General features: G+C 46.4%; 2 protein-coding genes, 3 long non-coding RNA genes and 1 pseudogene across 8 annotated transcripts; 4 read left to right on the top strand and 2 right to left on the bottom strand.

Annotated features, from left to right (window-relative positions):
• The first annotated feature begins 8,376 nt into the window (after positions 1-8,376).
• Positions 8,377-18,808, top strand: LOC146177495 (uncharacterized). The gene is made up of 2 exons (XR_014701041.1): positions 8,377-8,612; positions 18,447-18,808. It is a non-coding gene; the product is annotated as an uncharacterized LOC146177495 (long non-coding RNA).
• Positions 11,841-20,916, bottom strand: LOC146177494 (uncharacterized). Its single transcript, XR_014701040.1, has 3 exons — positions 20,780-20,916; positions 19,940-20,047; positions 11,841-12,055 (listed from the first exon to the last, which is right to left on the bottom strand). It is a non-coding gene; the product is annotated as an uncharacterized LOC146177494 (long non-coding RNA).
• Positions 20,917-32,938: 12,022 nt separating this feature from the next.
• On the bottom strand, positions 32,939-41,985 carry LOC146177493 (uncharacterized). The gene is made up of 3 exons (XR_014701039.1): positions 41,828-41,985; positions 41,005-41,112; positions 32,939-33,143 (listed from the first exon to the last, which is right to left on the bottom strand). It is a non-coding gene; the product is annotated as an uncharacterized LOC146177493 (long non-coding RNA).
• Positions 41,986-42,085: 100 nt separating this feature from the next.
• Positions 42,086-116,590, top strand: mtTFB2 (mitochondrial transcription factor B2). 4 transcript variants are annotated; one of them, XM_084580477.1, is made up of 9 exons: positions 42,086-42,383; positions 43,654-43,858; positions 63,934-64,106; positions 75,237-75,351; positions 85,717-85,865; positions 99,969-100,049; positions 103,538-103,582; positions 104,621-104,760; positions 113,454-116,590. In XM_084580477.1, the coding sequence occupies exons 2-9, from the start codon at positions 43,654-43,656 to the stop codon at positions 113,635-113,637; spliced, it is 1,092 nt and encodes a 363-aa protein (XP_084436603.1). In that variant the 5' UTR covers positions 42,086-42,383; the 3' UTR covers positions 113,638-116,590. The 4 variants fall into 4 exon arrangements, with proteins under 4 accessions (XP_084436603.1, XP_084436602.1, XP_084436605.1 ...); XM_084580476.1 differs by having other exon boundaries at positions 99,969-100,061; XM_084580479.1 differs by lacking the exon at positions 43,654-43,858 and having other exon boundaries at positions 99,969-100,061.
• On the top strand, positions 77,203-80,824 carry LOC146177492 (uncharacterized; annotated as a pseudogene).
• Positions 116,591-126,433: 9,843 nt separating the features above from the next.
• On the top strand, positions 126,434-131,689 carry LOC146177490 (uncharacterized). Its single transcript, XM_084581579.1, has 5 exons — positions 126,434-126,571; positions 127,053-127,152; positions 127,780-127,967; positions 129,269-129,272; positions 131,214-131,689. The coding sequence occupies exons 1-5, from the start codon at positions 126,449-126,451 to the stop codon at positions 131,687-131,689; spliced, it is 891 nt and encodes a 296-aa protein (XP_084437705.1). The 5' UTR covers positions 126,434-126,448.
• Positions 131,690-142,451: the final 10,762 nt, after the last annotated feature.

Genomic DNA, 142,451 nt, shown 5'->3' with positions numbered 1-142,451 from the left:
GAATAAGCTAGAAGCTTGGTGCAACCGGGTGAAAATAAGCAAACCGTTATTGCAACCCATGGATTGGCTTGGCTTTGTTTATTATTTTCGGATTGGGGTTTTTGCAGGAAAGCCCAAGGCAGATCACGTGTCGTGTGTTTGTAAACGACGTTTGGAATGTGTGGTCGTGTGAATCGCGATTTTTGCGTCGTGCACATTTCGTGCCTCAGTGCTCATCTTGCAGTTTCTTCATGGATTACGTTAGTAACGACAGAGGCGATAAACGCAGTAGAGGCTTCGTGCATCCACGGAAGTTGAAAGAGTGCTCCTACCTGCGGACCCCGTCGGTCTCTCCGTTTATTCTGCAACAAATCATATTTGCGTGTTGCTTCACGAACAGGGCGTCTTGGATTTATTTTTGAAGCATGAATGGTGCACAGTGTGGCATACTAGAAACCAAGAGCGTATGTAAAAGGCCTGTGTATGGGGATCGTGATTTGGTTTGTGCTGCCATGGAAGAAGAATATTCTCAACGTGTAGGTGGTCTTGGCTTTCGTTTTGAAGGTTGCGGTGTTTATGTAATCACCGTATGTGATCGCTTGGCTGATTCTGGAAGGGTGTTTATGTGCTCTTTCTTTTGCAATGCCGGGCACTCCAGATAAAACGGGTCTTTTCGAAGCTGCGAGCAGTTTTCCCAAAACTGCCTTAGCGAAAGGACACTTCTATTTCGCGTTATTCACGAAGTGTGCGCGTTCGCGTAGTGTACAAGAGTGTGTAAAAAGTATTTAGCATTCACCCGTTCCTACGTTCCCTGAATCGCGCAGGGTATAGGCACTAAGATGGAGCCGAAATGGTGCCTTTCGCCCTCAATATATCCCAGTATTAACTTCGAAAAAAATATCGAGCAGGTTCGGTACTCGATTTTCTTTTACCGCTTTTCCCAAGTTGCGTCGCCTGTCTGCACGCATTTTTCACGTTGCCCGCATTCTGCTGAAGCTGCCTGAATTGAACAAACCTCTATCCACTAGTTTGATCCAAGGCTTTCTGACCGACCGCTCGCGGTTTGTTACTGCTAATACCCAGTCCTCTTTTTCAAAGTTTTCTTTCGGCTATGTGTTCCACAAAGCACTGTCCCTTACTCTTAGCGATCTCCCTTCAGTAACTTCTACCAGCCACATTTTAGTTGATGACTGTGTACTTCGCTGCTCTGTAACCAACTCGTCCGACGCTTCTGCCTTATATCTATATTTAATTTGCATACAATAGTGATGTGCTATGTGGCCTCCGTCCCTGAGAAGCTTTAAACTGTTGATTTCTTCTCACCACTGCCAAAACAACACATCCTACTTACAAAATTAACACTAGTACTACTTTTTCAAAGAATTCGTTTAAGTACCTTGGTGTTCACCTCACTAATGGCTTAACATTGTCTTGCCTTGTAAGCCATGTAACTAATTACTCTAATAGAACTGTTGGATACCTCTATCGTAACCTACCCATAGCTGGCACCTTCTTGTGTAAAATTACTAGATTACAAAATCCTTGTGTGATCACAACTTTAATATACCAATCATATAGTTGATCCACACTACTGTAACTTTACTGAACCTTATGAGCCTGTTCAAAACCATGCCACCAGTTTCATTCCCTCGAATACTCCTTCAGCATCTCTGCCATGAAATCTCTGTTACAGTCTCTGTTCTCGTCACTGTACTTCATGCCCCTGCCTTTATCACAAGCTTTTCATACAAGACCTCATGGCAGTCGTCTCGGCTAACCTGTGTATAGAACACCTCGCACAGGTCATCGTAAAAGTGGCGTTTCACCGCATGCCCGCACAACTACATTTCATGAGTCATTCTTCGCAAGCACTGTTCACAACTGGAATCATCCCTCATCAGGGATCCTGTAAGCTTCAATACTGCCATCGAAAAACCTGCCTAATCATAGCCATGTATACCACTAACCTGTCGCCATTTATCACTGTGCACAAGCCCATTCCTTCTGTAAAGTCTTGCATTAGGACCTCTGAGGTATCAATAAACACATAAATAAAAGCATGGTTGATAAAGATTCCTTACAATATGGGAACTGTGATTATGTTCGGCAGGAATATATATATATATGTAACTGGATCATGTTGAACGGTGTTAAGCTTGAGCTTGGCACAATTGTCTTTCCTGTGATATTGAACTTAGAAATTAGGATACTGAGTGATAACACTGACATGGTGGCTTGCCTTTTGAACTTAGAATGAACTTAGAATTTAGAATTTGATTGCAGTATTCCTTTCTTTGCATTCATCCTAAATGCAGGGGTGGAAGTGCTCCAAAATTGCTCCAACTCGACTGCATCAATGTTCTGACATTAAATTTAGTGCAGCACGGTTTTGCCGCACAGTGGGACATTACTGGTATTGGCAGCAAGAACCGCAATCCGAGACAATTAAGTTAAGCGACTATGAGAAGCGCAGCTGGGCAATGGTCTGTTATGAGTTCTGTATACAGGGTATGTGGCTGGTGTAGTCAAAACGATGGCAGCACACCGGTAGCAGAGGTGTAATTCATCTCACCCGAGCCTAATACATATAAAATTTTAATATTATTTTTAGTATGCAGCATAATGTTTGCTTATAAGCAAATTTGAGGAATTCGTTACGGAAAATGTTCTGTGCACTTGATATAGCGCCTACTTCCGGCCTTTTGAATCTCCTCTGGTGAGGGAAATGAGATCAGCGAGTGAAGCAGGCGCACCAAACTACTACGAGGTAGCGAAGCACTGGAAGTGGTAGACGAATATGTTTACTTAGGACAGGCAGTAACCGCAGATCTAGATCATGAAAGGGAAATAACTAGAATAAGATTGGGATGGAGTGGATTTGGTAAGTATTCTCAGATTATGACTAGTATCTTACCGGTATTGCTCAAGAGGAAGGTATACAGCAGTTGGATCTTACACTTACTCACCTATGGAGCTGAAACATGGAGGCTAACGAAAAGGGTTCTATTTAAGTTGAGGACAACGCAGATGACTATGGAATGAAAAATGGTAGGTGTAACGTTAAAAAATAGGAAGCACATAGAGTGAGTTAGAGAAATAACTTGAGTTAATTACATTCTAGTGGAAATCTAGAAGATGAAATGGGCAGGGCATGTAATGCGTAGAGAGTACAACCGATGTTCGCTTAGGGTAATAAATGATTCCAAGGGAAGCAAATTGTCGCAGGGGACAGCAGAAAGTTAGGTGAGCGGATGAGGTTAAAAAGTTTGCAGGAGTAAAGTGGATGCAGCTAGCACAGGTAGAGGAGTATGGGAGAGGCCTTCACCCTGCAGTTGGTATAGTCTGGCCGATGATGACTACGAGCCATTGGAAACTTGTCCAGCTGCAACGAACTACACGGTTTGCTTATAGCGATTCTGCTGTGAATACAAGCAGGTGCTTCACCATCTAGCCTGTCATGCCTACGACAGACAAAAAGCACACTTGGAACTCTTATGGAGGTGATGCCACTTAGGTGCCAGTCACTAAATGTGTTTTCAAAAGTGTTGGAATGTCATACAGGGCCTATCGCCAGTGTGTTGAAACTAAGATAGCTCAAGCAATAATTTGAGCAGCCACAGAGGGCCATAAAGTAATGAATTTGAAGGGGAAAAAGGCTATACTTAAAGTGCCACCTATCTTCCTTGAAGGCGTTACTGGCCAGTACCCAGAAATTTATCGGCACAGGCGCAGGATCAAAAAGAATATGCACAAGATAGAAAGCAGAAATGTACTGTTCATTGATGTGAACTTCAAACTAGTGGCAATACTTGAGTGCATCAAAGTGGTGAAGTCCACCTTTGAATCTTACAAAACAGTATAAATCTCTTAGTTAAACGATCTTCAATTATGAAGTGTAGAAGGCAGCATTCCATTTGCTGCTATTTAACCCTTTGACTGGTTTTGCCGTACAGGTGCTGCGGCTGCATACCGTCCCGCGGCGTTTTTGCAGTACGGGTATTGCGCTAAACGCATAGCGTTTGAAATAGTTCGACACTGGAGGTGATTTTTTTTTTTTCGGAATATTCGACAGTCAAAGAGTTAAGTGAGGAAGCTAGAATTCTATTATTAAAAGCAAGTCTAGAATCTTGCTCCAAGACATAATGTGATTGCTCCAAAACTCTAGTTTTATTGCTTCAAAGCTGCTCCGAAGTTACTTAATTACTGCTCCCTGAGCTGTTCTAAAATGCTTGAGCCTGCTTCCACCTGTGTAAATATGATTACTTTCTTCCTCTGTACGGCGCTTCAACCAAGAAAAAGCTCGGTTATAATTTTTTTTCCGTGTTTTTTTGTTTGTGTGACTAAACTATTTAAACTAATATTCTGCCTTAAGGTCTAAACCAACTTAATAATCTCCTTAATAATAAGCGAAGCATATAAGTAGAAGAAGCGATCACTTTCACTTTGACATTAGATGTTGCAGAAAGTCAAGTTCATCATGGTTGACAGCAAAGTCTTATTCATTGTAATAAATTTATGGCTGTATCAATACTTGTGCATGTTACTTTTGGAATGAGGTCTTTGAGATTGAGATAGATGTGGTCAGAGGTAGGGAGATGAACACATCACTGACTGTCAACTGAGGTTTATTGGAAAACGGAGGAGTTTATGCACATTTTCATAACATGTGACTCAGCCGAAGTCAAAACGTCATATACACGTATACCAGTTTTCTCTCCTAACAAAGCATTGACAAAAAAAAAGTAACAATAAACAAGAAATCACAAAAATCCAAAACGCAAGTGAAGTAGTATACACCATGAGCAAGCACATGCCTCACCGCTAAACATTCGATGAAGACAAATGAAAAAGCCAGGTTGAGCTGTATATGGGCTTCTGTTGTCAAAATGTAAAGTATGAATGAGCAGGATTAAGTCGTGTCGTTAGCCTTAAAAACCACCAGATATAGAACCGAAAACTGCCATACAAGACAAGATATAACATACTAAGCGTTTTGAGTAAGCCTACGCTACTTACAGGATCTCAAGTTCTTTTTCACTGAGCATTATCAAAGGTGCACTGACGCACAAGCCCTTTTTCTGTTTGATGACTCTTGCCTCCAGAATCTCTCTTGTAATCTGCTTGTTGCTTCTACCAATAATCTTTGTTTTGTGAAGCCCAGTGCTTAAAGTCTGGCTCAATCGGAGGGGGTCTGTAGTGATTCGAGCATTGGTGGAAAGGGAAATAAAGAGAGAAAGTGGCTGGTTGCCTGTTTTGCAAATCGTTTTATACAAAGGGAAGAAATCATTATTTTTCTCCATCTCTGGTTTTTATTAATACTCAATGTGAAACTGTTGAAACGGTAGAGAAAAAACCTTCCAATTACACCACTGACAAGAACAAAACAATGGTTACCTGGTTTGTATTCTCACAGTCCTCGTGCTTGAATTCAAGCTTGTGGGGATCTCGGACCCCTCTTAAATATTATGGGGGGGAGGGGGGTCTCTGACGCACCCCCTGGCTTTACGCCCTGTAGAAGCCAGGGCATACAACCTGTGCACCTGCTGCAGTGCAAAGCAACGTTTCCTTCGCAGATGTTTCTTTCTTGCAAGTTTTTCATAGGTATAATTGTGTTCTCAGAGCCATTCATTGAGGCATCTACCCGTTTGTCCAATGTAACGTTTCCCACAGCTTAATGGGATCTCATACACCACACCTGTGCTGCAGGGTACAAATAAAGTCTGGTGTTTTATGCTACATGCGCGTCGCTGCACACCACAAGTTTGAGTGATCCTACAAAGCTTCGATAACTTTTCCGAAGCTGTAAAAACTACTTCGATATTTACTTTTTTGCCTATTCGTTTCAAATCATGCAATATGCTGTGCAGATAGGGTATTGCAACCAGATTTTGTTGTTGTATTCTGTCCACTGTGTTAGGCATAGCTTCCTTGCTGTTTGTTTTCATTTTTTTATAGGTTCCTTCAGCAACTGAGATGACACCATGTTCCGGATAGCCGGCTTCTTTCAACCTGTCAATTTGATGAATGGAGCTGCTTTCCAAGCATTTTCGAGATTATCTCATTCTTCTTTTGACACCTCTTCATTTCTTCTGTCACTAAATCTCATGTCAAACATAAAATGGGAACAAATTTTCTCACCATCCCGGCACATTTCATTTTCCTCACTTTTGTTTCCCGACCTGGTGGGCTTGGCTAGTCTTGCATCAGCTGACGGACTGGTTGGCCTTGGTGACCCGTACTCAGGACATTCTCGGTGCCTAATACTCCATGTTATTAAAGTTTCTTCCTCCTTCTCCCAGTGAATTTCTTTCTTTACCATTTCCACCTAAAGCATCTTGTCCCAACTATATCTCTCTCTCAACCTAGAACACTGCTTTTCCTTTGCACCATTGCCATTCAGTCCCCCTTTTATCTTGACTCTCCTCCTTTTAATTGGTGTACCTGGCTGGAGTCCTCCATGTCGAAGTGACAGATGGCCCTGGTTCTACAAGTTGCAAACCTCTTTGGCACTCATTTTTGTAGCCAAATAAAGTTTATTACTACTACTTCTACTAGGTCTTGAAGTACAGTTTAAAGAGTTGAGGAAAGGTCTACAGGGACCAGCATAGCTGAGAGCGAAACTTAAAAAACACAATTAGACCTTAAACGTGGGTCGTTTTATTTTGCAATTCATAACTTATATTTTGGATAGTTCCAATGAAGCTCTGAATGGTCGCTTTTGATCGTGCTTCTATAGCTTAACATTTCTAACTGAAGGTATGAATGCATTCTAGAAAAGAAAGCAAAAGCCTTCAGGGCTAGGCTTTTTTTGTGCTTCTAAGTGTTACAATTTTTTAGAAAAATTTTCCATTGGCAGAACAGCCAAGGTGAGTATTAAATTTGGGTAAAATGAATTCTGCTTTAACCATACACTCTAAAATTGCCCAGTACTCTTGCTGAATTTTGGGGGTGCTATTAAAATCACTTGTTTTGACATTTCAAAAGCCTTTTTCTGTTTCTTCTTTGGCTGCATATACTGCAGCTAAGTCTCTTGATTTTAAGCGAGTATCTCAATTTTAAAGCACTTTTGATGACTCAGTACTCGCGCCTTTTCCTTTCTTAGAAATGTTTGCCTCAAATTCAATTAGTTTTTTATTTCATACAAAGAGGATGCAGCCACAGTTAAGCAATTACTGTAAGTGTCTTGATGAGCTGGCCCATCAGGTGATGAGGAATGCTTTGTATATACTGATTCACTAAATGAGAAGCATGGGCATGTTCAACTCAAATAAAATTAGCTGCCTTTTCTTAATCTTCAAGAAGCATTTGATACAGTGACCCTTAAGATTTTAACTACCAAACTGAACTACTTAATTGTCTTCTGCTGTCCATTTATTGCTATTCTTATGAATTTTTGCATCAGATTAAACAACTAAATCAAACCTGGTGATAATGTATCAGTAAAGGGGGTTGTAAAGGGTGGGGTTTATTCCATCTCCCATACTTTTTTCCTTAATTTAATAACACAAGCCCCAAAATTTAAACTTCCACGAGTTTGTCCTAGAATGAACAAATTATGTCACTAAGTGTCCTGACAATGCAGTTTCAGTGAATAAGAATCTGTTGGCACCATGCAGGGGGTCATGCCGACGCCCATGTCAGTATCTATATCAGTGTAAACTTTCCCAAAACATAATTCTGTTGGCGTATTTAGCGCAAGAAATTTTTATGCGCGGGCTAAATTGAAACCACTGTGATGATCGAGCGCGTACCTGGCCATAACCTCCTCTATTTTTTCGAAAAAATAGAGCAGGCTATGACCTGGCTCTCTTATGAGCCCGTTTCATATGTGCGGGTATACCTTGCTTTCGAAGCTTGCCGTCCCTCCTGTGCGCTACGAAGGAGCAAGTGACAACTTCGGAGCAGTACGCTGCCATCTACGCTACCTGCTCGGGTAGTTTCGGCCGTACACAGGCGAAACCGAAACTATATAGCGGGTGAGCGCAAATCGCCACGCTAGTCATGCATGCTGAATACGCGCCACGCACCGCCGCGGGTGTCACTCCTTTCATAATGTTCGGGAGCGCCCGGGAGGAATGGCTAGCGAAGCGATCGTACAACGTACACCCGTAATATATATGCCGCGCGCACTAAATTATCCTCGACCGAGAGGTTTCGTTTTCTGCCATGCGCGGCCTAAATTCATGTGCTAAAAGCGGGGACGATAATGGTGTTTCCAAAATTTAAACAACTGATATAGATATTATAATTGCGACCTCAGCAAACCTATAGCTGTTAGTGAATGAGGCGCTAGTGCGCATGACTAGTTAAAAAGTATTATCAGTTATATACCAGCACCTGCTTAATTAATTGTTATCGCACCGCATACACGGGCACAATTAAAAGCCTCCAGCCGAACCAACCCGTGAAACTGCATGTTAATTCTGCAATGCCCGCAGTCCCGGCATAGTTTCTTTTTTCACGACTCGCACCCGCAGCAGCGGAGGCTGCAACGAATTGCATGCCGCCCGTAAGCGTGTACGTGGCGTCGATCGGCATTGCAGTGCACCGTTGTGATCATTTAAGAGCCAACAGATCCCGTACGTCTTTGTTGGCCAGCGTGTATAAACGAACTGTCTGGCGACTCGAGCAGGGTAAGCCATGCTAATTCGACCAGGAGGCGACTTCGTGCCAGGAATTGCATGGTTGCGATTTTATAGGTAGTCGAGATTGAATTGCGATGGCCCAGTGGAAGCTAGATGGAACGGGACTGCATGGCCATGTCACAAAAATGTAGCTGCCGCGGGCAAAACCAAGCACCCAACAACGCAACAGTGTCTTCTGCAGTCTCCCCCCCCTCCCTCCCCCGCTGTGCTGGTGCAGTTGGCGTACTCGACTTCTGTGTTCAAGGGTGTGGGATTCAATCCTGACTGGGGTGACTGCTTTTCGATGGGAGCGAATACTAACAAGGCGCCCGCGTGTACTGCGCGGTACGGTAAAAACCCAGCTAGATGGTCGAAATTCTCGGAGCCTTCCACTATATGGCGTATCTCATAGCCTGATCGAGTTGCTTCGGGACCTCATAAACCAAACCAAACCATCTTTTGCAGTGCAGTTTAATTCGTCCCCCACGTACCCACGTACCCACCTCGCATACAGCATATGTAACATGACTCATTCGAACATTTGACCTCGAGAGCTATTATTCGAACTGAAGTGGAAGGGCGAATTTTCATGTGGCACTTGATCTCAGTGCGTGGTTATGCATATGTTTGTTGCGAACATAAAATATGGAAAAAGAAGTAAATTTTTTTACTATATATTTTGCGCGGCCGGATTTACAAGCAATGGTATATCCAGCAGCCAAACGACCGTTTATATCGAACAATTTGTTCAAATTATTCCATGTTGGTCTCTAACAAATCCAGTGCATAAGATATGCATCAGAGTGAATGGCCGAACTTTCATCCTCTGATGTGCTCTTTATTCGCTTCGCCGGTTACGCGACTGCCATAGGGCTGTGCTGTAAACTAAACTCGATAAAATATTTTATTTATGTGCTCAATTAGTAGAGATGGCTTACCTGCTTATAGTGCAATAATCAGCGAAAATTGATGGCCATTAGCAACCAAACTGGAAAGGGGGTTGAATCCGTGCCGCGGAGGGCGTGGCGTTGCTAGGAGAATCGACGGCGAGGATGCGCCGGCCGACAGCTGCCAGTCGATGACCAGACGCATAGCATGCTTGGTTTGTAAAGGTGACCACTGCACAAGTGCTGCCGATACTTTACGTCGCAGTCGGCAAGAAAGAAGTGAAAGCGATTAAGTTGACTTACGTTGCACTCTCTCCAGGCGTTTTAATTGAGCAGTAGCCTGTCCATGTTTGGTGTCAGTGCTGCGTTTTCACTTTTAGTATCAACCAAGCAGCTCGATTAGACCACTATTAATTGTGCTTGAGGGAGTATATATGACAAACACTAAGTGACAACTAGATATATCAAATTTTCTTTATTAAAAATAGTAGTTGGCAGGGCCCTTACCTGCAGGTATACTTAAAGCCTGATAGCATCTGGTTTAAGCACCCTTCCATATATATTTCATGGAAATCAGGTTAAGCCCAGCTGAGTCCACTTAGAAAGGTACCCTCTCGCAAAACATGGCTTGCCAGTCGTCCTTGCATGATGGAAACTGGCAGCTTGAAATATGAAATCTATGTGTGCCAGGAGGAATTCTATGTAATATTAAGCATTGCAATACTTTGCTTGAAAGCATATGCTTTTTTTTTGCTCATTAGTTTCATTCACAGTGCACATATCCACTCAGAGACATTTACTCTATTTTCCTTTTCCAAAAGCTTGCTTCGTCCCTGACAGAGTACTGCCAAATTTTTCAGTTTTAAGCTAAGAAAATTTCTCACTGCAAAATTGGAAAGTGTGCCAAGTAATTAAGTAAGGCAACAATGCTATGCTTCAGAATACTCAGGCTACTGGAGGCATTAAGCTGAAAGTTTCATCATTAAAATCTTGTCAAACATGAGGATAGTCCGAAACTGAATAGATAAACTACTGATGTTAATACTGCATTTATGGTTCCAAAAATGGCTGGGATCACACGTGTATGCTGATGGTACAGTGTAGCAACTTTTGCTGCTATACGTACCTTAATTACTATTTCTCAATTTTTTGGAACGCTGTCATCTTGACAATGCTATTTTTTTAACTGCCAATTTTACTTACAATTACTGTGCCTAAAGGTTAAAGGTGTGGGAAAGGTTATACCAGAAACTGAAATACACATAAATTGAGCAAATGCAACAAATATTTTGGGGGCACTTCAGCACCGCTGTTAAGGAAAACATGCCACAGCATTTATGACTCCTGTATCCTCATCCCTGTACATTTAGTTGGCTACTTGTTGACTCACCAATCTTAGTTTGCACTTTTATCACACATACCAATTTGTAAAATTACTAATTACCACATTATGTAAATGAACTCCCAACTCGCACATCTGATTTGGGATTCTGAAAGGCAATGAGTTTTTCTCATGTCAAAGGAGCTGCTTCGGTAGGCAGCTGGACCATACCATGGTCCTCACATCACACAGACCAATCCATCCGGTCATACTATCTGCCACTCATCCTTGTCGCTCAAATTGCCTTTTTTGGTAAATATGGCCTTTTAAGCAGTCACATTAAATTAGCCGAGGGCTTCAACTATTGTTACATGTAAAGAATTACTGCACACGCTTTTTTTTATGCCCTTTTAGTATGCTGCCTCACCATCCCAGTAGCATAGAGGCACAGCAATAGTGTATTAAGCGGGTATCCAAGGTTAGATCTAATCCCATTGCTACAAGCATGTCACCTCGCTATTGAACACAATTCACTTTGAAGGGCCAAGAGTTCAATATTTTAGTAAAGTGATTAGCACTGCCAAATGTTTAAGCATTACATGAGGTGACAGTATGGGTGTCAGTAAGCATTGCAATTAAGAAAGTTGCTGCTCATCTGCAAAATACTGAGTTAAACCAATCTTGTGCAATTCAACAAACACCACCCACTTTGCCATTTTATCATCAGTCCCTGTCTGCAGTTCGAAACATCTTCATTGGGCTTACCTCTAAAAATTGTCTACGAAACATATCTGTAAACTTTTCTTACTTCACTGGTTTTGCGGATTATTTCCAGTCTCAAAAGAAATAACAAATACATGTGGTTCTACGACACATAAAGTAAATACTTACCTTTCTAGGTAGGTTACAAAAGGGAAGTAATGCAGAAGGTAGGCAGTCTAAACATAAATGAGTGTGTCAACATGGTGTTTTGGCACTGGAGTGTTTATTACTCCAATCATGTGCGTTAATAATGAATGAAAAGGCACATAAGTAGGAATACTTTATTTTGACACAGAAGCTATGGGAAGCTATGGCCAACGTGTGTGTGTTGCCATTACGCTCGTAAGTGAAGTGCAGACTTGTGAGTACACTGTTGAGCCAGTAGCACAGGGAGCAGTCAACTTGGGCCAGGGAATGCCATGCTTTGAAAGGTGGGCAGCTGTTGTGATCTCTCGACTAGTATCAGTCACGTGCAGGATCGGCTGTCACGGGGCGAAAAAACAAAAGAATGCAAGCTCAGAACAATAACAAAACACCCAGAGCAACTCAGAGACGTACCAAATTGAAATAAAAAGATAACAGGACTGCAGACTATGCAGCAGCTCATATATTCCAATAGTGGATTTGCATATGGTCACTACACCCTCAAAAAGGAAAGGAGCACAAATGCTGAATTCATGACTCGTCAAAGGAACCAGACAAAAAGAAAAGTGTGCACCCTGTAGCATAGCTCAAGAATGAGAAAAGTCAAAACAACAAAAAGGTTACCCCAAGTAAGGCCAGTACTAGTGCTCTCTGCATGCGTGTGACAATGTATCACTGCAGTGTACATGCACAGCAGAAATGGACACCATAGGTGGTAAAGAACTGATATGAAGTTATCAACACTGGCCGCAGACATTAGAACAGACAGCTGATTGTGCTTTGGTAGGTTGCGAACATATAAATAAACGTTGAGACATCTTGAAAACCATGTGTGCACATTTTCATTTGCTGCTGCATCCAAGAAGTTTCGCTTGCACTGTTCATTAGACGACATGTGTTGCCCTCGGATTGTAGCGTTTGTCGACTACACAGCATGATTCCAGAATTGCGACTGACTCAGCTGTGAACATTTCATTTTTCTAAACTTGCGAAGTCCTTCCTATGGGCTGTGAAAAAGAATGAGGAACTGTTCCCCCGAAATGTAGTCGCTGGCCCTCTATAACGCACATGATGGTAGCCATAAGTCATTTTGTGCCAAACAGTAATTTCCATACAAGTAACAAAAAGTTCTCAAACTATGTGACAGGACCATAGCTATTTACTTTGAGGGTGGCCACAGCAAACAGGCAAAAACTACAAGATGGCCAAATCCCTCACCGAACTACAGCACCACAACAGTTGCTACAATGCTAGCATCATAAAACCTCTGGCTGTCTTTGATATATGGTCCTCATCACAAATACACCAGTTCATGTTGTTAAGGAGGCTGTCCATGAGCATCATACTTCTCAAAGCAGCTAAAAAATGTTGCAAACAGAGACCAACACTTGACTTTAAGTGCAGTAGCAGCACTACTAACATTCAGTGTGTTAATGGAGTATAGACACCCTGAAACAGAGAAGACAAAAATTCAATTATAAATTATTTAGCGGTTGAAGATAAAAACCAGGTGATGATCTGTACAGAGTAATGTTTTGCATGTCATTAACAAGCAAAATGCGATCAAAATTAGGTGCATATGCTCCTGTAAGATGAAGTGCTGCACTGGCCTAGCCCAAGCAGTGCGAGTACCTCCAGTCGAAACGCTTTCAAGTGCCATCATCCATGAGATGGTTGCCCAATAGCAATCGGAATTTTCATAATGCAGCGTTCCTTATCTTCGGCCAGCATTTTTCACTCTTCCCCATGGATGAAACCCTTCCCAAAACTCCAAATTGAAGACATCAATTGAGTCATGCAGAATTGTCAATAATGACCTGAACCACAAACCAACTTGGAGAGGTGGAAGCAGGCTCGAGCACTTTGAAGCTATAAAACGGGAGTTTTGAAGCATTCAAATTGTTTTGGAGCACGTTTCTAAAGTCAAAAGATTTTATTAGCTGAATTTTTTATACCTGGCATACCAAAATAACCTATTTGATTCCTTTTTATTCAAAGATCAATGCATTGGTGAAAATACAAGACTAACAGGCAAAACATGTACAGATGTTTAAAATAACACAAATGACCTCAGAAACAATTTGGAACAAACTAGTAGAAAATGCAATGCTTGTTTCTATACTTGATGCCCGAACGATAAGTTTGACTAAAAACATGACTCTTTTAGCTTGAGAAATGTGGACTATACCACTATGATGTGCTCAAGCACCACTAGACTAGTTCGGAGTTCACATCAGTAAGCAGCACATTTCCACTCCCTATCTTGTGCATATAATTTTTTTCATCCCATGCCTGTTCTGATAAAATCTCCAAAGCACTGGTCAGTAATCCCTTCAGTAAGGATAGACTGCCCTCAAGGATAGCCCTTTCCTCCTTCAGATGCCCTACTCCATGGCTTTCTGTCAGTGGCTTCTCATGTTTTCGCTTGAGTGGCACCGGAGCTTCCTTAATTTTAACATGTTAATGATAGGCCCTCCATGCCTGCCCAACACTTGTAACATTTCTAATGATTGACACCTTCACGGTGTCACACCCATAATACTGTATGTTTTTGTCTGACGTATGTTCGACAAGCTTATTATTAACAAAGAGGTTCAATGAAATAGATCTACGACTGCCAGAAACGAAGCTCATGCTGGTCTGGCTTATGAGATTTAATGTCCCAAAGCAACACAGGCTATGAGAGGCTCATGCTCTTCTATTTAGCAGAAAAGGAAAAATATATAAAGGCCCTGTTACGACACAGGTATGCAAACGAACAGAATGAAATTGAGGAAAGCATATAATTAACTAATAAAAACAAAATCTGCATTGGTGATGAACGGTAATTAGCAGTGTATCTACTCTCAAATGAGAAAAAACTCATTGCAAACTAGGAAACAAACAAAACAAGAAACATGCCACTGTTGAGGTCCGAGACCTCCACATTATGCATCCCATGCTTTACAAACTAGCTACAATAATGGCTGTGCAATCTTTTACTTTCAAGTTATTTATGTTGCATGTATCCCAACATAGACAGCGTTCACCAGTGCTAAACTAAACCACAGCAGCAGACGTGGGAATGCCCTGTAAATACAGCAACAAGATTAACGACTGGGCGAGTTGGTAATCATTCATTTTAAACCAGCCAAAAGACAAGAAACAGCAGCCAGACTCATCTCGTTCGCTTCTATTCTCTGTCTTATCCTTTGGCTGGTTTAAAATGAAATACAGCAAGTGCCAAGTAGAACATGATGTGGAGCATGGTGTCTGAAGAGTTGTGCATGAACGAGCCGCGCCGGCGCGGCACGCCACTGCTCGTAGTGTGCCCAACCTCCGACAGGCAGTGAGACTCACGGATTCGGGCAGTATGGCCAGTGTGACTCTTTCGTCTTCCCATGATAACTCTACACTGTTAGAAATTCGCTGAAAAAGAATGTATTAGTTTAGGCCGTTTACAGTCTCTAAACACACCACGAAATATGTCAGCTGTATTGCATTCCGCTTCTGCTTATTTTCCAATTTTTGACCAAATTTGATAAAACCTGGCATTCTGATTCGGTTTCTTGTACTGATTTCAAACATGCAACCATTTTTCCAACTGGCCAATTAGTTCAAGAAATAATGAAATTAATTGTTCATAATTTGCAGAAACAATGAAAAAATAACAGCACTACAAAAAAATTCACATGGACACTTTGCTAGGTACTAGAAAGCGTAATGAATACAATGTTAGGAGCATTTGTTTTTTTAACAAATATTAGCGATGTTATAGCAGTTCAAAGTTTTCAATTTTGCTCTAAATCAGACAGGAAGGCATTCACATTTGGAGCAGTGAATTCTGAACTGCTATAACATCGCTAATATTTGTTATACAAAAGTGCGCGTAACATTGTATTCGTTATGCTTTCTAGTACCTAGCAAAGTGTTCATGTGAATTTTTTGTAGTGTGGTTATTTTTTCATTGTTCCCGCAAATTATGAACAATTTCATTTTATCTTTTGAACTAATTGGCCAATTGGAAACAATTATATATTTGAAATCAGTGCAAGAAACTATATCAAAATACCAGGTTTTATCAAATTTGTTGAAAAACGCAGGAAAAATAGCTTCAAGAGCCATGTCGCCTGTTAAGGATGGCGACAACGAGACGAGCGCGAGAGCTGCCGCTTTCAACTATTGTGACAAGAATTCCCCACCGGAAAGGAACGCGGGGTGTTTGGCCAGACGGCGACAGCAGCCCAAGTCGGGCCATCGGGAAACAAAAAAGGTTCAAGTGAATCCCGGCGTCTTCCCGCCTCGGTCAGTACCCTCAAGCCGGCCACGCGGTCACCCCCTTAGTCTGGCCGACAGCGCGTAACGGCCCTTGCAACGCAGACGGTGTGGCCCAGACCAAAAGGCGCCGAGCTCCTCGCTAGTAATCTACACTGCGCTTTTTCAATTCGTCTTGCCGACGGCGCGCAGTGGCGCGTTCGACATGGTTCGACGCAGGAGCGCCCCCGACAATGGGACGCAGACAGACGCCGATCGACGCAGGTGTGTGCCAGACTGTGAGACGCCGGCAGTCAGTGAGCTCGTGTGCTACCTTTTACACTGCCACAGCGGCTTCCTCCTTCCCCACCAAGTCTAAACTTTCGAGGGGGGCCTCCGGAAAAAAAAAAAAAAGAAAAAAAAAAAGAAAAAAAAAAAAGAAAAAGTAATTGGACTTCTTGTGAGGAGGCTTTAATATTTAGACACCGCGTGCAGCAAGATATAACTGATTAAAATCTCGAGGAAATGCAAAGTAGCCAATTGCATGCGTATGTAGTCTTCACGCCATGCCAAAACGGCCGTTCGTCAAGCGTAGGTATCACCTCCGTCAAAGAAAGAGAAAGCCAATATTCTTCTCGAATTAATGTATCTGTGAACTGGAGGCGACGGTGGTAGAAGAAAGACAAGAAGCTCAGGCAGCGTGTCCGCCCTGTGGTGTGCAAGAGGTGCTGTTATATCATAGCTATATTTATCGCACCGCCGCCAGGGCCAGCATGTGTTCTGGCTGCAATGCTCTTCGCTGATTCTGCATGTAGAAGGTCCCCCCCCGCCTCCAATTTCCCCTTTCGAGAAAGATGGCGCCATTGCGGCAGCAAGACTGTATCTGTGGCTGAGGCGTCCCGAGTGTTGAACAACAACCTTGGAAAAGGCCACACCTCATAAAGCGTTCAGACGTTGGCCCTTCCCAGTGGTTTGTATGAGGTTTCCAGTTCCTAGTCTCCAGTGGTATACAAAACTGATCATATGCGGAAGCACCTTATCGCAGACCAGACTGTCTGTGCTCGCTGATAGCTGAAACAGCCTCATCCAGCGCTATTCTAATTTATTAGGCGAACGCCACGCAGCACCACACTAGAGTAACCCGCACATGGCATTTTACGCTTTAAAACATGCAAGAGCGGTGTCTGACTGCTGCTCTTCAGTCACAGAGGGGGAGTAATTTCATATATTAGTTTGAATCGTCCAATGTGGCCGGCGCATGTCTAATTGTTTACGACATTAATCGACTCATTTAAACATTGTTCATTCAAGATTTATCTTATTTCAACGTCAAGGAGATTTCTAAACTCTATCAAGCCTTTGCGGCTATTTCTGTTGTGAGACGTTCCAATCATCCAATCAACAGCTCAAAATGAAAACCATACCTATGTTTGGTTTTGAATTTTCTCACAACAAACAAAAAAAAAAAAAAAAAAAAAAAAAAAAAAAAAAAAAAAAAAAAAGAGGGGGGGGGGGGGGGGTCCCAAACCGGCTCAAGGTATGAGGACGCCGTAGCACAGGCGTGCGGATCACTTCGGCCACATGGGGTTCTTCAATGAAACTGTCATCTATAAGCATATGCCTGCCATGCTTTCAGCTCCGACCGAAATGCTGTCTCCCAATTAGGATCAAACTAGGGTATCCCAGCTCAGTACTCGAGAGCGTTAATGACTAAGCCACCGCGGTGTCGTAATAAGTAAATAAATAAGCTATGAAGACTAAACCTTTTTCTCGGAGCGTACCATGGTTATTTTATCCGTTTCGTTGCTGCGACGCCGCAGATGTGTATTTTACTCTGACAAAGTGACTATAAATCGGACACGGCTCTCTGTGTACAAGCCCGAATCTGGATTGGGCCCGCACGTTTAAGCCCACCCCGGGTCCAGCAAAAATGTTCATGAGTCGGCCCAGACGGCCCGTGGGCTGAGCCGCACCCGGCTTTTGAGCCGGCCCATGCCCAAGCAGTGTCGTGTGAAGCACGTGCTACCTTCACCTGACACTTCTACAGAAGGTCTGACGATCTTCTATTTTTTCGGTTCCTGGGGCTGCCTTTCAGTGGGTCGCTTTCTACTTTTCGAAGTCTGAAAGGTAGGCAAGGCCGGCAGAGAATATCGTGGGGACTGCTTCCTTTGCTAGCAACGCTTTGCAGCACATGCCCATTTAACTCTGTCATCCATGTTTTGGACACAAACCTGGGCTCCAAATGCTCCTCACAAACAGTAACTGTATAGCTCGGTCCTATCTTGGTATGCCGGCCGCAATAGCTGAAGCTGTTCGACATCTTTTCGCACCGAAAAAAGCTGACATTTTTCACTGCAGAATATGTAGCCTGTATCGCAGTGGAGAACAATGCACTTTTTTCCATATTACATTACAACTTAGAATATACCATGATCGAAGAAAGGCGTGGAGCGGGGGCGTCAGCGAAAATTGAGAACTGACTGTCATTCCTTGCAGCAACCAGCGAACCCGCGGCCACCAACAGTCAACGCAGCCTCTCTGCAGCCTACAGAAGTCAGCGCATCGGTATTGCCACTTACTGTTCGGTGCAGAGCAGCCCGCTCACGCACTTCTATTCTAACACCATGATGCGGAGGTTGTGGGTCCGGGCCGACCAGTGGCATATGGTAGTTTTTTGCTTGACAATTACCTCAGACAAACTCATTATGAAATATCTATTGATAGCCATGCCATTATGGGCATAGAGCAGCGGTCTCAAACTCATATTGCTACGTGGGCCGCATTGACAAAGCCTTTTCTCTCATGACCCAGGAGCCAGAAAATAACAAAACAACAGGAAACAAAGTACAATAAATAACGATAAAATGAACAAAAATAAGCAAAACTTCTTTTTTCCAGACCAAGCCCTTCCATTATTGCAAAAGAAAAGCAACGTGTGCTCCTTTCCGCTTGAATGCCGGACAAAAGCAGCTTCAGGATCGCTCGGAGAGAGGTACTGAAATGACATACCTGTTAATAAATACCACACTTATAATCCTCAGCAAGAAAAAGAAAAGCACACTTGGAAATAAAAGAAAAGGCAGGATGTCCGGCTCCTTGCTTTTGAAGGCATAGTGATGTCAAATGAAAGTTCATGCAGATTAAGTGGTCAACACCTTATCAAAAATGAATGCATACTAACTGGGTACTAAGTCTGAGCTTATTTTAGTTCGAAATTAGGGCTGGTGGTAATGCTTTCAAAACGCCGGCTGAAAATTGAGCTGGGCAGACTGCATCATGCAGCTTCGCTGGCCGTGCTCCAAGACCCCTGGCATAAAAGGATCATCTCTGATGAGCGGAAAGAGACTGCCCGGCGCTGCTGTGCCAGAAGATGCAGGAGATGACAAAGCAAGTGAGTGCGAGGGCGTGCTCACAATTCTTGCTGCTACAGTGAGCCTTATTTGCTAGGCTGCTTTGATTAATGTGAAGCAACCCTGCCACAATCGGCTAGTAGGCATATCGGTGCCCAGAGAAACTGTCACTGTTTTTAGCTGCTCAACGGCCCTGATAGTAACCGAATAAATAAATAAAGTTCTTGCAGTAACTTTGTTACACGCACAAAAAAGCGACACAACCAATCTGTGCAGGAATACCATTCGTTAAAGAAGGCAGCTTTGCTAGTTTCTCACAGCGAATTGAGAAGACAATATAGCGTGGTTTGATCTTCCATCTCGTGCAAACATTTCTTTGTTTTTGGAGCTAGTCTGGTTTTCTTAGTCTGAATCAACTGTTACATTGCACACTGTTTGCGATGCATTAATTGCAGCTGAGGAAGAAAGGCTGCAAACTACAAGCTGGACACTGCAGCTGCAGGAAGCTGCAGGGATGCTTGCTTGTTCGATTCATTCATGCACTCTATGCAAACTGGTGACCTGCCCCGTGTAAAAGTTAAAACAAATGACCAGTCCCGGTGGCACAGCAATTGTTTTGAAATTAAGTACAGGGCTCACCTTGTGGCGTTGGAGCATAGGCTGCCTCCGCCTTTCATAGTCCCCTTTGTTCAGCCTCAGCAACCAGCAAGCCCATGATAGACTCCAAAACACATATCAGGAAGGTCCCTGCGTACCAAATATTAGACGTCAGCATATAAGCGATGTTTACACACACAAAAGAAATTAAGACAAGTACGTGTTGATGTAAACACAAGGCGAAATCGCTTACCTCACCGTAATTAGAAAGGGGCCTTGCATACATTTGACAGTGCGCAGTCATAAAATGAGGTATGAAATCATTATTCTACACCGCGTCATAGCAATGAGGGTCACACAAAGGGTCACGTCGCACAAATGGTTAGTACGTCGTGGTGCACCGAAACAAAAGCTTCCCACACAGGCCTGTGTGATCCTCGCCTTTCCTGCTTCTACGCGTTGTTTTGTCATGTCCTAGTATCTCCTTAAGTCCCTCCATCAGCTCAAAGACGTTACAATCATTAACTATTCATCCAGACCGCTGAGGAAAGCCTACCCAAGTTTCCCGCCGTTTTCAGGCGCACGCAAGACTGGTAGTCAGGCGTGTTTTACATGACTGAGACTTTCGTGCGGTTGGCCTAATAAACGGTATTTGACCGTATGTTCCTTGGTGTCGAACTACGTTGAGCTTTCGATTGAAACTTTCTACAATAAACCTTTGGGCCGTTCGGGCCCACTGCCGGCCAAGCAGGCTCAATGGTCGTCAACAGAACATTCGGGCGCAGGGAAGTTGAAAACTAAATGTAGAGTTCCAGACAACAGGCAATGACTCAATACATGCATACTGAAATATCTAAAAAATAGAAAAAATTGCTTACGTACCGTACAACACGAGAGCGCACGTCTGGCACGGCGACGCAGCTCCCACGGCTCCGACGACGACCAGCCATTCTGCTACTACCACCTACCCACAAAACAATAGCCGGACGTGACGTTTTTTTTAAACCGGATAAGACGTCATGGGTTGCAGCAAGCATTTTGCTCCTGCAACCCGGTTGCAGGAAGCATTTCGTTGCTGCAACCGGGTCGCAGCAGACGGCGCCTTAGAGAAAAGTATTCAGGGCCGGCGTTGCTGCGACCCGGTTGGAATAAGCTAGAAGCTTGGTGCAACCGGGTGAAAATAAGCAAATCGTTATTGCAACCCATGGATTGGCTTGGCTTTGTTTAGTACTTTCGGATTGGTGTTTTTGCAGGAAAGCCCAAGGCAGATCACATGTCGTGTGTTTGTAAACGACGTTTGGAATGTGTGGTCGTGTGAATCGCGATTTTTGCGCCGTGCACATTTCGTGCCTCAGTGCTCATCTTGCAGTTTCTTCATGGATTACGTTAGTAACGACGAGGCGATAGACGCATTAGAGGCTTCGTGCATCCACAGAAGTTGAAAGAGTGCTCCTACCTGCGGACCCCGTTGATCTCTCCGTTCATTCTGCAACAAATCATATTTGCGTGTTGCCTTACGAACAGGGCGTCTTGGATTTATTTTTGAAGCATGAATGATGCACAGTGTGGCATAGTAGAAACCAAGAGCGTATGTAAAAGGCCTGTGTATGGGGATCGTGATTTGGTTTGTGCTGCCATGGAAGAAGAATATTCTCAATGTGTAGGTGGTCTTGGCTTTCGTTTTGAAGGTTGCGGTGTTTATGTAATCACCGTATGTGATCGCTTGGCTGATTCTGGAAGGGTGTTTATGTGCTCTTTCTTTTGCAGTGCCGGACACTCCAGATAAAACGGGTCTTTTCGAAGCTGCTAGCAGTTTTCCCAAAACTGCCTTAGCGAAAGGACACTTCTATTTCGCGTTATTCACGAGGTGTGCGCGTTCGCGTAGTGTGCAAGAGTGTGTAAAAAATATTTAGCATTCACCCGTTCCTACGTTCCCTGAATCGCACAGGGTATAGGCACTAATATGGAGCCGAAATGGTGCATTTCGCCCTCAATATATCCCAATATTAACTTCGAAAAAAATATCCAGCAGGTTCGGTACTCGATTTTCTTTTACCGCTTTTCCCAAGTTGCGTCGCCTGTCTGCACGCATTTTTCACATTGCCCGCATTCTGCTGAAGCTGCCTGAATTGAACAAACCTCTATCCACTAGTTTGATCCAAGGCTTTCTGACCGACCGCGCGCGGTTTGTTACTGCTAATACCCAGTCCTCTTTCTCAAAGTTTTCTTTCAGCTATGTGTTCCACAAAGCACTGTCCCTTACTCTTAACGATCTCCCTTCAGTAACTTCTACCATCCACATTTTAGTTGATGACTGTGTACTTCGCTGCTCTGTAACCAACTCGTCCGACGCTTCTGCCTTATATCAATATCTAATTCGCATACAATAGTGATGTGCTATGTGGCCTCCGTCCCTGAGAAGCTTTAAACTGTTGATTTCTTCTCACCACTGCCAAAACAACACATCCTACTTACAAAATTAACACTAGTACTACTTTTTCAAAGAATTCGTTTAAGTACCTTGGTGTTCACCTCACTAATGGCTTAACATTGTCTTGCCTTGTAAGCCATGTAACTAATTACTCTAATAGAACTGTTGGATACCTCTATCGTAACCTACCCATGGCTGGCACCTTCTTGTGTAAAATTACTAGATTACAAAACCCTTGTGTGATCACAACTTTAATATACCAATCATATAGTTGATCTACACTACCGTAACTTTACTGAACCTTATGAGCCTGTTAAAAACCATGCCACCAGTTTCATTCCCTCCAATACTCCTTCAGCATCTCTGCCATGAAATCTCTGTTACAGTCTCTGTTCTAGTCACTGTACTTCATGCCCCTGCCTTTATCACAAGCTTTTCATACAAGACCTCATGGCAGTCGTCTCGGCTAACCTGTGTATAGAACACCTCACACAGGTCATCGTAAAAGTGGCGTTTCACCGCATGCCCACACAACTACATTTCATGAGTCATTTTTCGCAAGCACTGTTCACAACTGGAATCATCCGTCATCAGTGATCCTGTAAGCTTCAGTACTGCCATCGAAGAACCTGTCTAATCATAGCCATGTATACCACCAGCCTATCGCCATTTATCATTGTAAAGTCTTGCATTAGGACCTCTGAGGTATCAATAAACACATAAATAAAAGCATGGTTGATAAAGATTCCTTACAATATGGGAACTGTGATTATGTTCGGCAGGAATATATATATATGTAACTGGATCATGTTGAACAGTGTTAAGCTTGAGCTTGGCACAATTGTCTTTCCTGTGATATTGAACTTAGAAATTAGGATACTGAGTGATAACACTGACATGGTGGCTTGCCTTTTGAACTTAGAATGAACTTAGAATTTAGAATTTGATTGCAGTATTCCTTTCTTTGCATTCATCCTAAATGCAGGGGTGGAAGTGCTGCTCCATTTGCTTCATTCTGCTCCAGCCTGCTTTCCTTGCTCCAAAATTGCTCCAATTCGACTGCATCAATGTTCTGACATTAAATTTAGTGGAGCACGGTTTTGCCGCAGAGTGGGCCATTACTGGTATTGACAGCAAGAACCGCAATCCGAGAAAATTAAGTTAAGCGACTATGAGAAGCGCAGCTGGGCAATGGTCTGTTATGAGTTCTGTATACAGGGTATGTGGTTGGTGTAGTCAAAACGATGGCAGCACACCTGTAGCAGAGGTGTAATGCATCTCACCCGAGCCTAATATGTATAAAATTTTAATATACTAAAAAAGTATGCAGCATAATGTTTGCTTATAAGCAAATTTGAGGAATTCGTTACGGAAAATGTTCTGTGCTCTTGATATAGCACCTACTTCCGGCCTTTTGAATCGCCTGTGGTGAGGGAAATGAGATCAGCGAGTGAAGCAGGCGCACCAGACTACTACGAGGTAGCGAAGCACTGGAAGTTGTAGACGAATATGTTTACTTAGGACAGGTAGTAACCGCAGATCTAGATCATGAAAGGGAAATAACTAGAAGAATAAGATTGGGATGGAGTGCATTTGGTAAGTATTCTGAGATTATGACTAGTATCTTAGCGGTATTGCTCAAGAGGAAGGTATACAGCAGTTGCATCTTACACTTACTCATCTATGGAGCTGAAACATGGAGGCTAACGAAAAGGGTTCTATTTAAGTTGAGGACAACGCAGATGACTATGGAATGAAAAATGGTAGGTGTAACGTTAAAAAATAGGAAGCACATAGAGTGAGTTAGAGAAATAACTTGAGTTAATTACATTCTAGTGGAAATCAAGAAGATGAAATGGGCATGGGCAGGGCGTGTAATGCGTAGAGAGGACAACCGATGTTCGCTTAGGGTAATAAACGATTCCAAGGGAAGCAAATCGTCGCAGGGGACAGCAGAAAGTTAGGTGAGCGGATGAAGTTAAAAAGTTTGCAGGAGTAAAGTGGATGCAGCTAGCACAGGTAGAGGAGTATGGGAGAGGCCTTCACCCTGCAGTTGGTATAGTCTGGCCGATGATGACTACGAGCCATTGGAAACTTGTCCAGCTGCAACGAACTACACGGTTTGTTTGTAGCGATTCTGCTGTGAATACAAGCAGGTGTTTCACCATCTAGCCTGTCATGCCTACGACAGACAAAAGCACACTTGGAACTCTTATGGAGGTGATGCCACTTAGGTGCCAGTCACTAAATGTGTTTTCAAAAGTGTTGGAAAGTCAAACAGGGCCTATCGCCAGTGTGCTAAAACTAAGATAGCTCAAGCAATAATTTGAGCAGCCACAGAGGGCCATAATGTAATGAATTTGAAGGGGAAAAAGGCTATACTTAAAGTGCCACCTATCTTCCCTGTAGGCGTTACTGGCCAGTACCCAGAAATTTATCGGCACAGGCGCAGGATCAAAAAGAATATGCACAAGATAGAAAGCAGAAATGTACTGTTCATTGATGTGAACTTCGAACTAGTGGCAATACTTGAGTGCATCAAGGTGGTGAAGTCCACCTTTGAATCTTACAAAACAGTATAAATCTCTTAGTTAAACGATCTTCAATTATGAAGTGTAGAAGGCAGCATTCCATTTGCTGCTATTTAACCCTTTGACTGGTTTTGCCGTACAGGTGCTGCGGCTGTATGCCGTCCCGCGGCGTTTTTGCAGTACGGGTATTGCGCTAAACGCATAGCGTTTGAAATAGTTCGACACTGGAGGTGATTTTTTTTTTTTTTTCGAAATATTCGACAGTCAGAGTTAAGTGAGGAAGCTAGAATTCTATTATTAAAAGCGAGTCTAGAATCTTGCTCCAAGACATAATGTGATTGCTCCAAAACTCTCGTTTTATTGCTTCAAAGCTGCTCCGAAGTTACTTTATTACTGCTCCCTGAGCTGTTCTAAAATGCTTGAGCCTGCTTCCACCTGTGTAAATATATTTACTTTCTTCCTCTATATGGCGCTTCAACCAAGAAAAAGCTCGGTTATAATTTCTTTTCCGTGTTTTTTTGTTTGTGTGACTAAACTATTTAAACTAATATTCTGCCTTGAGGTCTAAACCAACTTAATAATCTCCTTAATAATAAGTAAAGCATATAAGCAGAAGGAGCGGTCACTTTCACTTTGACATTAGATGTTGCAGAAAGTCAAGTTCATCATGGTTGACAGCAAAGTCTTGTTCATTGTAATAAATTTATGACTGTATCAATACTTGTGCATGTTACTATTGGAATGAGGTCTTTGAGATTGAGATATATGTGGTCAGAGGTAGGGAGATGAACACAGCACTGACTGTCAACTGAGGTTTATTGGAAAACGAAGGAATTTATGCACATTTTCATAACATGTGACTCAGTCGAAGTCAAAACGTTATATACACATATACCAGTTTTCTCTCCTAACAAAGCACTGACAAAAAAAATAAATAACAATAAACAAGAAATCACAAAAATCCAAAACACAAGTGAAGTAGTATACACCATGAGCAAGCACATGCCTCACCGCTAAACATTCGATGAAGACAAATGAAAAAGCCAGGTTGAGCTGTATATGGGCTTCTGTTGTCAAAATGTAAAGTATGAATGAGCAGGATTAAGTCGTGTCGTTAGCCTTAAAAACCACGATATAGAACCGGAAACTGCCATACAAGAAAAGATATAACAATACTAAGTGTTTTGAGTAAACCTACGCTACTTACAGGATCTCAAGTTCTTTTTCACTGAGCATTATTGAAGGTGCACTGACGCACAAGCCCTTTTTCTGTTTGATGACTCTTGCCTCCAGAATCTCTCTTGTAATCTGCTTGTTGCTTCTACCAATAATCTTTGTTTTGTGAAGCCCAGTGCTTAAAGTCTGGCTCAATCGGAGGGGGTCTGTACTGATTCGAGCATTGGTGGAAAGGGAAATAAAGAGAGAAAGTGGCTGGTTGCCTGTTTTGCAAATCGTTTTATACAAAGGGGAGAAATCATTATTTTTCTCCATCTCTGGTTTTTATTAATACTCAATGTGAAACTGTTGAAACGATAGAGAAGAAATCTTCCAATTACACCACTGACAAGAACAAAACAATGATTACTTGGTTTGTATTCTTACAGTCCTCATGCTTGAATTCAAGCTTTTGGGGATCTCAGACCCCTCTTAAATATTACGAGGGGGGGGGGGGGGGGGGGGGGGTCTCTGACACACCCCCTGGCTTTAAGCCCTGTAGAAGCCAGGGCATACAACCTGTGCACCTGCTGCAGTGCAAAGCAACGTTTCCTTCGCAGATGTTTCTTTTTTGCAAGTTTTTCATAGGTATAATTGTGTTCTCAGAGCCATTCATTGAGGCATCTACCCTTTTGTCTAATGTAACATTTCCCACAGCTTAGTGGGATCTCGTACACCACACCTGTGCTGCAGGGTACAAATAAAGTCTGGTGTTTTATGCTACATGCGCGTTGCTGCACACCACAAGTTTGAGTGATCCTACAAAGCTTCAATAACTTTTCTGAAGCTGTAAAAACTACTTCGATATTTACTTTTTTGCCTATTCGTTTCAAATCATGCGATATGCTGTGCAGATAGGGTATTGCAACCAGATTTTGTTGTTGTATTCTGTCCGCTGTGTTAGGCATAGCTTCCTTGCTGTTTGTTTTCATTTTTTTATAGGTTCCTTCAGCAACTGAGATGACACCATGTTCCGGATAGCCGGCTTCTTTCAACCTGTCAATTTGATGAATGAAGCTGCTTTCCAGGCATTTTCGAGATTATCTCATTCTTCTTTTGACACCTCTTCCTTTCTTCTGTCACTAAATTTCATGTCAAACGTAAAATGGGAACAAATTTTCTCACCATCCCGGCACATTTCATTTTCCTCACTTTTGTTTCCCGACCTGGTGGGCTTGGCTAGTCTTGCATCAGCTGACGGACTGGTTGGCTTTGGTGATCCGTACTCGGGACATTCTCGGTGCCTAATACTCCGTGTCATTAAAGTTTCTTCCTCCTTCTCCCAGCGCATTTCTTTCTTTACCGTTTCCACCTAAAGCATCTTGTCCCAACTATATCTCTCATTTGCATTAACCTAGAACACTGCTTTTCCTTTTCACCATTGCCATTCAGTCCCCCATTCATCTTGAATCTCCTCCTTTTAATTGGTGTACCTGGCTGGAGTCCTCCATGTCGAAGTGACCGATGGCCCTGGCTCTATAAGTTGCAAACCTCTTTGGCACTCATTTTTGTAGCCAAATAAAGTTTATTACTACTACTTCTACTAGGTCTTGAAGTACAGTTGTACAGTTTAAAGAGTTGAGGAAAGGTCTACAGGAACCAGCATAGCTGAGAGCGAAACTTAAAAAACACAATTAGACCTTAAACTTGGGTCGTTTTATTTTGCAGTTCATAACTTATATTTTGGATAGTTCCAATGAAGCTCTGAATGGTCGCTTTTGATCTTGCTTCTCTTAACATTTCTAACTGAAGGTATGAATGCATTCTAGAAAAGAAAGCAAAAGCCTTCAAGGCTAGGCTTTTTTTGTGCTAAGTGTTAAAATTTTTTATAAAAATTTGGCATTGGCAGAACAGCCAACTTGAGTATTAAGTTTGGGTAAAATGAATTCTGCTTTAACCATACACTCTAAAATTGCCCAGTACTCTTGCTGAATTTTGGGGGTGCTATTAAAATCACTTGTTTTGACATTTCAAAAGCCTTTTTCTGTTTCTTCTTTGGCTGCATATACTGCAGCTAAGTCTCTTGATTTTAAGCGAGTATCTCAATTTTAAGGCACTTTTGATGACTCAGTACTCGCGCCTTTTCCTTTCTTAGAAATTTTTGCCTCAAATACAAGTTAGTTTTTTATTTCGTACAAAGAGGAAGCAGCCACAGTTAAACAATTACTGTAAGTGTCTTGATGAGCTGGCCCATCAGGTGATGAGAAATGCTTTGTATATACGGATTCACTAAATGAGAAGCATGGGCATGTTCAACTCAAATATAATTAGCTACCTTTTCTTAATCTTCAAAAAGCATTTTATACAGTGACCCTTAAGATTTTAACTACCAAACTGAACTATTTAATTGTCTTCTGCTGTCCATTTATTGCTATTCTTATGAATTTTTGCATCAGATTAAACAACCAAATCAAACCTGGTGATAATGTATCAGTAAAGGGGGTTGTAAAGGGTGGGGTTTATTCCATCTCCCATACTTTTTTTCCTTAATTTAATAACACAAGCCCCAAAATTTAAACTTCCACGAGTTTGTCCTTCTAGAATGAACAAATTGTGTTCTGAATGCAGTTTCAGTGAATAAGAATCCTTTGGCACCATGCAGGGGGTCATGCCGACGCCCATGTCAGTATCTATATCAGTGTAAACTTTCCCAAAACATAATTCTGTTGGCGTATTTAGCGCAAGAAATTTTTATGCGCGGGCTAAATTGAAACCACTGTGATGATCGAGCGCGTACCTGGCCATAACCTCCTCTATTTTTTGCGAAAAAATAGAGGAGGCTATGACCTGGCTCTCTTATGAGCCCGTTTCATATGTGCGGGTATACCTTGCTCTCGAAGCTTGCCGTCCCTCCTGTGCGCTACGAAGGAGCAAGTGACAACTTCGGAGCAGTACGCTGCCATCTACGCTACCTGCTCGGGTAGTTTCGGCCGTACACAGGCGAAACCGAAACTATACAGCGGGTGAGCGCAAATCGCCACGCTAGTCATGCATGCTGAATACGCGCCACGCACCGCCGCGGATGTCACTCCTTTCATAATGTTCGGGAGCGCCCGGGAGGAATGGCTAGCGAAGCGATCGTACAACGTACACCCGTACATATATATGCCGCGCGCACTAAATTATCCTCGACCGAGAGGTTTCGTTTTCTGCCATGCGCGGCCTAAATTCATGTGCTAAAAGCGGGGACGATAATGGTGTTTCCAAAATTTAAAAAACTGATATAGATATTATAATTGCGACCTCAGCGAACCTATAGCTGTTAGTAAATGAGGCGCTAGTGCGCATGACTAGTTAAAAAGTATTATCAGTTATATACCAGCGCCTGCTTAATTAATTGTTATCGCACCGCATACACGGGCACAATTAAAAGCCTCCAGCCGAACCAACCCGTGAAACTGCATGTTAATTCTGCAATGCCCGCAGTCCCGGCATAGTTTCTTTTTTCACGACTCGCACCCGCAGCAGCGGAGGCTGCAACGAATTGCATGCCGCCCGTAAGCGTGTACGTGGCGTCGATCGGCATTGCAGTGCACCGTTGTGATCATTTAAGAGCCAACAGATCCCGTACGTCTTTGTTGGCCAGCGTGTATAAACGAGCGACTCGAGCAGGGTAAGCCATGCTAATTCGACCAGGGGGCGACTTCGTGCCAGGAATTGCATGGTTGCGATTTTATAGGAAGTCGAGATTGAATTGCGATGGCCCAGTGGAAGCTAGGTGGAACGGGACTGCATGGCCATGTCACAAAAATGTAGCAGCCGCGGGCAAAACCAAGCATCCAACAACGCAACAGTGTCTTCTGCAGTCCCCCCCCCCCCCTCCCCCGCTGTGCTGGTGCAGTTGGCGTACTCGACTTCTGTGTCCAAGGGTGTGGGATTCAATCCTGACTGGGGTGACTGCTTTTCGATGGGAGCGAATACTAACAAGGCGCCCGCGTGTACTGCGCGGTACGGTAAAAACCCAGCTAGATGGTCGAAATTCTCGGAGCCTTCCACTATATACGGCGTATCTCATAGCCTGATCGAGTTGCTTCGGGACCTCATAAACCAAACCAAACCATATTTTGCAGTGCAGTTTAATTCGTCCCCCACGTACCCACCTTGCATACACAGCATATGTAACGCGACTCATTCGAACATTTGACCTCGAGAGCTATTATTCGAACTGAAGTGGAAGCGCGAATTTTCATGTGGCACTTGATCTCAGTGCGTGGTTATGCATATGTTTGTTGTGAACATAAAATATGGAAAAAGAAGTAATTCTTTTTTACTATATATTTTGCGCTGCCGGATTTACAAGCAATGATATATCCAGCAGCCAAATGACCGTTTATATAGAACAATTTGTTCAAATTATTCCATGTTGGTCTCTAACAAATCCAGTGCGTAAGATATGCATCAGAGTGAATCGCCGAACTTTCATCCTCTGATGTGCTCTTTATTCGCTTCGCCGATTACGCGACTGCCATAGGGCTGCGCTGTAAACTAAACTCGATAAAATATTTTATTTATGTGCTCAATTAGTAGAGATGGCTTACCTGCTTATAGTGCAATAATCAGCGAAAATTGATGGCCATTAGCAACCAAACTGGAAAGAGGGTTGAATCCGTGCCGCGGAGGGCGTGGCGTCGCTAGGAGAATCGACGGCGACGATGCGCCGGCCGACAGCTGCCAGTCGATGACCAGACGCATAGCATGCTTGGTTTGTAAAGGTGACCACTGCTCAAGTGCTGCCGATACTTTACGTCGCAGTCGACAAGAAAGAAGTGAAAGCGATTAAATTGATTTACGTTGCACTCTCTCCAGGCGTTTTAATTGAGCAGTAGCCCGTCCATGTTTGGTGTCAGTGCTGCGTTTTCATTTTTAGTATCAACCAAGCAGCTCGATTAGACCACATTAATTGTGCTTGAGGGAGTATATATGACAAACACTAAGTGACGAAGATATATCAAATTTTCTTTATTAAAAATAGTAGTTGGCAGGGCCCTTACCTGCAGGTATACTTAAAGCCTGATAGCATCTGGTTTAAGCACCCTTCCATATATATTTCATGGAAATCAGGTTAAGCCTAGCTGAGTCCACTTAGAAAGGTACCCTCTCGCAAAACATGGCTTGCCAGTGCGAAAGCACGAAGGTGCTGTATAGAAACTAGCAGATGTCGTCCTTGCATGATGGAAACTGGCAGCTTGAAATATGAAATCTATATGTGCCAGGAGGAATTCTATGTAATATTAAGCATTGCAATACTTTGCTTGAAAGCATATGCTTTTTTTTTTTTGCTCATTAGTTTCATTCACAGTGAACATATGAGGTGTCTACTCGGAGACATTTACTCTATTTTCCTTTTCCAAAAGCTTGCTTCGTCCCTGACAGAGTACTGCCAAATTTTTCGGTTTAAGCTAAGAAAATTTCTCACTGCAAAATTGGAAAGTGTGCCAAGTAATTAAGTAAGGCAACAATGCTATGCTTCAGAATACTCAGGCTACTGGAGGCATTAAGCTGAAAGTTTCATCATTAAAATCTTGTCAAACATGAGGATAGTCCGAAACTGAATTGATAAACTACTGATGTTAATACTGCATTTATGGTTCCAAAAATGGCTGGGATCACACGTGTATGCTGATGGTACAGTGTAGCAACTTTTGTTGCTATACGTACCTTAATTACTATTTCTCAATTTTTGGAACGCTGTCATCTTGACAATGCTATTTTTTTAACTGCCGATTTTACTTATAATTACTGTGCCTAAAGGTGTGGGAAAGGTTATACCAGAAACTGAAATACACATAAATTGAGCAAATGCAACAAATATTTCGGGGGCACTTCAGCACCGCTGTTAAGGAAAACATGCCACAGCATTTACGACTCCTGTATCCTCATCCCTGTACATTTAGTTGGCTACTTGTTGGCTCACCAATCTTAGTTTGCACTTTTATCACACATACCAATTTGAAAAATTACTAATTACCACATTATGTAAATGAACTCCCAACTCACACATCTGACGGGATTCTGAAAGGCAATGAGTTTTTCTCATGTCAAAGGAGCTGCTTGGGTAGGCAGCTGGACCATACCATGGTCCTCACATCACACAGACCAATCCATCCGGTCATACTATCTGCCACTCATCCTTGTCGCTCAAATTGCCGTTTTTGGTAAATATGGCCTTTTAATGCAGTCACATTAAATAAGGCGAGGGCTTCAACTATTGTTACATGTAAAGAATTACTGCACACGCTTTTTATGCCCTTTTAGTATGCTGCCTCACCATCCCAGTAGCATAGAGGCACCGCAATAGTGTATTAAGCGGGCATCCAAGGTTAGAATCTCATTGCTACAAGCATGTCACCTCGCTATTGAACACAATTCACTTTGAAGGGCCAAGATTTCAATATTTTAGTAAAGTGATTAGCACTGCCAAATGTTTGAGCATTACATGAGGTGACAGTATGGGTGTAAGTAAGCATTGCAATTAAGAAAGTTGCTCATCTGCAAAATACTGAATTAAACAAATCTTATGCAATTCAACAAACACCACCCACTTTGCCATTTTATCATCAGTCCCTGTCTGCAATTCGAAACATCTTCATTGGGCTTACCTTTAAAAATTGTCTACGAAATATATCTGTGAACTTTTCTTACTTCACTGGTTTTGCGAATTATTTCCCGTCTCAAAAGGAATAACAAATACATGTGGTTCTATGACACATACAGTAAATACTTACCTTACTAGGTAGGTTACAAAAAGAGAAGTAATGCAGAAGGTAGGCAGTCTAAACATAAATGAGTGTGTCAACATGGTGTTTTGGCACTGGAGTGTTTATTACTCCAATCATGTGCGTTAATAATGAATGAAAAGGCACATAAGTAGGAATACTTTATTTTGACACAGAAGCTATGGCCAACGTGTGTGTGTTGCCATTACGCTCGTAAGTGAAGTGCAGACTTGTGAGTACACTGTTGAGCCAGTAGCACAGGGAGCAGTCAACTTGGGCCAGGGAATGCCATGCTTTGAAAGGTGGGCAGCTGTTGTGATCTCTCGACTAGTATCAGTCACGTGCAGGATCGGCTGTCATGGGGAGAAAAAACAAAAGAATGCAAGCTCAGAACAATAACAAAACACCCAGAGAAACTCAGAGATGTACCAAATTTAAATAAAAAGATAGCAGGACTGCAGCTAATGCAGCAGCTCATATATTCTAATAGTGGATTTGCATATGGTCACTACACCCTCAAAAAGGAAAGAAGCACAAATGCTGAATTCATGAGTCGTCAAAGAAACCATACAAGAAGAAGAGTGTGCACCCTGTAGCATAGCTCAAGAATGAGAAAAGCCAAACCAGCGAAAAGGTTACCCTAAGTAAGGCCAGTACTAGTGCTCTCTGCATGCGTGTGACAATGTATCACTGCAGTGCATATGCACAGCAGAAATGGACACCATGGGTGGTAAAGAACTTTATCAACACTGGCCGCAGACATAAGAACAGACAGCTGATTGTGCTTTGGTATAACGCAAGCGTGCGGGCTTTGGTAGGTTGTGAAGCATATAAATAAACATTGAGACATCTTGAAAACCATGTGTGCACATTTTCATTTGCTGCTGCACCCAAGAAGTTTCGCTTGCACTGTTCATTAGACGACATGCGTTGCTCTCGGATTGTAGCGTTTGTCGACTACACAGCATGATTCCAGAATTGCGACTGACTCAGCTGTGAACATTTCATTTTTCTAAACTTGCGAAATCCTTCCTATGGGCTGTGAAAAAGAATGAGGAACTGTTCCACCGAAATGTAGTCGCTCGCCCTCTATAATGCACATGATGGCAGCCATAAGTCATTTTGTGCCAAACAGTAATTTCCATACAAGTAACAAGAAGTTCTCAGACTATGTGACAGGACCATAGCTATTTACTTTGAGGGTGGCCACAGCAAACGGGCAACAACCACAAGATGGGCAAATCCCTCACCGAACTACAGGACCACAACAGTTGCTACAATGCTAGCATCATAAAACCTCTGGCTGTCTGATATATGGTCCTCATCACAAATACACCAGTTCATGTTGTTAAGGAGGCTGTCCATGAGCATCATACTTCTCAAAGCAGCTAAAAAATATTGCAAACAGAGACCAACACTTGATTTTAAGTGCAGTAGCAGCACTACTAACATTCAGTGTGTTAATGGAGTATAGACACCATGAAACAGATGACAAAAATTCAATTATAAATTATTTAGCGGTTGAAGATAAAAACCAGGTGATGATCTGTACAGAGTAATGTTTTGCATGTCGTTAACAAGCAAAATGCGACCAAAATTAGGTGCATATGCTCCTGTAAGATGAAGTGCTGCACTGGCCTAGCCCAAGCAGTGAGAGTACCTCCAGTCAAAACGCTTTCAAGTGCCATCATCCATGAGATGGTTGCCCAATAGCAATCGGAATTTTCATAATGCAGCGTTCCTTATCTTCGGCCAGCATTTTTCACTCTTCCCAATGGATGCAACCCTCCCCAAAACTCCAAATTGAAGACATCAATTCAGTCATGCAGAATTGTCAATAATGACCTGAACCACAAACCAACTTGGAGAGGTGGAAGCAGGCTCGAGCACTTTGAAGCTATAAAACGGGAGTTTTGAAACATTCAAATTGTTTTGAAGCACGTTTCTAAAGTCAAAAGATTTTATTAGCTGAATTTTTTATACCTGACATACCAAAATAACCTATCTGATTTTTATTCAAAGATCAATGCATTGCTGAAAATGCAAGACTAACAGCCAAAACATGTATAGATGTTTGATATAACACAAATGACCTTAGCAACAATTTGGAACAAACTAGTAGAAAATGCAATGCTTGTTTCTATACTTGATGCCCGAACGATAAGTTTGACTAAAAACATGACTCTTTTAGCTTGAGAAATGTGGACTATACCACTATGATGTACTCAAGCACCACTAGACTAGTTCGGAGTTCACATCAATAAGCAGCACATTTCCACTCTTTATCTTGTGGATATAATTTTTTTTATCCATGCCTGTTCTGATAAAATTTCCAAGGCACTTATCAGTAATAACTTCAGTGAGGATAGACTGCACTCAAGGATAGCCCTTTCCTCCTCCAGATGCCCTACTCCACGGCTTTCTGTCAGTGGCTTCTCATGTTTTCGCTTGAGTGGCACCGGAGCTTCCTTAATTTTAACATGTTAATGATGGGCCCTCCATGCCTGCCCAACACTTGTGACATTTCTAATGATTGACACCTTCATGGTGTCACGCCCATAATACTGTATGTTTTTGTCTGACGTATGTTTGACAAGCTTATTATTAACAAAGAGGTTCAATGAAATAGATCTATGACTGCCAGAAACGAGGCTCATGCTGGTCTGGCTTATGGGATTTAATGTCCCAAAGCAACACAGGCTATGAGAGGCTCATGTTCTTCTATTTAGCAGAAAAGGAAAAAATTGAGGAAAGCATATAATTAACTAACAAAAACAAAATCTGCATTGGTGATGAATGGCAATTAGCAGTGTATCTACTCTCAAATGAGAAATAACTCATTGCAAACTAGGAAAACAAAACAAAAACAAGAAACATGCCACTGTTGAGGTCCGAGACCTCCACATTATGCATCCCATGCTTTACAAACTAGCTACAATAATGGCTGTGCAATCTTTTACTTTCAAGCTATTTATGTTGCATGTATCCCAACATAGACAGCGTTCATCAGTGCTAAACTAAACCACAGCAGCAGACGTGGGAATGCCCTGTAAATACAGCAACAAGGTTAACGACTGGGCGAGTTGGTAATCATTCATTTTAAACCAGCCAAAAGACGAGACACAGAAGCCAGCCTCATCTCGTTCGCTTCTATTCTCTGTCTCGTCTTTTGGCTGGCTTAAAATGAAATACAGCAAGTGCCAAGTAGAACATGATGTGGAGCGTGGTGTCTGAAGGGTTGTGTATGAACGAGCCGCGCCGGCGCGGCACGCCACTGCTCGTAGTGTGCCCAACCTCCGACAGGCAGTGAGACCCACGGATTCGGGCAGTACGGCCAGTGTGACTCTTTCGTCTTCCCATGATAACTCTAGACTTAGAAATTAGCTGAAAACGAATGCATTAGTTTCGGCCGTTTACAGTCTCCAAACACACCACGAAATATGTCAGCTGTATTGCATTTCGCTTCTGCTTAAAGGGGGACATGGCTCTTAAAATTATTTTCCAATTTCTGACCAAATTTGATAGAACCTGGCATTCCGATTCAGCTTCTTGCACTGATTTCAAACATGCAACCATTTTTCCAACTGGCCAATTAGTTCAAGAGATAATGAAATTAATTGTTCATAATTTGCAGAAACAATGAAAAAATAACAGCACTACAAAAAAATTCACATGGACACTTTGCTAGGTACTAGAAAGCATAATGAATACAATGTTAGGAGCATTTCTTTTTTTTAAACAAATATTAGCGATGTTATAGCAGTCCAAAGTTTTCAATTTTGCTCTAAATCAGACAGCAAGGCACTCACATTTGGAGCAGTGAATTTTAAACTGCTATAACATCGCTAATATTTGTTATACAAAAGTGCACGTAACATTGTATTTGTTATGCTTTCTAGTACCTAGCAAAGTGTTCACGTGAATTTTTTGTAGTGCGGTCATTTTTTCATTGTTCCCGCAAATTATAAACAATTTCATTTTATCTTCTGAACTAATTGGCCAATTGGAAACATAATTATATATTTGAAATCAGTGCAAGAAACTAAATCAGAATACCAGGTTTTATCAAATTTGTTGAAAAACGTAGGAAAAATAGCTTTAAGAGCCATGTCCCCTGTTAAGGATGGCGACAACGAGACAAACGCGAGAGCTGCCGCTTTCAACTATTGCGACAAGAATTCCCCACCGGAAAGGAACGCGGGGTGTTTGGCCAGACGGCGACAGCAGCCCAAGTCGGGCAATCGGGAAACAAAAAGGTTCAAGTGAATCTCGGCGTCTTCCCGCCTGGGTCAGTACCCTCAAGCCGGCCACGCAGTCATCCCCTTCGCCTGGCCGACAGTGCGCAACGGCCCTTGCGACGCAGACGGTGTGGCCCAGACCAAGTCCTCGCTAGCCATCTACACTACGCTTCTCCAATTCGTCTTGCCGACAGCGCGCAGTGGCGCGTTCGACATGGGAGTGCCCCCGACAATGGGACGCAGACAGACGCCGATCGACGCAGGTGTGTGCCAGACTGTGAGACGTCGGCAGTCAGTGAGCTCCTCGTGTGCTGCCCTTTACACTGCCACAGCGGCTTCCTCCTTCCCCACCAAGTCTAAACTTTCGAGGGGGCCCCGAAAAAAGAAAAAAAAGAGAGAGAGAGAGAGAGAGAGAGAGAGAAAGTAATCGGATTTCTTGTGAGGAGGCTTTAATATTTAGACACCGTGTGCAGCAAAATATAACATTAAAATCTCGAGGAAACGCAAGGTAGCCAATTGCATGTGTATGTAGTCTTCACGCCATGCCAAAACGGCCGTTAAGTGTAGGTATCACCTCCGTCAAAGAAAGAGAAAACCAATACTCTTCCCAATTTAATGTATCTGTGAACTGGAGGCGACGGTGGTAGAAGAAAGACAAGAAGCTCAGGCGGCGTGCCCGCCCTGTGGTGTGCGAGAGGCGCTGTTATATCATAGCTATATTTATCGCACCGCCGCCAGGGCCGGCATGTGTTCTGGCTGCAATGCTCTTCGCTGATTCTGCATGTAGAAGGTCCCCCCCCCCCCCCCCCCGCCTCCAATTTCCCCTTTCGAGAAAGAGGGCGCCGTTGCGGCAGCAAGACTGTATCTGTGGCTGAGGCGTCCCGAGTGTTGAACAGCAACCTTGGAAAAGGTCAAACCTCATAAAGCGTTCACACGTTGGCCCTTCCCAGTGGTTTGTATGAGGTTTCCAGTTCCTAGTCTCCAGTGGTATACAAAACTGACCATATGCGGAAGCACCTTATTGCAGACCAGACTGTCTGTGCTCGCTGATAGCTTAAACAGCCTCATCCAGCGTTACTCTAATTTATTAGGCGAATGCCACGCTGCACCACACTAGAGTAACCCGCACATGGCATTTTAAGCTTTAAAACATGCAAGAGCGGTGTCTGACTGCTGCTCTTCAGTCACAGAGGGGAGTAATTTCATATATTCGTTTGAATCGTTCAATGGGCCCGCGCACGTCTAACTGCTTACGACATTAATTGACTCATTTAAACATTGCTCATTCAAGATTTATCTTATTTCAACGTCAAGGAGATTTCTAAACTCTATCAAGCCTTTGCGGCTATTTCTGTTATGAGACGTTCCAATCAACAGCTAAAAATGAAAACCATACCCACGTTTGGTTTTGAATTTTCTCACAACGAAAAAAAAAAAAAAAAAAAAAAAAAAAAAAAAAAAAAAAAAAAAAGAGCTATGTCTGGAGTAATGGTCCCCAACCGGCTCAAGGTATGAGGATGCTGTAGCACAGGCGTTCGGATCACTTCGGCAACATGGGGTTCTTCAATGAAACTGTCATCTATAGCATATGCCTGCCATGCTTTCAGCTCCAACCGAAATGCTGTCTCCCAATTAGGATCAGACTAGGGTATCCCAGCCCAGTACTCGAGAGCTTTAATGACTAAGCCACCGCAGTGCCGTAATAAGTAAATAAATAAGCTATGAAGACTAAACCTTTTTCTCAGAGCGTACCAGTTATTTCATCCGTTTCGTTGCTGCGACGCCGCGGATTTTTACCCTGACAAAGTGACTATAAATCGGACATCGGCTTTCTGTGTACAAGCCCGAATCCGGCTCGGGCCCGCACGTTTAAGTCCACCCCGGGTCTAGCAAAAATGTTCACGAGTCGGCCCAGACGACCCGTGGGCTGAGCCGCAGCCGGCTTTTGGGCCGGCCCATGCCCACGCAGTGTCGTGTGAAGCACGTGCTACCTTCACCTGACACTTCTACACAAGGTTTGATGATCTTTTATTTTTTCGGTTCCTGGGGCTGCCTTTCAGTGGGTGGCTTTCTACTTTTCGAAGTCTGAAAGGTAGGCAAGGCCGGCAGAGAATATCGCGGGGACCGCTTCCTTTGCTAGCAACGAGCAACGCTTTGTAGCACATGCCCATTTAACTCTGTCATCCATGTTTTGGACACAAACCTGGGCTTCAAATGCCCCTCACAAACAGTGACTGTATAGCTCGGTCCTATCTTGGTATGCCGGCCGCCATAGCTGAAGCTGTTCGACATCTTTTCGCACCGAAAAAAGCTGACATTTTTCATTGCAGAATACGTAGTCTGTATCACAGTGGAGAACAATGCACATTTTTTCCACATTACATTACAACTTAGAATATACCATGATCGAAGAAAGGCGTAGAGCGGGGGCGTCAGCGAAAGTTGAGAACTGACTGCCATTCCTTGCGGCAACCAGCGAACCCGTGGCCACCAACAGTCAACGCAGTCTCTCGGCAGCCTACAGAAATCAGCGCATCGGTATCGCCACTTACTGCTTGGTGTGGAGCAGCCCGCTCACGCATTTCTATTCTAACACCATGATGCGGAGGTTGTGTGTCCGGGCCGACCAGTGGCATATGGTAGTTTTTTGCTTGACAATTACCTCAGACAAACTCATTATGAAATCCATTGATAGCCACGCCATTATGGGCATAGAGCAGCGGTCTCAAACTCATACTGCTACGTGGGCCGCATTGACAAAGCCTTTTCTCTCATGATCCAGGAGCCAGAAAATAACAAAACAACAGAAAACAAAGTACAATAAATAACGATAAAATGAATAAAAAGAAGCAAAACTTCTTTTTTCCAGACCAAGCCCTTCCATTATTGCAAAAGAAAAGCAACGTGTGCTCCTTTCCGCTTGAATGCCCGACAAAAGCAGTTTCAGGATCACTCGGAGAGAGGTACTGAAATGACATACCTGTTAATAAATACCACACTTATAATCCTCAGCAAGAAAAAAAAAAAAAGCACACTTGGAAATAAAAGAAAAGGCAGGATGTCTGGCTCCTTGCTTTTGAAGGCATAGTGATGTCAAATGAAAGTTCATGCAGATTAAGTGGTCAACGCCTTATTGAAAATGAATGCGTACTAACTGGGTACTAAGTCTGAGCTTATTTTAGTTTGAAATTAGGGCTGGTGGTAATGCTTTCAAAACGTTAGCTGAAAATTGAGCTGGGCAGACTGCATCACGCAGCTTCCCTGGCCGTGCTCCAAGACCCCTGGCATAAAAGGATCATCTCTGATGAGCGGAAAGAGACTGCACGGCGCTGCTGCGCCAGAAGATGCAGGAGACGACAAAGCAAGTGAGTGCGAGGGCGTGCTCACAATTCTTGCTGCTACAGTGAGCCTCATTTGCTAGGCTGCTTTGATTAATGTGAAGCAACCCTGCCACAATCGGCTGGTAGGCATATCGGTGCCCGGAGAAGCTGTCACTGTTTTTAGCTGCTCAACGGCCCTGATAGTAACCAAATAAATAAATAAATAAAGTTCTTGCAGCAACTTTGTCACACGCACAAAAAAGCGACACAACCAATCAGTGCAGGAATACCATTCGTTAAAGAAGGCAGCTTTGCTAGTTTCTCACAGCAAATTGAGAAGACAATATAGCGTGGTTTGATCTTCCATCTCGTGCAAACATTTGTTTGTTTTTGGAGCTAGTCTGGTTTTCTTAGTCTGAATCAACTGTTACATTGTACACTGTTTGCGATGCATTAATTGCAGCTGAGAAAGAAAGGCTGCGAACTACAAGCTGGACACCGCAACTGCAGGAAGCTGCAGGGATGCTTGCTTATTCGAATCCTTTATGCACTCTATGCAAACTGGTGACCTGTGCCATGTTCCCCATGTAAAAATTAAAACAAATGACCAGTCCCGGTGGCACAGCAATTGTTTTGAAATTAAGTACAGGGCTCACCTTGTGGCGTTGGAGCATATGCTGCCTCCGCCTTTCATAGTCCCATTTGTTCAGCCTCAGCAACCAGCAAGCCCATGCTAGACTCCAAAACACATATCAGGAAGGTCCCTGCGTACAAATATTAGACGTCAGCTTATAAGCGATGTTTACACACACAAAAGAAATTAAGACAAGTACAAGGCGAAATCGCTTACCTCACCGTAATTAGAAAGTGGCCCTGCATACACTTGACAGTGCGCAGTCATAAAATGAGGTATGAAATCATTATTCTACACCGCGTCATTACAATGCGGGTCACACAAAGGGTCACGTCGCACAAATGGTTAGTACGTCGTGGTGCACCGAAACAAAAGCTTCCTACACAGGCCTGTGTGATCCTCGCCTTTCCTGCTTCTACGCGTTGTTTTGTCATGTCCTAGTATCTCCTCAAGTCCCTCCATCAGCTCAAAGACGTTACAATCAATAAATATTCATCCAGACCGCTGAGGAAAGCTCACCCAAGTTTCCCGCCCTTTTTAGGCGCACGCAAGACTGGTAGTCAGGCGTGTTTTACATGACTGAGACTTTCGTGCGGTTGGCCTAATAAACGGTATTTAACCGCATGTTCATTGGTGTAGAACTACGTTGAGCTTTCGATTGAAACTTTCTATAATACACCTTTGGGCCGTTCGGGCCCACTGCCGGCCAAGCAGGCTCAATGGTCGTCAACAGAACATTTGGGCGCAGGGAAGTTGAAAACTAAATGTAGAGTTCCAGACAGCGGGTAATGACTCAATACATGCATACTGAAATATCTAAAAAATAGAAAAAATTGCTTACGTACCGTACAACACGAGAGCGCACGGCTGGCACGGCGACGCAGCTCCCACGGCTCCGACGACCAGCCATTCTGCTACTAAAAACAACCACCTGCCCACAAAACAATAGCCGGACGTGACGTTTTTCTTAAACCGGATAAGACGTCATGGGTTGCAGCAAGCATTTTGCTCCTGCAACCCGGTTGCAGGAAGCATTTCGCTGCTGCAACCGGGTCGCAGCAGACGGCGCCAGTATTCAGAGCGAACCGAGCCAAGTCAATCCGGTATTTCGGTTTGCGCAGCCGCCTTAGCGCGGTTTCGGACTTTCGGACACATGTTTTAAAACAAGACCGATCGGTCCTGTTTTAAAGCGTGGCCGTGTGCGTGGTAAAGCGCGGTGCGTGGTTTCAACGCAAATTGAGTTTGTGGGCAGCTCTCGACGCTTGTGCTTGATGACATACTGAATGTTTGATGATACGTTTTTTCTGGCAAAGCGTCCGTGCGGATTGAATATTGGAGTATCCGGTGCTGCATTCACGTTTGAACAGCAAGCTGTCTGGAATTAGAGGACGGTCTGTACAGGTAATAGAGAATTGAATTGGTAAAACGTTTATTTGGGGCCTGTAGTAGAACCTTTGACCAGCCTGCATGGTTTTGTGATAGTGCATTGGAATGGAATTGAAAACAGGTTCAGTATAATTCTAGTGGTGCACGCATGCAAAGTCTTCAGAGCGATTCTTCACTAGGTACTGTCGCTGTGGCCGTGACAGTCGGTTTTTGGAATGTGAGAACGGGGGACACATATTTTTATACTGCGTTTATATTGATTAAGTGCTGCGCGATTGAATTTTGTGTAGCCAGGAAACTGCCATCTGAAGCATTGGAAACTGCCTGCCTGCAGATTGAGATCAAGATCACTCACGGTTTTCCTCACTGCGGTCGGTGTATGTGGCGCGGCTACACTGCATTCGCATCCTTTTCACAACAAAAAGGTAATTTCGTTACTAGACTAGTTGGGTATACACACCAAAGCTTGGTAACTAGTGTAGAAAGAGTGAAACCACTTCCATGGTACACATACCCTGTATATCACTCCAATCTTCCGCTCGTCATATCTTTTGTCTCCCCACCCCCAATTTTTTTTCTCTTTTACCAAGGGGAGGGACTGGCAGCTGAACAGAAAGTGGTTGATGTGACCTTGTAGACGTGGTGAATACATCAACTAATTCCCTTCACCTTATATTCCTTTAACCCGACCTTGTTTATGACGTATTACACAAGCGTGTTATACAGTGGAAAATAGCATTAACACAAGTTATTGGTTTCCAATATGTGTAGTTGAAGTGTCCAGAAAAGCACAAGTACACATCATGGCAATGATGCCATCGGTACAAACACTGAAATCAGTTCTGTTTAGGGGAAGAGAACCTAAGCAAACCGCACCAGGTAATCTTAAACGGATGGTTGGTGGGGTGAGATGTTCAATAAAACGTTCAGTTGGTAAAGTTGGTTCATTATGTCATTGGGAAAGCTTGTAGTGCAAGAGAAAAGATGAGGGACAGGAGACGAACGGGAATGTGGTTGGGCTAGTTGGCGTGGGGTCATTTTAACAAACAGCATAAACGACTGGACAAGAAAGGCAACAGGACAACCGCTTGCCCTGTTGTCTTTCTTGTTCCTTCCTTTGCGCTGTTTGTTAAGGTGACAAATGGGAAGCGCTTGACCCATTTTTCTGCTGTCCCTTCTCTTTTCTGCTGTGCTACAAGCTTTTCCAGTAGTAAGATGTGCAGCTTTTATGGACGATGCAAATTCCTGACAAGCTGGTCTCACGCTGCATCTACATGTGCTGCAGATGGTGGTTGGCGGTGCCCGTGTATGTTTGTGTGGGGGCCGTACATTGTCCCAACGATGGCTGTGCAAGGGGCAAACAACAGCACCGCAGCCACAGTACGTCACTGACCCGGGACTCTCAAAGCTGTGTTGCCGCTTCCCTGTGATCCTGGGCCGCAAGTCTAGTCGGGCTGAAGACCTCTTCCATGTGCATAGTGCCGCCTTGGGTGAGTGGCTTGGCCGCTGAGCACAACTCAATCAGCAGGCTAGACGTGCACACCAGCAGTATGGACATCGCCACTGAATTGGCGGATTGTCGAGGGTTCTCATGACTGTGACATAGTCAGTGAGGTGACCAATGAGATATCCAGTGTAGTCAAAATTCTTGATTACTGAGGTAATGTTTTTTAGTAACCTTCACCGGTCCTTCTGCCCCACCATTGTAGTGTAGTTGTTAGGGCGCTCAACTACTGTGCCTAAGAATGTAGGGTCAAATCCCGGACGCTTTTTGATGGAGGAAAAAAGTAAGGTGCCTGTGTGCTCTGCGATCTCAGTGCATGTTAAAGAATCCCAGGTGGTCGAAATTTCTGGAGCCCTCCACTGCGGCGTCTGTCATAGCCTGAGTTGCTTTGGAATGTTAAACCTCCCAAACCAAACCAAACCAAACCATTTCACGTGTCCATCTGTGTCGTGCCGAAATATTAGTGTGAAATGTTGTGCTGTGGAAATAATATATGTTTATTTGTCATCAAAAATCTTGGCCAAGTCTCGCTTCTGTTAGTCTCGACACATTATGACTTTCACTGGTTTCTGAAGACAGGGCATGATTCATCTAGTGTCCCTGGAGAGAGGAGAAGGTGAGACCTTCCTCTGGTTGCAGTTAATCATTTCTCTGGTCAAAAGAAAGAGCATACTGGTTGATGAACGAGGCAAAGGCAGAATAAAGTTTAAGGTTTATTTTCTCAGCTCTCAGTTTTCGCACAGTTCCTGTATTCCTGCGCTACCTTGGAGCCAATATAAGTAGAATTATTCTCCTTGTTGTGCATGACTGCCAAGATCATTAGAAGTTTAATAAACGATTAATTTGCCATTATACGCCTGGGATAGCTTTTTAAGTTTATTTTTGTAATTGTCATGTAAGTATGCATGGAAAACTTTATTTTTAAAATTACTCCTAAAATAAAAAAAGAATACCTGTATTGCACACAAAAGACTTTGCAAACATGCTAGCGTCCAAAAGTTCTGCACCTGAATGAAAATGAATGAAACTCCCAGAGATAAGGACACAGATAACCGAAAGCAGGAGCCAACAGTTGGGAGAGGGAGAGAGAAGACTCAAGTGTTTATCGCCGGAGATTCTAACATGAACAGGTGCAAGCGAAATATCTTGGAACGTGTAAAGGGTGATAAGAGAGTGTTGGTTGGAGCCTTCCCAGGGAGAACAATGAGGGCAGTGCTGAAAGAGAGTAAAAATAGGCTGTTGAAGAATTCCGCAGAGCGCAGTATGGTAATAGTAGCCGTGGGGCTAAACGATGTCCTAAATGGTGACGCTGCAGGAGTGGTGGAAAGTTTAGCTAAGGGAGTTGACGAGATCAGGGAGATAGCAGAGCAAACGCAGATAGTTGAATGCACAGTACCAGAGGTGCTAGGATCGAACGGAAAGCTGGAAAAGGACGTGGTGACAGTTAATCAGGACATAAGAAAGTTAAGCCTGGAGAAGCGTTTCGAAGTGGTTGAGGTAAACAGGGAGGTACATAAAGCAGGTTTTGGTAGGGCTTTTTCAGCGAGATGGCATTCATTTTAACAGAAGGGTGGGAGCAGAGATCGGCTGGCGCCTGGCAGGCAGGGCTGTAGCTTTTTTAGGGGGTCGGCGAGGACTCCGTGCACAGAGGTAGTTAGAGGTGAAGCAGAAGAAAGTGTGATAATGGAGGCTGAGCCCCCCAAAATGGCAAAGAGTAGGTCGAGAAAGAAAAGTACAAAAAAGAAATTTAGCACTAGGATCAGCTACATAAACATGCAAGGAGGTAGAAAAAGAGCGAAATGGCTAGAGATAGAACAGCAGTTGAAGGATGACAAAATAGGTGTGTACGTTCTTTGCGAGATTCATCTCAAGGATCTAGAAGATCCGCCTTTTATAGAAGGCTACGTCTGGGAAGGGTGCAACAGAACGAGAACGGAAAAAAAGGGTGGAGGGGTAGGTATGTTGATACACCAGGGAACAAATTGACAAAGAATTAAATCATCTTGTAAAGAACATATCTGGGTTTCAGGAACAATTGCCGGCATAAGGACATGGCTAGGGTAGTTTATTTAGGAACAGGACATCAATGCAGGCAAGAAAACAAGGATCTTGTTGAATGTCTCAGTAACGATATAAGCCAGTTTGGAAACGGGGCCAATATTATTCTACGGGGGACATGAACGGCCACATCAACGATCTGGATGGATACACGGATTGTAATGGGAAGCTAATGCTAGATTTCTGTGAGCGACACGACCTGGTTATAGTAAATAGAGAAATAAAATGTGAAGGCCAAATCACGTGGGAATTCCGCAACAGGCAGACGACCATTGACTATTGTCTAATGTTGCAGGAAATTTATAGCAAGGTCACAAAAATGGAAATAGACGAAGAAGGGGAGTGTAGTGGGAAGGGATAAGAAGTACGGAGGAAGTCAAAGTATGCAAAGGATTAATACAAGGCTGTCCTCTATCACCGGTGCTGTTCATGCTTTGTATGATAAACCTGGAACGGAGGATACAAGACAGTAAGGTTTTAACAAATTAGGTGGAAAGGCGGTAGAGCAGCGCCTCCCCGGTTTGAAGTATGCAGACGATATTGTGCTGCTAGCTGAGAGTCTGGAAGAATTGCAAACTCTAGTTAAGTATTGCGGAGACGAAGGGGACGCTCTAGGCTTCAGTTTCAGCGCAGTTAAGTTGGGTCTGATGATTTTCAACGGCTCAACTGATCAGGGTCTTAAAATACAAGGCCATGAAATACCTAGAGTAGCTGAATATAAATATCTGGGGGTATGGGTAAATGAAGGATTGGCATACATTGGAAAGCATGAGCAATCACTTAAGGCCAAAGGGCGAAGGAATGCCGGGATAATGAAGCATAAGGCATTGTGGGGATACAATAGGTATGAGGTTTTGAGGGGTATTTGGAAAGGAATTAAGGTGCCCGGACTTACTTTCGGAAATGCGGTTTTGTGCCTAAAATCAGAGGTACAGTCGACATTAGAAACAAATCAGAGATCCGTTGGACGATTAGCACTAGGTGCCCACATCAAAACTACAAATGAGGCGGTACAGGGAGATATGGTCTGGGCATCTTTCGAAGTACGGGAAGCTCAGAGTAAAATATTATATGAGGAACGCCTGAGGAAATTGGGCAGTAACAGATGGGCAGCTAATTAAATACCTGTACTTAAAAAGCGTGGACTCACAATGGAGAAAAAGAACTAGGAAACTAACTAGTAAGTATGCTAGTCACAAGGACGGAGAAATAAAGAGCATTAAGCAACAGGTGAAAAACACAGAAGGTGAAAATTGGATAAATTCGATGGAAAAGAAACAGAGTGTGGAATTATACCATAAGTGGAAAATGCAGGTCAAGAAGGAAGATTTTTTTGATAACTCAGGAGGCATTGCCCTACTTTTTGAAGCTAGATCAGGGTGCCTTAGAACACGCAGCTACAAAAAGAAATTTAACAATGGAGATGACGCATGTTCTATATGTGGAAACTCCAGTGAAACAATTGACCATATTATACTCGAATGTATGGTATCCATCCGGAAGTTGATGCAGGCGCAATCACTGTTCCTGAAGCTGTAGGGTTTAGAGATACCAGTGGCCGGGTGAATAAACCGGCGGTGGAAACTAGCAAAAAACGACTGGAAGATTGGTGGCTTAAAAGCAGAGAAGTGACATAATGTTAATAATGTAGGAACAAAAATTTAATAAATAGAATGATGGTTTAGTTAACCATTCTAAATCAATAATTAAGATATATGGAGAAAAATGAGCATGATAGCTACTGCTACCACCCCGTTTCAAAGGAGACGCTCCTATATTCCATCCATCCATCCATCCATCCACCTTATTCTTAGTTAATTAGCAACCCAGTGATAACTTTATGCGTGTGTAAATTGTAATTGCTCAGCAACTATGCCAATTAGTCTAAAATAGAATGCCATGCCGAAATTAGTGTTAACTGTTACATATCTGTGTCATATTCAATTATGTTTTAAGAATGATTAATGAAGGTACATTCAATTCCATATCTCCTTTTTAATTACTACATCCCATTTTTAATTCTATGTGTTTCTCCTGTATGTATAGATGCAACTGCAAAACACCTCAATGTTTCTAGAGTTTATCTTTAGATAGTATATAGAGTCTTGTATAGTTAGATCTTTCTAAAGCTTTAAAGGCAAGAATAATGGCAAAGAAGAGAGCAGAACGAAGTGCCCCACCATTTTTCATACTGTTTATCCAGAGTGGGAACTCATTTTCCATATGTTCAGTGATCAAGAAAAAAAAACGGAAGAAAATTCCAGTCATATGTGAAGCTCATATTCGGCTTGGCTTGTTCTGACCAAAAACGTGGATTTGCTGGTAAAAAATACTGCTTTGCTCAAAGATATTGTTACGATGAAATAGCAAAGGGGTGTTTATTTACAGTGATATGACAGTGAGATAAGGTGAAGCCTACTAGCCCCAGGCACCAACGCTTCGTCTTCTTCTTCTGTCTCATCATCACCATCCTTCATCGTCGTCATTAGCGTGACATTTCCCCCCTACTCAGACGAAGCCCTCTGGGCGTGTTCGTGAGTCGTGCGAGGCTGACACGGCTTCAAGCGGGCAACATGACACAGTTCGGTTTTGGCAGACCGGCGACCCGATGCTGTCAGGCGGGCTATTCCATAACTTAAATCACTGAGGCGTTTGATAACCACATATGGGCCGTCATAATGGGCCAAGAGTTTTTGATGTAGGCCACGGCGCCGAATTGGACGCCATAGCCAGACTAAATCACCTACAGAGTACGTGACCCGCCGGTGACTGGCATCGTATCGCACTTTGGAACGTTCTTGTGAAGCACCAGACCGTAATCGGGCGATTCTCCGAGCTTCTTCGGCGAGACAGAGGGTCTCAGCCAGGCAGGGGTCTTCACGGCTTGTGAAGGGCAGGATAGTATCCAGAGAGTAGCGTGGCGGTCTGGCATAAAGCAGAAAAAATGGACTGTACCCAGTCGTCTCATGCGTGGCGGTATTAAACGCATACGTGATGAAGGGCAGTATGGTGTCCCAGTTCTTATGCCCTGCGTCCACATACATGGCTAGCATGTTGATAAGCGTTCTGTTGACGCGCTCAGTCAAGCCATTTGTCTGGGGATGGTATGGCGTCGAGTGTCGGAAAGTTACGGCGCATAAACGCATGAGCTCTTCAACAACATCAGCAGTGAATTGTCGGCCCCGGTCAGTGATGACAATTCGTGGCGGCCCGTGTCGTAAGATGACTGAGTGCAGCAAGAAAAGCGACACCTGATGCGCCGTAGCAGATGGAAGAGCGGCGGTTTCACAGTAACGTGTGAGATAGTCCACGCAGATTACAATCCAGCGATTTCCATCCACGGACTTCGGAAACGGACCTACGAGGTCAATGCCTACTTGATCAAACGGTGCTGTCGGGGTCTTCACAGGGTGCAGCAAGCCAGACGGAGTTGCAGTTGGACGTTTGTGGCGTTGACATTGCTTGCAACTGGCAACGTATTGTTCAACCGTCGAGCGCATTCTGGGCCAGTAAAATCTTTCTTGAGCACGGTGGAGTGTTCGAACGGATCCCAAATGCCCAGAAGTTGGATTATCATGCATAACACGCAATACGTCCGTGCACAACGTCTTGGGAACTACGAGTAGGTATCGCTGGCCGACAGGCGAATAACTCTTTTTCCATAGGAGGCCATCATGCACACAAAAGCGGCTTGTAGGTACGTTGGCTTGGGCAAAGAGAGGCTGCAGACTGGTATCATTTTGCTGTACCGTTTTGAAAACATTCGTGTCGGGGAACGCTGGCTCGAGGGTCGATATATAATTGTCGAAATCGTCGCTTTCAGGTCCAGTCGTGGCCATTGGCATCCTAGAAAGACAATCTGCGTCTGCATGACGCCTCCCGCTTTTGTAAACCACGGCAAAGTCATATTCCTGTAACCGGAGGGCCCAGCGTGCGAGGCGACCACATGGGTCTCGAAGGTTCCGCAACCAACAGAGTGAATGATGGTCAGTTACGATAGTAAACGAACGTCCGTACAAATATGAACGGAAACGCTGCACAGCGAAAACTACTGCTAGGCATTCCTGTTCGGTGACTGTATAGTTTCGCTCCGGCTTGCTCAGGGTACGACTTGCGTACGCGATAACATGCTCTCGTTCATTGTGCCGTTGGACAAGGACTGCACCAAGACCGATTCCACTAGCGTCCGTGTGTACTTCTGTCATTGCAGTAGGATCGAAGTGACGTAATATGGGTTTCGATATTAAAAGAAACTTCAGTTGACGGAATGACGCGTCGCAGTCTGGTGTCCAGTTAAAAGTAGAGTTTTTGTGGAGAAGGCATGTCAATGGGTAAGCAACGTCAGCAAAGCGATGTATAAAGCGTCTAAAATACGAGCACAACCCTAGAAAACTGCGCAACTCCTTCACTGTCTGCGGGGGTTTAAAAGACTCAACAGCGGCAGTTTTCTGGGGATCCGGCATTACACCATCACCATTGACAAGGTGTCCTAGCACCAGCGCTTGGCGCTCTCCAAAGCGGCACTTTTTGGAGTTCAGAATTAGGGCGGCGTTGTGCAGGCAATTCAAGACACGTACTAGACGGTCATTGTGTTCTTGGAAGGATTTCCCAAATATGACGACATCGTCCAGATAGCAAAGACAAATGTCCCATTTTAAGCCGCGCAAAACTGTGTCCATAAAGCGTTCGAATGTAGCTGGCGCATTACACAGCCCGAATGGCATAACATTAAACTCATAAAGGCCATCTGGCGTTACGAAGGCTGTTTTTTTCTTATCCGCAGGGTCCATTGGAATTTGCCAGTAGCCAGATCTGAGATCAAGACAAGAAAAATAGGACGCACCAGAGAGGCAGTCGAGGGCATCGTCTATGCGAGGAAGAGGATAGACGTCCTTTTTCGTAACAGAATTTAAACGCCGATAATCGACGCAGAATTGCCACGAACCGTCTGTCTTGCGTACAAGAATAACAGGGGCAGCCCAGGGGCTAGATGACTCCTGTATCACCTTTTTCTGTAGCATGTCCTCCACTTGCTCATGAATGACTTTGCGCTCAGATGGGGACACGCGATATGGCTTTTGACGAATGGGACGAGCCGAACCAGTGTCGATGCTATGATGGGTCCGATGTGCAGGGCGAGAGGTTGATCCATTTGTTTCAGAAAAGTCAAACATAGGCGAAAAAGGTAGAAGAATATTCACAAGAGTACGGCGTTGAGGTGAGCTGAGATCGGCGCTGATCATGCGGGAGATCGAAGTTTCATCAGCAGGCAAAGGTACGGTGGCACTCGTAGCATCTGTGACCAAAGCAACGACGTGGGGCGCATCGGGTCCACAGGAGGCAAGCTTCAATCCCGTTGGTAAAACTGCGGGCTCGGATGATGGGTTGATGGTCCATAACGAGGCACTACCATGATGCACGGATATCATACAGTGAGGGATAATTACATTTTTCTTCAGACATGCTGAGTGAACTGGGTGCACCATGGCCTGGAATGAAACCTTCTCAAGAAGTGGAACGGACACGGGGACGAACATGGCAGACAAGGGTGGAACTACTGTGTCTTCGGTAATACTAAAAACCGTTTCTTCATCACGGCCACTTTCAAAAAGTGTCGGCAGATGCGAGCCATCAAAATGAACCTCTTGACTTCGGCAGTCCACGGTAGCGCCACAAAACTTCAAGAAGTCCATTCCTAAAATGATGTCATGCGTAGAGTGGGGTAAGACTACGAATTCGGCTTGAAAAATTGCACCACCCACAGACACTTGCGCACTACACACACCCAGTGGCCGCAACGCCTCTCCACTCACACCACAAAACGTTGAAGCACGGTCATATTCAAACATCACTTTGCGTCCCAACAAGCGCCTAAACTGATTACTCATCACAGACACAGTCGCACCCGTATCCACCAAAGCTAATGTATACACACCATCAATAAACACACGAATTTTGTTTTTGAGCATTATAGTTGGAGGGATGTTGGCACACAGCACATTTCCAGCGGCCTCACCCCCATTGGTCGCGCTGGTTAGTTTTCCTGCTGAGGATGCTGAGGCGACATGGGGCGCCGTCGTGGTGATGGAGAACGACGCGCACGGAAGGCGGGTGGTGGAGTAACACTTCTATCAGATGCAGGGGAGTGGTCGCGGATATTCTGGTTATGGATGTTGCGGTAATACCCACGCTGAGTATTTGATTGTTGAAAAACGGGATTGTATTGCCGATTGTTGGGTACTGTTGGAAGCGCCGGACGGTTATAGCGAGGTGGGAACCTACTGCGGCAGTATCTGGCGATATGACCTTCGACGCCGCAGCGGTAGCATATCGGCGGAGAAGGTAGAAAATGTTGTTGCGAATAAGAGCAGGGAACAGCTGGGTGCGTCGTAGGTCTGGCTGTATGCTCATACTGCTCAGGAATCCTGGTAGATCGAATGGAAGATCTATGGGCACTTGAGGCGACGTTATACCTTGGGGCGTCAGGCACCGACGCATTCCGGTTGGCGAAATGCATAGGAGGATAGTCAATGGAAGCTGCAACTTCAGGAGCTTGTGGGAAAGGCTGAACGGTAATCGCTTGTGGTGGTGAAGCCGGCCGTCTAGATACCCTCTGGACAGAGACCTCAGCAGATTCGTGCAGGGGAAGTGGGTTGAGCCGCAGGAGTTCTTCCCGCACGATTTGCCGGATCGTCGACGGAAGATCTAGTTGGGCGTGGTCATCAAGGCTGGCCACGGTAGGCACGTTGGCCAGCCGCCCAAATTTTGGCACAATACGACGCGTTTTCAGAGCTTGAAAAGCGCGGATGTGTTTAATGACATCGGAGACGGTTTCAAGGCTGTCTTTGGCGATTAAAAAGTTGTACACGTCAGCCGCGATACCCTTCAAAATGTGGCCGACTCTGTCTTCTTCGGGCATGTTGGAATTGACACATCTGCACAATCTGAGGATCTCTTCTGTATAAGTGGTACAAGTTTCATCCGGCAATTGAGCTCTTTGGGCAAGGGTCTGCTCAGCCCGTTTTTTGCTCGGTACAGAGTCACCAAAACGCTGTTTGATCTCGGTGGCAAACCGTTCCCAAGTTGTCAAATTGTCCTCGTTATTCTCGAACCATGTCATCGCCATGTGAGTTAGAAAGAAGGCGACATTTGTGAGCATGGTGATAGGGTCCCACCGGTTGTACCGACTAACTCGTTCATAATGAAGTAGCCACTTCTCAACGTCCTCACCTTCCTCTCCTGCAAACGGTCGTGGTTCCCGGTAAGGCTGGCAGGGAATAGAGCTGGAGGGGGCAGGCCTGTCACCAGCCTGGCTTGCAGCGTCGCGGCCGGCACGGTTAGAATCGGTGTGGTCCATGATGGTTGGAAGCGGTGGCAGTCCAGCAAGGCGGCGACTACGTCGAAACTCCAGTGGTTCTTGCTGTGCCGTACTTGGGGATCGAACGGAGCACCTTCCACCAAGTTGTTACGATGAAATAGCAAAGGGGTGTTTATTTACAGTGATATGACAGTGAGATAAGGTGAAGCCTACTAGCCCCAGGCACCAACGCTTCGTCTTCTTCTTCTGTCTCACCATCACCATCCTTCATCGTCGTCATTAGCGTGACAATATGCTGAAATGATTTAAAAATGTGCTGGGTGTAAAATATTCAGTTCCATTAAATTAACAGTCAAGTGAGCTACGTATGTTGCTCTTTAAAAGTATTTGAGCTTTCTACTGTGTCGGACTGTAGCAGTGCCTCATTTCACTGTCAAATGCAGAAGTGTTAAGACTGCAAAACTGCTATTTTAATGTTTCATTCAGTATCCTAAAGGACTTCAAGGATACCATGTTTTCTTTAAGCTAAATCCTCATTTTCACCCAAGCTGTAGCTGATCCAAATGCAAAGACTGCGCACTTTGGCAGTCCCATAACAGGTGAAAGACAAATAAAAAACAAGGTCAGTGGCGACTGTTCTTCACCCTGGTAATTTGAGGAACCATCTGTGGATAATGCAATGCGATGCTGTGTCCAACAGTTCCTGCTTCTTTTGTTTAAGTGTGTGCAAAAAAGAGGTTTGTTAATTTATGTGCAAAGGTACAACAAAATGGAGTGGTGAATAATGAGCAGTGATAATAATCAAAACTTGAGAAGACGAACGAAACAAAAGGCAGTGCATAATACAAGCATTTGAGGTGACCCTACATGGAGCCAGAAACCGGAGTAAATGAAACTAGCACAGTAAACTAAGCTGTATACTGAAGTGTATCGATGATGGCTTGAAGGTCAGGGAATTTTTCTTTCAAGCTTGACATCTTTGGCTATAATTTTTTTTGCAAGACCTATTCGAGACCAAAACAGTTTTCCATTCATCGGTGTGTACATCCCCTGAAATGGTGGTTGTAAAATTATAGTGTATATAGCTTGTTCAATCAAAATGCTGTTGCCATCTACATAACTTAGAATTGAGAAAAACATATAGGAAAAATTGGCGCCTGGTATGCGGCGGCCACCAGAACTGATCAAGATCTGATACATCATTGCCAAGACAGATGGTGTCTCCTCATTCGAAGTTTAAAAGCGGCTTTCAATATGGCATAACAGCGCACTTAATTAAAAGACATAGAAGAGACAGGTGTGTATACCTGGTATTTTGTTGAAGTGCGCTGTTAGATCGTATTGAAATGCACTGCCAACTATCCCAACTCAAATTTAAATTCATTTGTTTTCCTTGTGTGCCAGAAAGCGGCTTTCTGGCTGCAGAGTGCACATCTACATCATTTTAATGTTGAAGCACCTCAGAGGGGTACAGGCTGCTATCGCTTCCTGTTTTTAAAGGGCCGCTGTCCAGGGCAGGACCTTTTAAGCAAAGGAGTCCAGTGCTTTGATCAGTTACTGGGGATAGTCTGTGCAAGATGCTACAGCAATACACGCGCCACAAAGCAGCAAAAGTACAAATCAAAGCTCTCTCATCCTCCCCGTCGGGAAATCAGCTTCCCCATTCTCTACGAGACACAAGGCGGACGTTGTAGTCGAAAACGACATCCATTGGTCCGTCTCACTGTCTGACGCGTGAAGGATGGGCGTGCTTTTGCCTCGCCACGGCGGGACTGAATGCAGCAGCGCACGCTTCCTCGCCCTTTTTTTTTTTTTTTTTTCGCGCATGCCAACTACCACCCCCCATCTCTGGCCAAACACGGAGGAGGAAGGGGAATTTGTCTTGCAGAGGCTAGATGACCAGGCAGGAGAGTGAAAAACCTTTGTGAGGGAATGGGAGGAGAGAAACCTGACAGAATCGGGTGATTGCAGTGGCTGTAACTACGTTAATAATTACTCTTTTCAGAAACATTTTGCGGCCTTGCGTTCCGGGGCGAAGTCTCACAGTCACCGGGGAAGAAAATATTTCCGACTGGAGGGTTGACAGTGGGCCTTTAAGGCAGGGCTTAAGTGTCCCTCTAATTTTTACCACACATTGAATTAACTTGTCCTGTCCATATTTAAGGTATGTAGCTTCTCAGATAAAAATGGCCCATGGGGTAAAGCAGGTACCTAGTAAACAGTAAACAAAAGGACCATTTAAACATACGAGCTCATACAACAACCACAAGCGGAGGAAATGTGCATCCGATTGTAGAACATTAGGAACTGAAAAAAGAATGACATGGCTAGACGAAATGAATGTCAATTATCTGGTCCAAGGTTCCTTATGAAGGGTGTACAAAAAAGTAATGCCTCTCATCAATTTTGTTTTAATACTGTTTTATCAAAATTAATGAAATTCATCAATATAATGGGGAAATTCACTAATCTTCTGCTGGCCATATATAGTCATTTTCAATGAATTTTCTGTAAAATTGTTTGGCTCTGCACCAACGGTCAAAAATTCAGGGGGCACTTTGACCGTCTAAAGGAGGTGAAAGCCCACTGCACGATTTTGACGTCATTGCATGTGTGCAGTTGTGGTGGCTACTAGGTGTCGGTTGAGGTTTGTGCACAAGGACACTGACATGCACAGTGCGTGTGTTTGTCTCAAAGCTTACTAGTCAAGTAATTATGGCTGTCCATTTAACTAATTATCATTGACTAATTACCAAATTATTATTGACCTAATAACTAATTATACTGAATTATTGTTAACTAACGTTCATGCACTTACTACTACATCATTGCTTAAATATCAGTACTGGAACGATCCTAATCCTTCTGAAGATGATTGACAGTTGCCGCGGATGCACGGACGGACACGTCGGCAAGTCAGGAGCCATAAAAGGCTTTCGCCTTAAAAAAAGGGTTGCATGCAGGGGCCATGTAACCCTTTTTGAGCTGTTGAGCCTTCTTTCCTCACAGTGCCAGCATGGGTGTCAGAGGCCATCCTCACAACAGCCTGAAAACAAAAGAAAGAAATGCTGAATTTGGCTGCACTGCTGTTCCCCATCTTCTTTACAGTACTGGCTTTGTGCACCATCTGGTTTTCGTTTTTTATTTCTTGAATTCAGTTTTGAGAATTTACAGGGGTGTCATCGTGTCGTAATGGCACGGTCGCACCAAAACCAAAAAAGTGACTATACGACAGCGATCTCACTGAAATTAGTGTAGGCACTGCAGATAATGCTGCTATAATACTCATGAATTTTATAAATTTTAAATTAGCAGTGTTGTAGAAAAAAATTTTGACATTACTTTTTTTACACCCCTCATGCAAATGATGAGCACAATAAATACTGATATTGTATAGATGCAGCTTCAGGTGGAGGGGTATTCCCCTCTTTCGAACATGCAAAGAAGAAATGAGAGGAAAAGGGCTTCAATTCTTCAACGGATGACATTTGCTTTGTAAGAATAGCCTATATGGGACAGGCAAGGCAACTTGATGTTACTGTTAAGAGAATAAAGTGAGAGGCTTGCGCTCATGCACGGTAGGTGGCGGCACCAGCGACGCACACAATGACGGCCGCGTAGCTAGATGGCGCGAGAAGTGGCGGGCGGGGAGAGCACGCAGCGAGGGAGCTTAACCAGAGCCACCTGACTTAACTACCTCTCCCCCTTCCTCTTATCCATGGGGACAATGCCTTTAGGGTTGGGGAGAACTCTTTAAAAAGGGACCAATCGTCCTGTCCAGGCAGAGCTGAGCAGCTTTCTTTCAGGATGAAGTCGAGGCACGGCTCGGAACGAGACCTGGTCCCACCCAGCTAGTCTTAGTTGTACGCGTCGCCACCGCCACCACATGCGATGAGCACGTAGTCGATGTCCATGACTTAGAATCTGTGACTTCTCTCTCGGACGAACCACGGGAGACTTTGTCGAGGCACTATCCGCCAGGTACTGCTCTCCGGTCCGAAAGACCAAGTCAAACACATGCGAAAGAGCATGAAATCTAAAACGTAACAAGTGGTGGGTGGAGGTGCTAAAATCCCCGCTATGGACAAAAAAAAAAGTAGGGAAGGCTACCACTCGCCGAGACATCCGAAACGCAGTTGCGGAAAAATTAAGATTCGAATACAAGACACGTTTTGAAGGAGAAGAAAAAAGCCGCAATCTGAGCGAGCACTTCAACAATTTATTCGCTCTTTGTTAGTAGGCTATCGCGGCCGCAATAAATTAAGCATTTGATGCACACAGCGGAAAGAGTTTTGAGGAACCGCGTCATTCCCGCCAACGACCGACCACCAATGAGCGAGCAACAAAACACACCGTCAATGAGGGTGTTCACGCCGCCTCCCGTGTTTAAAGGGATAGCCGATGAAGACCTAGAGGATTGGCTTCATATATATGAGAGGTTTGGTCGATCCCTCGCGTGGACGGACAAACAGAAAGCGGACATCCTGGTGCATGAGAGCACTCTGGGAAAAAACGCTTTAGGCATGGTTAGACTGGCAAAGAGCACTACATGCCACCTTTGCAGGTGCGCATGTACAAGAGTGGGCGTACATTCGCCTACAGGAATGCAAGCAGCAGTACGTGGCTGGGGTGCTGCAGCTATGTGGACGTGCCAACGTGGCGATGACAGATACTGAGAAGCTTCGGTACTTACTGTGGGGTTTGCGACCTGAATTGATGGAACACGTGGCCATTTCTGACCCAAGCTCCACGCAGGAGTTTCTAAAACACCTGCCACGCCTGACACACGCAGGGGCCATGGCATGCTACGCTCTTATGACCATGCCGATGCACCCGCTGTCAGGTATCCCAACCGAGCACCCGGTAATGTCCTTCAGCTAAGACCTGGCAGCATCCCTTCATGCTGCAGGCACCCCACCACAGGTTCTCTATGCACCTGGCCGCCATGAAAACGCTCAAAACAAGGGCACAGATGCTGTGTTAGAGGCCATGCAAGAGACCCTGCACGCCTTAAAGAAAGAAAGGTGTACACCCGCTACCTCGCATAGACAACATTATGGACAAGCTACAGGGAGCGAAATTTTTCTCCACACTCGACCTGGCATCCGGTTACTGGCTGGTTCCAATTAAGGAACCGGACTTTACAAGTTCAATGGGGTACCATTCGGCTTGTGCAACAACCTCGCTACATTCCAGTGCACAACAAATAAGGTTCTGTTACGCCAGCTATGGAAGATCTGCCTGGTATGTCTAGATGACATGGTGGTATTCTCCCGAACATTAGAAAGACATTTACAAGACCTGTGTGAGATTTTTCAATGCATAGACGAAGCAGGGCTCCGACTTCAACCAAGCAAGTGCAACATAGCTTTCAACAGCATTTGGTATCTTGGCCACATCATCAACAAATATACCATTCGTTCGGACCTGGATAACATTCGCGCCATCTGTGAAACAAAAGCTCCTGCAAGCCGAAAACAAGTTCAAAGTTTCCTGGTCCTGTGTGGTTACTACCGGAGGTTCGTCAAAGATTTTGCACGTCTTGCACGACCGCTAAATGAGCTCAAGAAGATGGACACGAAGTTCACATGTACTCAGGGGTGTCAGGAATCTTTTGACAAATTGAAGGCCCGGCTAACCAATGACCCAGTCCTCCAACTATTCGATCCTACACTGTCCATCGAGCTCCATACCGACGCCTGTGACTACGGGATCGGCACGGTGCTGGTGCAGAAAGACCACAGAGAAGAGTTCGTTATCGGATATGCTAGTCGTGACTTAAACAAAGCAGAGGCGAACTACAGCACAACAGAACAAGAATGCTTGGCTGTTGTATATGCCACAAAGCAGTTCTAATTGTACATATTCGGCTCACTGGTTACAGTTGTCACGAATCAAGCTAGCCTCACGTGGCTAAAGTCAGTCAAGAACCCAAATGGACGCCTCATTCTATGGAGCCTGATGCTGCAGGAGTTCAACCTCACGCTGAGACACCGACCGGGAGCAACGAATATGAACGCTGATGCATTGTCTAGATTGTCTTACGATCCCGCGCCCGAGGATGAAGAGGAGTTCCCGCTCTTCTTAGTGTCTCAAGATGACATTGGGAAGCTTCAGCTTCAAGACCCATTCTTACGGTCAATCATCAAGTACCTCCGTGAGCCAGATCAACCTGTGGGGAAGAGAGTGAAGAAAATCGCAGGGCCTTTTCCCTTCGTGAACGACACATTATATCGAAGGGCCAAGGGATTTACTGAGGAAAGACTGGCATTTGCTGTGCCAAGAAGCCTACGGCGCGAAATTCTAGCCGCATGCCACGATGACGTCACAGCCGGTCACCTAGGGGTAAAACGGACACTGAAGAAAATCAGCCAGTGATATTTTTGGCTAAAAATGTTCACCAAGATTGTACTCTACGTCCAGTCCTGCTCTGACTATCAAACAAGAAACACAACCAATATCAAGCCAGCGGGCGAACTACAACACCTTCCCCCGACTATGTACCTGTTTCAGCAAGTTGGAATGGATTTTGTGGGCCTGCTAACAGAATCCCGAGGCGGCAACAAATACATAGTCGTTATGATAGACTACTGCACGAAATAGGTAAAAGTAGTGGCCACACCTGAGTCAACTTATGCTTGCAGCTTATGCAGCAAAGCCCTTCGTGGACTTGATGGTCTTAAGGCATAGCGCACCGAAATGTGTATCACCAATCAGGGATGCCACTTCACTGCTGAAATGATGGAAGAGCTCTTCTGGCTGATGAGTACTAACCACGCCCGTACCACAGCATACCATCCACAAACCAACGGCCTTTGCGAGAGATTCAACCAAACAATGGCAGTAATGAAGTTCCGCAAGCAAGCAACAGCAGCACTGCATTCATTGATGAGCCCACAGCTAAGCCCGTAAAGAAGACCTCGCCAGCAACGAAGATGGAGGCACCGGCAAGGGCAAGGTCAGCTGATTGGGCTAATAAGCGCCTATAGCAGGAAAGCAATGTGAGTGATAGTGACAGTGATTGTGATCGCGAAAAACACGGCCATGGACCGGCGGCGGAAGGAACAGTGACAGCAGAATCAGCTAATAGTACCAATCGACTACAGCAAAGGAACGGTGCCAGTGATTGGGATGGGGGTAGTGATGGTGCTCGTAAAAGACACGAACTCGGACCAGCGACTGGAAGTGAAGTGCAAACACGGATTGCAAAAAGTGCACACGATAACGATTGTGACAGCTGTGAAAGTGAAAGTGGCAATGAAGCATTCTTTGACGCAGAAGATTTTCCACTACCCGCCAAGACTCCGCCGAAAACAACCTCGACTAATGCGTGGGACTCTAGACCTCGCAGGCTGCTTGTGAAGCCACAAAAGGACGACTTTATTTACTAATAATACAGTGCTCTAAAAAATAGAATGGACACCATGTGTGATATAGTGATATTGTGATGTGACTTTATCCCAGACTGAGTGTGAACGCCCTTGATGTGCACTTTTCTATGGCATTTTTTGGTGATATAGTGTGAGAGAGGACGCTCAGCTTTTTTCTGTGAGGTTGTGATGTTAAGGGAATAAAATGAGAGGCTTGCACTCATTCACGAGAGGTGGCGGCACCAGCGATGTACACAGTAACTGCCGCGTAGGCTAGATGGCGCTAGAAGCGGCAGGCTGGGAGAGCACGCAGCAAAGGAGCTTAACCAGAGCCACCTGGCTTAACTACCTCTCCCCCATCCTCTTATCCCTGGAGACAATGCCTTCAGGGTCAGGGAGACTCCCTTAAAAAGACTACCAGTCATCCTGTCCAGGCAGAGCTGAGCAGCTTTCTCAGGACGAAGTTGAGGCATGACCCATAAAACTATCGGAACGAGAGCTTGTCCCGCCCAGCTAGTCGTAGTCATACGCGTCGCCGCCGCCACCGCATGCGATGAGCGCGTAGTCGATGTCCATGACTGAATTTGTGACTTCTCTGTCGGACGAACCTATCCGTCAGGCACTGCTCCCCGGTCCAAAAGACCGAGTCAAACGCATGCGAAAGAGTGTGAAATCTAAGACGTAACATTACAAAACACGCACGTATAGTCCCCTGAAGAAGCATCATTTCAGCTCGTAGAGCTTAAGTGATTGCATGCATGGAGCTCATTAGCTGTTTGTAGTTTTACATGTAAGAATACATATTTCTGTCACTGGCCGCTCTCAGAGGGGTGTTCGTTGCTTCTTGCCATCCTCTCCAAATGCGGCGTCCTGCTGCAGGTGCTGAGAAACTGTACCTCGTGTAGTGTGTGCATGTGCTCTAGGTGTCACAACTTCGAGTATACATTGTATGGTCAGTATTTTCCCAGTGAGCAGTGGGGTGTGTGATTCACGCTAGCGTGTTTCATGCTTGCGGTAGCATGCCTTGCTACACCATAGGGCTCAGACAAAATGGGAGCCGTACTTCTGTGTACAATATGACGCTGAGTGTACAAAGGATACGTTGCTAAAGTGGAATTTTATTTTTGCCCTAATTTCTTCAATTTTATGTTTTTGTTTTTTACTTCTCATGCTTGTGATCGTCAAACTTCACTGGCTACCGAATCTCTTATATTACCTAAAAGAGACAAAACGCTGCACTTTAACCATTCAGTTTTTTGGCGCAGTCTAAAGCTTCCTTTCTCGAATTTTCAATTCATAAGCAGTTTGGCCAGAAACTCTGTAGAAGTTTTTACCGAGAACTTTTCTATCAGTGCCTGCGCCTGTTTTTGTGTAGTTTGATGCCGGAAACCATGAGTGTCACGTGACCGCAATGACGATTGTACATTGACAAATGTGGTGTACCGAAAACTGATATAAATCTCACCTTCCAGACAGTAATTAGACATTTTGTAGCACATAGGGTCCATCTTAGTTTCTGCACCTAAGGCTGCTACAACACAGGAACGTATGCCTCATCGAGGGAAGTTTTAATAGGCCATAGTCACTGCTTCATCCAAGGAATTCAAAGCACTGTGGCGTACAAAAGCAATGTACCATAAACCAATATCCATCTCACCGGCCAAACAACTTGGGAAATTTGGAATGTGAAGTAGCATCCATCTGGCATTCCATGGTCAAGGCTGTTACAGTTCAGTGATGTACGCTTTGGTGAAAAAAAGTTTAATGAATCAAGGTTACCACTTCAAGAAAGTCAAAGCTCTGTGGTGTCATCTACTGGTAAAAGCTAAAAGCATGTCACCGGCAGTGCGACAGGAAGGTTGCTTTTTATTAAAGGGTGCTGTGGAGAAAGTGCAAAATATAATAAAACATGACCACTACTGTAAGAAATGGAACACTGCACACTTATGTAAATCAGGGATATTTTTCTGAGATATGGTCCCGGGATAACTGATAATGGCAGTATTTCATTTCAGGACGGCACTTCAGTTTTTCATTATGCAATTTTCAGTGCCAGTATAAAAATATAGATCTTCATTTCCTAGATATTGGAGTGCTCGGTACATGCAGTGTGAGAGAAGATCTTTTCATTTCCACCGTAATCTCATGACACATTTTGGTTACTCTTCAGTCCTTATTCATAACACTATCAGTGTGATCTCGTCCAAGATTAGCGTGCTAGATGTTCTTACAGAGAACAATGGTTTACAGGTGAGCCTTGGTTTTGACTCCTTCACTTGTCCCAGTTAATACAGATGTTGTGCTCTTTTATCAGAAAGCATTTCTTGCAATGCTTTGACTCACTGCATCGGTTTATTTCATTTTCTCCTTCGCTCAGTCTCGCTTCCTTCTCACTTCAGGATGGCTTCAGTATCACCAGGGATTTTTCCATCAGTTTGTGAATCGTAGCAGCCTCAGCAGTCCTGCCTTTAGAAGTACCTTGTTGTTCCTTCATCCGGAAATTATGTTTCTACTGTGGTGTTGTCATTGTGAGAAACTGTTGTTAAAGGTTTAATAGACTCGTATGGTGCTCTCACTGTTGTGCTATGGGCCACTGGCAGTCATGCTTTGAGTACAGTCCGCTGATCATATGTGCCACTGTTGTGCCACATTGTCAGTTGTTTTCACTGCAGATTAAGTAATGCTCTTCCTGCTTTTAAGGTTGGTTGCGGTTATCACTTCTTTTTATTGGCTTGTTTTGTATCCTACCTAAAATTTGTTGCTCTACAGTTTTGTGATTCGTAAACGGACGTGCAAGTTTTGTGCACTTTTTTTTCTACTGCTGGCACTGCACAAGTAGATAGCATCACTGTTTTGCACAACTTCCCTGTGTGAATACTTACAGGATAAGTAGAGGAGAGTGGTCATTTGTTTATTTTCAGGTGACCAGGGGTGTGTGCAATAATTTTTTCCTCTATTGCCTAAAGTGTGTTGATGCAGTGAGTTGAATGAAACACTGTCAGGTTCTGCAAGACATTGTGGACCGCCGCTCGTGCATTGTCTGTGCTGTCTGGAAAAGTTATTGTTGAAAATAAGATCATTTTAATGCCATGCAAGAGCGTGGTTTTGTTTGAATGGAAAGACGACCACAGGCTAAGTGTGCGGGGATGTTTAACGACGCAATTTCATCCAGCATCTGTGCCCCTGTCCAAATGTTGGTGTGCTCCCGCATGATGCAGTGCCAGCTATTTCGTGGCCAAGCTGTGCTAAATCATTTTGCTGCGCTTGCTGTCGAGAGGCCGTTTCCTCACAAGGGAATCATCCTGATTTGCCCAGACTTGCTGGAGGAGCAGTTGAATGAGTGGCCTGGTGGCTGTCCCCCCGTGGTGCTGGAGGCCAATGCAGGACCTGGCCTGCTCAGCCGCCGGCTGTTGGAAACCGGCCGCCTACCATCTGGCACTCGCATGCGCCTCTTTGAGCACCGCCACCCGTTCCTGGCCAACCTGGAGGTGGGCGCTTACTTCATGGGACTTACGCCACTAGTGTGTTTGTGGTGACAGATTTGGTATGACGTTAGGCGATCGATGTGACGTGCAGTGTTCGTTGTGACAGAGTTGGCATGACATCAGGTGATTGATGTGATGTGCAGTGTTCATTGTGGCAGTGTTGGCATTGAATCAGGAGATCGATGTGATGTGCAATGTTCATTGTGACAGAGTTGGCGTGGCATCAGGTGTTTTATGTGACGTGCAATTTTCATTGAAACAGAGTCGGCATGATTGATGTGACATGCAGTGTCACCATCCTTGTGCCAAGTGTGCCAAATTATGCCCAACCAGATAGGCTGCACTGTTTTACAAAACTGGATAAATTGCACCAAAGCTGCTCCAGCCTGCTTTCAAAGTGGGCGACATCATGCGCCAGCTTTCCAGGCAGACTAGACCTTAGTTGTCTCTGCCATTTCAAAATGTTAATCTTCGTTAAAGCCCACTTACAACCAGCATGAATCGCGTGGCATTTGTCCCAAAGTTTGCACCAAGTGGACTATTAGAAACAAGCAAAGTAGCGCAAACTTCTATGGAGTGCTTTCTATGTAATTGAGCCACCTTTGAGCCAGTGAAGTTTTGGCACATGTTTTCAAACCGCGGCTTGATTCTTTCTCGCTTAGAAAACACAGACACCACACTTGTCGAAATAGACACTAAGGGACATTAGGCACTGCATTTTAATTTAAGTAAACTAGAAGGAATTATTTACTGGGTATGGTGGCGAGCGCAGTCAGCAGTTTGGATGCACTGTTTCCATTGTACAAATATTAACAAATATATGCTGATTTCAGAAAACAAGCACTCTTGGTGGAGACTGCAGCAGAACCATATTGTACCTGAAGCATGCTATTGAGCGTGTAGTATGTGCTGTAAATTAATAGCTGGCGAAATTTTGGGCACACAGGAAAATAACGAAAAAGAAAGTTCTTGAAGGTTTTCCCACTCTGCCCATTTCTTTTTCCTTAAATTACTTGAAAGAGCATAGCTATTTTATTTACTAATACATCAACACAGCTCGTATTAAAGGAATATCACCCATCTTTGCCAAGGGAAAAATACATGCAGGGGTTAAACTACACTGAGAAAACTTATCGCAGCTGGCATTAACTGTCCCCTGGGTTCCTTCAAAGCCGTGCAAACACGCTTAGCAGAAGAAATTACTAGTTGGCTGCCACCACATGCCAAAGTTGGTTGAGATGTCATTTTTACTTGAAAGAGACAATCAAATAAGTTTTATGCGAGGTTAGAAAAACTGAATTTGTCACTCGTGATGACTGCAGCACAAAAATTTATCAGATAGCTTTATTAACACCGAAGACATTGGCGATTAAAAATGATGCTTGTCATCTCCCTTCTTCAACTCATCTACTCCAGCTGGCTGGTAAAAAAAGATATAGAGAACAGATTTGGGACCCCACCCCTCCATGCCCTGCTAAATATCCTCCGAGAAGGCTCGCTTATTTCTTCACTGCAGGTCAGAGAGGGAGAGGGCCAAGAACATGCAGTGAAATGTCACCCCAGTCATTTGTGAGCACCAGTTTTAGTCAAACCCGGATATATCGAACTTTATATCGATATATCGAATATATCGATTGCGAAATACTGTATAAACGCATGTAAGGGCTGCACCCGTGTATGGGTCGCACCCTCTATTTCCCGAAGCAAATATTAAATGAAAAGAAAATTCGTCTAAAGGCTGCACCCGAACTTCACAACCCATGCTGGAATAAGGAACCAAAGCTGGAGTTTGTTCCGCGACGCCAGCGCTCAGTTTCTAGCAAAGCGGAGAGGAAATACAAAACCTACGCGCATCCACGCCCGCGCTGTGCACGGCTGTCAGCGGATTCTGCGCAGCCCGCTCGCTCGGGAGCGCGTACCATGGCGCGTACCACAGGCAGCCGCACGTGCACGCAGAGGGGGAGAAGGAGAGTGAGGACGAGGGGGGATGGTCATGCATCTGCGCGGGCAAAGCCGACGCTTTTTGCCAGTGGGTTTCTTATTTTTGCTTTTTTCTGTGCCCCGGCTGACATAGAGGCTGGCTGGAGGCAAGTTTTTTATCGGTGCTTTTAAAAGTGAGAAGTTATGATTAATTGATCGCCGCGGACATTGTTTTCAAAGAGCGCTTGTTGGCATGGCTCAGACATTAAAAAAAACATGAACGCAAATTCGCTACTCGAAGGCAGAGGAAAGTGACAGGTATTCTGAAGGACTTGAGGCGGCACCTCTTGATGTCTCTGTCCATGTTGTTCAAAGAATGAAGGGTCCAGCCTTCTCGTTGAGAATTGATACGCGTGTACACACCGACGAGTGCTCCGGGCGCTGGCTGGGGAACTTCCTTTACATTTGTGACTGCTCACTTGAAAGGGGCCTATTCAACTCTTTAGGGACAGACGTTTTAGGCGATGCTGTCGACGCTGTGGTGCCTGTTTTCGGCGCGTTTAGGACGCATTCACTACAAAGGCACAAAGCATGCCGCCTTTCCTTTTGGTTCCTGCTGACAGCGGTCAAGGGGAGTTCGCTGCTTTGGTGCTGCCATCCGAAATCAATGACCTATCTACCTTTAACGATGAGGGGTTTCTTAATGACCTGGATCACTGACGAGAAGCCGAGGCATGCCATTTTTGTGACAGTTTCCTCTCTCCACGAGACGAAGAGTGAGGAAATGCCTGACGACTTTTCATGCAGGCGGGGACATCTCTCCACGGAAACCTTTGTCTTCTTAATTCCACAGCTACGCTGTGCAATCCCTAGTTCAGTTATCTCCTCTAGCGAATGCGCAGTTTTGAGCTCTCGAAGCAGGATCGCGTATCAGGATAGAACGATTGACGTATGTGTTTTTCCTTTATAAGCACCAAGTGATGGCATTAATGACGTATATCTGTTTCTTGAGGCCGACTTGGTTCCACAATGGCTGCTGTGGCACCTCCAGTTACAAACAGAGGTGTGAGATACGAGCGGTACGAGATACCTAAAAAAAAGAGCCAACAACCATCGTTTCAACACGAGTTTTGCGTAAAAGCGCGCTGTCACTTTTTCATTCCAGTACTTTTTTTTTTTTGCCCCCTTCGTTGGAGCGCGACAGCAGCCAGAACGCGGCCGGAGGAGGAGAGAAATAACCGACCGACCGCGCGCAAACACGTGCTGGAAAGCAGTGCTGAGCAGACGACAGCATGCTTTTCGATGCGGCGGGGAGCAGACGATGCGGCCGCGCTGCGCGGAGGTTTTGATGGGGTCTCCATGGAGGGCGCTGACGCACAGAGCGGTGCAGCGCCCCCTGGCCCAGGTTTTCTCTCCTATAGCCTTCAAAATACATGTGCATACGAGCTTCCAAATGCCGCCCACGGATGGCGCCCAAAGTCACGGGCCATCATCATTATCATATTTTCTCTCTGCCACGAGCTTGCGCAATCCATATCGACATCAGCATCGCCAGCCTCGGCTGAACTCTATACCCAGCTACAGTGTTTCAGAATGCTGGCTTTGATCTGCGACTGTCAAAGGCACATGAGTAGTGGTAGCACGGCGTAGTTGCGGCTATTGTGTGCTCTCTGCTTTATTTTTCGTGAATTGCCATCGACCATTGTCATTCTAGCACGATGGGCAAACATATTGGTAAACTACACGGCAGGCATTAAAGTGAAAGTAGTGGAGCTCGGAGTTGGCACTCCGCGAGTGACAATTGAATGGTAAATAAACGCCACACATTCACTGATTAGTCTGTTCTTACTTGAAAAAATTTTTTTTTTTTTTATGTTGTGTTTATGGACTGCACCTCATAAATTGGCCCTCGAATCTGGGAAAAAAGCTGCGGCTCTTACGCGCGTTTATACGGTAGTTCGATATATCGATAATTCGATATTGTAGCGTGTGCAACACCAGCCGCTAGGCGGCTGCTCATCGAGAGTCTCGTGCGCGGACTCGAAGAAGTGGCCCCATGGCGTTCGAGAAGAATCTGAAGTCGGCTGCTGTCACTTGGTGCTCTGGACCTGCTCTTCTGTGCCTGCTAGGTCAACCCCCTATTAAAAACAAACCTTCTGGTTACGGGCCTAAACGGCTACATGACACTGGTGGAGGTGAGGCCTTGAACTACATGTCTCGGGCCTCTCGCAGCCGCTCATCGAGTCCCAATCGGCTTCCTCTCGTGTCTACACCCGTTCATTGCTGCAGTTGTCGCCTCCGGAGTCTGGCGCCGGAATTCGCTCCTCTACCTGAACCGACGCCAGCTGACCAGCAGTTCGAGACTTCTGCAATGACCCATGCAAGTCAGCATCAGTTGCTGCTTCAGCAGCCTCGTACGCCCCCCAGTTTATGGCGGTACTGGGGAAGATGTCGACGACTGGATCGACCTGTTTGAGCGAGTGGTGCAATTTAATCAGTGGAGCCCGGCTCAGAAGCTGCGCAATGTATATTTCGCGCTTGAGGACTGTGCTAAAACGTGGTATGAAAATAGGGAGGCCAGTCTTCAAAATTGGAATTCCATTCGCCAGCAGCTGCGGGAAACCTTTGCCAGCCACGACCGCCGTGACCGTCACGCCGCCTCCTAGAAGCTCGTGTGCAACTACCTAACGAAAGCGTGGCCATGTTCGCCGAGGACGTGACCCGTCTTTGCCGACGGGCTGATCCCGACATGACGGAATCAGCGAATTTTTTAAAAATGCACAGTGCAACAAACATAGGACAAGCGAGTAGACGGGAACAGCGCTGTGTATTTTTAAAAAATGATGCACCAACTAGCTCAACTCATAGTTCTTTTGGAATCAGCGAAGTTGCGCCACCTGATCCAGGGCGTAACAAGAACCCCTCTTCGCTGGTCTGGTTTGCAGTCCACCTCAAACCGTCGTGGACTTCATCAGTGAAGCTACCCTCATTGAGCGAGCCCTGCAGCAATGATACCAGCGCACGGAGTCTGCCTGTGGTCTGCCCTTCAGCAGTGTGGCCACATTGAACGAGTCCACTGAAGATCACTCTCTGCGTGAGCTGATCCGCGAGGTAGTTCGCGAGGAGCTCCTCAAGTTCAACCTTGGATCGCCTAACCCGACTGCCGCGGCTGTCACCGAAGCCGTGCGTGAAGAAATCCGTCAAAAATTTTCACTGCCTGAGTCACTGTCGGAGCCACGTTCTATGAACTATGCAGCGGCTCTTCGTTGGCCTGCAGTGCCTCCTGTGCAACAGCTTCGTTTCGAAGCACAGCCGCCGCCCACTCTGCAGCCACCGTTCTATCAACCTTCCTACCAGCCGCCATCCCAGCAGAGCCCCGTCATGCAGCAACCGGTTCGGAAGGCAGACGTCTGGCACACTCCTCGCCAACGGCCGCTGTGCAACCACTGCGGAGAACCCAGCCACTTGTACCGTCGTTGTCCATACCGTGAACGCCCTCCAGAAATCGAAGAATATCTAGCAACCCGTGCAACCTTTTCGAGCGACAGTACACGGTCCTCTCCCGTGCGCTACTCGTCACCCGGTCGCCGTGAGTTTAATAATGTGCCGAGGCGCCGGTCGCCAAGCCCACACCGGGGAAACTGAAGGCGGCGACCTCAGGGGGGCAGGTTGCTGACGAACGAAATCGATGTCCCGAAGACCGTCCCGTGATGACTCAGCCCGATGCTGCGACTACGATGCCTCTGCCGCCGCATGAACCCGGAACTCCCAATCAACCTCAAGCCGATCACGTTGTTAGCGCCGACCTTTCCGTTCTCGTCGACGGACACCCAGTAACCGCTTTTTTAGACACCGGAGCAGACTTCTCAATAATAAGCAAGAATTTCGCAGATCAGCTCTCCAAGGTGAAAACTGAATGGCTGGGGCCGCAAATTGTACTGCTGGCGGTCACCTAATGACGCCGATCGGATGATGCACTGCCCAAGTAACCATCGTCGAATCAGCCTTTGTAGCCGTTTTTGTTATCCTGCCGCACTGCTGCAAGGACCTCATACTTGGCATGGATTTTTTACGTGAGCATGGGGCCATTATTAATGTTCCTCGCCGTACTGTCACTTTTTCGACACCTGCAAAGATGACCGCTGACTCCGAACGACGCCACGCACCTTTACGCATTGTTGACGCGAATGTATCCATGCCGCCACGTTCGTCTGCTCTCGTCACAGTCAGGTGCAACGACCAGTTCTGTGCTGCCAGCGTTGCCGAACAGAACACGGAGCTTCTGTTACCTCATGGAGTCTGTGTTGCTAGCGGTATAGTTCATCTGACTAATGGTCTAGCTCACGTGCTGATTACGAACTTCGGGAACGAACGGCAACGCATCGCTAAAGGCACCACTGTAGCCTACTTTTGAAGGTGTCGCAGAAGCAGCCCACGACTGCTTTGTTCTTGAGACCAACACGTCTGCCAGCCAAACGCCTAACTTCGACCCTGATGTGAATCCCGCTCTATCACCGGCAGAGAAGGACAGACTCGTCGGGCTACTTTTTCAGTTTCAAGACTGCTTCTCATCCGCCTCTGCAGTTAAACAGATGCCCTTGACCCAGCACCTCATAATAACCGACGACCGCACCTGTCCAGTCCGACAGAACCTCTACCGAGTGTCACTGTGGGAGCGCGAAGTCATTGCTCAACAGGTAGACGAGATGTTAAATGACGGTGTCATACAGCCATCGAGGAGTCCCTGGGCTTCGCCTGTTGTCCTCGTTAAGAAGAAAGACGGAAGTTTATGGTTCTGTGTGGACTACCGTATGCTCAATCAGGTCACAAAAAATACTTCTACCCGCTGCCACGCATTGATGACTCATTAGACCGGCTGCGCCACGCGCGCTACTTTTCATCGCTTGATCTTAAGAGCAGTTACTGGCAGATTGAAGTCGATGAACGTGATCGCGAGAAGACAGCGTTTGTCACGCCCGATGGACTTTATGAATTCAAAGTCCTACCTTTCGGATTGTGCTCCACTCCAGCAACATTTCAGTGAATGATGGACGCAGTTCTATCTGGTCTTAAATGGCAGATGTGTTTAGTCTACCTGGACGACATTGTTGTGTTTTCACCAACGTTCGAGGAACACCTCCAACGTCTCTCCGCTGTGCTACGGGCTATCAGATCTGCCGGCCTCACGTTAAAACCACAAAAGTGTCACTTTGGCTATGAAGAGCTCCTGTTCCTGGGCTACGTCGTCAGCCATCGAAGAGTTCATCCCGATCCCGCTAAAACAACAGCCGTCACCAAATTCCCTACTCCATGTAACAAGAAGACAGTTCGCCGTTGCTTGGGCCTCTGCGCCTATTACCGCAGGTTTATTGAAATCTTTTCATGCATTGCCGCTCCGTTGACATGTCTCACCCGGAATGATGTCACCTTCACCTGGGACAGACGAACAGCAAAAGGCATTCGACGAGTTACGGCACCGCTTGCAGACAACACCTGTGCTTGCCCATTTCAATGCGAATGCCAAGACTCTGGTCCACACAGATACCAGCAACGTGGGTCTAGGCGCTGTACTCGTCCAGTGGCAAGACGGTGCCGAGCGAGTTATCGCATACGCCAGCCGGGCTTTGTCCCGTGCTGAATCGAGCTATTCCACCACCGAAAAAGAATGTCTGGCTGTTGTATGGCCGGCACTTTCGGGTTGTGAGTGACCACCATTCTCTGTGCTGGTTAACGAACTTGCGAGACCCCTCCGGAAGCCTTGCACGATGGAGTTTACGGCTACAGGAGTTCGACATGACCATCGTGTATAAGTCTGGACGTCAGCACAACGACGCCGACTGCTTGTCCCATTCACCTGTCGAGGCTGCGCGGGAAGACGGAGAACCAGACTTCCCCCTTATCGCAGCCGTGGACGCGCTCACTGTTTCGCAGCAGCAACGTGACGACCCGGCTCTCGCACCACTTATCGATTTTCCGGAAGCGCGCACTACAGGAGTTCCCCGTCTCTTCACCAGAATGCATTCATCATTTTGCATGCGAAACAATGTTTTATACAAGATCAACTTCGCTCCGACGGGAAGAGATTACCTCCTCGTCGTACCAGAACCTCTTTTCGAAGAAATCTTACAGGCATGTCATGACGAGCCCACCGCGGCTCACCTGGGGTATGCTCGAACTCTGGCCCGAATTAAGGAGAGTTAATACTGGCCAAACCTTGCGGCTGCAGTACGACATTACATGAGAACATGCCATGATTGCCAGCGACGGAAAACATCGCCTGTGAAACCGGCCGGCTTACTGCATCCTGTTCAAGTGCCAAGATACCCATTCAAACAAGTTGGCATGGATCTGTTGGGTCCTTTTCCAATTTCTGATTCTGGCAACAGGTGGATAATTGTCGCTACAGATTACCTCACACGTTACGCTGAAACGAAGGCTCTCCAGCGCGGTACAGCAGTCTAGGCAGTGAAATTTGTCATCGAACGCATCGTCCTGAGGCACGGCGCCCCGACAGTTATAATAACAGATTGAGGCACTGCTTTCACTGCCAAGCTACTGGAATCTGTCATGAAGCTAAGCGGCACTACCCATCGCAGGTCAACTGCCTACCATCCACAAACTAATGGCTTGACAGAACGTCTGAACAAAACTCTCGCCGACATGATGTTCATGTACGTGGATGTTGAACATCGGTCTTGGGATGACGTCCTGCCGTACGTCACACTAGCGTGCAACACGGCGCAGCAGGAAGCAACGCAAATGACGCCGTTCTCCTTATTGTATGGCCGCGAAGTTTCGACAATGCCCGAAGCCATGTTGCCCCACGACAGTTGTGACCTCAAAGTTGGCACCGAGGAGTTCACTCAACGCGCAGAAGAAGCGCGACAGCTGGTGAGGGAACGCATCCGGAACCAGCAAGATCGAGACGCCCAGTGTTATGATCACCGCCACCGTGTAGTGACTTTCGAACCGGGCGACAGAGTGTGGCTCTGGACTCCGATTCGACGTCAGGGACTCCGAAAAACTTCAGAAGCAGTACTTCAGAGTGCTCCATCAGCTGAGCGACGTCACGTACGAAGTGCTTCCGGACGGCTTTTCTTCTACTTGTCGCCAGCAGAAATCCGAGGTTGTTCATGTCGTGCGCATGAAGCCGTACTTTTTGCGAGAAAATCAGCGCACCGCCTACGGCATGTTTCTTGCTTTATTTTTTTTCTCTCTGCTTTAGAATTCATCAAGCTGACATTTATTTTTTTTTAGAGAGGGGGGTAATGTAGCGTGTGCAACACCAGCCGCTAGGCGGCTGCTCATCGAGAGTCTCGTGCACGGACTCGAAGAAGTGGCCCCGTGGCGTTCGAGAAGAAGCTTAAGTCGGCTGCTGTCACTCGGTGCTCTGGACCTGCTCTCCTGTGCCTGCTAGGTCAACCCCCTAATAAAAACGAACCTTCTGGTTACGGGCCTTAACGGCTACGTGACAATATACAGAAATCAGCTTGAGACACTGCTTGTGATCATGAAAAATACCATATTTGTCGCATAATCAACCTACTCGCATAATGAGCCATACCCCCAATTTTGCTTCCAGAAATCTGAAAAAAAAAAAAAAAAACTTGGCCCTCCCCTGTTTCGGCCATTGCATCCACAGCTCATTTATTGGCAGTGTGCCAAATGCTGCGCAGCAATAACATCATGGCACGTTTATCTTCTGACTATACTTTTGATAGATTCTGCAGTGGTGGGGAGCGAATTTGGCAGAGTGCCCGTGCATGATGGCTTGATTGCACAAGCCATGGAAAGCCACAAGCCATGATTGCACATCATGGAAAGCGTGATAGCTGCAAATGCTGTTGGAAGCGAACAATGCTAAAAGCCGGTATCATGATCGCAGCTGACCGTGTGGTTTCGTTGATTCATAGATTCAAGAATAGACGACTCTCGTAAAAAAATGAAAAATGCCGCTTTTTAGCGTCCGCAGCCACCTTAGCTTACTCTAAGCCGAAACTTCAGCACGATGAGTATGGCTGACTCGCAAAAGAAAAAAAAATTGTGGCCGGATGAGGATGGTCGACTCCAAAAAAAAAATTGCTGCTTCTTAAGGTCCGCAGCTGCCACAGCATACTTTATGCCGCATGTTCAAGGATGAACTTGAGTATTAACTCTATGGGATGGATGACTCTCACAAAGAAAAAGAAAGATTTGCCGCTTCTTATCGTCCACAGCCACTATAGCTTACGCGCGTTCAGCATGACGATACGAGACGCGTATCGCACGTTAGCCGCCGCGCGCAGAGCATTCATAACACACACTGGAGAAGCGTCTGCCACGGGCTGAGCTGGCTTGTCCGTGCATGCGTAGTGCGTGCTGCTGTGAACGAAGACCGGGAAAGAGAGAGGAAGGGGAGAGATAAAGCTCTGCAGAAGAGTGAGCACACCCTTGAGCTTCGCTCTATCGCGTTTTTCTCCTCTCCCGAACACTACGGCTGCATTGGTCCCCTCTCATTCCTTCACGCATATGGCTTGCAAACGTCACGTGCTGGCGCGCAGCAAAAGACGTGCATGCCTTTAGGGGAAGGGCACGACGCTGCCGTAGACCAGCCATCACCGAACTGTGCCCTCTCATTCCCTCCGCGTGTGGCTTGAAAATGTCACGCAGCAAATGGTCGAGAGTGATGCGATAGCTTTTGGGAAAGGCACACCGTCTAATGCATGGTGTGGAGTTCAATATATCGAACGACTAGTGAAATTGAGCTCGATATACTACGCAGCTTTCCTATTCTTTTACATGGGATTTTCAAGGGAATATTCCGTTAGTTCGATATAACGAAAATTCGAATTATCCTGCGGTTTCGATATATCCGGGTTCGACTGTATCTGTAAGTTATGAGACCCCTGCAGTCCTTTCAGATCTGCCTCAAATGCGTACATATTCATATGGGCAGATGGGAATAGGAAGTCTGTGGGGATAATGTGCCTGTGCTGGCACAGGATTTCTTAAATTAGAAGAGGTATAGGAGAGGCCCTTGCCCTGCAGGGGCTGTAGTCAGGCTGATGGTGATGATGAATGATGACGAAGACAACTTGTGCGAATTAGTTGCGCTAGAATGTGACCATAAAAGCCATTTCAAGGTTCCTTTAGATTGTGTCTCGGGAACTTGGACATGTGGGCTGCTTATTTGGTGGTGGTGGTGCTAGGCCTACACGTGCTGTTTGTGTGCAGGCACATGTGCAGGCATGGCCGGAGCGCCTGGAGCTGGTAAAGGCCCAACTGCTGCACATGCACAACCACGAGGAAGAGCATCTTGCAGGCATACCAGCACGCCCTTGGACTGAAGGTGGGTACACTGCCTTATACACCAGTGCGCAGCGCACGCTATCTGTCAGTGCAGACCAGTTCTGGTAAATCGCAAAAGGCAAAGCAAAAATCTTTGACAAAGACACTTAATACTGCTTACATGTAGGGATGCAAGACGTTTACAGTTACTCGGGCAAAATATTTTAGCTCTGTTCACTGAAAGTCCAATGTTGGCATTGGCATTATGAGTGCAAAATCCGAGCTTGGCGCTGACAGGTGGTAGCTGCTAGCTGACATGCTTAGTAGGAATTGAAATGGTATGACAGTACCCAGTGCGCTGTTTGAAAAACAGTCGCAAAAACATTTTGACACGAAACTTGGTGCCACATGGAAGTCCGATAGTGATGCTGTATGAGTACATGGCGTGTCAGTGAGACAGGGTGGTGAGGAGACCTGCCATAAGAAGGTCTTTTGCATGCCATCATCCAACTTTATGCTTTGATGACTTAACAATAGCTCTTGCGAGACAATCTTTTGGGTACCATCGAGTGTTGGTAACAAGAAATGGGGCTAAAAAAATGACGAAACAAAAGGAAGGTGACACAAAAAAATAACGGTGACTTTGCAGGCTTACAGCATGTTTCTTTCGTTCTCTTTCGGCTCATTTATGTGCTGTTACTTGGGATGTTCCAGCTGCCCTGCTTTAGCACGTTGGTCGTCTCTGGCTCTCCTACATTTGAGCTTGGCTCACCTTTGTGATGAGCAGCGGGGAAGCCGTCTGGAGTTGGCATGCCACCTTAGGGGCAAGCTTCCTCACTAGTGTGGAAAAGCAGGGCACCATTGTGCCTTAGATGTCAGAGAGCTGGAATGGTCAATTGCTCTATGCATAATGGAATAAATGCTCTCTGAAAGGCTATTTTATTGTTTATTGTTTTCATGCTAGACGTGTTAAAGCACCTTCTTTAGGGGCACTTATGTTAAAGCGAACTTGTGATATGAAAAAAATTATTTGGTCCCTACAGCATGGTGATTACCTCAAATGACCACATTTTGAGAACTCTTCCAGTGACCCATGGTGATAAAATCTAGTAGAAAAACCAATTCCACAGATGCTACACCTTTCCTTTTCTGTCAGCCAGTTATAATATTTTTGATTCTGCAGCATAAATATGCACAAGGGCTGGCATGCATGCACTGTGCTCAGCAAAAGGTCGTCACATGCTAGTTCCTCTCGCTGAAAAGAGCAGTCTTTTTTACTGGTATCTGTAGTTAATTTTACAGACAATTGATGAGGCTACTGTTGATTGATCACTGAATAAAATCACCTACCAATTTTTCGGACTCGATGGATCCTAGAAATGGTCCAAATAATCGAACAGTCCGAAAAGTTTGTTAACTTGGGAAAAAAAAATCAACTTTGTTTGAAAAATCAGCTTTGAAAGTAAGTTTCCGGAATGAAATGGTAGGGTTTAATGCGTAATCGCTTCTGGTCCTAAGGCATGAACTTTGCTGCTCCTCATGTTTTGCTTATATGTCGATAATAGGAGTTGTAGCACAGCACAATCCGCTACTATGTATGATCAGCGTCCGCATGCAACCCGCTCAAGATGGTCACCACATGCACAGTGATGCCCCACTGAAGTGGATTGTGCTAAGCTATAACCACTATAACTGTTGTTAGATTATCTCAGCCAGTCATGCTTTCGTCATGCCCTTCACAATTGTCTTGGACACAATTGCAGGTCATGCCCATGCTGCAAACGAATGCACACCATGTGAAGAAATAGCATTCAATTTCCATGGTTAACGATGGTAGCAGACCGTCAGATGGAACTCACGGTACCAAGTGTGTGTGTAAACCTTCAATACCACCACCACGGGTGAGTTGGTGTTAAACAGTCATATGAAGAATGCTAGGCATGCTGATTTCACGAAGATTACAGCCAACTGTTCAGTGCAAAAGTATTTAGTTCTAAGTGTGAGCCAACAGTCAACTGTCCCGCCTCCTTCGCAATCAAGAAAGCTAGACGATGCTTGCAAGGCATACGAGCTGGTGATGAAGGCAGAGATTCTGTGGACTTTGAATGTTGTCACATCATATTTCTTCTATCGGTCATAATCGGAAGCCATCCAGCTATTCCAGCATATGTTCCCTGACAGTGACGCGGCCAAAACATTTTCTTGCGGAGAGAAAAAATGTGCCTATGTGACATTGTACTCTTCGACGAGTCCACGAATGACTATCTCCAGCGGAAACAAATGCATGTCCACATCCGGTTTTGGAATTCGTCTGACAAGGGGGCAACAAGGTATTATACCTTGGTGTTTATGGGGCATTCGACATCCGAGGACATCCAAGGAAAGCTGCTGAGTGCGCTCGAGCCTTTCCCTCCTGAGAAATTCCTTCAGATTTCAATGGATGGTCCCAACGTTAACCTTAAGTTACTCAAGAATTTCCAAGGGCACCTGCATCAAGCATACCAAATTCAATGTCTGGACATTGGGACCTGTGGCCGCCACACCATGCACAACGCCTACAGGGCAGGTGTTACAGCAAGTATGTGGGGAGTTGACTGTCTGCTCTCCAGTCTGAGCACGCTTTTCCATGGTTCTCCTACAAGAAGGGAAGACTTCTCAGCAGTTACCGATCAAAAGACTTTTTCCCCAAACTTTGTTGCCCACCGGTGGTTAGAGAATGTCTCTGTGATAGAGAAAGCCTTGCTACTCTGGTGTAATATTAAGTTTATTGCAGCTGCAAGGAAGAATGAAGTAAGCCCCCCAAAATGTGGATCATTTCACAACTTGTGCAAGTTTGCCGGTGATGTCTTACTGCTAGCAAAGCTTCAACTTGCACTAGGTAGGCCATGACTCTCAAGCCATTCCTCACTGAGTACCAAATGGGTTAGCCCTAGGTGTTCTTTCTTGCACGGGACTTGGAAACAGTAGTCAGAAAGCTAGTGACTAAATGTCTAAAGTGCTCGGTCTTATCTTCAGCAAAAGGAGTTACTGGTCTGCTGACGGTGCACATTGAAAGCAACGAGAACCACCCTCTTCTTGAAAAGGTGGATGTAGGCCATGCCGCTGAACAGATTGTCAGGAAAACTAAAGCAAGCCAGAAGGACTTGTTCCAGTTCTACATGGAATACAGACACTTCTTGATTAGTGCGACAAAGAAGGTGCTTGAGAGAAGCCCACTGAGGTTCTCAGTCGTTAGGAGTTTGTCCTCTCTGGACCCACAGCAAAGGAGCACTACACCAGATGAGTGCCTGGCCAGCTTCAGAAGAGTGTTGGATGCCCTCATTACAGCAGGCAGAATGCCTGAGCACGAGAGAGACACTGTACTGAGGGAGTACACAGAGTTCCTGCAGGAAGAGGTGCATAACCTGCGAATTAATGTTTGAGAAGAATGTAAACAGGTTGGACGAGTTCTTGTCTGAGCCGATGAAGTTTAATTCATCATATGGAGAACTCTGGAAAGTTGTCAAGCTTTTGCTTGTGCTCAGCCACGGGTAGGCCACTGTGGAGCGAGGGTTTAGTGTGAACCGTCAGGTTTCCATAGAAAACCTGAGGGACCTTTCATAATTTTCGCAACATATTGTATGCGACGCTGTGGACAAAGCAGGGGGCATTCTTAACGTCCCTATTACGAAAGACCTAAAGACGGCTGTATCAGCTGCCCGGCAGCAGTATGCTGCACACCTGGAGGCAGTACAAAATAAGCAGGGAATCAAAGAGGCGCTACATCGACGAAGAGATCGACGCAATGAAAAAAAAAAAAAAGAAAAGGAAACTAGAGACAACAATAGCTGACCTCCAGGCTTAAGCAGATACGTATGCTTGAAAGGCAAAGGCAGCTAATGATCTGAAGTACGTTGTCAGGTCCAATAGTCTGAGGGAACTGTGTAGCCTCAACAAGAAGATTCAGGAAAAGCGGCAGGAACTGCCCTGAAGTTGCCATTAGCAGTTTTGCAGAATGGATTGCTCTTTGACATTGGTGCAATGCATTGCAGGGTGTTTTTCAAGATGGAACATTTTTAGTTATGTTGGCTTAGTGCAATATTGGCTTTATTATGTTGGCTTAATGCATTACAAGTTGTTTCTTGAGATGTTTCTTTTTCGATTTTGTTCGGTAAAATTGGTACCTGATATTGAAAACTGCAGCATGTAGCATTGTGTTGAGTCCTTGAAAATACCCCAACTGGCCTTGAAATTCCTTGAATATCCTTGAATTTGCCTGTTTTGAATCTGTACGAACCCTGCTTATGCCTTATATTTGTGCAGCTCGGTTAAGATAAGGCTTTACGTCTACATCAGGTAATCTTTCACATAACATGGTAGCTTATCACTAGTATGTTAATGAGTGTGTGGAATACTAGTAGTGATTAGGCGAGTAGCAGAGTGCATGAATACTCGTTTGAGGACCTCCATGGAAAGCCCCAGATGGGAGCCAAAAACGTTGCCACATGATACCCTTAAAGGCAGCGCTTACCAAATTTTTGAAGGGCATCTTGGAACAAACTTAACGGAACTGCTGAATCCTGTTTAAGCACATGTGGTACTTAATATGGTGTCACATTGCTGAGGAAGACAGGTACTTCAAGTGGCACCAGCTGTGTTACCATAAAAGCCAGCACACAGAGTGCGTGCATGCACAGAGCTGTTACCATTGCCATTGTGGTACCTAATGCAATAGTATCACATTGCTGAGGAGCACAGCTACTTCAAGTGGCACCAGCTGCGTTACCATAAAAGCCAGCACACTGAGTGCGTGCGGTAATTTTTCTCTCATGACTCACTGCCAATAGAGACACTACCTTGCAAAGTGCACTTTAGTAACTTGCAGTATAGTTATCATGGCTCTGCGATGTAAGATTCAGTGACATTTGTTTGCGGTAATGAATACAACATTTACCAGGTCAAGTGGTGCTTTCCATGCAGAGGTGTGACCTACTCAAACACTGGCTCCTTTCGCATTGCACAAAAGGTGGTACTCCCCTTTGCTCACTGTAGCACCCTTTTGACACAAGCCCAATGTTAAAAGGAGGCCTCTACCGACCATGTGTAGAGACGCAGTGAAGTGTGAAAAATGTTGTTCTCCACTGCATCTAGTTGTCCGAGAGGGCACTACCCAACCACAAACATCAGACTTTGCAACTTCTAGCTGAGATATGGCATGCATGGCAATGACAACCACTAAAGAGAGAATTTGCGTGTGGTGGTGTTTGACCGTATAGAGCAGCTGCAGGGACGCTACGGGGGTGAAGCGGGTGGTGCAGGATGTGATAAACCACGTGGTGCTTAGGGACACTTGTGTGCAGTGTGCATTTTTTTTCTTTCTTGGCCTTTCTTTCTATCTTTATGGCTTATCGGCTGAGGTGCACAGCATGCACCCACACTTACGGCAAAAGGTCATCATCTTCATTGTTTGCCCTATGTGTTATGTCAGCGGCTCAACAGAACTGGGAAACATTACTTAAAGGAATATAGACATCAGGGGCCGAATCCACGGAATAGTTCGCTTTGGAATATGTTCACTTTGCTGTGATGTCAATTTGATATACGCATGGGGTGAGAAGGGGGGAATGCAAACTGTGGGAGGACGAGGGGGCAATAGCCAACCAGCTTTGATGGGCGGTTTCGTCTCGGTTTCTTGTATCATTAAGGGACCATATGCTACCTTCAGCATGTTTGTAAGCTCTAAATAAATGTATTTGGATATCGTTCTACAAATTTATTAATTAGATTTTATAAAATAAACACACAATTTATTTCGGAAAGGCTTCGATGTTTCTCACAGTGCGCAGAGTAGTTTCCGCTCCCTTGTGTTATGGTGGCCACCACGGTGTTGTGTCTGTGCTTGCCCTCGTTCGGCCATGGGGCGCTCTTAGATCTACAAAACCCATGGTCCCGCCTTCATGATTTGTCACCCCCAGCAGTAGCGGCTACACACAGCCAATGAAGTAAGGTGGCGAGAGAAAGCGAATGTGTTCCAAAACGCACTTTTTCGTGGGTTTCTTCTTGTTATTCATGCATATGACATTCCTGCTTATGGATCACCATGTGACATTCGCTTAAGGCCACTGAATATTTTATTATCAAATTTATTTTCTCATTCATTTTGGTTTTAGCAGCCGAGATAGTTGTTATATCACAATCAAGTCTAGGTCACACGTGGCATAAAAAAAGTGATATTTATTTTATTAATTTTTTTGTTTGTACATACTGCAGCCTTAGCGAGACTATTGCAGGAGCGGGGTACGGTGCAAAAACAAAGAAATGCAGAAAGTAAATGTACAACATTACAGGCTTCTAAGAATTCCTGTTATCGTAGTGAATGAATGTTGCCTGGTAAGAAGTTCCAAACTTCAATGGTATGAGGAAACCAACTGTACTTTAAAACGTCAGTGTGTGCGAGAAAGAGGGAAATGTTTAGGACATTGTGGCTCTTTGTAGATGAAGGTTTGAAAAATGTAAGATAATTATGTAGGGAAAAAAAGCGAGGAGAATTGACTAAAGCGTACAGGAAGTTAAGAGTGGAGGCAATTGTTAGTGATTCCAGAAATTGCTACATCGTTTATGATCAGTGTGTCCGAAGTGGACCTGGGCATTAGAGCAGACTTCCAGAACTTACGGCGACTAGCTTTCATAAATTTGGGCAATGTAACTTTGTAAGCAGATATTTTGTGGCATTCATTTTATAACGAAGCTCCTCTTTGACTCAACAAAACTGACTGATCTCTACGGGGTTGCCAGAATGCATTGACCGGCATAGTCTAGTAATTTGGCATGATAAATGTAATATGTCTCTAGTCATTCAAGGAGTGGCAGTGTTATTTTTTTTTTTTTTTTAAAGGAACGAAACAATTGATGCGTGTTTTCACAAGGTGTTCGAAGAAAGCTGTGAATGTATTGACATCACTGTTGGAACTTTTTTTTATGTGACCGCTGACTCTTTGCTTTTTGTGATTCCTCTCCTTGAGGCAGGCTGCCATTAGTGTTGTAGTCAATTGAAAGGACAGAGGAATGATTATATTGCTGTGTTTTTTTCACCCTTCACGTGACCTAGACTTGACTTTGATGCCACACCCATCGCTCGGATGTTGAAACCGAAACCGGAAAAGACGAGAAAAGAAATTCTGTACTAAGTTATTCAGCTTTCATAGTTGAATATCCCGTGATTTGTGTACAGAAATGTCTTACGCATCATCACAAAGGCTAAAACACGGCCCAAAAATTCGGTGTCAATCCCCTTCAGGCACGAGAAAAATCTGTGCTATAAAAATAAAATATCTGAGAACCATTTTTGTTTCTCCACACTTCAAATGACATGTCCTGATGAAACTAAAATAAAAATTTTATTTTTTCTTTGTGTTTTGCGATGTCCCCATTCGGGGACAGGGTGCCTCAATAAGAAAAGTAAGGCATGCTAGGTACTAGCAGAAAGTGCGATAGTGTTCTTAGCAAGATATTGGGTGCAAAATATGGTTAATGTATTATTTCTTGACTTCTTAATTAAGTAAATGTGGTCTAGCCTTCTTTGCAACAGGTTTCGGGTACTCACCGCTTTGCCAACTGCGCTATTTTCGAGGTGTTCTGCTGCACGCGATTAGGCTGTTCTCAACGTCAGTTTGGAATTCATCATATCCAAAATACTTTTCTGTGCAAGCTTCTGAGCCCTTCAATCTCTCAGGAATTCTATCTAGCTGTTGCAGAGCACAAAAAAATAGGAAGTGAGAAATAGCTCTCACTGGCAACTTTCTGGTTCTTGCCCTAAGAGGGTACAGCAACGTGAAGAAGTTGAGTTTGTCAGCTTGTTGAATTTGGCGTGTTTTAAAACATTCAAAACGGCATTTTATTGCCTTTTTGCACAGCAGGCCGCACAAAATAAGGAACTGATGCCACACACTTGGAAATGAGTGTGCCAGCAGAGGCGGCTTTGAGGCCCCCTGTTCCTGAACAGGGACGCTAACATTCAGAAGGGCATTCAAGGCTGAATACGCTCATAGCAAAAATAATAGCCTATATTTCACAGTCATGGGCTCTTGTACCGATAAGTAAATGCTAATATTTTGGTAAGTACAGATTCTTGACAGTAAAAATGACAAAAAACAAGCAATTAGTGTTAGCTGCGTGGAACATAGCTGTGTCCATTTTTTCCCGTGCTTGTCAGGCAGAATTTCTTTTACTTTGTGTGAGATGGTGCCATTTACATACCAGCCAAGTTTTACAATTTTATCGTCATGTGCCCAATTTTCTGTGCTTTCTTACGAGTATCGTATTGCCCACTCTCATTTTATGATTTTTTTTTATTTGTGTGCTGACTAAAAAAGGTAGCAGGGTTAGACCAAGTACTCATGCGAAAGCATGAACTCAGCTGATTTTGTGCCACGTGTGCTGTCTCATGGCGGGCTATGTACTCTGCGGCACATCTTATTTGTTTGCCACATCACTTGTTGGCGCCACTACTCCAGTCAGATCATGCACGTTCAATAAAGTACGACAACATCGTCATCGCAATGGTTGACTTTTTGGCTAGCGGAGGCTGTCAAGCTGTTAGTTAGGCTTATGGTGATGGCAGCATAGTTGCTGCGGGTGCGATTGCGAGATGTCCACAAGAAGTACTTTCAAGTGTTCATGCCCAAATATTGACAAAGCTGTTAGTTAGGCTTACCGTGTTGGCAGCATAGTTGCTGAGGGTGCGATTGTGAGGTGTCCACAAGAAGTACTTTCAAGTGTTCATGCCCAAATATTGACAAAGCTGTTAGTTAGGCTTACCGTGTTGGCAGCATAGTTGCTGCGGGTGCGATTGTGAGATGTCCACAAGAAGTACTTTCAAGTGTTCATGCCCAAATATTCAGCGGACTTTTTGTGCATACAAAAATATAGCAAAGGCAAAAGGTACGCTTTCTGCACCTACTGCCGGTTGATGTGAATATTGCACATGCCGGTCGTCGGGAAATTCTGCTCCATCTCGGTACAAAGAACAATAAGGATCCGGCGAGTATCATTGACACCAGCGAGAAGATTAGTGGGTATTTTAATTCTGAAGTGGATCTAGCCACTATTCAAGCCGAGTGTCTCTTCACAGCTTTTCTGATCGAGTAGAAGTAGCCATTCAAGAGTGCATAGGCGAGCAGGGCACTTTGTTGCCAGTCTTCAGGACATTGAGCATACTTTCAAGTATGATAAGCTCTCAGAAGTTATGTCAAGTAGAAGTAGCCATTCAAGAGTGCATAGGCGAGCAGGGCACTTTGTTGCCAGTCTTCAGGACATTGAGCGTACTTTCAAGTATGATAAGCTCTCAGAAGTTATGTTTGGCATTCTGACTCTCCTACGCAGTAATGCAAAGTGTGAAGGAATGTTTAGAGAATGTTTATCAAAGTCAAGAAGACGTGCACCAGGCTTTGCTCCTCCATGTAAAAAAAAAGGGCCTAGAACAACTGTTCGTCAAATAAAAGGAGAATGGAGTTTGTCGCAATCAGGTGTTCGACAAGGACTTCCTGCGGAAGGCAAAAGCAGTAACCTCCTCAGTACTTTCCCAACCTTTCACTTCAAATACGTCTTTCTAAAGTTGTGTGTACGTGACTTTTCGGAACTCTGGTTTACACTGCTGTGTTTTCCATCATTCAAAAGAGATTTTGAGTAATAAAAACATTTTAGCGTTTTTCACCGAATCTTAGTATTTTTTGGCATCCTCTGTAGTAGATCTAGCAGTCTTGGGTTGTCAGGTCTGCAGTTATCTAATAAAGTGGCTTAGGGCACATGTTTTTAAGCATTCAAAACATCCTGTTTTATTGTCTTTTTCTACAGCAGGCGGCACAAAGTTCGTGTCCCCAGTCACGGCACCCGAAGGGGCCATACTCTTTGTATGTACGAGCCTAAACTAGCTTCGGCTATTGGCTCAACATTTTTTGCAATTTGTATATTTATTGAAATAAATGATTGATTCATAAAAAAAACCCCCGAAAGTACTCCTCTGCCAGCTAATATTCAGTTTTGACCGACAAGGTCTAGTAGTAGGCTGAGCCAGATGTATGTGTCGTTTGCTACAGAGCTCTTCACTCTTCTAACTTGTATATGAGCCATAAAATGTTCTCACAGTTACTTTTGATTTACATTTAAGGTTATTCTGGTGAAGGTTAAATTTCGTTTTGTCAGCCCTTTAGAGAAGTGAAAGTAGATGTTAGCCGAAAACCGAAACAGGTAAAAAAAAAAAATTTGATTATAAATTGTTCAGCGGCCATATGCGAATATCACATGGTGATCCATGTACTGTAGTGTCTTACGCACCATTGCAAGTAATAAAACACTAATCCAACAGTTTGGTGTCTATACTCCTTTAACAGCTGTCGCTGTGAAAGGATGGATTGACTGACAGGGCCCGTTGTGGGCATCCACTATGCAGAACCCGCGGCGGTGCTGGTGGCAACCCTGTCCCGATACCGCGAGGTGAGCTTCCTGCGCTACGTGCTGCACCAGCTGCCTGCTGGGACCTCGCTCTTCATGTTGGGACGGCTGCCTCTGCTGCTCTTCATGAGCCACACTGAGGCTAATGTGAGTGTATCACGCCCCCGAGATGTCCGCCGGTCCAAATTTGGATTTGCTGTCCCATTTCCAGCTCGCAGGAAACCACGCAGTGTCATATACAGTCGAACCCCGCAATAACAAAACTGCTCGAGAACGAAATTAAATTTTTTCGTTATCGCGAGAATTTCGCTGTCTGAAATAAGCACACGTAAGTAACCAAAATTTAATGAAAATAGTCACCTAAATTTCTTTGCTTTGTCTTGTTGTGCATGAGTCTCATGACTTGGGCCTCGCAGGCTGACAAGCTTTTAATGGCTTCGTGGTCGTTGTGGACGCCAAAGAAATTCCTTATGACATCGAAAGTATCAAGCACCTCGTGCGAGCTTGCTTGTTGTTGTTCTTGTGTTGGGCTTTCGCCATCCTCGTCATTGCTCTCATCTTTGCGCACACGGTCGATAATTGCATCGTCACTAACATCCTCGTGGATGAATAAGTTGGCATCTACGCACAAAAAGTTGTCCAAACCAATAGTGTCAGTCACCATTGTGTCCACACTGCAAAGTGCGTCCCATGCTTCAGCTAATGGCTTCAGATCGTCGTTGCCAACATGATCGTTGCTTGGTGAAACACTCGCTTCCAGCTGTGGCAAGGCTGCCAAGGCATGCTGACCAGCAGCGAAACCGGCGTGCCTGACGCAGCTGCGGAAGAGGGTGGCCAAAGTAACAGCCTAGGCCACAGCAAGCAATTCCAACACTATCGATCACTGTGGATCGCTTCATTTCAATGTTCAGGCTCTTAATGACTCCTTGGTTTAGAGGCTAAATAACAGACGTGCAGTTGGGGGGGGGGGAATCACGTGGACATTCGTTAGGACAACGTCTTTGTTGTGGTGGGCGCTGCAATTGTCCAAAAACAGGCAGACGAATCTGCTCTGCTTGCGCATATCCGCATCAAAGGCTTCCAGCCAGCTCTAGAATATCGCACGCGTCATCCAAGCTTTCGTATTGGAAGCGTATTCAGCTGGCAGTCTTTGGTTACCTTTAAAGCTCCGTGGCTTATTGCTCCGGCCAATTACGAGGAGAGGACGCTGGTCCGAACCATCCATGTTCGAACTCAATAGGAGGGTCGACTGCTTTTTTCTCAGCTTGTCGCCATAGAATTTTGTCCCCCCAGGCTGAGCATTTTCCAACGGCAACATTTCATGAAAAAAATCCGGCCTTGTCTGCATTATAAATCTCTGAGGGCTCGTATTCGTTCACGATGTGTTCGTAGCTTTCCTGCACTCAGGATGTAGCTGCTTCAGCATCGACACTCACCGACTCTCCTGACAACACCTTAGCGACGATGCCAGGCAGTGCTTTGAATTGGCTTAGCCATCCGGCACTCGCATTAAAGCTGTCATGTTCCTGAATGCACTCGAAGTCAACAGCCTTCCGCTGTACAAGGCTTCCAGACAAAGGCAACTTGTTCATTTTTTTGTCGAGAAACAACTAGAATACGGCTTGTCTACGTCTTCATAAACCGGCGTTGCCAGAGTCCTGTGCTGCGCGCTTGCGCCATTCTGAAGTGCCGTCATAATGCCGTCTTTGGATTTTAGAATTGTAGAGAGGGAGCTGCATGGAATCCCGAACTCCTCCGCAATATCCGACTTCTTTCTGGCTTTCACAGCTTTGTCAATGATTGCAGACTTTTCCTGAAGAGTCAAAAATTTGTGCTTCTTAACTGATGGCGACATCTTTTCAACAGGCTCAAACAAACAAACACAAACATCAGCAAGACGTGTGATCGATGTACACGTGGCGGACAGCGAGGTCGCGTTCCGTGGCAACGGAGCGGCTACGTAGGCAGTGTTTGTGGCTGGTGGTGGTGTCGCATAATGGGATGATCGCGTGTCTGCATTGTTGCCAACAGACAGACTGCAAGACGTCGTTGTCAGTGAAAAAAAAGAAAAAGTAATTATCATCATATTGATGACCAAATGTAAACAGCAATGGCTGCGCCGATGCTTGTTGGATAAGTGTGATGTGGCCATTCCTGTTTTATATTCCCAATTGGCTCATTGGTAGTTCGCTTCCCCAAATATTCGTTAATGCGGGATTTCGTTTTTAAGACTCTTCATTTTTGAGGGGGGGCAAATGCATTGAACTCTACTGGGCGTTCACTGGCGCCGCTGGATTTATTCGTTGCTGCAAGAACTTCATTATTGAGGGATTCAACTGTATTTGCAAGGGGTAAGATTGAGTCTAGCATTCATTATGTGCCTGTAGTGCTTGTGTGTTCACCCTTTATTTCCTTTCATTTTTGGTTACCCTTTGTTGCAAAAGTGCTACAAAGGGAAGTGTTTGCAACAAAGGGAAGTGGTGACAAAGGGAAACGCATATTGCAAAGCAAGAATGAAGTGCAAATGTAGACATGACAGTAATCAAAGGCAGGTCACTACCATAGCACACTACTACCTTTGAAACTTCATTCTTTTTTCGAGCAGTAACGGACTGGAACGGCCTACCCCCTGATATTGCCAACATCTCTTCATTGTCTAGCTTTCAAGAACATGTTACCAATTATCTTCAGTGCTTAACAATCATTGCTGTTTATTTGTTTAGAGTAATAAATCTCACCCCCTGTGTAATACAAATACTTCAAATCTTCTAAACGGTGGTTGATCAAGAATTTTATAATGTGAAATTGCCAATAGATGTTTTTATGCGTTATTCAACAGTTGTGTTCTTCCAAATTGGGCAGCTTGGATTGTATATTTTCTTGGATCGTATGTCTTATTCCTGTGGTGAGTTAAACGTCGGCAAGGCTTTCCTGTGGTCCTTTGCCGTCATGTCTGTCGTGGTGTCATTACATGTCCGCATTGATAAAACAGCTTTTTTGAGGGGAGGGAATGAAGTGTTTTAACAGGATATGCAGTCGAACCTGGATATATCAAACCCAGATACAGTCGAACCCGGATATATCGAACTCGAAGGGGATCGCGAAATAGTTCAATATATTGATAATTCGATATACAAAAATCGGCTTGTGACGGCACTTACGATGTCAAAAAACGATACCGCATGTGTCGCGTAATCAACCCACTCGCATAATGAACCCACCCTTCACTTTTGCACCCGAGAATTTGGAAAAAAAAAGAAAAATGCGTTAAGACCAGCTCACTCACATGCAAGCGATTGAGCGATCTCAGCGACAAGTGGCAGCGACAGAGCGAAAAATTTCAAACTTGTTGGAACTGCGTCCCTCTTGCCGCTCGAGCCACCACGACAGCTCAATACAAGGCTTCTGTGTCGCTGCGGCAGAAATCGCGAGCGTTTTTGCTTGCATGTGGATGGCGCGCGTCACTCCGTTTCGGTCGTCGCATCCACAGCTCATTTCTTGGCAGCGTGCCAGGATGCTGCGCAGCGATAACGTCAGGGCGCCTTTATCTCTTTTATAGCTCCTCCGGTGGCGGGGAGCGAACTTGGCAGAGTGCCCGTGATGGCTTGATTGCACAAGCGTGGTTCGATTTATCACGCCGCGCTTGGAGCGGGCGCCATGATCGCAGCAGCAGACCGCGTGCTTCCCTTGATTCATACATGCAAAGATAAACGGCTCCCGCCAAAAAAAAAAAAAAAAAAGCCTGCCGCTTCTTAACGTCCGCAGCCGCCATACCTTATGCTACGTCGAGCGTACAGCACAACGATAAGAAAGGATGACTCGCAAAAAAAAAAAACAAAAACAGAGAGAGCTGCCGCTTCTTAACGTTCGCAGGCGCCATAGCCACATCAGCCGCCGCGGGCAGAGGGTTCGCAACACATGCTGGAGAAAGCATCTGACGTCTGTCTGAAAACGAGTTGAGCTGGCTTGGCGCATGCGTAGCGCGTGCTGAAGGAGAGAGATAGGTCGGCAAAAGAATGGACAGACCCACGCACGTGGCTTGCAAACGTCATGTGTTGGCGCGCGGGAAACGATAACTGCAGATGCGAGCGCCTTTGGGGAATGGGCGCGGCACTGTCCAGAACTGTCCCCTCTCATTCCTTCCGTGCGTGGCTTGAAAACGTCACGTGGCAAACGGCCAAGGGTGATGCGATCGTCTTTGGGGAAGGCACACTTTCCAGTGTGTGGTGCGAGTTCGATATATCGAACGACCGGTGAAATTGAGTTCGATATATGACGCGGCTTTCCTATACTTTTACATGAGATTTTCAAGGGGATACAGTTAAAACTCGATTTAACGAAGTTGAGGGGAGCCATGAATTATTTCGTTAAATCGAGAACTTCGTTAAATTGAATGAGGCATTTCTTGGGCACATAATTCAGTACATTCGATTACAGTAAAACCTCGTTAAAACGTACCCGCTTAAACAGTACTTTCGTTTTAAAAGTAGTAAAGTCAAGTCCCCGACTGAGCACCCATTGAACATAATGCATTTTGCATCCGCATAAACCGTACCAGCTTATCGCGGTCGTATCGGTTAGCACGTACCATTTTCACTTTTTGTCGCACTCGCACTCACAATCTTACCGCCGACGGGACGGCAAGCCACACAGCTAATGACAAATTGGCGCCAAAGTTGGTAATCATACAACTAGCGCAATCTTTGGGGGTCCGTATGGTCATCGTCATGACCCGGTCCCCGCGCTACTTTCGAGTGGGTAGCGCCAACACCACGACCGGCGCCGCTAGCGCGTATGAAAAGAAACAACAAAAATTCTTACTCGACAAGAAAGGCCCGAGGGGACTACAAATTTATTTTCCGACAAAGAAGTCGGTGATCTTTGCCTGCGTGCGCTTTGTGAGCAAAGGCCGCACCGATTTCTTGGTGCGGCCGTTGCTCGGTGAGGCCGTTTGGGGTGCTGTCTACAAAATAGACCAAAAATTAACACTTTTTCACCTTTATTTCTCGAAAAAAGGTTCGTTAAATCGGGACAGATCACGGAATCGGTTTCGTTATTTCGGGTTAGTCAAAGCATTGAACCCTATGGGCGTCTGAGGGGGAATTAGGATACCTTCGTTAAATCGAGATTTTCGTTAAATCGGGTTTCGTTAAATCGAGTTTTGACTGTATTCCGTGAGTTCGATATAACCAAAATTCGATATATCCGGGTTCGATATAACCGGGTTTAACTGTATTTCGAATTTTGGTTATATCGAACTCACGGAATATCTCCTTGAAAATCTGATGTAAAAGTATAGAAAAGCTGCGTCATATATTGAACTCAAATTCACCAGTTGTTCTATATATCGAACTCCGCAGCACGCATTGAACGGTGCGCCTTCCCCAAAGACGATCGCATCATCGGCCGTTTGCCGCGTGACGTTTTCAAGCCACGTGCGGAAGGAATGAGAGGGCACAGTTCAGCGACGGCTGGTCTAGGGCAGTTTCGTGCCCCTTCCCCAAAGGCGGCCCGCATCTGCGGTGATCACTGCCACACGCCAGCACGTGACATTTGCAAGCCATGTGCATGAAGGAACAAGAGAGAGCCAATGCAGCAGTGGTGTTCAGGAGGGGGGAAAAACGCGATAGAGCGAAGAGCCAGGATGTGCCCGCTCTTCTTTATCTCTCCCCTTCCTCTCTCTTTCCCGGTCTCCGTTCGCAGCAGCACTCACTACGCACGTGCGTATAAGCCAGCTCAGCTCGTGGCAGAAGCTTTCTCCAGTGTGTTTGTGAACGCTTTGTGCACGGCGGGTGACGTGCGATGCGCATCCGTGAAGGCATCTTGTGTCGTCGTGCTGCACATGCGTGGCTGCGTTCGCAGAAGCGGCAGCTTTTTTTTTTTTTTTTTTCTTGCGGGAGTCGTTCATTCTTGCCGTCATGATGAACGTGCGGCATAGCGTTTCCTATGACGGCTGCGGACAATAAGAAGCCGCAATCTTTTTTTTTTTTTTCTTTTGCAAGAGTCATCCTTACTTGTCAGCAGAACTAAAAACTGGGCAAGTAGATGAATGTTCAACATAATGTACAACTCGAAAAACAAAGAGGAAGAAATACGGAAACAAAGAAGCGCTTGTTTGTTACTTGTGCTGAACGTGCGGCGCAGCGCAAGCCATGGCGGCTGCGGACGTTTTTTTTTTTTGCAAGAGTCGTCCATTTTTACATCTATTAATCAACGAAAGCACGCAGTCAGCTGCGATCATGACACCGACTTTCAGCATTGTTTTCTTCAAACGGCATTTGCAGCTATCACGCTTCCAATGATTTTGTGGCAGTGGACTATGTCCGCCCCAAGCGCGGCGTGATAACTAGAACCAGGCTTGTGCAATCAAACCATCACAGGCACTCTGCCAAGTTCGCGCCCTGTCACCGCCGGATCTATCAAACGCAAAGTAAAAAAATAAACACACCGTGACGTTATCACTGCGTAGCATCTCGGCGCACTGCCAGTAAATTAGCTGTGGATGCGATGGTCGAAACGGAGGGACGCGCCTCCGAACGTTTTTTGTTTGTTTTGTTTTCAAATTTTGGGGGCAAAAGGGGTGGGAAGGTGGGTTTATTATGCGACTGGGTTGATTACGTGACAGATACCGTATCATTTTTCATGATCCCAAGTGGCGTCTCAAGCCGATTTCTGGATATTGAATTATCATCGATATACCGAACTATTTCGCGATTCCCTTCAAGTTCGATATATCCGGGTTCGACTGTAGTCATGGCTGAGGAAAAGGGTGAGTGAATGCTTGCATGCAATCCAGAACAAGTTTCCGGATGCCTGTTATTTTTAAGCGTGCCTGAACTGTAAAACATGCTCCCTCTGCTATGTCGAACATTTTCTGGCTGCTATTTTACTTTGCATTAGCATCAGCCAGTGATGTCTTGTCGTTTTTTCGGGTTTAATCCCTTGAACACTACACCTGAGTATACTTGGGCGGGCCCTTGTGCACACCCCAAAATTTTCTAAAAACCAATATTGGGCAAAATCTTTTAAAATACCAGGACTTGGGCGAGAGTGATAAGTGGCAAAGCTATGGCAGCCCTCAGCATCATTGCTCAGCATGTCGCCACGAATCGTTACCTCATGCAGTTTGGGCTTAATAATCAACCTTCCAGTGATCTTGGATTTTAAGTTAGGTATGCTACTGCTAAGCCACGCAGGTATGTTCATAAGGCTTGGTTAAAGTGAGGGTTTATACATCGGGGGGTAGCCTACGCTATCGGGTCACAGCCCTTAAAAGCGGAGCCCATGTGTCTACAAATGAAGGTGCATGCATACCATATTATCTTGGATATAACGAACACATAGCCTCGGTTTTACAGAAGCTACATGCATATCACGTGACTTTGGATGTAACAAACATGTGACCTCACTTAAAAAGGTGCATCCATCTTCATCATAACTGCGATCAACTAACGCTCGATATCCATGTTTGGCAGCGCGAAACAGCTCACATTTTTTAATCTCTTTCCTCCTGATTCATCTGGAAGACGGCCGATCCTTTATTGAACTTTCTGCTTTTACTACCGCTACTCTCTATCTTTTCAGTAAGTTGTCTATGCCATGCAAGAGTGCTCTTTATGGAACTGCCATCACAGAATCTGCAGCAGGCACTAGCACCATGAGCATCCGCAGCCAAGCAGCCCTTCACGCCGCGCTTGGGGTGGGCGTCATGATCGCAGCAGCTGACCGTGTGCTTTCGTTGATTCATACATGCAAGGATAAACGATAAAAAAAGACTCCCGCAAAAAAAAAAAAATCCCCTGCTGCTTTTTAACGTCCGCAGCCGCCATATCTTACGCTACACCGCGCGTACAGCACAACGATAAGAAAATATGACTCTCGCAAAAAAACAAAAAACAAAGAGAGAGCTGTCGCTCCTTAACATCTGCAGGCAACATACAGGGGGTTTACACGAGACCGACAAAGTCGGGTCGGGGAGGCCTGTCGGGCTAAAACCCGGCTATCGGGCTCATGTATATGCTAGGGGGTCGAGCTAAAGGACCGTCGGGTCGGGTCCCGCCAGTCCGACTGCAGTGAGTGGGTTGGCTCGACCCTACCCGATGGGCGAGGGGCATGTACACTCTGACGCGTCGAGCAGGCGCCTCCTCTCTTGCCTCCTTGCTGGTCGGGGACGGGACTGTGAGCAGTTCGTCCGAGCATTCCTCCTTTTCCTCCTCTCCTGCCTGCGCCTGGTTCTCTTGCTCGAAGCACGGTGTAGCAGCGATCTTTGCCCGACAGAAACGAGCTCATGTAAACCCGGACGGGTCGGGCTGGCTCAGCTCGACAACCGGCTCCCCCCTACCCGACCCGCTTGCGTCGGCCTCATGTATACAAGACTACAGCCACGTCAGCCGCGCGGCGCGCGCAGAGGGTTCGCAACACACGCTGGAGAAAGCGTCCGACGTCTGTCTGAAAACGGGCTGAGCTGGCTTGGCGCATGCGCAGCTCGTGCTGAAGGAGAGAGATAGCTAGGCAAAAGAATGGGCACACCCACGCACATGGCTTGCAAACGTCATGTGTTGGCGCGCGGGAAACGATAACCGCAGATGCGCGTGCCTTTGGGGAATGGGCGCGGCGCTGCCGAGACCAGCCGTCGCCAAACTGTCCCCTTTATCACCATCGGCACGTTGTTCTTTCTGCTACTTTGTGTTTAATTATCTTTCCCCTAAACAAGATTACATTACTCATTTCTGTGATTATCCAAGTAAACATTAAAAAAAAAGACATAAAGTAACATCCCCTACGCTTTCCTTGGCCTCGCCGACTGTTGGCTTCTTTCCTTCATGTATTATACCGAGCACCCTCATTTCCCCTTAATTGATCTGCTTGTAGCTTACGGGGGTCTCGGTTCTGGCAGTCTTGAAGCCATAGGTGGCGTAAGAGGGTTCTAGCACAGCTTTCGCCCTTGCTTTTGATCACGTTCTACGTGACGCTGGCGGTAACAAAGGACGTTCTATGTCCGCCACTATGGTTGAGGGTGGTGCTGGTGAACACTCTCAAGGTGTGTATACAGACAACATAAATACCCAAGCAAGTAGCAGGGGGGACAGCGGCCGATGTAGCTCAGTTGGAAGAGCGCCGGACGCGATATTCGGAGGTCGTGGGTTCGGTTCCCACCATCGGCACGTTGTTTTTTCTGCTACTTTGTGTTTATTTTCTTCCCCTAAAGAAGATTACATTACTCATTTCTGTGATTATCCAAGTAAACATTAAAAAAAAAGACATAAAGTAACATCCCCTACGCTTTCCTTGGCCTCGCCGACTGTTGGCTTCTTTCCTTCATGTATTATACCGAGCACCCTCATTTCCCCTTAATTGATCTGCTTGTAGCTTACGGGGGTCTCGGTTCTGGCAGTCTTGAAGCCATAGGTGGCGTAAGAGGGTTCTAGCACAGCTTTCGCCCTCGCTCTTGATCACGTTCTACGTGACGCTGGCGGTAACAAAGGACAGTTCTACGTCCGCCGCTCTGGTTGAGGGTGGCACTGGTGAACACTCTCAAGGTTCGTATACAGACAACATAAATACCCAAGCAAGTAGCAGGGGGGACAGCGGCCGATGTAGCTCAGTTGGAAGAGCACCGGACGCGATATTCGGAGGTCGTGGATTCGGTTCCCACCATCGGCACATTGTTTTTTCTGCTACTTTGTGTTTAATTATCTTTCCCCTAAACAAGATTACATTACTCATTTCTGTGATTATCCAAGTAAACATTAAAAAAAAAAAACATAAAGTAACATCCCCTACGCTTTCCTTGGCCTCACCAACTGTTGGCTTCTTTCCTTCACACATATATATATATATATATATATATAGCCTGCGTAGACACTCCATCGGAGTACCACTTGGAAGAAGAGGATGCTGACGGCTTCGTGGAACTAAACAGTGGCAAGAAGGTACCAGTTGTGAACGCCGCCATGGGACCACAGGCTGAGGTTTTACCGCAGAAGATGCCTGTCGTCACAGGGAAAGTAGGAGGAAGATCCATCTCGGTGTTGCGAGATACTGGCTGTAGCACGGCAATGATAAGAAACGAACTAATTCGAAGCGACCAACTTACTGGGAAGAAGAGGCCTGTATATCTTGCCGATGGAACGATTCGAGTTCTGCCCGAAGCCCGAGTGAAGGTACAGACGCCCTACTATAGTGTAACGGCACTATGTGCAGAACGCCCCCTGTACGATCTTGTCCTGGGGAACATTGCCGGGGTAAGAGCGGCGGACGACCCAGAAGACTCGGTCAGCTGTGAATTGGAACCGTCAGCGACGACGAAAATTGAACCGAAGGACGAAACTCAGGGAAGGAACTTTCCCACACTGAAGACTCCTGATGTGACTAAAGCGGCTGAAGACAGAAGCTGTAAAGAAGAACAGGAGCAAGACGAGTCACTAAAAACGTGCTTCATGCAAATGGGCAGAACATCTAAATGTCGAGATGGGAAAAGTAGCATAGAGTTCCGTAAGGAGAATGGGCTGTTGTATCGATTTTATACCGACGCGACAGGGAGACGACTGCGACAGCTGGTAGTACCAGAGAAACACCGAAACACAGTCCTACAGACGGCACATGACGCCATAATGGCCGGTCACCTCGGATGTGAAAAAATGAAATCTCAAATATTGGAGGAATTCTTCTGGCCTGGTATCTGTGCAGACGTTAAGCGATACGTCGCTTCATGTGACATCTGCCAGAGAACGATTCCAAAGGGTCACGTACCCTGTGTCCCTCTCGGGAAGGCGCCTATAATTGAAACTCCATTTTCGAGAGTGGCGATAGACGTAGTAGGACCAATTCAACCACCATCCAAAAGCGGAAATCGGTATATTCTTACTCTGATAGATTATGCCACCCGCTATCCAGATGCTGTCGCACTCCCCAGTGTCGAGACCGAGCAGGTCGCGGAAGCGCTGGTCGAGATGTTCTCCAGGGTCGGGGTGCCTAGGGAAGTACTTAGCGACCGGGGAAGTAACTTCACCTCGGATCTCATGAAGGAAGTAGCTAGCCTTCTATCGCTACGCCAACTGCACACAACTCCGTACCACCCTATGGCTAATGGCCTAGTCGAAATATTCAATGGGACACTCAAGATTATGTTGAAGCGTATGTGCGCAGAAAAGCCCAGCGATTGGGACCGCTACCTGGCTCCATTACTCTTTGCATACAGAGAGGTGCCCCAAGCCAGCTTGGGATTTTCTCCTTTCGAACTCCTCTACGGCCGTCACGTGAGAGGTCCTCTGACGATCCTCAAAGAAGTTTGGACTAACGAAGATTTGGATGAGGAAGCAAAAACCACGTACCCACACGTACTCGACCTTCAGAACCGACTTGAAGAGACGTGCCGTCTAGCACATGAAGAGCTGTTAAAAGCAGGTGCCCGCTATGCTAAGGTGTACAACCGAAGGGCTAAAGACCGGCAGCTCAGACCGGGCGACAAGGTGCTTGTGCTGCTCCCGACCGATAAGAATAAACTACTCCTACAGTGGAAGGGGCCCTTCGAGGTAAAGGACAGAAATAGCGATGTAGACTACACTATCGAAACGCCAAGTGGTCTCAAGCTATTTCATGCTAATTTGTTAAAACGATACGAGGAAAGAGTAGACCCGACAGGAAAACCTCAATGCCTAACTATTGCAGTGGTATATATATATATATATATATATATATATATATATATATATATATATATATATATATACGTATGTATGGTTGGTTGTTTTGTGGGGTTTGATGTCCCAAAACGACTCAGGCTATGAGAGACGCCGTAGTGGAGGACTCCGGAAATTTCGACCACCTGGGGTTCTTTAACGTGCGCTGACATCGCACAGCACACGGACGCCACTCCGTTTTGCCTCCATTGAGACGCAGCCGCCGAGGCCGGGATTCGATCCCGCTTCCTTGGGCACAGTAGTCGAGCGCCGTAACCACTGTGCCACCCTGGCGGGGCATATATATATATTTCGGAAGCTGGCAAAGTCTGCTACTGCGAGATCTGTGCAAAATTGACTCATTGGACGCTGCCTGAAAGTTTAAGCATCCCCCACTTCCTCCCGTTTGTGGTTTACAGGAATAAAAAAAATCTTCCAATTTTTAATTTCACCAGTTTAGCAACTATGCCTTTGTTCCGGCATTGTGCATGCCCCGGGAGACCAAAGCTGTTTTTGAATTATGCCGGAATTTCGGAATTACTGAGGAACTCACACTCTTATGGTAATGAAAGGAAAGAATAAGATTACTGGTTACTGGTTTGCTAGTTACAAAAGCGATAATGGTCCCTAGCCTGCCAAAAAGCCTGTTCAAAAAGAAATGGTTAGGAGCCTCCGCTTTGACAGCAAATAGATTTGAGCCCATGTTATGGTCAGAAACATGTCATACGTTGTCTGCTATTTTGTAAAAACCTTGCTGCTCTAGTGCTGCTAGCACAAAATGTGTTACTCAAAATTGGGAGAGAAAGGGAGCAGCTCCTTCTATAAACACGTGACACTCAAATGGTTAAGGGTGTTGCCTCGATTGGCATCTCTGTCCAGCACTATGACACCGCCACTCTGTTTTGACATGGTCATCTTCTGACCAGTCGCGATGAAGCACTGCCACATTACGGCGAGGTTGGCGATTCTGGTCCCTGTGCGGTGAGGCGACAGGAGATGGAGTGCAGCTGTTGACAGTGACACTTCTACTGCAGCTGAAGAGGATGGAGAGGAGGAGTATTTTCCAATAGCTGTCTGCAGTTTTACGAGGCTGATTCTTGGGTGTTTTGCGTAGCAGAATCAAGCGTGGAGTTCGAGAAGCAAAAGAAATTCAGGGGATTGCCCACAAAACCCTCTCCAAGAAAGACTCAGGAGAATGGGACTGCAATTGGGTTGTTTTATTCAGGGGTGGCAGCTATGCCGTAGGAAGAAATCGTGTTTCATGCTGCCCCTGAACGTCCACTGTTCTCAGTCTGTATGAAACCTGTTCAGGAAGGAGGAGCGAAAAATGCATGTTTTTAAGCCAAGTAGCATGCAAAAGCATGTGTTATCACTAAATCACATGACGGCTGACGTCAGTCAGGTGCTTGTCTAAGGATAATGCCTAGTAGTTGGCACCGATACTCAAAGGTGAAACATCAGCCTGGTGGAAAATGTCCACGAAGGTGACCCCGGGTGGGTAAGGGTTGGCTGTACTATACTGAGGTAGGCTGTTACTAATTTGGCACTAAATTTTTGGTGGGCTACCCGGGACCACAATGCTTATTGTAGCCGAGTCAAATGGAAATCTAGCCATGCACTCAGCAGTGGGTATAGTCAGGCTGAGGATGAGGATGATGGTGATGAAAGTTGACCACAGACACATTGAGCAGATTATGAATATGTGGCTTAAACTTATTGCAGATTGCTCGAACGTTCTGGTAGGGCTCAGGACTGATGCGATTTGACATTAGGCATTTCGGCAACGCACATTGTGTGGCAGTGCAGGCATACCTGGTCATCAAAGACTGTAGTGGAAATGTCAGGCATGCACAGTAGGGCACCGTGACACCTTCTACTAGATAGTAGTTCATCTAGTGTGTTGAAAACATTCATGCATCCATGTGTTTTTATGAGCACCTATTGTATCAGAAAAAAGAAAATAGGTACCAGTGTTTGGATATGCTGAGAGCAACACCAATCGAGACATGACAACTTAGAAGCTTGCCTACCTTTATGCCTCATCAGTAAACTTTTGTAGTGTCTTCGTCCTCTATATTTATCTGTGTCAACTAAGTGCATGCATTTTCTAAGATGCTGAAGCAACTAGTTCGCAAAAACGTCTCACGACCAAAGTCTCATGTGAATAACTGTAACGTGCTTTCTCCAAAAACTGTTTTAACAGCGCCAAGCCATCAGTGAAACATGCGCATGTTTTTTTTTGTCCCACATCCAACGCCACACTGCAGCGTGCCAAGTGATGCTGGCAGTCAGTGAGAAATTGCTTACATTTTTTTGCGAGGGCTTTTTGATCAGCCTGCTTTGTTTGCATGGTTGGCACATTCACTATGAGTTTGTTTGGAAGTTTGTATTTTTCTATGCCCAAAATAAGCGAGTATATTCAAATTGCATTTTTGCAGCGAAGGTTTCTGCATGATTCAAGTGTAGGCTCGTGATCTGCCCAAGTAGAAAACTAAGCCTTTAATACGTGGATGAAATGCAGTGACCCTGCACCTTTTGAGATGGTGTCGTGGCCCTCTCCTTATCGCAGCACATCATGGCGGGCCAAGGAAGCAACTTCAACTACTATCGGGACATCAGCATTTTGTACCAGTTGTTCTTTGACATCAAGGTGTGTGGCGAGGTGAGCTGAGCCCTTTTTCATGTTCACATGTGTACTAATACAAGAGGCCATTAACGTACACTGGCATCGCACAGCGCACGGGTGCCTTGGTTTTCACCTCCATCGAAAAGTGGTCGCCGTGGATCCCGCATCTTTGGGCACAGTAGACAAACGCCCTAACCACTGCGCCATCCGGCGGGTTAAATACCCCAGGTGGTCGAAATTTCTAGAGCCCTCCACTGCAGCGCATAGCCTCAGGCACTTTGGGATGTTAAACTCTACAAACCCAAGAAGAGGCCATTACATTTATTAATCACATCACTAATAAGATGCAGTAAACAGTTTATATTACAAAATTGGTGTCATGACCACTTTAAATGTAAAATATTTCATATTCAGTTTGGTTCAGATGTTTTATGTTCAAAATCCCTATGTCGTCAGCAAATTACATTTCTGAAAAGAAGGCTCCATGTGGTATTGATCGAGGACGTTTCTTCCGGCATGGCACTGCGGCGCATACAAAGCTGGAGCCCCGACTCCCTGAACAGTTCCTAAACATATTTGCTGGATGACTGGATGCCTCATGATGGAGCTGGTCTGCACATGTCTGCAGCAGCAGATGGGGCCAGGTGTGAGTCTGGCACCTTGATCTGTACCTGCCTGGTACAGTCAGTGTTGCCCTTGTGTAGAGCACTCGAGGGAATGCAGGCTCCTGAAAGCAAAGCCACATCTCATCGCAGCTGTTGGACTGTGAAGGCAACACTTGAGCGGAAGTAGTGCCACAGAAACCCAGAAGCAAGGTAGACCTCCCCCCCTCCCTCCCCCCCCCCCCCCCCCCCCTTCCTTCGCTAATCAAGTGGAGAGGCGTGAGCATGTGCGGGAGCCAGCACAGGGCACATGGAGAGATGGGGGCTCCGCGTGGATGCCTGATGCGGAGTGACACTTGGTGCATATGCCTAATAGGTTCACGAAGTCACTACAAGCAACAGCCCTGCAGTGGTGCAATCCGCCTTTTGCGCGAGTTTTCTGCGCATGCGCGAAGTCGTAGTGGCGACCGAAGGAAACACATTGGACGGCGTCGACGGCGTTTTTCGGCGCCACCAGTGCACGGGGGCTGGTGGCGCCGGGCGGCACAGTGACCGTCACAGGCTTGCAAAGCGATGCCAACCACACCTGCCGCGTATGGTTGCCACTCTCTAAGCGTGCCGAGATGCAAGACGCGGTTTTTCAGGTTTCTTTCAGCGAGCCGCGACCACAACGACGTGAAGCTTGAATTAGGGCCACCAAGCGTCAAGATGTGAATGGCCCACCTTAGCAACCGACTGCATACGCTCGACTGTGCGAAAAACACTTCGTTACAGGTATGTATGCATCTAAAAGAAATCTGCATGATGAAAATGAGCATTTGTTTGGCGCGTCCGATGGCGATGTATTTTGTCGTTTGTTTTCTTTATGTGCGAAGGGGCCGGGTAGCGCAGATATCACAGGTGGCTGTGTGCGCCACACCGTAATATTTAGCATGTTTTATCATGACTGCCGCCTGACTAAAAAGAAAAACAAAGTTGGGCGTTTGTTGTGATGCACCGCCGTTCGCGAGCCGATTGGTTGAGCTGGTCATGAGGCTCGCGAACGGCAGTGCATTAAAACGCCGTATTGTTTTTTCTCGTTAGTCAGGTGGCAGTCACGATAAAACATGCTAAATATTACGGCCTAGCACACACAGCCGCCTGTGATATCTAAGCTACCTAGCCCTTTCGCACATAAAGAAAAGAAATGACAAAATACATCGCCTTCAGGCCCCGGCGCGACTAAAGCAATCACGCACCGAAGAAATCCTCATTTCAGCTATCACTGGTGCGTTACAGATTGGATGCAAACTGCAGTAGGTACTTTTCATCATGCTATTTCTTTTAGATGCATACATACCTGTAGTATCTGTGTTTTTGCCGCTCGGAGCATATGATGCACTTGACGCTCTTGCAAGACGCACAGTATTTTTTTTTTTTACCTTAAAGGCTCGCCTTCGTGCACGCCAAAGCATTCGGATTTTGTTCCTTTGGTGTACGCAATCAGATGCACTTCGTTGGGAAGCTATCGTCGTCTTCGTCCAACCGTTTGCAACGGCAAGGAAACCGCACGGCACAAATGAGTCTCCTGGAGGGTTCATGCTCGTTCACTTGCAGAGTGGATCGCTCTGGACGAAGAACAGGGTTGGTTCCTGACCGAGATGCGCATCCGATATGTAGGAGATGCACATGTGTCACCAAGTCGTTGATTCCGCAAAAATCGCGGCGGAGGCAGAAAGGTTGTGGATCCTTTACTAGAATGACTATTCGCTGTGCACTGAGAACCTTTTCACCACTGCGACCACATCCGTTCTGACTCCTGAGGGCAGAAACCGGCTACAGCGCTGAGTCATCCATTGCCAGAAGAATGCCGCGCGTTTCCTGTAGGTGTACATTCCGGCCGGGGCAATGCCCTTTTCAGGCATGTGTATAAGTGCCTCTCTGCCGAGCTTCGTAGATGAAATCCTATAGCTGCACGATTGTAGATGACGCGAGGAGGAAGCGACGCCCATTGCACCATGCCGGCGCCGCGGTGACCGCATTGTGCTCGGTAACTCAAGACACCCCGCGCAAATGCGCCGCTCGAAGTCACAGGAGACGATTCCACCTAGCTCTGCAGCATAAACAAACGCCTGGCTGCTTTGCCCTTTGAGATCCCTCTCTCTATCTCTCTTCTCTCTGCCTCCGCGCTCTCCTGTCTGCCGAAAACCTGCACGCTGAGAGCGTCTCATTCTGTCACGTCGAACACGGCCCGCGCTACACGCTCTTACAATACGAAGATAGTATATGCGTGCGTTATGAGTGGATTGTGAAAACGCTGTACATTCCCCCTTACTGCGTGAATATGATATACTTCAATCACTGTCACTACTTTCTGCCCCGAGGCCGAAAAAGGGGGGAAGCTTTCGCTTTCTACCTGCGTTGGCGTGGCCTTTTCGTATGGTGCGCTTTCGCGTCGTCTGCTACACTGCCGTCCAATGTGTTTCCCGCCCGCTCCCGCATGATGGCGCCACATCCTCCCGCAAAAGGCGGATTGCACTTTAGACCAGAAGTGGGAGGTCCTGCATATAAGTCCCACACCTCAACAAAAATATGGTGTCTGCATGAAAATCGACTCTCCCAATTTCCAAAAGCCATTTTTTAAGAAAGTCAACACAGGTTCAGTGGGTGCTGATTTAATGTGCTTTTTCTGGTTCTTTTTTTCTCTTTAAAGGCCTTGTGAGTCAGAAGAATACAATGGAATGCAGTTCAAGTTTGCATAATCTGAAAAAAAGAGTTGAAAGAGTGGGAAGTGGGATGGTCATACCTGTCACAGTTTCTTTCATTGCTGTGAGCATTGTATGAAACTTTGTATCTTCTTCTTTCAATATCTAAACACCTGTGCATAGATTTCATTTAACTAACTATTGTTCAATAACCACTATCATGCAGGTTTCCCGTGAACTGTTTTTGCCACCCCGTGGAGTGAAACAGCAGGTGAGAATGCAGCTTCTTATCTTGCAAGCCGTTTTTAGTTTAAAGCAGTGACCTGTGCACAGTGAAAGTTGATCTACTTGTAAAAGCAAGTTTGCATTATTTTTAAACGAGTCACATAGGAAGGATCTACTACAGTGTACTACTGTTGCAGTGCAAATGACTGCATAGATCTGGTAGTGGTATGTTTCCCTGCCTCAAAAAAGTAGGATAGCAACAGTACACCTAGAAAAACAGTACATGCCTTCTCATTGCATGGTTGAAATGGTATTATGACAATTTTGGCTGCTTTCTTTTCTTTTTCTCATCACAGTGTGAATGCTCTGCTGACAAGGAACTAGCAGTGCCTATTGCTTACTGCATCAGAGTGCAATGGTCTGTCAAATCTGCTGTGATTCCAGTGAAAATATAAAGTGGAGCATTAGAAAATTGTAGATCACCAGCTGACAACTGGATTTCTTTAGCGAGCTTTAAATTGTAGGAAACATACCCACAGGTACTATTGCTAAAACGTCAATACACCAACTGCAAAATTAAGCCATGCACATTGTCATGCTGCCATTCCGAGCACAAACGGATCTTCTGAGGGTGCACTGTTCATGCCACATTGTCACCACCTAACAGTCAGCCGAGGGCAGCGGCAAAGAGAAAAAAAAAAAGAAACGCCACTTTTTCAGTCTTTGGCGCCGAAACATGTGCCATTACATTTTAGGCACTTTTTTCTTTTCATTGTTGAGAGCATCCCCATCGCAATGATGAGGTGGAAAGTGCCACTAAAATTGTCTGTCCCCTTTGATGTATTGATCTTTTCCTTTGTCACGCACCAGTTCTCAGATTCCGAACATTTTATATGTTGCTGCTTCCCACTGTCTAACGTGATGGCTAACTGCCTGGCTACGCTGTTGTCAAGGCAACCATTGCAGGAGTAAAAGATCAGCCTGAGGTGGTAATTTGGAGGAGGTCACATGCAAAACTTTACGCTAGTGGCCCATTCATTAGTAAAAGTTTGCATGCTCTCTTCATGGATACCATCTCTTGCAGGCGCCACTGCAGTTGGTGCGGCTGATGCCCCGGCGCGACCTCTTTGAACTGGTGGACAGTGTTGACCGGCTGTTCGAGCTGGTGTTCTTCGTGCGCCAGAACATGGTGCGCCGCACCGCCTATGTGTTGCCCTGCCTCGAGTGAGTCTGGGCATTTACAGCGAGAGCTCAGGCGTAATCACCCATTCACCAGTGAGGATGGAATGTCGAAGGGCGAGGGGCCTTGCAGTGCCAGCATGCACCAGCTCTCTTTTGCAGGCGTAAGGTTAGGGGAGTTCGCGGAAAGGGGGGGTAGTGGGGAGGGTTGTGTTACTTTGATCTAGTTGAAGTAGTGTTTGCAAATGTCGTGCAGAACCTCTGAAAGCAATTTGGCAAGAGAACCTACTGTGGGGCTGTCTGTTGGCAGCAGCCGCGTTAGGCCTCTTTCTCGCATCCACCCTCCTCCTCACCAGCATGGCGGTGGTGGCACTGAAAAGCACACCCTGACTGGAGGGGCACGGTGTTGAAACAGAAAGTGGACAGCAGCAAACCAGTATCGACGGAGCCTTGCTGCTCCCATGTGATTCTACATCAGGGCTCTTTTTTTTCACCCGCCAAAAAGAAAAGAAACGGAAGTGATGGTAGTTGTGGTGGCAGCTGACTCCACAGCAGAGTGGAAGTCTCTTGCGTGTCTTAGTTAAAAAATAATTGGCGCTGTCTCGCGGGTTCTAGCAGCAGTTTTTGTACAGCCCTAGTCTGCGGCAAAAAACCCTGTGTACCATGCTAAAACAAATAAATATGAATACAGAAAGCCAGTATTAAAAATGCACAGCATGCATAGTCCACAGTATTCTTGGCACCCGGCAAAATCGGGAAAAATCTAGGAAGAAGTTGAACTCTGATTAGTAAAAATGAGTTCTGCCATACATTGCGATATTGGTTTTAGTACAGGTATTCATGAGTAACTAGCAATGAACTTAAAAAACATTTCGTTAATATGGTCTATAGTAGAGGCAGTGCGGGTTCAAAGGCTGTAGCAACCTTTGAAGCAGAGTTTCGTGGCAGCTTTCATAAGGGCCTTTTGCCTTTTGTCACTCTAGAGTGGCAAAAGGTTGATTGCGGCCTTTTCAAAATTTTTTGCCTTTAATGTGCTTTTCAGTATTGCCTTCCTTAGAACTCCTTCCCTTTATGGTGTTTTATGGGTGCTCCTTTCCAAGTCTGTTTGCTTTTTTTCTCCTGTTTAGTTTGTTTTTCTTGCTCCTTTCCTTACCTTCCCTACTGCCTCTTCTGCTCATCTTTCTATCCTTTTCCCAATTAAATGGTTATTGTTTTGACTTTCCCACATTCCTTGCTTAGAGCCTAGTAACAAGTATTCTGTCTTAGCCGTCATTGCTATCCCGAACTTATTCTCCTTAGTGCATCCTAAATCCACATCTACTTAGCTGGGTCTTATACGAAGCCTGTGGGCCACATATTCCGGATGTTTTCAGTTTGTGAGGTTAGTACCTGTTTTTCGTTCAGAGCAGTTTAGGTTTGTGAGAGAAACTGCTGGCTGAATTGCTTGCAACAAGGTACCATTTGTGTAGCTAGCTTTCTTTGAGCCTTGAAAAAAAATGTCAGGTTAAATTTCAGATCTGCTACTTCAGCACCTAGCTAAAGAAATCCGCATTATCTTATATTCTGCATTGAGGTGGGAGGTTTTGTGGCTTCTAGCAGGAATTTGGAATGCATTTTTATTTTTATCTCTGGTTTAGCGACTCTACAGAATTCTACATTTCACTGGAAACTGTCTGTACAACAAACGAATATGAATATAGCACGCTAGTCTTTGCTGGAAGTTGCTGTAGCCTGTATACTGCAAAATGAAATGAAACTGGCTTCTGCTGTCAGTTTCTTGGTGGCGTTTGCTTTTCAGGGCAGTAGGGTGGTGTGAAACTCATGCGAAAAAAAAAAGCAATGTCTTCTTAGCAGTCAGAAGGTTAATAATTAATAAATCTTGTGGTAAAAACCTGCATGTCGGATGGAGAGCTCTTGAGAACACAAAGCCATGCAGAACAGCTAGCGTTCAAGTGCGCGGACACCAAATTTGGGTTGCATTTTTCTTTCTGTTAATGATGCATAAGGCATTACTGTACATCAATTGCTACAGTTGCACCTCTTTATATTAAAATCACTGGGCCAGCAAAAATCTTTGCTATACAGTCGAACCCGGATATATCGAATTTTGGTTATATCGAAATCACGGAATATCCCCTTGAAAATCCCATGTAAATGTATAGGAAAGCCGCGTCATATATCGAACTCAATTTCACCGGTCGCCCGATATATCGAACTCTGCACCACGCACTGGAAAGCGTGCCTTTCCCAAAGACGATCACATCACCCTCTGCCGTTTGCCGTGCGACGTTTTCAAGCCACGTGCGGAAGTAATGAGAGGGGACAGTTGGGCTAGGGTAGCGCCGCGCCAATTCCCTAAAGGCGCATGCATTTGCGGTTATCGTTTCCCGCGCGCCAGCATGTAACGTTTGCAAGCCATGTGCGTGAATGAACCAGAGAGAACCGGTGAGAACAAGAGGGGAAAAACGCGACAGAGCAAAGCGCAAGGGTGTGCCCATTCTTTTGCCGAGCTATCTCTCCTTCCTCTTTCCCGGCCTTCGTTCGCAGTAGCACGCGCTACGCATGCGCCAAGCCAGCTCAGCCCATTTTCATACTGAACGTCGGACGCTTAATTTCTCCAGCGTGTGTTGCGAACCCTCTGCGCGCGGCGGTTGACATGGCTATGGCGCCTGATCTATATTTTTATTTTTTTTTTTTTGCGAGAGTCGTCTATTTTTATCGTGCTTTACGCGCGGCGTAGCGTATGATATGGCGTTGCGAAGCGGCATTTTCGCGGGAGTCGTTTATTCTTGCATGTATGAATCAACGAAAGCACACTGTCAGCTGCAATCATGACACCGGCTTTTAGCATTTATCGCTTCAAACAGCATTTGCAGCTACTCTATCACGCTTTCCAATGATTTTGTGGCAGTGGACTCGGCCCGCCCTAAGCGTGGCGTGATAAATCAAACCAGGCTTGTGCAATCAAGCCATCACTCCCCGCCGCCGCAGGAGCTATCAAAAGATACACACCGCGACGTTATCGCTGCGCAGCATCTTGGCACGCTGCCAAGAAATGAGCTGTGGATGAGACGACCGAAACAGAGTGTGGCATGCAAGCTAAAACGCTGATGATTTCTGCCGCGGTGACACAGAAGCTTTGTTTTGAGCTGCCGCGGTGGCTCGAACTTCAGAGGGACGCAGTTCCAACAAGTTGGAAATTTTTTGCTCTGTCGCTGCCGCTCGTCCCTGAGGTCGCTTAATCGCTTGCATGTGAGCGAGCTGGCCTGAACGCTTTTTTTGTTTTTCAAAATTCTCGAGTGCAAAAGTGGAGGGTGGGTTCATTGTGCGAGTGAGTTGATTACGCGACAAATACGGTATCGTTTTTCCGCATCGTAAGTGGCGTCTCAAGCTGATTTCTATATATCGAATTACCGATATATCGAACTATTTCGCGATCCCTTTCGAGTTCGATATATCCGGGTTCGACTGTATCACGGTCCATATCACGGTCCTTACTATATCAGTTGCTAGTGATGACATGGTCCTGAAGATGCTGTCTGCTAACTAAATGGCTACTTACTTAACACATTGTTACTTTATGAAAAAAAAAAAACGCTCTAAAATATCTTTTATTTTTGTTTTATGTCTCTTTGGGCCATTTCCTTTTTTTCAGTTGTAAGATTTTTTTTTTGTTTACATCTTGTGGAAGTACAGTCGAACCCGGATAATTTGAATTTTGGCTATATAGAATTCATGAAATATCGCCTTGAAAATCCCATGTAAAAGTATAGGAAAACTGCTTCGTTTGTCATACTCAATTTTACTGGTCGTTCAATATAATCGAACTGCACACCATGCACTGGAAGGTGTGCCATCCCCAAAGACGATCGCATCACCCCCGTTCGTTTGCCGCCACGGATTGAATGAGAGGGAACAGTTCGACGACGGCTGGTATAGGGCAGCGCCGCTCCCTTTCTCCAAAGGCGCGTGCATCTGCGGTGATCGTTTGCAGTGTGTCAGTACATGATGTTTGCAAGCCATGTGTGTGACTGCCAGTATTGAGCAGACGCAGCCAACGCAGTTGTGGTGTTCAGGAGAGGAAAAGTAATGCAATAGAGCGAAGCGCAAGGTGTGCCATTCTTCTGCCGAGCTTTCTCTCTCCTTCCCCTCTTCCCGGTCTTTGTTCGCAGCAGCACGCACTGTGCATGCTCTGACAAGCCAGCTCAGCCCGAGGCAGACAGAACGTGAGACATTTTCTTCAGTGTGTGCTGTGAACCCTCTGTGTTTAGTGGCTGACGTGCAATGCGCATCTCGTGTCATCACGCTGAACATGCGTAAGCTATGGCGGCTGCGGACGTTAGGAAGTGGCAGACTTTTTTTTTTTTGCGATCATGACACCGGCTTTCAGCATTGTTCGCTTCAAACCGCATTTGCAGCTATCACGCTTTCCAATTATTTTGTGGCAGTATACTATGTCTGCCCCAAGTGCAGTGGGATAAATTGAACCAGGATTGTGCAATCAAGCTATGACGGGCACTCTGCCAAGTTCGCTCCCTGCTACCGCAGTAGCTATCAAGAGTTTTATCAAAGGTATCAAAATGTTTTATCCAAAGTATAGTTGAAACGTAAACACGCCGTGACGTTATCGCTGTGCTGCATCTTGGCACGCTGCCAATAAATGAGCTGTGGATGCGACGGCTGAGGCCCATTTCACATGATGCGACTTTTTGCCCTGCGACACTGCGATTTTCCTCGGTCTAACCGCAGAGCGAGCATCACTCCAGCCGCGGAGGAGTTTCCAACAGGTTGGAATTCAGTCGCAGCGTTGGCGCGGTTGTTCTGCGACTGGTCAATAAGGAGCTGAGGAGCGTCGCAACGTCATGTGATGTATAGTGATGTGCAACGGGCTGGCACGCCCAGACCCAGTATCGATGGAGAGTGCGCACCCCCATGAGACACCCCTATCCCCTTCAAGTTCGATACATGCGGGTTCAATTGTTTACCTCTTTAACATTAATGCAATGTGGATGCGAATACAATTGAGTTTGATTTTGTGTGAAAACCAAAGCATTGCATTAACACAGCATCTTCTTCACTGTTTCAGTCTTTTAAGAGACAATATATGAGAAATGCGCATGACAGTCAAGCACTACAAAACCGCACAGGCTGCACTCATCAAGCGCTAACCGCATGAGGCAACAATTTGCTGCGACATGCCGCGCGACGCCGTCGCACGATGGGCTGAGGGCCGCCAAAGCATTGCCGCTCGTCGCTGTCGTTCAGTTTCTGGATTTTTAGAAAACTTGGCGTGTCGCCCGGAAGTGACTCGCGAGGCAGCCAATCGTAGAAGGCTTTGGGGTGCTCAACTTCTGCTCTGGCTCTTTTTTTTTTTTTTTTGCTTTTGCGTGTGAAGTTTGTTTTCCTAGTCCGGTTTGGGTGAAGAACCTGGTGCCTTCACGCGCACACATCGTCTGATCCGTGTATATATGAGAACATCAAGACAGTTCAGTAAAAGCTTGGAAAGGTAGTAAAAAAAAAAGGCTAGTGTGGCTAGATATTGTTAATTTTCGAAAGGAGCAGGAGAAAGTCGCTGCTTGCAATGCAAGTTGACATTGCAGTGTAGTAGCGCACCGCTTGGCTGTGACCCTTTAAACTGCGATGCATTGCAGGAAATTTCATCACTTTTATCGTACTTCGTGCTGTTTAGTGTTAGAAACGGGATATAACGTAATTTCACTCTCCTTGACTGAATGACGAAGCGGCGGCGACAGAGCAAAGCTGAAAACGCGCCTCTGTTGCTCCGTGCGGTATGCACCAGCGACAACGACAGGCGTTGGCGGTGGCGTCGCGCGACGGATTGCAAGGGCAGTCGCCTCATGCGGTTACCGCTTCAATTCTCGCCACCGCTGTCTCATTCTTCATGCTGCAGAGTGATGTGAATGTGTGGTCGTTTCTTTCCTTCTCTTTTTCTCACTGCAGTTTTACTCTATTTTACTTTTTATATGGACAGTACCGTATTCTTTCCATGTTTGTAGCCAGGCTTTCATTTTTTTCCCCCTTACGTGCTGCATGCTTTCCCTCATGGCTTCTAGGCTTGTGTAACATCGGCTTCTCTTTAATGCTGGTAAGCCTGGTGGTAAAGCCCTTTAAAAACAAAGTGGTGTTATTATTTTTTTGTCACAACGAAAAATTTGCCATGCGATCCTGGGTAGCACCTGTGCGGTAGCGTCATTAGTCATCACCGCAGCCAGACGCATTTTATTATAGCCGATTTTTACCAAAGATGGCTTTACTATAAAGGGGGAAAATGTACAGTTATCTATGGAATCTGAACTGGGACTTGAGTTTCACTTTACTATATCCGAGTTTACTATAGGGGTGTTGTATTGTATGTGGTTTCCACCTACAAGTGCTCAAAAATTTTAGCTTCTTATAGGTTTCGGTTTCAACAGCCGAGTGGTGGCTATATGACGTTAAGTGGAGTCTAGGTCACTTGAAAGATGGAAAAACTACACAGTTGAGCCTCGTTATAACGAGCACATGTGTAGCAAATTATTGGATAAAACGAAGGAGAGTCATAGTTTGATGAGTCTGTGCTTTATTTCTGTGAGAGTTTTATCTGTGTAATGAAAAAAAAAGATTAAAATTTCATGCTCGGTCGGCTATAATGAAGTAGTTTTTTTTTAATTCACATGGCTAAAAATTCATAAAGGAGCCAGAAAAAGAAAAATAACTTCAAGAAACGCACTTGCTTAAATCTCCCACCGCAGAAGGTGTTTGAACCACCCGCATAGTCACGAGCTGCACCATCTTGGGGCACAGGGGTAAAATTAAAGACTAGCACTAACAGCTGACAGGCATGGGACCTGCACATCATCGAACCATCACTTCATCGTTCTGCGTGCCCCGTCCCTGGCATCACTAAGACCTGCACTCCCCGATTCTGTTGACTCCATTGCGCAAAGTGGCAGTGCAGAAGCGTAAAGCAATTTCGCTTGTGACAAAAATAAAGACGTTTAGGACAGGTGAGACCAAGTGCAGGAAATGGATTCGTTGTTGGAATTCGTTATTGTACCAAACATGACAACATCCTTGAATGCGAAGTAAAAGATTGAATTGCTAATCGAAGACTTGTACTCCAATGGAACCGTGAAGAACGAAAAAAGTTGGGCAAAGTAGAGTTCTGGGCTAGTTGGTAATACATGATAAGTGGGAGGCTTAGTGCGGAACAGACAAGGACAAGAGAGGAACACAGGACTAGCGCTATAGCGCTCGTCCTGTGTGCCTCTCTTGTCCTTGTCTGTTCCGCGCTAAGCCTCCCACTTATCATGAAAAAAGTTGGCTGTGGTTTAGCTCTAATTAACCCAAGTTAAACTGTAAAAGCAATGACGGAAGCTTCTTTTGCCTGCTACATTATTCTCTTATCACACCCTATAAATGTAAGGTTCTACATTATTGGGGACACTTAAGCTCATCCTTTAAGTGTATGACGCGAGACCCTCAGCTACCAGCCCACATACAAAGTCACACTTCAACCAAGCCGTATAGACGTGCCTGTGTATCGTAGTGGTAACGAGAATGCAAATGGTTCTGGCAGGCTGATTCTGATATTGCCCTTCCATATGAAGGGAGTGACCCGAGTTGGCAGCTCCTGCCTGTGGCATAGGGGTAAGGTAAATTCAAATATCATGACAGGCTGATCTTCTTATGAGGAGACCATAGCTACGCCTCTTCACGATGTAGCTGCGGCCACCTGAGGTCCCGCTTTGGCTGTCGGAGTATTGCTTTCGCAATAATAGGAAGCATGTTAGCTATGTCACCATGACATGTGGCGCTTCCCAATATTAGGTTGAGGACTTTGTCACTGCTGGTAATAACTTGGTTATGGCCCTGTGGCGCCCCAACTGAGTGACTAAGAAATCGTCAGTCAGCTGATTCTGGCAGATGATGCTACTAATGTCAGTGACAGAGAACTGGACAGAGAAGATTGAGCATTCAGCGGTACAGAGGTTGCCCATATAGCCAAGATTGTTCAGTTTTTTTAAATAAATCTATTTATGCTTGAGGACATTATCTCTGCTTGGATGTTTATTATTGCTTTCCACATGGGAAGCGAGATTTATGATTACACCAAGCTTTAAATTAAAAAATTGTTAATTTTCACACCTTTACATATTAGAGCTCATTTTGTTTGTTTTTATTAGCAAACTTGTTTGCTGGAATTTGTGCACATACACATGACACGAATCTTGGATATAACAAATTTTTGTGCCCAAAACGAGTGTTATAACGAAGTTTGTATTAATTGCCTCTTCTTCGCTTGCTGTGACATCTGTTTTCGAGGCAGGCTGTCTTTAGCATTGCGGTAAATTAAAATTATGAAAAAATGATTATATCGCGGTTTTCGCATCCCTCATGTGACCTATACTCTTAACCATTGCTCAGCTCTTAAGATGAAAAGGGATTAGAAAAGAAATTTGATAATAAATTTTTTAGAGGTCTCAGGCTAATAGCTCATTGTAATTCATGCACAGTAATACATTGTGCATCATTAAAAAGCATAAAATATGCAACTGAAATTTACGTGTCTATAGTCCTTTAATTGGAGAAATTTGAGAGGTCCTTGTCATGCAGTAGGCACTGCATGGCTGACGGTGGTAGTATTATTGTACAGTTTTGCTGCTCAGTGGAATGCACACTGCGGCCTAGTCTCTGGTTGGTTCAGCATCACCAATGTGTTGTGTTGCCCTGCGCAGGAAGTGGATCCCAGGCTGCGGTCCACGGCTGCTGCGCGCAGGTGCCACACGAGTCTTCGAGCGAATGGGCGACCTGTGTCCCGAACGCATGCTAGATCTCTTCCGGCTCTTCTCTGCGCTGCCGGAGTACCCGCAGTCGGCATTTATTTCCGCTGCTGCGGCAGCCAGGGAGATCCACCCCTGATTTGGGTTCCTGGAAGCTGTGCTCACAGACTGGTTGAACTGCACTACTCTTCCCTAGCTGTAGACCTCCGAAGGAGGCTCCTGAACAGAAAAAGGTAGACAAGTCTTGTGTGGGTGCTGTGCACCCATCACCCTGTGGTGGAGCTGCTGGTCGGAGCCACCATGAGTGTAGCCACCCTTACAACGAACCTTCATTGACAGGATGCCACTTAATATGTTTTTTGGCACAATACAATCTCTTTTTTCATTCGCCCTGTAGAGGATGTGAATTTTTGCATGGCAAATACAGTCATCTTTTCAAGTCGACTGGGATAATGCAGGGATGAAAATATATGGATAACGTCCATAGTTTTGAATTTTCCTCAAAGAGACAGTGAAAAAGTGCTACCAAGGGGTGATAGTAGCCGTAGTAAAGGTAACATTCTTGGTCACTGTTTCAGTACTATTTGCTTGCGTAAATCCAACTGCTGTCATTGAGAACTCTTACTCTTACTTTTCTAATTCTCTTGGCAGTTTCCTCAGGTTCGCAGCTGCAGCCCACGGCACTGACCTTGAAAACCTGCCAGGATATTGCTAGCGGACAACATGCTTGTGTGTTTATATTTTGATGTGTTTATTTTTAACGTGATAGCGTTAGAAGCCCCGTTCATTGAAAATGCGGTGTCGGCGGCCGTCCGCCGGCGTTGGTGATGTGAGCGAAAAATCATGAGCATGGTGCTAGCCAACGCTCACACGCTTAAAGAAAAAGGTTAAGTGATCCCCTAATTCTTTGGCTTAACTCTGTGGGTGAAATGGGCCAAGCACCAAGCTTTAGCCCATTTTTGCAGTTTTGTAGTGGGTACGTAACTGTGACTTCCCTATGAATTCCAGAAAAGCTTTCTTTTATACCTTAAGAAAAAGTCTGGGGATAAATTACAGGTTATTCAAAGTGCTGTAAAAAAGTAAGTTCTATGGGAAGTATTTTTTACTTGTGACCATTCAGGGCCTGTTGTGGATAATATAATGTTTTCATAATATGTTTTAATTATAGATTGCCATGAGAATCGTATCATCAATATTCCACTGCTGGCTTTTTATGTATGCTGCATAAGGAAGTAATTAACTTTGCTGTAGACTGCTTTGAAACATGAAGTGCACCTGGCACAGCATCCACTGTAGGTACAAAAAAGCATGCAAAATTTCTGCATCACTGAGTAAAAATTTTGATATTCATTTAAAGAAGTACACAGACACCTTATGTTTTATTAAGTGTTTCACTCCTCGTAATGATGTGTGAGACATTAGTATAGACACCATCGGCCTGCCAGACACCTCTACCGGTGGCACTTCTTTCAGGCAATGTCCTATTTGACGTCCCAAGTGAGGAGGCTCTGCTCTGTAGCAGACGATTTCCACGACCACTTCAACAAGAACGTGCGAACCATTTAACTCCACCGAAAGTATTCTGGCAGGGTTTCGCTTGGTAGTTTCGCATTGGCAGACTGGCACAGAGTTTGGCAAAGTGTTAAATGTCCTTACGTGGTTTGGGTTTTGGGGAAACGAAGGCACAGTATCTGCCTGACTCCTTGGTGGACACCACCTGCACTTACAATGGGCATCATACAACTGGGGGCACATACATCATTGATTGAAATCCCTATCACAAACTAATCTTCAGCTTGACTAGCAGGTGGATGCTGAACAAAGCAAAATAGTTTATGACACCTTTCTGAACTCACACAAGGAATGGTGGTATCATTTGGTACAAAATCACGGGATATTCTGAAGCGAAAGGTTCAGTACTTTAGGTAAAGCAGCCGTGCAAGCCTCAATTTTACCTTCAAGAAGGAAGAGGACGAACTTTCTATTTGGTTCAGGTATGCAAAGAAAAATGTGTTACGGTGCTTACCTATAAACCTACACAAAGTCAGCCAGGGACTTTTGCCATAGATTCAGGGGCACACAAGAAAATGTAATATACCATGCCTTTCCTTCCCTGTAAACCAACACACTGTCAGCATGGGCTAGCCAATAACCTTCAAGGAGCCACTGGACAAAGTGTGGTTATAAATATACTGTGCCTTCCTTTTCCCAATGCATCTAAACCCTTGAGGTGTAACCTTGGGAAAAAAAATGGCCGTGGCTTAGCTCAGCAATACCTAGCGAGAAGTTCCCCTTGCTGAGCTAGTGGTCTTGTATGTTTAGCAATGAGAGTGAGTTCCTCTTCTGTTGTTTACTGAACTCTTCCATAGGGCATCTTGGCGGCTATGCTTCGGTCTATTACGCTCGGAAAGAGTCACCATTCGGGAGTCTCCGGCCTTCTTACCCTCATTCTCTCTTTGCTGTTGTTGGGTTGTTGTGGCTGTAGGAAGGAAAAGAAAATGCACGGGCCTGCTACTGGCTCTGTAGCTGAGCCACCTCCGCTGCCTTGTGCGGACAGAGAAGAGAAAGTAGAGAAGAAAAATAAGAGGGAGAGAAAGACACGCGCTGCAGGTCCACCACCCAAGCACTCCCCTGATGGGGCTGGGACAGGTAAGTCACCGCCGCTTGCGGCGGTGACTAGCCTGCCACCGACCTTTTATCTGTTGTAGGCCATCATTGCACCTGCCACCGCTTTGGTGGTGGCCGACGGTTGTTGTGGGTTCTTGCTGCACGCGTCCTTCTCTTCCTCTTCCTTTTCTTTATTTTCGTTTCTGTCTGCACGAGGCAGCGGAGGTGGCTCAGCTACAGAGCCAGTAGCAGGCCCGTGCATTTTTTCCTTCTTCCTACAGCCACAACAACAACCACCGAAGCAGTGGCGGGTGCAATGACGGCCTACAACAGATGAAATTCGGTGGCTGGCTAGCCCCCACCGCAAGCGGCGTTGACCTACCATCCCAGCCCCGTAGGGCCAGGAACTGCCACCCTTCACCACCTCCCGGCCAAAAATGCACGGGCCTGCTACTAGCTCTGTAGCTGAGCCACCTCCACCTGATCGAATTTCGACCACCTGGGGATCTCTAACGTGCTGACATTCGCCTCCATCAAAAAATTAGCTGTGGCTTAGCTCTGGTTAAGCCTGAGTGATTGCGAAAGCAATACCTCCTATTCCAATGAATACGCTTTTGTGGTCCGTAAATTAGTGACTCCGTCTGAACACTGGCTCGCTCACTAAACTTGTAGAACGCGCCGGGCTCGCCATTCTGCGGCATAGGCGGGTTGCTTAGCCAACCGCTCTTGCCTTTCTTCATCTGTCTCCTCGGCACGGTATTGGCGCGCAGCACGTCGCCCCAGCGACACCTTGTACAACTCCTCAGACATGACTCAGCGGAGCACACCTGCGGCGCCCCGTTTATTCTCTCCTAGAGAGTGCCCTCATAGAGAAACATACTTTTAGTATGTCAGGATGTCAGCGCACGTTAAAGATCCCCAGGTGGTTGAAATTACTCCGTAGCCCTCCACTACGGCTCCTCTTTCTCTCTTTCCGCTTTCACTCCCACCTTTCTCCCTTCCCTCACGGCGTGGTTCAGGTGTCCACAGAAAACGAGTGAGACAGTTACCGCGCCTTTCACTTCCAGTGAACCAATTATATTACTTTTAGTATGCTTCTCTATGGTGCCCTCACGCGGCGGGTCGAGGAGGCCTTCACGTGGTAGCCGCCGCGCCGAGCGAAGGAACGACTACCGCCAGAGACGAGTTGGGGCCCCTGCTCTCTTCTGGCCGTGACGTCACGCTGTCACGTGGTAGCCGGAGCGAAGGAACGACCTCCACCGACGGCAGAAAAGTGCTAGCACTATTGCTTTCGCAATAAAAGCAGCCGCCGAGGTCGGGTTCGAACCCGGGTACTCCGGCACAGTGGTCGGGCGCCTTACCACTGCACCACTCCGGCGGGGCCCACCTGATTTATTTATTGCTTTAACTGATTTATTTATAAGAAGTGAAAGGCGCGGTATCGTGGGCAGAATTGGCGGAGGCAGTGCGAGTCTCCCAATTAGAGAGACTAAGCACGACCGAGACGGGCAGGGTAATCCTTGCAAAAGTAGGCCTCAACCCAGACAGAGGAGTTAAAAAAAAAAGTCACGATTAATAGTGAAATCAGGAATGCCTTGGTAGTCCTCCCCTTCCCTAGGAATATGCATCAGGAATTTAATGTCGAAAGGGCCAAACGCTCTATAGCGACGGTTCAAGAACACGGGAGCAAAAGTAGTCTATGTTGATGCGGCAAGTGGCAGAAGAGGTGCGGCGGTAGCTTTGGTAGTCGATGGCTGAGGGGCACCGGTATCCGTGGCAGCCATCAGAGGCCGCAACAGAGACTGCGGAGGAAGTTGCGATAGCGCTAGCTTGTGTAGGAACAGAAGCCAAGTTCATAATTAGCGACGGCAAAACTGCCATTCAAAATTTTGGGAAGGGGAGGATATCGCCGGAAGCGGCCAAAATTCTCACCCAAAGAACGATAAACAGGAAAATTCAGTTAATTTGGACACCCGCTCACACTGCCATCCCTGGTAACGATGCGGCTCACGAGCTAGCCCGAGCTCTCTTCCTGGTAGCCGTCGAGCCATCCTCGACCATTATAAATTGGGACGTAGACTGGTACCCCCGCCAGATGTTACACTAAATGATAGACAAGCTGTCGCGTGAAGGCGGCTACAAACTAATATGTTCATGAACCCGGTCTGGGCATTTCACGCGCTACCAGACCTTAGGGACAATGATCTCTGCAAACACTGTGGGGCGAGAGGGACCCTCGACCACAATTTGGGAGTGCCCACAATCTCCAGGGATAGGGCAAAATATTACAAGTAGAGAAGCCTGGGATACCCTGCTGCGAAGCGCGGACCTTGCGATCCAGCACCGCACCGTCCATCTGGCGGAAGAGGCCGCAACAAGCTAAGGGCTACCTGCCAGCCTCTAATCCGCGGGCGCACGACTCCCCGTTTCCGATGGAATTAAAAGTACAAAAAAGAAAACTGATTTATTTATAGGAAGGGAAATGCGCGGTAACTGTCTCACTTGTTTTGTGTGGAAAAAGTTGTACAACCAAGCACCGTAAGGGAAGGAAGGTGGGAGCGAAAGTGGAAAGAGAGAAAGAGGAGCCGTAGTTGGTGCGGCCCACCTCTGATTTATTTCATCATCATCATCATCATCAGCCTGATTATACCCACTGCAGGGCGAAGGCCTCTCCCATATTTCTCCACTTAACCCGGTTCTGTGCTAGCTGCATCCACTTGACCCCTCCGAACTTCTTTATCTCATCCGCCCACCTAACTTTCTGCCTCCCCCTGCTACGCTTTCCTTCCCTTGGAATCCAGTTTGTTACCCTAAGCGACCATCGGTTATCCTCTCTTCGCACTACATGTCCTGCCCATGTCCATTTCTTCTTCCTAATTTCCACTAGAATGTCGGTAACTTGAGTTATTTCTCTGACCCACTCTGCACGCTTTCTATCTCTTAATGTTACCCCTACCATTTTTCGTTCCATAGCCCTCTGGGTTGTCCTCAACTTAAGTAGAACTCTCTTGGTTAGCCTCCACGTTTCAGCCCCATAGGTGAGTACTGGCAAGATGCAACTGTTGTATACTTTCCTCTTGAGCGATACCGGTAAGCTGCTAGTCATAATCTGCGAGTGCTTGCCAAATGCGCTCCATCCCAATCTTATTCTTCTTGATATTTCCTTTTCATGGTCCGGATCTGCGGTTACTATCTGTCCTAAGTAGACATATTCGCCTACTATTTCCAGTATTTCGCTACCTAATGTAAACTGCTGTTCCTTCCCGAGACTGTTGAACATTACCTTAGTCTTCTGCATATTGATTTTCAAGCCTACCTTTCTACTTTTTCTGTCTAGGTCATCAATCATTATTTGCAGTTCATCCCCCGAGTTGCTTAGCAAGGCAATGTCATCAGCAAATCGCAGATTACTGAGGTATTCTCCATCTATCCTTATCCCTAACTGCTCCCATTCCAAGTCTCTGAATACTTCCTCTAAACAAGCTGTGAATAGTACTGGGGAGATTGTGTCTCCTTGCCTAACACCTTTCTTTATGGGAATTTTGTTGCTTTCTTTATGTAGAACTATGGTTGCTGTGCAGCCACTATATATATCTTCCAGCACTTTCACGTACGGCTCGTCTACCCCCTGATTTCGCAATGCCTGTATCACCGCCGAGGTTTCAACTGAGTCAAATGCTTTTTCGTAATCAATGAATGCTATGTATAAGGGCTGGTTATATTCCGAGCATTTTTCTATCACCTGATTGATGGTATGGATATGATCGATAGTAGAGTACCGTTTCCGAAACCCTGCTTGATCCTTTGCTTGATTGCAGTCTAAGGTTGTCCTGATTCTATTAACGATTACCTTAGTAAATACCTTATACGTAACAGACAGTAAGCTGATTGGTCTGTAATTTTTAAGGTCCTTAGAGTCCCCTTTCTTGTGAATGAGGATAATGTTTGCATTCTTCCATGCTTCCGGTACCGTCGATGACACCAGGCACTGCGTATACAGGGTGGCCAGTTTTTCTAGCACGATATCCCCCCCGTCCTTCAGCAAATCTGTAGTTATCTGATCCTCTCCAGCTGATTTGCCCCTTTTCATAGTTTCTAGTGCTTTCTTGACCTCGTCCTTCGTCACTGGTGGGACGTCTGACTGTTTTTCCCTACCGCCAATCTCATTACGGTCCTGACTACTTTGGCTACTGTAGAGATCTGTATAGAACTCCTCGGCTACTTTGACTATCTTGTCCATATTAGTGATGACGTTGCCCGCCTTGTCCCTTATCGCATACATCTGGTTTTTGCCTATGCCCAATTTCTTCTTTACCGCTTTAAGGCTTCCCCCGTTCTTTACAGCATGCTCAATTTTCTCCATGTTATACTTCCTTATATCGGCCACCTTGCGCTTATTGATTAGCTTTGATATCTCGGCCAATTCGATCTGGTCTGTTGGATTGGAAGCTTTCATACTCTGCCGTTTCTTAATCAAATCTTTCGTCTCCTTAGACAGCTTGCCGGTATCCTCTCTAACTATCCTACCGCCTACTTCTACCGCGCACTCAGTAATGATATCTGTGAAATTATTGTTCATTGCCTCTAGGGTAATGTCGCCATCCTCAGTTAGAGCTGAATACCTATTTTTTAGCGAGATCCTGAACTCTTCTGCCCTCCCCCTCACCGCTAATTCGTTGATGGGTTTCTTTTACTAATCTATTGCGTTCCTTCTTCAGATTTAGGCTAATTCGGGACCTCACCATCCTGTGGTCACTACATCGAACTTTCCCGATTACCTCTACATCCTGCACAATGGCGGGGGTTGAGCACATTATGAAGTCGATTTCATTTTTAGTCTCTCCGTTAGAACTTTTCCATGTCCATTTCCGATTCTTCCGTTTGCTGAAGAAGGTATTCATGATTCGTAAGTTATTGCGCTCTGCAAACTCAACTAGTAACTCCCCCCTGTTATTCCTAGGACCAATGCCATAGTCACCTACTGCCTTGTCTCCTGCCTGTTTTTTCCCTACCTTGGCATTGAAGTCGCCCATTAGTACAGTATACTGCGTCCTCACTTTTCGCATTGCCGATTCTACATCTTCATAGAAGCTTTCAACTGCCTGGTCATCATAACTACATGTAGGTGCATAGGCCTGTACAACCTTCAGTTTATACCGCTTATTTATTTATAGGAAGGGAAAGGCGCGGTAACTCTCATTTGTTTTCTGTGGACACCGCAACCGCGCCGTAAGGGAAGAGAGGAAGGTGGGAGTGAAGGTGGAAAGAGAAAGAGGAGCCTAGTGGAGGGCTACAGAGTAATTTCGACCACCTGGGGATCTTTAACGTGCGCTGACATCGCACAGCACACGGACGCCTCTTCGTTCGTGCGCACCTCTGATTTACTGATTTATTTACAGGAAGGGAAAGGCGAGGTAACTGTCTCACTTGGTTTCCGTGGACACCGCAACCCCGCCGTAAGGGAAGGGAGGAAGATTGGAGTGAAATTGGAAAGAGGAGCCGTAGTGGAGGGCTACGGAGTAATTTCGACCACCTGGGGATATTTAACGTGCGCTGACATCGCACAGCACACGGACGCCTCTTCGTTTCGCCTCCATCGAAACGCAGCCGCCGAGGTCGGGTTCGAACCCGGGTACTCCGGCACAGTAGTCGGGCCTCTTACCACTGCACCACCCCGGCGGGGCCGTGTCGTGCTGACAGAAGACAAAATAGAGATGAAAGGAAATTTTCGATGGAGGCGAAACGAAGTGGCGTCCGTGTGCTGTGCGATGTCAGCGCACGTTAAAGATCCCCAGGTGGTCGAAATTACTCCGTAGCCCTCCACCATGGCTCCTCTTTCTCTCTTTCCACTTTCATTCCCACCTTCCTCCCTTCCCTTACGGCGCGGTTCGGGTGTCCACAGAGCAAGTGTGACAGTTACTGCGCCTTTCCCTTCCTGTGAACCAATTTAACTTATTTATGAAAGGAAAAGAAGAGGGAGTGAAAAAATTCGCAGTGGCTTAGCTTGCGAAGCAATAGCAATGGCTACGCCTAGGTTCTGCTGGTGGTGTAGCTGGTTGTGGTGCTTGTAGTTATGCTTATGGTTATGCAATGATTCACTCTGGCCACGGCATATGGTTCAACTATTGTTTATTGCGGGGTGCTACCTGGTTATTCTGTGTATAACTAGTAGCGAGGCAAGGAGTGCCGTGGCTGCAACGATATACTTGGTTGTCGGTGATGTTAAGGCAGAATGTACAACGGTTAGTAGCTACCGCCTCGCGAGCCGACGGCGTGAGTTGGGTCCCCTGTATTCAGATATGTGGCGCAAACAAACACAAACACAGGAGAAGATACACACCACACGCGCACACTACCAACTGAAAGAAGAACCGGAAAACACTTCCTCTTCTACACTCAGGCACGTCTCTACTTCCTCTTCTTCTCATTCCCCTCTTCTTAGCCAAGGGGAAAATGGCACTCTCTTCCTCGCAGACCACAACCTTGTCCAAACATGGCGGTGACCAATCTCTTCTTCCTCTTCTTCTATTCTTCCTCTTCTTTCACAAGGGGATAGTGACACTTTCTTCCTCTCAGCCCGAAAACAACACCCAAACATGACAGTCACAAATTCTATACAGTCTTGTAAATCCACACCTCTGCTTTGCCCAGTAACTCCTACCACGCTGGACAGGCAAATATCACCACAAAGTCACAAGTCATACACTAAAAACACCACCACACATATACAGTAGGACATGTCCATCTACACCCCATAACTTAAGTAGTCCCTATGTATTGAGAAACTTTATCTTGCCAACATCTAAGAAGCCACGAGGCCCATGTACTTGAGGGGAAAAAATTCTGTAAACTAGCCCCTCAAGCCGTTATTTTGGGTCCCCTGTTTTTGCCGCAGATGGGATGACGTCACTCCGGCTGTAGCGCCCCTCGTGGAAGTAGCGGGGGTTAGGCCGTGGTTGGTAGCTACCGCCTCGCAAGTTGACGGCGCGAGTTGGGGCCTCTGTTTTTGTGTTGTTGTTGTTGTTATGAATTTTATTTTTCCATTGATGTAGGAAGTCCCCTACTCCCCGCCCCCGGCACGCAGGCCTATGGGATGGAGGCCGGGGCCTCCGCGACTAAAGACAGGCGAAGCGACAGTGTTTCTTCGCGGCTTCAGCCGCCAGGCGGATAACTTGCTGCTGGTTGGCGGGGGACTCGCTTCGCAGTAGCAGTTCCCAGGCTTCTCTACTATTTATGTTTTCCTTGGCGCCAGGGGAATCAATTGGCATTGCCAGATTATGTGATCCAGAGTATCCCTTTCTCCGCAGGTTTCGCATTTATCGTCCGCCTTTTCCTTTACTTGCGTGTGGAAAAGCCAGACGGGACTTGGGAAATTCCCAGCTTGCAGGCGCCGCCAAACGACGGCCTCCTTGTTATTAAGCGTTCGGTCCCGCGGTGGCAGGGACCTTCTGCTAAGTCTGTTGTGTTCTAAAATTTCCTTATAAGTTTGCAGCCTCTCGTCCATCCCATCGCAATCAGGCGGCTCTACGGCTGCCCGGAAGTAGAGAGCTCGGGCTAGCTCGTGCGCCGCCTCGTTGCCGGAGACGGACTCGTGCGCGGGGGTCCAAATAATTCGAATCCTTCTTTCAAGTTTTCCTTTCTCTGCAATTTTGGCTGCCTCCTTCGAGACCCTCCCTTTTCCAAAGTTCCAGACAGCTGTTTTGCTGTCACTAATAACTATGCTGGCTTCCGTTCCAACGCAAGCGAGCGCTATTGCAACTTCTTCAGCCGTGTCTACATTTCGGCTTCTAACGGACGCGGCGGCGGCGGGTACGCCGCGGCCGTTGACGACCGCAGCCACCGCCGCCCCCGACTTCCCGCTAGCCGCGTCCACGTAGGCGACCTCCCCAGGCTTCATTTTCCCCGCTTTCTTTGCGAGAGTCTCGGCCCTCTTTTGTCTTCTCTCCTTGTTGTACGTAGGGTGCATGTTAGGTAGGGGGGGGGGCACTATTATATCTTCGCGACACTTTAGTGGAATGTCTACTTTGTGGCTTGTTCCTCTATCTGACTGCAGTCCCACCCAGCCGAGGATGGTGGTTCTGCTCGATCTTTCTAGTTGCGCCATGCGCACAGCCTCCGCTAGTTCCGTCCAATTGTTGTGTACCCCCATTTCGAGGAGCTCGGCGTTCAGTCGCGGTCAAGATGGGTAGTCCCAGAGCCCTCTTCGCGCATCGTCTGATGAGTGCGTCTATTCTCTGCTTTTCGTCTGATCTGATGTTAGGAATGGTGTGGCGTAACATATGCGGCTAGTGATGTAAGCCTGCATTAGTTTCAGGAGGCTCCGTTCCTTAAGGCCCCGACCCTTGAGTGCGATTCTCCTGAACAGACCCGTGACTTGCGTGGCGTACGCGTTCAGTTTCTTTACCGTTGTATCGTTGTACCCATCTGCTTGTAGAAGGTCCTAATTTGTCCGACTTTTGGCACTGTTTGGCCGTCTACTGTTACGCTGATGTTTATCTGGCGTTTGCACCTGAGCGCCTTCGGGTTGTAGATGAACAGTTCCGATTTTTGTGGAGAGCACGAGAGGCCCCTTTCGGCCGCGTAGGACACCACGGTGTCCGCCGCCGCTTGCAAGCGCTCCTCGCTGCTCGCGTCACTCCCTTGGGTGGCCCACAGGTTGACGTCGTCCGCGTACATGCTGAATTTCAAGTTTTCCACTGTTCTCAGTTCTGCCGGGAGATTTCGCATGACAACATTAAAGAGGAACGGGGACAGCACCGAACCCTGTGGTGTACCCCTGCTTCCTAGTTTGACGGTGGAGGATTCAATGTCCTGAAACTTTATCGTTCTACCCAACAAGAAGTCTTCTGCGTAGTCGTACGTTTTCTTTCCGACCCCCAATTCTTGGAGGCCAGAAAGAATTGCCGCGTGTTTTACGTTATCGAACGCCTTCGTCAGGTCTAGACCTAGTAGTACCCTCGCATCCCTGTGTAGCAGATCGGAGTAAGGCTGACGTCACTCGCTCTAACCTAATCTGCTCATGACCAAATACGTCAGCACACTGTATATATACGCCTTCTTATCGGGAATAAAAGTTGTTCACCACCCGATGCGGGGCCGTGCACATGGTGGCAGCGGTGCCCATTCACTATGTCCGCCCCGTCGGCGCTGCTCCCGGCCCCGAAACCATATTGGATACCTCGGAAGACGCATGGACTGCATGGAAAACATGGAAAAGTGAGTTCATGCTATTTTCTACGGCCACCCAGTTAAGGAAACAGCCTAACGAAGTGCAAGCAGCAACGTTACTTGTAACAATCGGAGAAGACGGAATGAAAACTTATAGCACTTTCAAATTCGACAGTGAAGAGGACAACAACGACGTCGACATTTTACTTAAAAAGTTTGAGGAATTCTACAAACCATCGACGAATTTGACATTTCATGAGTTCCGCTTCGGATCGAGAGACCAAAAGCAAGGGGAACCTTTTAACGACTGGCTGACAGACCTAAGGCTGCTAGCAGAGAACTGCGAGTTCGGAGACTTGGAAGACCGCTTGCTCCGCAGTCGCATTATCCTGGGAGTGAAGGACAAGTGTTTACAGCAAAAGCTTGTAGCCGAAAACCCGTCGTATGAGAAGACCGCAATATGCCGAGCCCACGAGCAAGGAAAGGAACAATTTAAGGAAATCAGCGAAGGCACCGAAACTGCAGGCGACGCAGTAGTCCATGCAGTCGGCCCGCGAAAGCGACCTTGTAGTCGTTGTGGTTATTTCACTCATCGTGGAGTAACATGCCCGGCCCAAGAGAAGGTCTGCACAAAGTGCGGTCGGCGTAATCACTTCGCCCAAGCATGCAAAGCATCTGCGCCCCGTCATAACACAGGTTCGAAAAAGGAACTGCTCTAACTGCAAGGCGCGGATGACGGTGATTTCATTTTACAAACTTTGACCGTCGGCGTTGTAGCCTCAGACCACTGGAGCGCGACAGTTGACATTGAAGGACGCCCATTCACATGCAAGCTGGACACAGGAGCAAACTTCTGTGTAATCTCGAGTAAGGATGTCTGCAAGCTGCCGAACAAGCCTTACCAAGAATGTCGCGTAACGTTAACTGCGTTCTTCGGCCACAAAACTCTGGCCGAAACAAAAATTCCGCTGCAATTGCGCGCTAACCACAAAGTTCACAAAGAGACGTTTTTCGTGGTTGACCAAAATGTGCCCGTGACTCTCAGTGGCTCAGTAGCTGAACGCCTTGAGTTTATTTTTCGCGTAGAAACTGTTCATGTTCAGTTGTACCTAGCAGCGCAATCGTTTGCAGATGTTTTCAGTGGACTGGGACATTTAAAAGGCGTTGAGTACACGATGAAGTTAAAGCCTGAAGCCGTGGGAGTGGGAGTGGTCGTCCCGGCGAGGAGAGTTCCAGTGGCCCTCCAAGAAAAAGTCAAGGAAGAGCTCCAGCGCATGGAACAAGGCGTCATATCCAAGGTAAATGAGCCTACAGAATATGGTCCAGTCACATGGTCACTGTAGTTAAGAAAAAGTACGCATCTGCCTAGATCCCACAGCACTCAACAAAGCTTTGCTACGGGAGCATTACCCCATGCCGACCCTTGAAGATGTAGTGCCTAAGCTTGCCGGAGCCAAGTTCTTTACAACTCTAGACGCGGAATCAGGATTGTGGCAAATAAAACTAGCTGACGCAAGCTCCAAGCTTTGTACAATGAGCACACCTTACGGACGCTATCGCTTTCTGCGCATGCCTTTTGGAATTGCCTCAGCCCCGGAAGTGTTTCAAGCAGCAATGCATCGCGTGCTAGAGGGTTTGCCAAATGTCGCAGTAGTAATGGATGACATCCTCTTATGGGGCAAGACTAAAGAAGAACACGACTACCACTTGCAGAATCTTTTAACACGCTGTCGCGAACATAACCTTAAACTGAACTTGAAGAAATGTTCATTTTTCCAGCCAGAGGTACGCTACCTGGGACACGTGCTCACTGCAGAAGGCCTGCGAGTTGACCCACAACGCGTACAAGATATTTTGGAAATGCCAACACCAAAGAATAGTAAGGAACTGCAAGTTTTTCTGGGCACGATAAACTTTGTGCAACGTTTCATTCCTAACATGTCTGTAGTGACCGCCCCTCTTCGATTTTTGCTACGCAAAGAAATCGCACAGGTATGGACCGAAAAGCAGCAAGAAAGCTTCGAAAAGTTGCGCGAGGCTCTGATAACAGCCCCGATTCTCTGTTATTTTGACCCCAAGAAAGGAGTTACCTTATCAGTTGACGCAAGTCAGTTCGGGGTAGGCGCCGTTCTGATGCAGGATGCGCACCCCTTCGCGTTTTCATCGCGGTCACTCACAAATGCGCAGCAAAGATATGCTCACATAGAAAAGGAAACCCTCGTGATAGTGCACGGCTGCACCAAATTTCATGACTATATGTTTGGACAGCATGCAGTAACAGTGGAGACAGATCATCGTCCATTGGAGGTCATTTTCAATAAACCACTGCACCAGTGCCCGCTACGCTTGCAACGCATGCGGCTGACGTTGCAACGTTATCCCATCATCGTTACGTATAAACCCGGAAAAGAACTGTTCCTCGCAGATGCTTTATCTCGCTTTCCCGGTAAGGCATACATGGAAGAACACCAGGAATTTCAAGTCAATGTTCTTGATTGCGTTTCAGCCTCAGAGCACTGCCTGAAAGACCTGCTTGTAGCAACCAGTGGCGACAGCAACCTGACAAAGCTGCGCGAATACGCGGAGGCAGCGTGGCCTCTTCACAAACACGAAGTCCCCGAGCAACTTCGGACCTACTGGGGGTACCGAGACGAGATACACGCGCAGGATGGCCTCGTATTTCGCAGCAACAAGGTAATTATACCAGTGTCAAAAAGATACGAAATGATCCGCCTCCTTCACGCGGCGCACGCTGGCGCGGATAAAATGAAGGCGAGTGAGTGAGTGAGTGAAAACTTTATTGAATATTTTAAGGGTTTCGCGGTTGTGAAGGCTCCGTCGTCTTCTCTGGCGCTGGCGACTTGAGACTTCTCGTCAGCAAGGGTGGGCCCCTATTCCAAGGCTCCACTGAGTCGTGCTGCATCAGTCGCGTGCTGCACTAAGGCCCTTTGGGTCGCGAGCTCGCCGCTGGTGACCCGACTCTCCCATTGCTCCGCACTCGGGTCTTCGTGTTGGTGGAATGCTTTGTTGCGTTCGCATTCCCACGTGATATGATAAAGTGTAGGTGTGGCATCGCACCAAGGGCAGGTGGCTCTGTATTGTGTCGGGAACGTTTTATTAAGTATGTGTAGGTTAGGAAAGGAGTTGGTCTGTAATCTGCGCCAGCCGGTCGCTTCCTCCTTTGTTAGGGCTTTGTGTGGTGGTGGATATCTAATTCTAGCTCCCCTATGCAAGTGCAAGATCTCTGCGTATCCCCCCTCGCAAGCCTGTAGGCGGAGCTCCGGAGCATTTGACTGCCCTGCTCGGAATGCGTAACCTCGAGCTAGGCTGTCTGCTCTTTCGTTCCCCCCTATGCCCGTGTGGCCCGGGATCCAGATTAGGTTATGCCTGGGTTTCTCCTCGGCGGAGGTTGCCCCGCTGAGTATTTTAAGGGCTGTTCTGCTGATCCTGCCCCTCGTGTAGTTCCTGCACGTCTCCTTCGAGTCCGTCAGTATGTTGAGAGATCGGCCCGTTCTGTAGCCTTCTGCTGCCGCCAACGCGACGGCAATTTCTTCGGCCTCCGCTGTGCCGGCGACCTTTGCCGTGGCACACGTGATCATGTTTCCTTCCTTGTTTACCACTACCGTCGCGGCTACGCGTTCTCTCTCGCGCAGATATACGGCAGCGTCCGTGTATACGGTGTTGTCTAACTGGGCTAGCGTTCTCTCAACGTACTCGGCCCTCGCTTTTCGTCTGTTTTCGTGAAGATTGGGGTCCATGTTTTTCGGCAATGGTCCCACGTTAATGGTTTTCCTAAGGTGGTCCGGTACGTCCGCGTATCTGTCTACCAGTCCGCTCGTGTCCCGACCCAACCTTCTTAGGAGCGCTCGTCCCGTGGGGGTGCTTCTGAGTCTCGTGATTTGCGTTCCCAGCAGAGCTTCGGCGAGCTCGCTGAAGGTGTTGCTGATGCCTAGCTGGAGCAACTTCTCGTTCGACGTGTGCTTGGGTAGGTGCAGAGCAGTCCTGTACGCCTTCCTGAGAATGATGTCGGCTTGCTCTCTTTCCGCCTTGGTCGTCGCGTGGTACGGCAGGGAGTACGTGACTCGGCTGACAATTAGGCTGTTAACTAGCTTGAGAGTGTCTTCTTCTCTCATTCCATATCTCTTTTGGGAGACTCTGTTGATCATACGGCCCACCTGCTCTGCCGCCTTACTCAGCAGGCTGATGGTGTGGCTGCATTTCCGGCTTCCTTGCAACCACATGCCCAGGATCTTTATCATGTTCTTTTCCGGGATGTTCTGGCCCTCGAGAACGACCTCCAGTGTCGCTTGGGTGGGATGTTTGCCGACCCTGAGGAGTTCCGATTTCTCCGTCGAGCATCTTAGGCCCCTCTCTCTGGTGTAGGTTTCTACGCAAGTTGCCGCTTCCTGTAGTTTTTCTTGCTTCTCCCCGAGTGATCCTTGGGTGACCCATATCGTGATGTCATCGGCGTATATCGCGTGTTGGATGCCCTGGATCTCCTTGAGCCGTCTTGCAAGTCCAATCATTGCCACGTTGAAGAGGACGGGCGATATGACGGATCCTTGGGGTGTGCCTTTGCACGGCGTGGGGAAGACGTCGCTTCTCAGCTCGCCCAGCCCCACGGTCGCCGTTCTGTCGCTCAGGAAAGCTCTGACGTAATCGTGCGTTCTCCTCCCGCAGTTGGTGTTGTTGATGCCTTCCATGATGGCCGCGTGGCTTACGTTGTCGAAAGCCCCCTTTATGTCGAGGGCCATGACGACGTTTTCGCCCGCCTTCGGCATCGTCTCGAGCACTTCCTCCTTGAGTTGAAGGCGAGGGCTAGGAACGTGATGTACTGGCCGAACATGGCGAGCGACATTGAGCAGTTCTGTAAAGGGTGCAAGGTGTGCATGAAGAATCAGCTGCGAAACGCCAAAATGCCCCTTTTAAGTCACCACGTCCCAACCTTACCCTGGCAAGTAGGTCGTGAATTTGCCGTCATCGTGGACTTTTACTCATTTTTTTTTTTAGATTCGGGAACTTCGAACCGCCACAGTAACCTCGCTGAAAACCTGGTGTTCTGAAATCTTTTCTGTCCATGGCTTGCCTTTGAAGCTGTGCAGTGATAATGGGCCGCCCTTTAAAGGCCCACTGTCCACCCTCCGATCGAAAATATTTTCTTCCCCTGTGACTGTGAGACTTCGCCCCTAGAACGCAAGGCCGCAAAATGTTTTTGAAAAGAGTAACTAATAACGCAGTTTCAGCCATCGCAATCACCCGATTCTGTCATGCCTCTCTCCTTCCGTTCCCTCGCAAAGGTTTTCACTCTCCTGCCCGAGGTCGTCTAGCCTCCGCAATACAAATTCCCCTTCCTCCTCCGCGTTTGGCGGGTGGTGGGGCGTGGCTCTCTGCGAGCGCGAAAAAAAAAACGGTCGAGGGAGCGCGCGCCGCTGGGTTCAGTCTGGCCGTGGCGAGGGAAAAGCGCGCTGCGAGCGGTAGACGCCCATCCTTCTCCCGTCAGTCAGCGAGACGGACCAATGGACATCGTTCGCGGTACGTACGTCATTGCTGTGGCCCGTCGGGCCAGCGCGGGAACCGGGGAAGCTGGCTTTCCGGAGAACATGAGAGAGCTTTGAATTGTATTTTCGAGGCTTTGCGGCGCGCGTGTCACTGCAGCATTTTGCACAGACTATCTCCGGTACCTTATCGAAACACTGGGCTCCTTTGCTTAAAAGGGCCTTCCCTGGACAGTGGCCCTTTAACAGCCGGGAATTTAAGGACTTCTTGAACAGCCTAGGTATCGCCCACGTCACGTCAAGCCCTTACCACCCGCGGTCTAACGGCATGACAGAAAGAGCAGTGCAGGAAGCAATGAAGCTTCTAAAAAAATGCTTTAAAATGCCTGCATTTCAAATGGCTTTGCTTGAATGGCGCAATACTCCGCGTGATGATGTGCTACAGTCGTGCAAAGGCTGATGGAACGCCTAACTCGGACACTTCTCCAGGTGCCTAAATGCCACTTGGAACCACAGGCGATACCCAGCTACGTGGTTTGCAGCCGGCCTCGTGAGATACGCCAACGCCAAAGGACTTACTACAACCGAGGCAGCAGGTACCTGCCACCTGCGACACCAGGACAGCAGGTCACCGTGTATGACACAATCCAGCGGAGCTGGTCTCCAGCTGTCTTTCTCAGGCCAGCTAACGAACCTCGCTCAGCGATCGTCAAAACTGTAGACGGCAGGGAAATTCGACGCACACGAGAACATCTACGACTGATAGGACCGCAACCTGAAGAAAGTCCCGCCCCTCAAGAAGGCCCTCGCACAGAGCCCGCCCAAGAGCTACGCCGAAGCATAAGGCAACGATGCGAACCATGTCGGTACCCTCTGCCCGAGCGACACTATTGTTGTTGTTGTTGTTCTCCTCTAATGTGATGGCACATACCCACACAGGGGGATCGGCCAAGAATTGGGGTGCAGATATATTAGATTTTGAGATGTATAACTACATCGCAAAAATAAAAAAATAAATGCTAGGGAATAGAGAAGGAAATGTAAATATGACAAACCAAAATATAAGAGTAAATACTAACGCACGCAGTAGGAGAATAGTAAGATTTATATGTACAGATTAAAACTTCAAAGCATATTAGCAAGGTAGACGTTTTGTTTCTATTGAGAAGTTTTGAATGGCCTTAAAAACATGCCTGTGGCTGTACCCAAGCATGGTGGCACCGAACGATAATAAAATTTGGCTGCTCAAATTAAGACCCAGCGACACTAAACCATGTTTTTTTTTTCCGTAATAAGGAAGATGTAGCAGATCTGAGTAAGGCTGACGTCACTCGCTCTAACCTAATCTGCGCATGCCCCAATACTTCATCACACTGTATATATACGCCTTCTTATCAGGAATAAAAGTTGTTCATCACCCGACGCGGGGCCGTGCACACCCTGGTTTCGCTTTCTATAATGTGGTGGCAAATGAGATGACGTCACTCCGACTGTAGCGCTCCCTCACGGAGGGAGCGGGAGTTAGGCCGCGGTTAGTAGCTACTGCCTCACGAGTTGGGGCCCCTGTTTTGGCACAGCTGTGCTTGGCGGCGCACAAAAGGTCACGCTAAAGGTCAATGGTAGCTACCGCCTCGCTACGCGGAGGGCTGAAAAGTGAAAGTAGTATTGCTTTCTCAGTAAAAGGCGCGCCGCAACAGCCGTCCTCCACCACCTACGCGGTGGCGAGCGCAATGACGGCCTACAACAAATAAAATTTCGGTGGCTGGCATTGACGTACCGCCCCGTCGGGGTGATGCAATACCCGGGTTCGAACCCGACCGCAGTGGCTGCGTTTCGATGGAGGCGAAACGAAGAGGCGTCCGTGTGCTGTGCGATGCCAGCGCATGTTAGAGTCCCAGTTAGTAGAAATTGGCAGCCCTCCTCTACGGCTCCTCTTTCTTTCCACTGTAACTCCAACCTTCCTCCTTTCCCTTACAGCGTGGTTCAGGTTTCCACAGAAACAAGTGTGACAGATACTGCGCCTTTCCTCTCCTGTGAATCAATTATTATTATTATTGACGTAGGGACAGGAGCAGCCTCCCTTCACCTCCCCCTTTGCTGCTATGTGCAGCTTTTTACGCTCGATGGCGGCGAAGCGGAAAGACGTCCGTGTGCTGTGCGATGTCGGTGCATGTTAAAGAGTCCCAGGTGGTCTAAATTACTCCGTAGCCCTCCACTACGCCTCATATTTTATTGCGAAAGCAGTACTACGCCAGGTTTCGCCTTTTCGCCATACTGGAGCCTACTCTTCACGGACAACTGACGTCATACCAGAGCGAGAGACAGGGTAGCAGGTCGACTCTTCAGCGCGTCTTCCCTGATGGGGCTGGGACAGGTGGGTCACCGCCGCCGAGGTCCTGGTGGCGGTTCTTGGCCCTGCGGGGTTGGGACAGTGGGCCGGCGCCACTAGCGGCGGGGGCTGGCCGGCCACCGAATGTTTGTCTGTTGTGGGCCGTCATTGCACCCGCCACCGCTTCGGTGATGGTGGACGACGGCCGTTGTTGCGGCGCGCGTCTTTCTCTCCCCCCTCCTTATAACGCGGTAGCGTTAAGGAGCTCGTGTCGCAGAAAAGCCGGTGTCGTCGGCGTCCAGTGGGCGATAAATCCCGGCATGCACTTCATAAATAAAAAGCAAGTTCCAAGATGGGCTGGGTGGGAATCGAAACAGGGTCTCCGGATTGTGAGACGGAGACGCTACCACTCAGCCACGAGTTCGATGCTTGAAAGCGGTACAAAAGCGCTTCTAGTGAATGCGGTGTTGCCTTAGAAACATGCCGTAGAACGTTATACTGCAGTGTATATCGGTAATTATGAGCATGTTACTTACAGAAGTCGCAGTTACACGAGTAGCGAAGTACGTTTCCGCTACATTTCTTCTGCGCTGATGATGATGATGATATAACGGTCGTGCCCTTTGCAACGGGTGGTCTGCGCACATGCAGAGCCATCTTGCGGCAAACACAGAAGAACACCTCCTCGCAATGTGCGGCGCTACCCCGACACGTGGCGCGCCACTCGCCCCTTACGTTTCGCCGTGCACCCTCACAGGTTGTAGAATCAAGCGTCTTTCCTTTCTTTAGATCACTATCTTCGCTCACCCGCTTCTCCCCTTCGGGCCGCGCGGGTACCGGTGCGAGGATGCCCCAATACCCTTGCGTTTAGTAAGTTTTCTCGACGAGGTGCAATAACGCTATCGCGTTCCACTCTTGAAGGCGAAGCTTAAGCGTCCTCCAAATTTTTTTCTATATTTTCTCTTCTGTCCGCACGAGGCAGCGGAGTTGGCTCAGCTACAGAGCCAGTAGCAGGCCCGTGCATTTTCTTTTCCTTCTTCCTACACCCACAACAACAACTGCCGCCGTAGCCTTCCACTACGGCACCTCTTTCCGCCTTCGCTTCCGTGCTTGTCCCTTCCCTTACAGCGCAGTGCAGGCGTCCACAGAACAAGTGTAATGATACTTCGCCTTTCCTTTCCTGTGAACCTTGCTGTTGTGGCTGTAGGAAGAAGGTAAAGTAAATGCACGGGCCTGCTACTGGCTCTGAGACTGAGCCACCTCTGCTGTCTCGTGCGGACAGAAGAGAAAATAGAGAAGAAATGATTTTTAGTCCCCCCGTTCGGACTTTTCCATGTCCAATTATAGTTCTTCCGTTTGTTGAAGATGGAATTCGTGATTCTTAAGTTACTCCGCTCCGCAAAATAAACTCGTAACTCCCCTCTGCTATTCCTAGCACCAATGCAATAGTCACAACTTAGCGCCCTCGTTTTATGAATTAGGATAAAGTCGGAGTTCTTTAATAATTCCGTAACTTTCGATGTCATCAAGTATAGTATATACAAAGTGTGCGTACTTACCTGTACATGATATATACATTCTCTTAATGACCGCGCGTCACGATCTGCGTTTCACATCGCTATTCTGCTTATTCATATTGTTACTTAGCGGTATTCGCTGATCGTGCTGAGGATGGCAATGACAGCCTACAACAGATAAAAATTCTGTGGCAGGCTAGCCCCCGCCGCAAGCGGCGGTGACCTACCTGTCCCAGTGGAGTAAATTCTGTGGCAGGCTAGCCGCTTTGGTGGTGGACGATGGCTGTTGTGGCGGGGTGCGTCTTTCTCTCTCTCTTCCTTTTCTTTCTTCTTTATTTTCTCTTCTGTCTGCACGAGGCAGCGGAGGTGGCTCGGCTACAGAGCCAGTAGCAGGCCCGTGCATTTTAACGCGGTAGCGTTAAGGCCGGAATACATGGAGCGTTTTTGCCGCGTCAAACCGGCGTTTTACGCCCGACGGCGCGCACTCGACGCCCCGCGTCAGAAAAAACGCGCGCCGCCACCTAAAGGGTGTTGCACAATTAGACGCGCGCTGTAGAATGCTTCTCCCAGCTAAACCGCGGAATCCTTGCAGTTCAGATTTCGCACAGAAATCACATTTTGTCGCTGGTATTTTTTAATACTAAATTTGTTTGGGGTACTTGCCGGATTCGATCAGAAGAAGTCAGATGTTCCCATCGCCTGCGGCGGCGGCGACGCCAGACGAACCGCTGCCCCAGCGATGGGACTGGTGGCGCCACCTCATGCTGCTAACAACAACTCTGTAGCAGGAAAAGAGGGGGCGAGCGTTTCTGGCAGAAGGTTTGAGTTGTTGTTATCAGCATGAGGTGGCGCCACCAGTCCCATCGCTGGGGCAGCGGTTCGTCTGGCGTCGCCGCCGCCGCAGGCGATGGGAACATCTGACTTCTTCTGATCGAATCCGGCAAGTACCCCAAACAAATTTAGTATTAAAAAATACTAGCGACAAAATGTGATTTCTGTGCGAAATCTGAACTGCAAGGATTCCGCGGTTTAGCTGGGAGAAGCATTCTACAGCGCGGGTCTAATTGTGCAACACCCTGTATCTGGCCCTGCCAGATATTTGACGCGCGGGCGGCGCGGCGTCCTCTCGAACCGGAAACGAATGTCGACGGAGCGCGGAAAGCTGGCATTTCCGGTTTGAGCGGCATGCACTTCATCCCGGCATGCACTTCATAAATAAACACGCACTTTATAAATAAAAAGCAGCTTCCAAGGTGGGCTGGGTGGGAATCGAGCCTGGGTCTCCGGAGTGTGAGACGGAGACGCTACCACTCAGCCACGAGGTTCTTTTTTTTGCCTGCTTAGACATACATCGCTACACAACAAAAGTGAAAGAACACTTGAGAAGAATGTACATAGCGTCGGTATGGGCTAAAACTTCCAGCCAAACCTTGACTGATGTAAAGGGGCTAAAAATTCTTCATGTGCATAAGGGGCTCAATTCTCGATACCCATTCGGGCACCGGGTACACATTCTTGTGGGTTGCCACGAACGCCGCAACGGATTCGCAGAAGTACTGGCGTGCCGGCGTGTTGCCTTAGAAACGTCCCGTAGAACGTCATACTGCGGTGTATATCGGTAATTATGAGCATGTTACAGTCGCAGTTACACGAGTAGCGAAGTACATTTCCGCTACATTTCTTCTGCGCTCTGCGCACATGCAGAGCCATCTTGCGGCAAACGCAGAAGAACCCCTCCTCGCAATGTGCGGCGCTGCCCCGACACGTGGCGCGCCACTCGCCCCTGACGTTTCGCCGCGCACTCTCACGGGTTGTAGAATCAAGCGTCTTTCCTTTCTTTAGATCACTATCTTCGCTCACCCGCTTCTCCCCTTCGGGCCGCGCGGGTACCGGTGCGAGGATGCCCCAATACCCTTGCGTTTAATAAGTTTTCTCGACGAGGTGCAATAACGCTATCGCGTTCCACTCTTGAAGGCGAAGCTTAAGCGTCCTCCAGTTTTTTCTTTTCCTTCTTCCTATAGCCACAACACCGCCGCTTGCGGCGGGGGCTAGCCTGCCACCAAATTTTTATCTAGGCCGTCATTTCACCCGCCACCATTGCGGTGGTGGACGACGGCTGTTGTTGCGGCGTGCGTCTTTCCCTCTTCCTTTCTTCTTTAGTTTCTCTTCTGTCTGCACGAGGCAGCGGAGGTGGCTCAGCTCACTCCGTTTCATACATCAAGTGCAACACTACCAAAGCTACAGCTCTTGTTTGCGCTCTCCGCATCCGCGATAAAAAATAGTGCCTGCTCTTGACAAGAGAAAATAATAGTTGCTTTGTCTGCAAGCTTAATACATTTTACATTTGCCATCAACTTCATAAAAAGCACCTTTTTTAGGGAGAAAAGGTCGGATTCGGCTAATTTGTATGTTTTTTTATGTCGTTTTTGTTCGTGCCGCGTTTTGCTGCCTCGCAACCTTGCCAGCTGTGCCACCAGATGGCGCTGGCTGTGCCCTTCGTGCTGCGCATCTCTTTTTGAGAAAACGGTTCTTTGGTGCGCATTTTTTCTATAAGATCCGCTCTGGGAAGATGTCTAAGCATGCGAAGCATGTTATTACAAACGTGTATGCGCGGAATAGAGCCCGTTTCGGCAGGAACCACTCGCCTACAGAACGAACGCGTAGTGATACGCCTCCTGTTTTTTTTCTCGCGAACTACTTGCGTAGCTTTCGCTGCGTTGCACCTGATGTATGAAACGGCGTATACAGAGCCAGTAGCAGGCCCGTGCACTTCAAATAATAATAATAATTGGTTCACAGGAAGGGAAAGGCGCAGTATCTGTCACACTTGCAACGTGAACACCTGAACCGCGCCGTAAGGGAAGGGATGCTTTCTTTTCCAATTCTTCCTACAGCCACAACAACAACGGCGCGCTGTAGCTACGCTCAACGGTCGAGGGCTGCGGTGGTCAGTCACGTGACTACTAACGTCATACCAGAGCGAAATACATTAAGCCCCTTCTGGGTATACATGACAATTTCTAAAGAGCAGAGAGAATTGGTTCTTTATTGGGGAGGAGGAGGAGGAGGTAAACTTTATTTAAAGAAGAGGTCGTAGGCGCGGGATGGGTTGACGTTCCCGTCCCCGCGGTGGGCTGCTCTTCTAGGCCGGACGCCAGGTGGCCGACCGACGATGTCGTTCGGCGACCTCTTCAGCCCGCTCCGTGACTCGGAGTTGAACCTCCGGGTCGGAGCTGAGCAGCGCGGCCTCCCACTGAGATTGGGTAGAGAGCTGCAGACTCTGTGATGGCTTGTCTTGATTACATGAGTATAGGATGTGTGGTGTGTCTGCCTTTTGATGTCCACAGAGAGAACAGACAGGGCTGGGAACCATATGGAGTACATGTACGGATTAAAGTGTCTGTTTGAAGCTGCCGCCAGGTGACTTGTTGTGTTTTACTTAGATCGATGTGGTTCTGGGAAGATCTGTCTTTCTTTCTTGAAGTGGGTAGTAATTTCTTTGTAGGTTGTCATCCGCTCCCTGGCCGACCTGAGCTCAGGGCAGCGCACCTCCCGGTTAACTACAAATCCTCGGACAAATTGGTGCGCTGCCTCGTTCCCAGGATGGTCCGAATGGGCAGGGACCCAGATCAATGTGATAAGGCGGGTATGGGAGATTTTTGTAAGATTTTGATGGCTGCGGAGTAGGCCCTTCCTTTTGCAAAATTTCGAATTGCGGTTTTAGAGTCGCTAAGGATGTATTTGGCAGTGGTGGAGGTAATGGCTAAAGCTATGGCAGCCTCTTCGGCCTCCTCCGGAAATTTTGTTTTATTGATTGTCGCCGATGCGAGGGGAGAACCTCGATGATCGACAACTGCCAGGGAAAAGGCATCTCTGTCCGCATGTTCTGCCACGTCCACGTGCGCCGTGTCTTTCTGTACTGAAAATCTTTCGTGTAATTTTTGTGCCCTAGCCCTTCTGTCCGTATCGTATTCTGGATGCATGTTTTTAGGCAGAGGACGGACTATTAATTGCTCGCGCACACGTCTTGGAATCGGCAAAGTGTGGGCCGGAGTCCCTTCATATTGTATTCCTGCTCCTTTTAGGATGAAACGTCCCGTTTCAGTGCTTGATAATCGTTCGTATTGTGCGGTGAGGTGTGCTTCCATCATTTCCGCTAAGGTGTTATGAATTCCTAACTTTAGTAGTGTTTCATTTGGGGTATTGCGAGGGAGGTTAAGCGCAATTTTATAGGAGTGCCTAATTAGTGAATCCAGGTCGTCTCTTTAACTGTGAGGGTGACGTATGGTGTAGAGTAGATAACTCTGCTAAGAACGAAGGCTTCTACTAGTTTCCTGGTCTCAGCTTCTTCCTCCTCCACGCCTATTCGCAATTCGTCTGAGGAGGAGGGAAATTTGGTTGACGGTGTTTTTCAGTTTCTTAATTAGTGTGTCGTTTTTTTGGTTTGACTGTATGAGCATTCCTAAGATTCTTAGTGTTGCCACTTCTTGGATGGCTGCACCTTCCGCGTAGATTTTGATCGCAGGCGCTTTATTCTTTCTTTGACGCTTTGGGTGTAGAATGAGTAATTCAGACTTCTGGGGGGAACACGCGAGTCCCGCGGCTTGCGTCTCCTCTACGACTACGTCTACCGCTCGTTGTAGCGTATCTTGTATCGCGCCAATACTCCCCTTGGTGGTCCAAAGGGTGATATCGTCCGCGTACAAAGAGTGTTCTAGGTCTGGGATTCTTGCGAGTTCGCGTGCCATTTTGATTAGGGTTATATTGAATAAAAAGGGGGAGAGGACCGATCCTTGCGGAGTTCCTCTATCTCCTAAAGTGAAGGTGTCAGATTTGATAGTGCCAATTTGAATTTTAGCCGTCCTATCGGAGAGGAAGTCCTTGATGTAGTTAAACGTTCTTGCGCCTACATTCAGCAGTGAAAGAGATTCTAGGATTGCTTTGTGTTTAACATTATCAAAGGCTTTGGTTAAATCTAGGGCTAGGATTGCCCTGGTACTCCTTTCTTGCTCATGAGATAGGACTTCGTTTGCTAGTCTTAGCATCGTATCTTGTGTTGATAAATGTGGTCTAAAGCCGACCATAGTGTTTGGATATAAATTCTCTTTTTGCATGTGGGACTGGAGTCTGTCTAGTATGACGTGCTCTATCAGTTTTCCTATGCAAGAAGTAAGCGAAATAGGTCTGAGGTTTTCGAGCGCGAGCTTTTTGCCAGGTTTTGGGATGAATTTAACGATGGCATGTTTCCAAGACGCTGGGAGTTTTCCCTCCCTCCAACACTCGTTCGCAAAGTCCGCGAGGGCTGTGATAGAAGCGTCGTCTAGATTTCTGAGTGTCTTATTGTTAATGCCGTCCTCTCCTGGGGCGGATGTTGTACGTACCTTAAAGAGGGCTGCTCTTATTTCCGCCATTGTTATGTCAGCATCCAGGATGGAGTTAGGCTCTCCGTTATAATCGGGCAGGGACTTCGTCTCGCGGGTTGTGCAGAAGTATTTCTGCTGTAGCGTGTCTATAATATCTTGATCCGTGCCTGGGTCTATGTTTAAAATTTTGGTGATTTCCTTTTGAGTGGTAGCCTTGTTGGATTCCGGATCAAGCAGATGCCGCAGAAGATTCCACGTCTCCCTCGTGCCTAGATTGCCATTCACATTTTCACAGATATGGTTCCACTGCTGTCTCGCTAGTTCTGCGGTGTGGTGTTGAATTTCTTTCGTGAGTGTGACGATCCTGTTTCTAAGCTCTTTGTTATATTTTTGCTTAAGCCATCTTTTTTCTAGGCTCTGCCTTGCCTCCCACATGTGCGTAAGTCGGCTGTCAACCGTATTTACGCCTAAGTCATGAACTAGTTCCTTAGTGGCCTTTTCCACATCCGATAGGAAGGTCTGTGTCCAGTGTTCTAAGTCTATGATTGGTTCGTTATTTTGGTCGCGGATAGTCCAAGTTTGTCCCAGTCGGTGATTTTGTTTTTTCTGGGTTGGGGTTTGAGATTGGCAATGGTGCTTTTAGACATTATGATATAATGGTCACTTCCCAGATTTTGTCTGGTGTTGCTCCAACTTAAGTCTGGGAGATTTTTGCCCATCGTTAGGTCCGGGCACGTGTCCCTGGTCACGCTGTTGCCTATCCTAGTAGGTTGCATAGGGTACGCGTGTATTGGGTGAGCCCTCTTTGCTGGATAAAATCCATTAGGGCCGTTCCTTTCCTGGATATGGTTGCGTGTCCCCATTGCACGTGTTGAGCGTTGAAGTCGCCCACAATTAGGGTTGGGTTTTGGCCTGCGATTTGGAGGGTTTTGAGTATAGAGGCTTTCGCTGGTCCAGCCGGTGCCCTGGGTGGCTGTATGCGTTTAGTTAGAACAGAGAAGAGGAGTTTCTTCTGCTAGGCAGAATTTCAATTAATATACAATCGAGCTCTATGTTTTCAATCTCGTGGTTAACCACGGTAAGATTTCTATGTACCAACGTAGTGGTTAAAGGCTGTTCTTTGATGTGACATGGCAGAACCGCCCGGTACCCTGGCAGTTTTAGTCGAGACATTCTGGGTTCTTGAATCGCTATAACGTCAGGTTTTTCGGATTGCGATTGAATGTGTAACTGCAGATTTGTTTTTTTGTTGCGCATAGACCTGTAGTTCCACTAACAAATTGTTATGGGTTTAGGATTGGCCATTTTGCTGGGATAGATCGATTGGCGCCCCTTGAGCTGAAGGGGGAAGCCGGTGTAAAATTTCCTGTAAAACGGCGTCAATTACTCCGAACTTGTGATTTACATCCTGTATGTGTTGTTCGAGTCTTTGTGTTAAATTATCAACTCTTTGGGTTAGACTATCGAGTTTCTGGCTGTGCTCCTCCACTTTTTGTTCGAGTTTTGGGACTCTATCCTCCACTGAGGTATTTCTTACGTCTGCTGCTACTGCTCGTTTTTTGCGAGGTGTTTCTTCCTTGCTAACTACGCTTACTGGGGTTTCGACTGAGGCGGTAACAGTAGTTTCCATTTCTGAGACTTCCGGCAATGGGAGTGGTTTCGGAGGTGGGTCCTTAGATATGGCGGGTGCTTTTAGTTTACTATTTTCCTCCTCCAAGAGTTTGATTCGATCCGTGAGAATTTGAATGTGGTGGAGTGCCTGATCTAGTTTAGACTTTAATGTCTGCAGCTCCATCCCCTTCCCATGAGAGGCCACTCCTGCCCAGCTCACCTGTTTCGGCCCGGGGCTCTGAGTCCGGCTGCTAGTGCTGGCGCCTCCTCCATTGCTGCTGCTTCCGTTGCGTCCGCCGCTGCTGCTCCGTCCGCTACGGCTGCTGCTGCGTCCGCTGTCAAAGGACGGGAATGAGCTCGAGCGGTCCTTCCTTTCGGTAGATGTTGGGTCGTCACATGTCCGTGATTTGGGTCTTGATTGGTGCTCCGACTTTTTCGTTTGGTGTCGTTGAAATCGCTTCTTGCAGCTGTTATCGCCTGTGCGGTGCCCTCCTCCGCAGATAATGCAGACCGGGTCGCAGACTTCTTCTTTCAGGTGTTGCTTGCCGCAGTACGGGCACCGTTGTTGCGGTGGCTCCGGACATACGTCTCTTCTGTGGCCGACTCTTCTGCAGTTTGTTCACGCCTCTACTTTAGGAATGAAGGGGTAAACTGGGTACAGGACTCCGAAGTAGACGATGCTATCTGGGAGTTCGTCCGCGTCGAAGTGAAGCAGGAGGGACTTTCGTGCGTGCTTGAACGATGTCAGGGTTTCTTTTTCGGAATTCGGTCATCATTTCTTGGTGCGTTTCGCCATCGTAAGCCCTATAGATAATGCCCTGCAGGGCCCTGTCCGGAGGGGCGATGTACGACGTCATAACAAT

This window comes from Amblyomma maculatum, chromosome 10 (genome assembly GCF_055883805.1).
Source record: "Amblyomma maculatum isolate TAMU_Amacu chromosome 10, ASM5588380v1, whole genome shotgun sequence".
Taxonomy (NCBI): domain Eukaryota; kingdom Metazoa; phylum Arthropoda; class Arachnida; order Ixodida; family Ixodidae; genus Amblyomma; species Amblyomma maculatum.
Note: the sequence above shows the minus strand (reverse complement) of the source record. Positions and strands in the feature narration are given on the sequence as shown.

Coding starts and splice junctions, on each gene's coding strand:
- mtTFB2 (XM_084580476.1), top strand. CDS start 43,654: ATGGTGGTTGGCGGTGCCCGTGTATGTTTGTGTGGGGGCCGTACATTG. Junction 100,062..103,537: donor ACATCAAGGTGTGTGGCGAG/GTGAGCTGAGCC, acceptor ACTATCATGCAG/GTTTCCCGTGAACTGTTTTT. Junction 103,583..104,620: donor CCCGTGGAGTGAAACAGCAG/GTGAGAATGCAG, acceptor CATCTCTTGCAG/GCGCCACTGCAGTTGGTGCG.
- LOC146177490 (XM_084581579.1), top strand. CDS start 126,449: ATGAAGTTAAAGCCTGAAGCCGTGGGAGTGGGAGTGGTCGTCCCGGCG. Junction 126,572..127,052: donor AACAAGGCGTCATATCCAAG/GTAAATGAGCCT, acceptor TCATTTTTCCAG/CCAGAGGTACGCTACCTGGG. Junction 127,153..127,779: donor AATGCCAACACCAAAGAATA/GTAAGGAACTGC, acceptor ATTGCGTTTCAG/CCTCAGAGCACTGCCTGAAA.